Source organism: Narcine bancroftii, chromosome 1 (genome assembly GCF_036971445.1).
Source record: "Narcine bancroftii isolate sNarBan1 chromosome 1, sNarBan1.hap1, whole genome shotgun sequence".
Taxonomy (NCBI): Eukaryota; Metazoa; Chordata; class Chondrichthyes; order Torpediniformes; family Narcinidae; genus Narcine; species Narcine bancroftii.
In genome coordinates, this window is record NC_091469.1 from 480,666,276 (window position 1) to 480,796,578 (window position 130,303).

At 45.3% G+C, this 130,303-nt stretch overlaps 1 protein-coding gene across 4 annotated transcripts; it reads right to left on the minus strand.

Moving 5' to 3' along the window:
• Positions 1 to 1,467: 1,467 nt before the first annotated feature.
• On the minus strand, positions 1,468 to 117,608 carry LOC138751916 (uncharacterized). 4 transcript variants are annotated; one of them, XM_069914866.1, is made up of 11 exons: positions 117,378 to 117,608; positions 87,356 to 87,494; positions 49,117 to 49,270; positions 39,331 to 39,565; positions 39,108 to 39,196; positions 34,108 to 34,397; positions 20,525 to 20,686; positions 18,519 to 18,655; positions 15,410 to 15,516; positions 12,555 to 12,952; positions 1,468 to 1,787 (listed from the first exon to the last, which is right to left on the minus strand). In XM_069914866.1, the coding sequence occupies exons 1-11, from the start codon at positions 117,484 to 117,486 to the stop codon at positions 1,781 to 1,783; spliced, it is 1,827 nt and encodes a 608-aa protein (XP_069770967.1). In that variant the 5' UTR covers positions 117,487 to 117,608; the 3' UTR covers positions 1,468 to 1,780. The 4 variants fall into 4 exon arrangements, with proteins under 4 accessions (XP_069770967.1, XP_069770966.1, XP_069770970.1 ...); XM_069914865.1 differs by having other exon boundaries at positions 34,108 to 34,400; XM_069914869.1 differs by lacking the exon at positions 12,555 to 12,952 and having other exon boundaries at positions 34,108 to 34,400.
• Positions 117,609 to 130,303: the final 12,695 nt, after the last annotated feature.

Below are 130,303 nucleotides of genomic sequence, written 5' to 3' on the forward strand. Positions count from 1 at the left end.
CTCAGTGCTCAACCACTCACCGTGTATGTCCTTTCTTGGTTTGTCCTTCCAAAATGCACTTGTCTGCATTAAATTCCATCTGCCATTTTTCCAGTTGGTCCAGATCCCTCTGCAAACTTTGAAAAAGTTCTTCGCTGTCCACATCACCTCCAATCTTAGTGTCATCTGAAAACTTGCTGATCCAATTTACCAAATTATCATCCAGCTCCCTGAGGCACACCATTGTCACAGGTGAGAAGGAATCATCCAACACTATTCTCTGCCTGGCTTCTCCCATCCAGACATTGTCGAATCCAGTTCACTCCTTCACCATGAATACCGAACGTCTGAACCTTTCTGACTAACCTCCCATGTGAGACCTTGTCAGAGGCCATACTAAACTCCATGTAGACAACATCCACAGCCTTTCCTTCATCAACTTTCCTGGTATCCTCCTCGAAAATCTCTACAAGTTTGGTTAAACATGGTTGACTTACCACGCACAAAGCCATGTTGACTACTCCTAATCATTTCCTGGCTATTCAAATAATTGTATATTCAATCTCTTCGAACACATTTCAATAATTTACCTACTACTGATGTCAGGCTCACCGACCTATAATTTCCAGGGTTACTTTTGGAACAATGCTGTTTTAAAAAATAAAATCCTCCATACAAAGCTAACCACTCAGATCTTCAATTTTGTGCCTTACTATCCTTTTGTTCTTAATACTCCAGTGCCTACTCCAGTTTCAAGGACAGTTTTTTTTTCTGTTAGCAGAATCAAATAGATGTTTCACTGGGTGAAAAAAACATGATGCCCTCACATTAACTGTCTATACCATGCATTCTTTGGCTACTCTAACACTACATAGTCAGCCCATACTCCACAAATCTCCTCCCACCCATAGAACATTACAGCATTGAAACAGGCCCTTCTAGTCTGTGCTGAACTAATACTTTGCCTAGTCTCACTGACCTGCACCCAGACCATATCCATCCATGTACCTGTTCAAACTTTTCTTAAATGTTAAAATTGAGCCCGCATTCACTAGTTCAGCTGACAGCTCGTTCCACACTTCCACCACTCTCTGTGTGAAGAAGTTCCCCCTAAACTTATCCCCTTTTACCATTAACCCAAGTCCTTTAGTTTGTATCTCACCTACCCTTAGTGGGAAAAGTCTTCTTGCATTTACTCTGTCTGTACCCCTCATAATGTTATATACCTCAGTGAAATCTCCCCTCATTCTTCTGTGCTCCAAGGAATAAAGTCCTACCCTAGAACAACCAGGTTCTCAATATATATCCTCACTAGATTACAGCCTTGGAAGCCCAACCACCCTCTCAGCTTCTTCCAGGAGCAAGAGATTATGGGCTGAAATAACCAGTTTCATCCAATGAACACTGATACTATGTTTGGAAAAACAAACAAAAATAATTAGTATGCTACGAACAGAAATCAGTCCATCACAGAAATCAAGCACACAGTTCTGTCTGATTTCAGTCCAGGTTTTATTCCATGCAGATTCGTACCAGCAAAATTACATGCTACAGTCAACTGTGACAATGTGGCTAACAGTGCTACCCAGTTCTGGAGTCAATCCATTTTGGGATTGTCAGTGCAGGTTCACTAATGCTACTTGCTGGGCCCACAACCGCAAGCCCAAGGTCTACAAGGTGCAAATCTGTTTCAGTGTTGCTCATAAGGCCATTGGCATGCCATTGGGAAACCAAGAGTCCCGATAATCTTCAGTTCGATGGAAATCATCTGACTACGTGCTCTGGTGCTCGTTATCCATTGTCAGCGCCTGTGGGAAAAAGCCAACAACAGTGCTCTCAGTTTCACTACCAAACCTGCACTCTCCAACAGGATGGGATTAACATTGACTTCTCCGCTACCCCACTCCCTGTTCTCCCTCTCTTCCCCATCCCTCCTCTGTCTTCTTTCCTCCAGCTCTCCACCTCCTACCCTTTCCATTCACAGACCCATCCCACCTCCCCTTGTTTGCTGGGGTGCTCTCCTTCATCCACCTATTACCTCGTGCCTATAGTACTGTGCTCCTATCCTTTCCCACCCACCATTTTGTTTGGGTGCCTGTCTACATTTTGTCTACACCTTGATGAAGGGCTCAAGCCTGAAACATTGGTTATGTCTCTTTATCTTTGCTCTATAAAGTCCACTGTTTGGCCCGCTGAGTTTCTCCAGTGTTGTGTTTTCACGTGTACCACATCTGCGGGCTCACTGACCAGTTCCTTTCTGATTTGGACATGCACACCTCAACTAATAGTTGTCATGTTGCACATAAGCCCTTGTCTATGATGACGTCCAGTTACTAGTTCCATTTCTGCGACTGCCCCCCAACACTTGCATCAATGCGCTCAGGGCAATTTACAGAGACCAATTCACTGACCGACCTAGGATGTGGAGCACCCTCGGAGAATGTGCAAACTCCGCACTGACAGTGCCCAAGGTCGGGATCGAGCCCAAGCCACTGGAGGTGTGAGGTAGCAGTTTTAAATTAAATTTAGACATTCACCACAGTAGCAGGCCCTTTCGGCCCACAAGCCTGTACTGCCCAATGGACTTCAACCCAGGTATGTTTTGAAGGGTGGGAGGAAACCAGAGCAGATACGGGGAGAATGTACCAACTCCTTTCAGACAGCCAGGGGTTTGAACCCCGGTTCTAGTACTGTGCTAACCGCTACGCTAACCATGCCACCCTAATATCTAATTTTGCTTTGCTTGCAAAGAGACAAAATGTCCCCTGCAACCACTGCAACCGTGTCTGCCTGTCCCACATCGGACTTGTCAGCCACAAACGAGCCTGCAGCTGACGTGGACATTTACCCCCTCCATAAATCTTCATCCGCGAAGCCAAGCCAAAGAAGAAACTGTAATACGAGTCTTGTCCTAACAGAACACAAATCATTGTCCAGCACAGTACAGGCCTTTCAGCTTGTGCCAATGTATATGAACGATCTTTTTTCCTATCACACACCCATAACCCTCTATTTTTCTTTCAATCATGTGCCTGTTGAAAGAGTCTTTTGAATGTCCCTATTGTACCAGTTCCACCACCATCCGTGGCAATGTATTCCAGGCTCCCTCCACTCAGCTTAAACAGATTGCTATTGTTGACCCGGTAAAAAGGTGTCAACCCTATCTAATATTCAATATCTTACACACCTCTATTACGTCACCTCTCATCCTTCAACAGTCCAATCCAGGCGACGTCCTGATAAATTTCCCCTGCACTCTTGCCGAAGTGTCTCCTTCCTTTCTTTAATGAGGTGACCAGAACCCGACGCAATACTCCCAAGTGTGGTCTAACTGGAGTTTTATCAAGCTGCAACACTGCTTCATGGCCCTTGAACTCAAGGGCACCACCCCAAGCACCCTGTCAATTTGTGCGGCATCCTTGAGGAATCCACAGACTGGACCCCAAGATCTCCATGTTCGTTCATATGGTATGCGAAGAAGATACGGTTTGAAGCAGGAAATTGAGAGTTCAATTAGTGTACCCAACCATGCCATTGTTAACCCAAGTACACACTTGAAACAAACTCCAGGCCTGAGGCTTTATGGGCTTGCCAAGTATCTGGATTACATCATGGCTCAGTTGAGAGCTCTCACACGAATCAATTGGTTTGATTCCCGCCCCAGAATTGGAGAATTGTCTGGGCTGTCACCCTGGCACACTTTGGAGTGTTTCATATTGCTGCAGTGTTTCATATTCTTTCTTTCGAAGGAGGCTTAAAACTTCTAACCCTCTCAATGCAAATAAAATCCCACTAGACCATTTCAACCAATAACCATATAACAGTACAGAAACAGGCTATCTTGGCCCCTCTAGTCCGTACTGATCTAAGTGATCTCTAGTCCCACCTACCTGCACTTTCCCCATAACCCTCCAAGTTGAGGTTCTGGATTGGAAAAGAGCAAATTTCGTAGGAATAAGAAGGGATTTGGGGAGTATTGAGTGGGACTGGATATTTTCAGGTAAGGATGTTAATGAAAAATGGAGGATATTCAAAAAAGAAATTTTGAGGGTACAGAGTAGTTATGTCCCAGTGTGGATCAAAGGAAAGGCTGAAAGTCATAGGGAGGCTTGGTTTTCGAGCAATATTGGAAATTTGGTTAGGAGAAAAAGGGAGGTGTACAAGAGGTATAAAGAGCAGGGAGCTGAGAAATTGAAGGAGGACTACAAGGAGTGTAGAAGGAATCTTAAGAAAGAAATTAGAAAGGCCAAAAAAAGGCATGAAGAGGCTTTGGCTGACAGAGTAGAAATAAATCCAAAGGGTTTCTATAAGTACATTAAAAGTAAAAGATTAGTGAGAGATAAAATTGGACCCCTTGTAGATAGCGAGGGTAGGCTGAGTGAGAAGTCTGAGGAAATGGGGGAAATTTAGAATGATTTCTTTGCCTCGGGGAAAAAAATGTTGAACCAGTTGAAGTAAAGAAAAATAGTGGGGAGGTCATGAAGCATATAAGGATAACCGAGGAGGTAGTGATGGCTGTGTTAAAAAAGATAAAGGTGGATAAATCTCCCGGACCGGACAAAATATTCCCTAGGACACTCAGGGAGGCTAGTGGACAGTTAGTGGGGCCATTAACAGAGATATTTAGGATGTCACTGGCCACGGGGGTGGTACCAAAGGATTGGAGGGTGGCGCATGTGGTTCCTCTGTTTAAGAAAGGGTCCAAATGCAAACCTGGGAATTATAGGCCTGTAGGTCTGACGTCTGTGGTGGGCAAGTTGATGGAAAGTGTTCTGAGGGATGCTATTTACAAATTTTTGGAGGTATAAGGATTGATAGGGAGTAATCAGCATGGTTTTGTCAGGGGTAGATCATGCTTGACAAACCTGATTGAGTTCTTCGAGGGGGTTACAAAAAAGGTTGATGAAGGGAAAGCTGTGGATGTTGTCTATTTGGACTTTAGTAAAGCTTTTGAGGCGGCGGTGGCCCCGATCCGGGCAGGAGCAAGGGGGAGACGGCAGCCCCGGCCTCGGTCGAGTGAGGCAGGCGGAGGCCCCGGCCCGGGCAGAAAGTTGGAGGCGGTGGTCCCAGTCTGGGCACAGGGAGAGCAGCGGCGGCCCCGGCCCCGGTCCGGGCAGAGGGTAGGCGGCGGCGGCCCCGATCCGGGCAGGAGCAAGGGGGAGACGGCGGCCCCGGCCTCGGTCGAGTGAGGCAGGCGGAGGCCCCGGTCCGGGCAGAGTGTTGGAGGCGGCGGCCCCGGTCCGGGCAGAGTGTTGGAGGCGGCGGCCCCAGTCCGGGCAGTATGGGCCGACCTAGGAGGGGAGGCAGGCCCCTCCAGCCCGGGTAAGAAAACTGCATAGGAGAAGGCCACTCCGATATAAAACCTACGACCCAAGGACCTCGCTGCCACGTCCCAGCTTGCTTGGCCACGGCACATGCGCAGGCCCGAGGACAGGTCCACGTCCTCCCCCTCCACGTCCTCCCCCTCAAAAGATGCTCACAAACTCAAGCTAGCATGCTGGAACATCAGAACCATGCTAGACAAGGCTGACAGCCACCGACCTGAACGTCGGTCTGCCCTCATTGCACATGAACTCCTCAGACTTGACATCGACATAGCCGCTCTCAGTGAAGTCCGCCTGGCAGATGTAGGCAGCCTCCAAGAACGCGGCGCAGGCTACACACTCTATTGGTCTGGCAAGCCTTTGGATGAACGACGCCTCTCTGGTGTAGGCTTCATGGTCAAGAACTCCATTGCCTCCAAACTCGAAAACCTCCCGACAGGCCACACGGACCGGATCATGTCCATGCGACTCCCCCTTCAAAACAAGCGTCGCAACACCCTCATCAGTGTCTATGCTCCAACCCTCCAGGCAGAACCAGCAGAAAAGGACAAGTTCTACACTGACCTGCGCAACCTCATTCAACGCACCCCTACAGCCGACAAGGTTGTCATCCTTGGCGACTTCAACGCTCGCGTCGGCAAAGACTCAGAAACCTGGCCAGGAATCCTGGGCAAGCATGGTGTCGGCAAGTGCAACGACAATGGGCGCCTCCTGTTGGAGCTCTGCGCAGAACAGCGGCTTGTCATTACAAACACCCTTTTTCAGCAGAGGGACAGCCTTAAGACCACCTGGATGCATCCCCGAACCAAACACTGGCACCTCCTGGACTACGTCCTGGTGAGAGAAAGAGACAAACGAGATGTGCTCCACACCAGGGTCATGCCCAGCGCGGAATGCCACACTGACCACCGGCTGGTTCGCTGCAAGCTCAACCTTCACTTCAAGCCAAACCCCAGGAACAGTATAGCCCCTAGAAAGAGGTTCAATGTTGGAAACCTGCAGTCAGACGAAGTGAGAGGAAACTTCCAGGCAAACCTCAAAGCAAAGCTCGAGGATGCAATCCGCCTCACGGACCCGTCCCCTGAAACCCTCTGGGATCAGCTGAAGACTACCATACTGCAATCCACTGAAGAGGTACTGGGCTTCTCCTCCAGGAAAAACAAGGACTGGTTCGACGATAACAGCCAGGAAATCCAGGAGCTGCTGGCAAAGAAGCGAGCTGCCCACCAGGCTCACCTTACAAAGCCGTCCTGTCCAGAGAAGAAACAAGCCTTCCGTCGCGCATGCAGCCATCTTCAGCGCAAACTCCGAGAGATCCAAAATGAGTGGTGGAGTAGCCTCGCCAAGCGAACCCAACTCAGCGCGGACATTGGTGACTTCAGGGGTTTCTACGAGGCTCTAAAGGCTGTGTACGGCCCCTCACCCCAAGTCCAAAGCCCGCTGCGCAGCTCAGACGGCAAAGTCCTCCTCAGCGACAAGATCTCCATCCTCAACTGATGGTCAGAACACTTCCAATCTCTTTTCAGTGCCAACCGCTCAGTCCAAGATTCCGCCCTGCTCCAGCTCCCTCAACAGCCCCTAAGGCTAGAGCTGGATGAGGTCCGCACCCATGAGGAGACATATAAGGCAATTGAACAACTGAAAAGTGGAAAAGCAGCAGGTATGGATGGAATCCCCCCAGAGGTCTGGAAGGCTGGCGGCAAATCTCTGCTTGTCAAACTGCATGAGTTTTTCAAACTTTGTTGGGACCAAGGAAAATTGCCTCAGGACCTTCGTGATGCCATCATCATCACCCTGTACAAAAACAAAGGCGAGAAATCAGACTGCTCAAACTACAGGGGAATCACGCTGCTCTCCATTGTAGGCAAAATCTTCGCTAGGATTCTCCTAAATAGAATAATACCTAGTGTCGCCGAGAATATTCTCCCAGAATCACAGTGCGGCTTTCGCACAAAGAGAGGAACTACTGACATGGTCTTTGCCCTCAGACAGCTCCAAGAAAAGTGCAGAGAACAAAACAAAGGACTCCACATCACCTCTGTTGACCTCTCCAAAGCCTTCGACACCGTGAGCAGGAAAGGGCTTTGGCAAATACTAGAGCGCATCGGATGCCCCCCAAAGTTCCTCAACATGATTATCCAACTGCACGAAAACCAACAAGGTCGGGTCAGATACAGCAATGAGCTCTCTGAACCCTTCTCCATTAACAATGGCGTGAAGCAAGGCTGTGTTCTCGCACCAACCCTCTTTTCAATCTTCTTCAGCATGATGCTGAACCAAGCCATGAAAGACCTCAACAATGAAGACGCTGTTTACATCCGGTACCGCACGGATGGCAGTCTCTTCAATCTGAGGCGCCTGCAAGCTCACACCAAGACACAAGAGAAACTTGTCCATGAACTTCTCCTTGCAGACGATGCTGCTTTAGTTGCCCATTCAGAGCCAGCTCTTCAGCGCTTGGCGTCCTGTTTTGCGGAAACTGCCAAAATGTTTGGCCTGGAAGTCAGCCTGAAGAAAACGGAGGTCCTCCATCAGCCAGCTCCCCACCATGACTACCAGCCTCCCCCCACATCTCCATCGGGCACACAAAACTCAAAACGGTCAACCAGTTTACCTATCTCGGCTGCACCATTTCATCAGATGCAAGGATCGACAACGAGATAGACAACAGACTCTCCAAGGCAAATAGCGACTTTGGAAGACTACACAAAAGAGTCTAGAAAAACAACCAACTGAAAAACCTCACAAAGATTAGCGTATACAGAGCCGTTGTCATACCCACACTCCTGTTCAGCTCCGAATCATGGGTCCTCTACCGGCATCACCTACGGCTCCTAGAACGCTTTCACTAGCGTTGTCTTCGCTCCATCCTCAACATTCATTGGAGCGACTTCATGCCTAACATTGAAGTACTCGAGATGGCAGAGGCCGACAGCATCGAGTCCACGCTGCTGAAGATCCAGCTGCGCTGGGTGGGTCACGTCTCCAGAATGGAGGACCATCGCCTTCCCAAGATCGTGTTATATGGCGAGCTCTCCACTGCCCACCGTGACAGAGGTGCACCAAAGAAGAGGTACAAGGACTGCCTAAAGAAATCTCTTGGTGCCTGCCACATTGACCACCACCAGTGGGCTGATATCGCCTCAAACCGTGCATCTTGGCGCCTCACAGTTCGGCGGGCAGCAACCTCCTTTGAAGAAGACCGCAGAGCCCACCTCACTGACAAAAGACAAAGGAGGAAAAACCCAACATCCAACCCCAACCAACCAATTTTCCCCTGCAACCGCTGCAACCGTGTCTGCCTGTCCCACATCGGACTTGTCAGCCACAATCGAGCCTGCAGCTGACGTGGACTTTTACCCCCTCCATAAATCTTCATCCGCGAAGCCAAGCCAAAGAAAGAAAGCTTTTGACAAAGTTCCCCACAGGAGGTTAGGAAAAAAGGTGGAGGCATTAGGTATAAATAAGAAGGTAGTGAAATGGATTCAGCAGTGGTTGGATGGAAGGTGTCAGAGAGTAGTAGTAGAAAATTGTTTGTCCAATTGGAGGCCGTTGACTAGTGGAGTTTCTCAGGGTTCGGTCCTGGGTCCACTATTATTTGTTATATATATTAACGATCTGGATGTAGGGGTAGAAAATTGGATAAGCAAGTTTGCGGATGACACAAAGATTGGTGGTGTTGTGGACAGTGAGGTAGATTACCGTAGATTAAAAGGTGATTTAGGAAGGCTGGAGGTGTGGGCTGAGAAATGGCTGATGGAATTTAATGCAGATAAATGTGAGGTGCTGCATTTTGGAAAGGCAAATTTAAATAGGTCATATACATTGAATGGTAGACAATTGAGGAGTGCAGAGCAACAAAGGGATTTAGGAGTTATGGTAAATAGTACCCTCAAGGCTGATACTCAGGTAGATGTTGTGGTGAAGAAGGCATTTGGAATGTTGGCCTTCATAAATCGGAGTATTGAATTCAAGAGTAGGGAGGTTATGATGAAATTGTACAAGGCATTGGTGAGGCCAAATTTGGAGTACTGTGTACAGTTTTGGTCACCAAATTATAGGAAAGATATAAACAAAATAGAGAGAGTGCAGAGAAGGTTCACGAGAATGTAGACAGGATTTCAGGGTCTGAGTTACAGGGAAAGGTTGTGCAGACTGGGGCTTTTTTCCTTGGAGTGTAGAAGATTGAGAGGGGACTTGATAGAGGTGTTTAAGATTTTAAAAGGGACAGACAGAGTAAATGTGGATAGGCTTTTTCAATTAAGAAAGGGGGAGATTCAAACTAGAGGACATGGTTTAAGATTGAATGGGTAAAATTATAAGGGGAACATGAGGGGAAATTTCTTTACGCAGAGGGTGGTGGGGATGTGGAATGAGCTTCCGGCAGACATGGTCGAGGCGGGATCATTGGTTACATTTAAGGAAAGACTGGATCGTTACATGGATAAGAGGGGACTAGAGGGGTATGGACCGGGTGCTGGTCAGTGGGACTAGGAGGGTGGGGATTTGCTAAGGCATGGACTAGTAGGGCCGAACTGGCCTGTTCTGTGCTGTAAGTGGTTATATGGTTAATCTCCTCACATCTACATACCTACCCACTTCTCCTTAAATGACAAAATTGAATTCGCTGCAACCAACTCATTCCACTCAGCCACCGCTCTCTGAGTGAAGAAGTTCCCTCTCACGTTACTTCTAAACTTTTTCCCTCTAACTCTTAACTTGTGACCTCTTGTTTGAATCTCACCTACCCTCAAAGGAAAGAGCCTATTCACATCTACTCTATCTACCTGCCTCATAATTTTAAATACTTCTATCAAATCCCCCCTCAACCTTCTACGCTCCAATGAATAAAGACTTCGTCTAATCAATCTTTCTTTTAAATCTAGATACTGAAATCCAGGCAATATTTTAGTAAATCTTCTCTGCACCCTTTCTACCTTATTGATATCCTTTCTATAATTTGGGGACTAGAACTGCACACAGTATTCCAAATTTGGCCTCACCAATGCTTTGAATAGTCTTAACATTACTTCCCAACTCTCCTATATTCTATGTTTTGATTTAAAAAGGCCATCATATCAAAAGCCTTCTTTACCACTCTATCCACAAGAGATTCCACCTTCAAAGAATGATGAACCATTATTCCTAGATCTTTCTGTTCTTCTGCATCCTTCAATGCCCTCCCGTTTACTGCATTGTCCTGTTTTGATATTTTTTTCCAAAATTAAACACTTCACACTTCTCAGTATTAAACTCCATCTGCCATCTTTCAGCCCACTCTTCTAAGCATTCCAGTCCTTCTGAAAACCTTCTTCACTATTCACAACTCCACCTATCTTTGTATCATCTGCATATTTTCTAATCCAGTTTACCCCTCCATCATCCAAATCATTAATGTGAATGACAAACAAGAAGGGAACCAATACCGATCCCTGAGGCACACCGCTCGTCACCAGCCTCCATCCTGACAGACAGTTGTCCACCATGACTCTCTGGTATCTACCTTCTAGCCACCATTGAACTCATTTGACTAACTCAACATTAATACTTAGCGCCTGAACCTTCTTTATCATCCTTCCATGTGTATCCTTATTGAGGCCTTACTGAAATCCATTTAGACAACATCTACCCTCATCAACCTTCCTAGTCATCTCCTCAAACAATTCAACAAAATTTGTCAAACATGACCTTCCACACACAAACCCATATTGAGTATTCCTGATCAGATCCTGTCTCTCTAGATACTTAAATATTATCTCTAAGAATACTTTCCATTAGCTTACTGACCACCAACGTCAAACTTTCAGGTCCTATAATTGTTAGGCTTACTCCTCGAACCCTTTTTAAACAGAGGAACCACGTTTGCAACACGCCAATCCTCTGGCGCCATGCCCCCCTCTCTGATAACTTTTGAAAAAAATCACTGTCACAGCCTCTGCTATTTCCTCCCTGACTTCCCTCTAGGTCCTGGGGAAAATCCCATCGGGACCTGGAGACTTATCCACCTTTATATGCTTCAAAGGCTCCAATACCCCCTCTTTCCCGATCCCTACATTTTCCATAATTACCCCTTTTGCCTCTCTCATCCAACACAATTCCATATCCTTTTCCCTAGTGAAAACTGAAGAGAAGAACTCGTTCAATATCTCCCCCAGCTCATCACAGTTGTCCACTCTGATTCTCTAAGGGCCCAATTTTATCCTTCACTCTCTTTTTGCTATTTACATACTTGTAAAAACTCTTTGGATGTACTTTCACCTTGTTCACTATAGCCACCTCGTACCTTCTTTTCGCTTTCCCAATTTCTTTCTTAAGATTCTTTTTACAATCCATGTATTTTCCAAGCATCTCGTTTATACTTTGTTTCTTATATTTAATGTAGGCCTCCCTTTTATCTTGAACCAACTTTCTAATCTTCCTTGAAAACCACGGCTCTCTCAAACTTTTGGCTCTGCCTTTTATCCTAACAGGAACCTAAAGATTCTGTACTCTCAAAATCTCACTTTTAAAAGACCTCCAATTCTCCTCTACCTCCTTCCCATAAAACAAATCAGCCCAAACCACTTAGAATGTTTTCCACATCAAGGCAGTGATTCTGATGTGAGGGATAGAATTTCTTTTTACATTTTAAATTAAATTTAGACATGCAGCCCAGTAACAGGCCCTTCCAGCCCAAGAACCCATGCCTCCCTATTAACCTACAACCCCAGTACTTGTTTTACTGTAGGAAGAAAGACCAGAAGATGACGGGGCAGAATTAGGCCATTGAGCTCATTACTTAGCTGATATGTTTTCCTCTCAGCCCTTTCTCCTGCGTTTTCCCCTTAACACCCTTATTAATCAAGAACCTATCAACCTACTCTATAAATCTACCCAATGACTTGGCCTCCACAGCCGTCTGCAGCAACAAATTCCACAGATTCACCACTGAAGAAATTTCTCATCTTTGTTCTAAAGGGATGTCCTTTGGCTCTGAGGGTGTATCCTCTGGTCCCAGACTCTCCCACTACTGGAAACATCCTCCTCACGTCCAGTCTATCTAGTCCCTTCAGCATTCAGTAGGCTTCAGTGAGATTCCCCAACCCCCATTCTTCTAAACTCAAGCAATACATCAAACACCAGGGTCCTGGCCAACATTCCAATTTTGGACTCCTTGATCCTCCCATGATGAAATAGAATTGGCCCCTCAAAGTTTGTGGCATGGAGGTGAGTTTCCTCAGGGACAATTAGAAGATCCAGCAATGGACTCACCTCACTACCTTCCTGAGGCTGGCCCTGTTTGGTGCGTGGACTGGTCTGTAGTGGCTGAGGTCAGGAGGTAGACTTGCAGTGATGGTGAATGCCCGGGTGTTCATTGCGGGCTGCAAGGGGGACACCATTGCCTTCTCTGTCCTCTCATTCACGTCGCTCCATTCTTCCTGAGAAGGGTTTGCGGCCACGTCGGATGTCCGGGAGGAGGTAGAGGTGCCCGATCTCCTCAGAATTCTTCTGCTTGCATTCGAGTCCTTGGATGAATGCTGTTTTTTCTTCCTGGCTGGGTGGCTGTGTTCTCCCCAGCACCTGGCATTGTTGGTCAGAGAGTTGAGGCATCCAAGAGAATACCGATGTTGCACTGACCTCAGGGCTGGAGGCGAAACCGATTTCTTTGGCTGTGTGAAAGTGTGAATGGTCTTAGTTATTTCTCAGTCCAACATTAAATGCAATTGTACTGTGACTGGTCACGGTGACCAGTCCATGATCCATATTAGGACATAGAATATTATAGCACATGGCCCTTCAGCCCATGATGTTGTGCAGATCTACGTAAATCTGCTCCACAGCAATCTAACCCTTCCCTACCTCGCACACACAACCCTTAACTTCTCACTGAGTCAATTCTCTGGGCAACACACACATACAAAATATCTGTGCACTAAAAAGAGGGACAATAAGGCCATTTCCTGCATTACACTGGACAACAATTTTTTTCAAAAGGGTTGCTTCCAGATTTAAAAAAAAAATGGAGATTATGATAGACAACTTCAAGCTGAACACAAATATAATTTCAGATTTGCTGCATCACGTAGTTGGCCAGCATTGATGGATTCCAGTTGTCCTGATACAATTTTTCCATGGCCGCATTGTCCTGGTGAAGCATTTCACCACGTTTGCCACTGACTACACCAAGATCAGCAGGGAAGAAATCCAAGTGCGAACGCAGAAAATGAATTTTCAACGACATGTTTCGCTTCATGGTTTTATAGGCTTGAAGCATGTTATGAATCAGCTGGGTGTAATTGCCAAGAACATTCTCAACAACATCTTTAAATGCCTTCCATGCATACCCAGGCATACTTGGACTGACCAACACAGCTTGCTTTGTGGACAACATACTAATAATCTTAAAATATGACAGAAAATCACAACAAAAGATTATCTCTAAACGGTAAGTGAAAGGAAATTTTAAGGTGATTTTTGTGATCCACAACCTAAAACCCATAAAATACATCCAAAAGTGTTCAGAAAGCAAAATCTTTGTTGTCCAGTGTTATCACCCTGCATGTGACAGAGCCAGTAAAACAGTAATTTGCCAACCATCACCCTCTGGGCTCTAACTGGAGGTCACCTCCAGGCTTTGAGATGCAACATTAACCTAAACTCATTCTGCCCTCACATATTGATGTAAATAATCTCATGGAATTAGATGAGATACATTCCAATATTTATCCCTCAACCAGGTGCAGTTAGTCATCGAGCCACACAGTGTGGAAACAGGCCGTCCAACCCAACTTGCCAAAATGTCCCACCCACCCATATTTGGCTCACTAAACCCATCCTCTCCAAGTATTTGTCCAATTTGTTTCAATACCATCTGCCTCAACCATCCACTCCGGCAGCCAATTCCATGCACCCACCACCCTCTGTGTTAAAAAAAATTAACCCTTCAGGTTCCTGTTAAATTTGGCTGCCCCTCACCTTAAACCCATGTCCTCTGGTTATCGATTTCCCAATTCTGGCTAAAAGACTCTCTGCGTTCACCTGATTTGTTCCTCCCACAATTTTATATGCTTTAATGAGATCGTCCCTCACCCTCGAGCATTCCAAGGAATAGAGGCCTCCCCTCCTCAACCTCTCCCTATATCTCGGACCCCTGAGTCCTGGCAACATTCTCAAAAACCTTCTCTGCATTCTTTCACCCTGATAATATCTTCCCTGTGGCAGATGGTCGTATGCAATGTTTGTTACAATACTTTTTTTTAAAAAATTGAGTTAGGTCTAAAACAACTTGCTGGATGAACTCAGCTGCCTGCGCAGAATCAGTGGGAGAGAGAGAATGTTTGGGCGATGCTTCATGTTGAAACCCTGATGAAGGACTTCAACCTGTTGTTTAAATGTGGCTCCAGATTCCAGTGTCCACAGACCCTTGTGCCTCTGGCTATATAGAAAGTCCTTGAGGATGTCTTGAAACTGATGGATGCTGTTCAAGTGAGGGATCTGGTGGCCCCTGGACCCTTCCTGGTTGCTTCACTCCAATTCACCCACACCCTGTTTCTTCCAAATTTCAACCTCAGGTATCATGAGAAACACCAAAGATGCAGATACTGGAATCTTGAGCATGCAAAGAATTGCTTGGAGGCCCTCGGCAGGTCAGACAGCATCCATGGGAAAAAGGTTATAAATTTAAATTTAGACATACAGCACGATAACTGGCCATTCCGGCCGACTAGCCCGTGCCACCCAATTCAACCTGCAATCTCTGTATGATTTGGAGGGTGGGAGGAAACCGGAACACACGGAGTGCAGACAGCTCGGGATTTGAACCCCGGTTGCTGGCGCTGTAACAGCATTGCGCTAACCACTAAGCTAACCTCGGCCAGTCAACGTTTTGGGTGGGAATCCTTGATGAAGCTATGTGTCGATATAGGGTCCTGGTGACCTAACCATTTCTACCCCTGGACGGTATCTGATCTTCTGCTTTTCCCGGCAATTCTGTCTGATGGTGGATCATGAGTTTAGATATCCCCTTGTCTCCAAAAACATTGCCCTCTGTAAAGAGCTGTGGTATGTTAGAAATCCTGTATTTGCACAAGTGTCACAATTTTGTCTTGCATTTATTCCCGTCATACCTTTCTATTTATAACGTAAAATATCTCATGCACTGGAACAAATATGGCAAAGTTCTCGTAACACTGAAAGTATCTCTTTCCTTCAAACAAGCCATCGTGCTTTCCACCTGAAATCCAAACAGATAATTAAGAAGTTTTACATTGGGTAACACACCCAAGCATTTACTGCCCTAGTGATAACTGTTGGAGGAGATCAGTGTGGTCTGTTCCACCAACTCACCATGAGGCAAAATTAGGGGAGACATCAGAGCTAAGTTTTTATTTTACACAGAAAATGGTGGGTGCCTAGAAGGCATTGCCAGGGGATGGTGGTGGAGGCAGGTACATTAGGGGCATTTAACAGACTCGTGGACAGGCACATGGATGTAGGAAAAATAGACGGTTAAGGGTGTGAGGTAGGGAAGGGTTAGACAGTTGTGGAGGAGGCTTACATAGGTTGGCACAACATCGTGGGCTAAACGGCTTGTAATGATCTATGAGTTTGTAAGTGCAAGTCTGGTTGAACCTGGAACCACATAGCTTAAGGCATATCCTGCCTTGGAGCCCGAGTTCCACCGCTGAATCCTTTTGGAAGCTCCCTTGCAGAGAGCAGACATGAAGGAAATATTCTGTCGATCATTGTTCGCACGCAATATCTGGGATCTCATTATCAGTCCTCTCCACATCTACATCAGGAAGTGATCAGCTTTATACATGCCAAGACTTCTCTCTCTTCTCTCCTTCTCTCTCTTACACATCCTCAGGATTCAGGCGAGTAGATTTAAGACAGAGATGAGGAACTGCTTCTCCAGAAAGCAGAGAATCGTGGAATTCTCTGCCCAAGGAAGCTTGTGGAGGAATGTGGTGTAGCTAAGTTTGCGGATGACACCAAATTGGAAGAGCAAATTGTAATGAGGATGTGGAGAGTCTGCAGAGGGATATAGTTAAGCTGGATGAGTGGGCAAAGGTCTGGCAGATGGAGTACAATGTTAGTAAGTGTGAGGATATCCACTTTGGCAAGAAAAATAAAAGAGCTGAATATTATTTAAAGGGTGAAAAAGTACAGCATGCTGTTGTGCAGAGGGACTTGGGAGGGCTTATGCATGAATCGCAAAAAGTTAGGTTGCAGGTGCAGCAGGTTATTAAGAAGGCAAATGGAATGTTGGCCTTCATCGCTAGAGGAATTGAATTCAGGTGTAGGGAGGTAATGTTGCAACTGTATAAGGTACTGGTGAGACCGCACCTGGAGTACTGTGTCCAGTGCTGGTCTCCATATTTGAGGAAGGATATACTGGCTTTGGAGACGGTCCAGAGGAGGTTTACTAGGTTGATCCCTGGGATGAAGGGGTTGACTTATGATGAAAGATTAAATCGTCTAGGATTGTATTCGCTCGAGTTCAGAAGAATGAGAGGAGATCTTATAGAAACATATAGGATTATGAAGGGTATGGATAGGATAGATGTAGGAAGGTTTTTTGAGCTGGCCGGGGAAACTAAAATGAGAGGACACAGACTCAAGATTCGGGGGAGTAGATTTAGGACAGGGATGAGGAAAAATAGTTTTTCCCAGAGAGTAGTGAATGTTTGGAATTCTCTAACCAGGGAAGTGGTTGAGGCTGCCTCATTAAACATATTTAAAATTCGGTTAGATAAATTTTTACATGATAGTGGAATTAGGGGATATGGGGAGAAGGCAGGTAGATGGAGTTAGGTCATAAATTAGATCAGCCATGATCGTATTGAATGGCGGAGCAGGCTCAATGGGCCATTTTTGGCCTACTCCTGTTCCTATGTTCCTATATAGCACGGTAACAGGCCTTTCCGACCCATGAGCCTGTGCCACCCAATTAACCTATAACCCTTGTACGTTGTGAAGGGTAAGAGGAAACCCACGCAGACGCGGGGTTATTATTTTGGAGGAAAAGGGGTATTAAGGGTTATGGGGAACAGGCAGGTAAGTGGAGCTGAGTCCACAGCCAGATCAGCCATGGCAGAGCAGTCTTGACAGGCCGGATGGCCCGATGCCTGTTCCTATTACTATGTTCTCAATGTATTTGACATTTCTACCCTATGAAAAACACTCCTATCTCTCCTGGTTAAACAAGAAAATCTGCAGATGCTGGGATGGGGAAAACTCAGCAGTCAAGCAATATCCACAGGAAGTAGACAATCAACATCCATCAGAAGGGCTCAGGCCTGAAACGTTCTACTTGCTATGGATGGTGCATGACCTGTGATTTTCTCGAGCACCCTTTGTGTCTCATCTATCTTATCCAAGCCTCTCATAATTTCATTAATTTCTATCAGGTCCTTCCTCAATCTCCGACATTCCAGAGAAACAATCTACCTGGGGGAAAGGTCACTCCCCAACCTCTCCCCATCCGTTTCTGTACTGTCTCTCTCTCTGCACAGCTGCAACATGACTTGCCCACGTTTATACTCAATGCCTGACCGATGAAAGCAGGCCTGTACCACACCTTTATTACCGAATCTGCTTGTGTTACCACTTCCAAGGAGCTATAGATTTCACCCGCAACTTCCCTCAGTCCATCTGTGCTCTGAGGAGACCTGCCACTTGCTGTCAACTTTCCCCTGACCCATGACCTTCCAACAAGCAGCACCTCACACTTCCCCAGTTTAAACTCCATCTGCTATTTCTCCACTCCATCTGTTGTGTTTAGAACATAGAACATTATAGCACAGTGCAGCCCACGATATTGTACTGACTCCACAACAGTCTAGCCCTTCCTGACCTCGCATCCATAACCTTCTATTTTTCTTACATCCACACACGCTTGTCTAAGAATGTCCCTATTGTACCAGCCTCCACCACCGCCTCGGGCAATGCAATCCAGACACCCACCACTCTCTGTTAAAAAAAAAACTTTATCTCTGACGTCTCCCCTAAACTTTCCTCCACTCACCTCAAACAGATGTCCTCTGGTATTTCCTATTGTTACCCTGGGGGAAAAAGGTGCTGGCTGTCCACCCTATCTCAGCCCCTCATAATCTTATACACCTTGATGAAGTCACCCCTCTGTATTTTTCTGTGGGCTCCCACCCACCCCAAATGAGCACTGGGGCTAAACCCAGTGCACCAAAATAATAATGACCAGGGAGGGATACTCACTAGGTTCGTCCAACTCGACTCCAACAAAGACCGCGTTGGCCATCCCTGAACCATCCAAATGGCCGATGTAGCGAGCAGTGCCTGACTTGTTGCCGTTTCCAATCACGTAATCGTTCACGTTAATGGGAAGTTTCTGTCTGTGAGAGGACCAGAAGATGCATCACTTGACCTTTCTTCAGAAATAACATTGTTCGGTGAGAGAGGAACACCACCCCAGAAACAGGAACATATTTTGTTCCTTTCAAGTTTATTTTCCTTTAGGCCTTTCAATTGAAACAATACTTGTGTATCCATGGGAGTGATCTACTGCATCTGGTGCCGACTTCTCTGGTTTCTACCAACCTAGTTAGATGTTTAGAAGGATGTGGGCCAAATGCAGGCAAAGGAGACTCACCCAAAATACCAGATTGGTTGGCATAGGTGAGTTGGGCCAATGGGCCTGTTCCATGCTGTACAATCCATGCCCCTCCACATCGATCTGTCACTGTTTCCCTTGAAGGTGTCCGTGACACCTGGGCCTGGAAATTCACTGTTTCTCAGAAATGAAACATGAATGTACAGTGTAGAATCAGACCCTCCAGTCATGAGGCCTATCAACAATCCCATTTACCTGCATCGGGGCCATATCGCTCTTTTCCTATCCCAAAGGGTCTAACCCCTGGGTATTCCCTCTTGAGGGAACACCGTGATCAGGAGAACTGCAGTGGATTCATACACAAATGCGCAGGTCACACAGCATCCACAGGGAGTAGAGGGTAACCAATGTTTCGGGACCGAGCCCTTTGCCTGGGATAAGCAGAAACAGGACCATAGAACACCACAGCACAGAAACAAGCCCCTACAGCCCTTCTAGTCTGTACTGAACCATATTTCTCCAACTTCCATTAAACCCCCCCCAAACCTTCTTCCCCCTGTCGCCTTTCCCCCAGCTCTCTCTCTCTCTCTCTCTCTCTCTTCCCCCCCCACCCCCTTTTCCCTCTGTCTCCTTTCACAGAGCCAAAATCTCCTCTTGTCATATCCAATTAGCATCTTTTATTGGTCTGGTCACCTCGCCCAGACAGGATTCAGACTTTATTCTTACACCTTCTGGTTCTTTGCTTATTCCTTGAAGAAGGACTCAGGCCTGAAGCGTCTTTACCCCCTAAGGGTGCTGCGAAACAGGCTGAGTTCCTCCAGCATTTACTGTGTGCTTTTAGGGAAAGAGAGAGACTGTGGGGGGGGAATTATAAGGAAACTGGAGGTCGATGTTAATAATAAAATAAACAACACTGGAGGAAATTAAGCAGGTCCAACAGTGCACTTTATATAGCAAAGATAAAGAAGATACATAACCAACAATTCCAGCTTGATCCCTTCATCAAGGACTGAACAAAATGTATCTTTATCTTTGCTATGTAAAGTACAGTTTGACCTGTTGAGTTTCCCCCAACGTTGTGTTTTTTACTTCGATCACAGTGTCTGCAGACTTTAGTGTTTTACTGAAGTCGATGTTCATGCTGACTGGTTGAGGAGTGCCCAGACAGAATATAAGCAGTTGTTCCTCCAGTTTGGTTTGGCAGTGCATGATGCCATGGGCGGACATGCCAGTGCGGCCATGGTGCAGCGGTTCAAGCAGGTTCACTGCCACCTCCTGATGGCCACCAACGGAAAAACTTATCTATCTCTATCTTATCTATGCCTTCCATAATTTTATACATTTCTATAAGATCCCCCCTCTCATTCTTCTAAATTCCATGTAACTCAATCTCTCCTCATCTCTGGAGTCAACCCGGTGAACCTCCTCTGCACCACCTCCAAACCCAGTCCCTCCTTCCTCAAGTCAGGAGACCAGAACTGCATGCAGTGCTCCAGATGCAGCCTCACCAGTACCTTGTACAGTTGTAGCATAACCTCCCTGCTCCTAACTTCAATCCCTCCAGCAATGAAGGCCACCATTCCATTTGTCTTCCAGATAGCCAGCTACACTTGCAAACCCAATAAGGAAGTGTACCAAATTGAGAGCTCACCTCTGGAGGTGCAGCAGTGGTTTGATCTCCTTGTCATGGCTGTTCCAGCGGCTTGTCAGCTTGTGGTTACTGAAGAAGGAGACGCAGCTGGAGCACCGGCAGCCAACCAGCGGGAAGGGGAAGACAGACGAACGCAAAGCAGCATCAACCAGAAAATCAGGGCTAAGGCGTAAGAGAAGAAAACCAGACTCAGCAATGATGGAGTAAACCGTACATCAGTGGAGGTCAGGTCGGGGGATGCCCCGATCCAGGATACACCAGAGCATCTCCAGGATGGCTCCCGATCTGTGTTACAGCCAGAGCATCTCCTGACTTGTGAGTTCTGCAAACATGCAACGTTCACCAACCCAACATGACCAGGTGCCATTATTTTTGTTGATATCAGTTCCAATAAAGGATATTGCGATGCACAAGCATGCTGGAGAAACTCAGCAGGCCACGCAGCATCATTGAGAAGAGAAGGGTAACCAACGTTTCGGAGCTGAGACCTTCGTCGAGGCATCAGCAAAATAACAGGCGAGCCTCCTGCAAAATGGAGGAACAACACCAGATATTCCCTCTGGGCGCTCTCCAACCAGACGGCATTAACATTGAGTGCTTCAATTCCTGTTAATCCCCTCCACCTCATCTCTCTCTTTCCTTATTCTTTCAGCTCCCGTCCCTTCCCTCTCCTATCAGAGAGCTCCCCCCTCCCCATCACCTCTCAGCTGTTTTCTCTTCTACCCCCTCCCCATCACCTCTCATCCATTAGCTCATGCTCTTTCACCTGTTCCTTCCTCCCTCCTCTTCCCTCCCCTCCCCCACCTCCTCCCACCACTTTATGGTGCCTATCTGTTTTTTGTTTATACCCGACGACGGGCCCAGGCCCAAAACGTTGGTTCCCCTTCACTTCCTGTGGACACTGCGTGACCTGCTGAGTTTCTCCAGCATTTTTGTGTATTGCACTCGACCCCACTGTCCGCAGACTTTCTTGTTCAATAAATGATCTCCTATCCTTGTTATTCGATGTATTGTCATGTTATAGAGAGTTACAGCATGGAAATGAGTCTTTCAGCCCAGTTCGTCCTTCCCGACCCTGTGGTCTCCCTGAGCCGGTCTTGCCTTGTTTTGGCCCACATCTAAAACTTACATCTCCTCTTACCTGTCTAGATGTCTTTTAAACATTTGAATTGTACCATTCTTTACCACTTCCTGTGGCAGGTCCTTCCGTATTTAAATCTTAACTTGTTACTTACAACATGGTAGAAGCCAATTCTGGTCATTGATGCCCGTGCCACCCAATTACACTCAGTTAACTGACAGCCCTGGTATGTTTTGAAAGGTGACAGGAAAATGGAGCACCCGGAGGAAACCCGTGGAGGTCACGGGGAGAACGTACAAACTCCTTACACACAGTGGCGGAAAAGATCCTGGAATGCTGGCGTTTAATAGCGTTGTGCTAACCATGCCCTCCAAACTCTGTATGAAGAAGATTCCCTGCGAGTCTCTTTTAAACATAGGACATAGAACACTTGAGCACAGTACTGACACTCCAGCACACAATGTTGTGTCGAACTATGGAAACCCACAATCTAATCCTTCCATTCTCACACCCATAACCCTCTCTTTTTTTTTAAATCAAAGTGCCTATTTAACAGTCTTTTGAATGTCCCTATTGTACCAGCCTCCAGCATCTGCTTTCCAGGCACCCACCACTCTCTGTGTAATAAACGTACCTCTGTCGTCATCCCTAAACTTTCTTCCCCTCACCTTAAATCAATGGCTTCTAATCTAAAATTAGATTTCCCTTCTCTGGTAAAATGTCTAACTATTTACCTTACCTATGCCCCTCATGAGAAAACCATAGAATACTACAGGACAGAAAAAGGCCCTTCAGCCCATCCAGTTTGTGATGAACTGCCTCATCCCATTGACCTGCACCTGAACCATAGTCCTCCATACCTCTCCCATCCATGTACATGTCCACATTTTTCTTAAATGTCAAAATTGAGCCTGCATTCAGCACTTCAGCTGGCATCTTGTTCCACCCTCCAACCAATCTCTGTGTGAAGTTCCCCCAATGTTCCCTTTAAACATTTCCATTTTCATCCTTAACCCATCTAGTTCTTGTCTCACCCAACCTCAGTGGGAAAAGTCCCATATTTGTTTGCCTCCTTCAAATCTCCCCTTATTCTCCGACATTCCCGGGAATAAAGTCCGAACCTGTTTATCCTTTCTGTAACTTAGTTCCTCAAGTCTTAGCGACATCCCTGTAAGTCTTCATTGCACTCTTTCTATCTTATTGACATCTTTCCTGTAGTTAGGTGACTAAAACTGAACACAATGCTCCAAATATGGCCTCACTAATGTCTTGTACAACTTTACCATAATATCCCACTCCTATACTCAATACCTTGATTTATGAAGGCCAGCATGCCAAAGGCCCCCTTTACGACCGCACATGGTTCACTTTCAGGGAATTATGCATCTGTCTTCCCAGATCCCTCTGTTCTATCATACTCCTCAGTGCCCTACTATTCACTGTGTATGTCCTACCTTGGTATGTTCTTCTAAAATGCATCACCTCACACTTGTCTGCACTAAATTCCACCTACCATTTTTATCCCATTTTTTCAGCTGGTCCAGATCCCTCTGCAAGCTTTGAAAACCTCCTTCACTTGTCCACAACGCCTCCGTTCTTGGTGTCATCTGTAAACTTGCTGATCCAATTTATCACATTATCATCCAGATCATTGATATGGATGACAAGCAACCATGGTCCCAGCACCGATCCCTGAGGCAACACGAGTCACAGGCCTCCAGTCTGAGAAGCAATATTCTACTACCACTGGTTTCTCCCGCAAAGTCAAAATCTAACCTGTTCATTACCTCATCCTAAATACCTTCCTGACCAACCTCCCTTGTGGGACCTTGTCAAACGCCTTAGACGTTTGGCCACGTAGACATCAATACCTTTTACAACGTAAACCTTAACCAGGACACCCATTAGCCTCCTTTGATCCAGAGCCATAACTATGATCCTCCAGTCTAGGCAACATCCTGATGAATCCCCTCTGCTTTCTCTCCAGTGCAACCCCATCTTTCCTGCAGTATGGCAACCAGAGCTGTGCACAAGATCCCAGCACCTGCTTGTTTACCGAAGTGCAGTCTAACTTTTATATTCTATATCCCAATCTATGAAGCAAGCTCTCTGCCTCCTTTCCTAGCTACCTATGGGGGCACTTTAACCCCAAGGTCTGCCTGTTCTTCAACATTCCTTTGCTTCCTTCCATTCACTGTATATGCCCTACTGAGGTATGACTTCCCCAAATGCATTGCCTTCAGCTCAATCCGCCCATGCTGGTCCGCATCTCTCCAAACCCACGTGGATGCCCAAATGTCCTTCGCACGTTCCAATTGTATGCACTTCTACCACTTCCTCTGACATACCCACTGCCCACTATGTGAAAACAGGTTTCTTTTAAATCTTTCCCCTCTCATCTTCAATCTACGCCTTCCGGTTTTAGTCTACATTACACTGGGAAAAAGACTGCGACTATCACGTGGCTCTTCTCCACATCAGGGAGACTGGACGCAGACTGGGAAATCATTTCGCCGAGCACCTTGGCTCTGTCCGCTGCCACGGAAAGCACCTCCCAGTGGCCAACCACTCTAATTCCACCACCCCCCCACCCCCATTCCCATAGTGACGCGTCCATCCATGGCCAAACCACGGCCACCTGCACATTGGAGGAATGTCACCTTGTATTCCGTCTGGGCACTCTCGAACTAGACAGCATCAACATTGACCTCCAGTTTCCAGACACATCCCTCTGTCCCCCTTCCTCCAGCTCACCACCCCCTTCCCTTCTTTCTCTTATTAGTGAGCAACCCTTCTTAGCCCTCTACCCCCCTCCTGCCTGTATCCACCTATTACCTCTTAGCTTTTAGCCTGTGTTCCTCCCCCTTCCCCCCCTTTTTTAATTCAGACAGACGCCCAATTTTGGATGAAGTGTCAGTCACCCGTTACTTCCTCTGGATACTGAATGACCTGCTGAGTTTCTCTAGCACGCTTGCGTGCTGCGCTCGACCCCATCATCTGTAGACTTTCTTGTTTGCCTGGCTGTGACTATTTGCCTTTCTGATGTCCCTTCTCATTTTATACACCTCTACAAAGTCCATTAGACATAGGAGTAGAAATAGGCTATTCAAAACATTGAGTGTGTCCCGCCATCTAATCATGAGCTGATCCATTTTCCCCACTCAGCCCCACTGCCTGCCCTTCTCCCCATGACCTTTGATATCCTGGCTAATCAAGAGCCTATCAATCTCTGACTTAAATATGACGAATGACCTGGCCTCCACAACCGCCTGTGGCAACAAATTCCACGGACTCACCACCCTTTGGCTGAAGAAACTCCTCCCCATCTCTGTTCTATGCGAACGGCCTTCAATCCTGAAGTTATGCCCTCTTGTCCTAGACTCTCCCGCCGTGGGAATTTTCAATTTTCTCCCCTTTTAAAAATAGTCAACCTTATTATTTTCTCTGCCAATGTATATGACTGTAAACTTCCCAACATTTACCACTTCTCTACCCATTCTCCTAAGTCACCCCATGCTATTTTCCCCACTTTCGTTATTAATCGTTCACAATTTCTTTTCCACAGCTGCTGTAAACTATGTGTGTGTGGATACTACATCAATTACCATTTTCCAGGGGGCGTGGCAAGATGGCATAGAAGACAGACGTGCAATTCCACCCTTCACCAGCTAGTCTTTTAAATACCCGTTTTTAAAATTTATAAAAGTGATTAAAAGTAGTATTTACAATTATTGGAATACTAGAGGACTATAATGGCTACCAATGTGAAAAAAAACGAAAACTCAATTACAGAAGAAATTACCTTACAAGAGTGCCGAAGAATTGAGGCCTACCTGTTCAGTTGAAACCACAGAATCGTTGGTAGGAATCCCCAAGGCTCAGAGGACTCCTGCCCGGTTAAGTATGACGCCAACGCCGATCCTACCTCCAAAAGATGGCGCCGGCTTGACGACAAGCTTGGCCGGTGCAGGCAGTCCGGCCGAGAGAGGGGCCTCGAGCCCATAATGTTGTTGGGTGGGCCGGGGACATGCAGTATTGTGTCGGAGGACGCACCTGCGCAGTCGCTGGTTCTACCGGGCATGCGCGGTGCTTTGAGTGTTCGGGATTTATTAGAACGGGTGTGGGCTGTGGAGGGGCCCGAGTGGCGGCACCCCAACGAGGTCAGGGTGTCGTCATCGGGTGTTCAGACCCGCAGCCACACCGGAAGAGGAACAGCAGTGACTGAAGAAGAAGAAGACCAGCACACAAGAACAAATGGAGGTGGAGACCAGGGAAGGTAGGCCTCAAAGGGAGGTGATGGAATCCGGAATACAATCTAAGTGTGCTGTTTTGGAAGGGATTTGCCTACCAAATGGACAATATGTTTAAACAGATGTCTCAAGGATTCCTGGAAGTAAAAACTAACATGAGCACATGACAAATATGAAGCAAGATATGTCAGTAGTTATGTCAGTAATGTTAATAGATGTATAAAATCAGTTGATACAGTACAAGATAATTTTTTTAAAATGTAAAAATCAAGTGGAATGTAATAGGGAAAAAGTGAAAAATTCTTTTGTGGACTGGGGGATTCAGAAAAAGGAATTATTGAAGATTGATTCATTGGAAAATCAAAGTCGGAGGAATAATGTGAAAATAGTGGGTCTTCCAGAAGATATTGAAGGTTCTGACCCGATAAAAAAAATTTAAGAAATGGATCCCTGAGATGTTGGGTAAAGTGTTTTTTCCGGAAGGTTTGGAGTTGGATTAAGTGCATAGAGCATTAAGGAAGAAGCCGTTTCTGGGACAATCGCCATGGGCGGTTTTAATTTGTTGTTTGAGATACCAAAATAGAGAAATTATATTACGATTGGCGATGCAGAAGGTGCGACAAAGTCAAACTCCGATGATGATTCAAAATAATAGAGTATTTTTAATACAGATTTGAGTCAAGAAATTATTAGGCTACGTCGGGAATTTAATTCAGCTAAAGAAGTATTGTGGCAGAAGGGTTATAAATTTGCTTTTCGCTACCCTGTGGTGTTGAAAGTTTTTTATGGTAATTTTCAATCTCAATTTTTTTGAAAATGACCATGATGCATTAATTTCTGCCAATTCGTTGCCAGATTTGTGAGGAATTGGCCAATCTCCATTGTTGTCACCTAAAAGAAGGGCAAATGGAAATGGGCATGGAAACGGGAAGAAAGAAGAGCTGTCACAAAGTCTTCTTGATATTGAAGACCCAGAACAATAATTGGGACTGGAATCACTAGGTTAAATATATTTACTGTATTTGATTATGTTTAATTGAATAATGTATGTATGTCTGGCTGGGGGGGGGGGGGGAGGGGGTGGATGGCACTGAAATCTTTGCCAGTCATCTGCTGCTAGTGGGGTTTACCACATCCAGATTTTTAGGGTGTTACTACCTCTGGGCGGTTTTTTTTAGGGGTGATTTTTTTTCTTGACGTTTTATAGGAGAGGGATTGTGATTTTAAGGATTTATAAGGGGAGCAATATTTTGTAGTGTGTGAATATATTATTAGTTTGTAGAAATGCCTAATTTGAAATTTGCAACTTTTAATGTTCAGGGGTTGAATAATCCAATTAAGCGGAAACGAGTTTTGGCCTATATTAAAAAAATGAAAGTTGATATTGTTTTTTACCAAGAAGCACATTTGACTGAAAAAGAACACTTGAAATTGAAGAGAGATTGGGTTGGTCATTCTTTAAATTCTAAGGCGAGAGGTGTAGCGATTTTAATTCATAGGAGTTTGCCTTTTGAATTACAATCTTTGGAGGGAAATGCTGGGAGAGTTTTGAGGGTGAATTGGACTTAATGTTTATGCACCTAATATAGATGATGAATGTTTTATTTCAGAAGCTTTTTTACTGTTAAATCAGGCTAATGCAAATATCTTAGTTGGGGGAGACTGTGTTTTGGACCCTTTATTGGATAGATCTCCGAAAAGTATAAAGAAATCAAAGATGGCAATACAAATTGGGGCTTTGATGAAAGATTTAAATTTGGTGGATATTTGGAGAAGACTTAATCCTACAGGGAAAGATTTCACTTTTTATTCATTTCGACATGATTCATTTTCCAGAATAGATTTTTTAAATATCAAAACATTTGCAGGGTAGAGTATTACTTGTATATCGGATATCGGATCATTTTTTAGTTTTTTTTCTTCTGCAAGTTCGGAAGTGGTACGTTCATCTTATAGATGGAGGTTCAATACAATGTTACTGAAAAAAACTGGAGTTTGTTACTTTTGTTAAAGAACAGATCCCTTTGTTTTTGGCTGAGAATGTTAATTCTGTAGATAGTTGTTTTGTATTATGGGATGCACTGAAAGCTTATTTAAGAGGGCAGATCATTAGTTATACTACGAGAGTCCAGAAACAATATATGGCAGAGAGTTTAGAGTTGGAGAAACAAATTGCTGAGTTAGAGAAGGAATTTCAGAAAGATGTGACAGAAGATTTAAAAAAGCGGCTCTGGCAAACTTGAAATTACGTTATCTTCTTCTTCTTTGGCTTGGCTTCGCGGACGAAGATTTATGGAGGGGGTAAATGTCCACGTCAGCTGTAGGCTCGTTTGTGGCTGACAAGTCCGATGCGGGACAGGCAGACACGGTTGCAGCGGTTGCAGGGGAAAATTTGTTGATTGGGGTTGGGTGTTGGGTTTTTCCTCCTTTGTCATGAATTGGGTGAGAGGGCACATAAGGTACTTGCATGGCAATTAAAAATGGAACAGGTTTCATGGACTATTAATGCTGTTAAAAAGAATTCAATAGTTACCTATAAACCTCAGGAAATTAATGACCAGTTTTATTCATTTTATCAAAAATTATATACTTCTGAGGGGAAACAGGATAATGGTTCTATTGAATTTTATTTATCTAAATTAATGTTACCGGTATTAGGGGAGGAAGATTTTATGGAATTAGAATCTCCGTTTACAGATTTTGAGATTAAGGAGGCTATACAGGAGATGCCAAATGGAAAGTCACTGGGGGATGATGGATTCTCTGTGGAATTTTATAAATTTTTTTATAAAGACTTATCTTCTGTGTTTGGGGATGTATTACCACAAATAACTGAAGACCAAGTGCTACCAGAATCTTGTTTGAGTGCATTAATTACTGCATTTCCAAAAAAAAATAGAGATCCGTTGAAAGTGTCTTCGTATAGACCTATTTCTTTATTGAATGTAGATTATAAAATTATAGCAAAAGTGTTAGCAAACTGGCTTGTCAAGTACTTACCTAAGTTGATACATATTGATCAAACGGGTTTTATTAAGAATAGGAATGTGTCAGATAATATTCTTCGATTATATTCTTCGATTGATAACTTTAGTCAATGCATATTGAAAGCAGCCCAAACAATGGTGGTTGCGCTAGATGTGGAAAAAACCTTTGATAGGGTTGAATGGGATTTTTTATTTAAGGTGTTAGAGAAGTTTAAATTTGGCCATTTTTTAAATTTGTTGGGTTAAAGCTTTATATACAAACCCAATTGCTAGGGTGGTGACAAATGGCCAAGTTTCCTTACCATTTAAATTGACACGTTCGACCCGGCAAGGGTGTCCATTGTCACCAGCCTTGTTTGCATTGACTATTGAACCATTAGCTCAGACAATAAGACAGAATGAAAAGATGAGAGGGATGAGAGTTATGGATGAGGAATATAAGATGAATCTATTTGCAGATGATGTTTTGATATACTTGACAGAACCAAAACAGTCATTGTTACATTTGCAGGAATGTTTATTACAATTTGGAAATTTATCTGGATATAAAGTTAATTGGGATAAGAGTGAAATTTTGCCAGTTGGAGAGGGTGATTATTCAGAGTATAAAAATATTATAAAATTGAAATGGTCTGATAAAATTAAATATTTAGGAATAACTGTAAATGCTGATTATCAATCATTATATAAGTTAAATTATGTGTCTTTATTAAAAAAGATTAAAGTAGATTTAATTAAATGGAAAGACCTTCCGTTAACTTTAATTGGTCGAGTAAATTGTATTAAGATGAACATTTTTCCTTGAATTCAATATTTATTTCAAAGGGTTTTTTTCAGGATTTAAATAAAATTGTGAGGGGATTCTTATGGAAAGGTAAATTACCGCGGGTAGCATTGTATAAACATACATGGAAATATGCATTAGGTGGACTTCAGTTACCTCATTTTCAGAATTATTATGAAGCAGCTCAGTTGAAATTTATTAGTAGATTGATGGACTTGGACCATCCTCCAAGTTGGGCGAAAGTGGAGACGGCTTGTATTTCTGAAGATGAGGTGCATCAATTTATATTTCGATTGAATCTGAATTTGTTGCGGGAATATAATATGCCGGTATTAAAACATTTGTTAAAGGTATGGACTAGAAGAAATAAAGTTCTAGGATCAAAAGGTAAATTATCAATTTTAACCCCATTATATAATAATCAGCTTATTCCTTTTTCAATGTTTGATAATCATTTAAAGAGTTGGGATTTTAAGGGTATAAAGATATTGCAGGATTGTTTTGAGGAAGGACAACTTCTTTCTTTTAATCAATTGAGGGAATGATTTGATATCTCTGAAAATTCTTTGTTTATTACCAACTTAGAGCTTTGGTAAAAGATATCTATGGTAAAGAGATGATTCTACCTGTATTGACAAAATTTGAATCTTTGATTTCCCCTATACCAAAAAAGGGTTATATTTCAGTTATGTATCAAGTGTTACAAGATAGTATGGATAAACCGGAATGGGAGAAGTCTAAGCTTAAATGGGAAAATTATTTAACCTTTATTTTTCCGGAAGATAATTGGGCGGATATGTGTTAAGATAGTGTAACTAAATTGACGAATGTTCGATATGGAATGGTTAATTATAATTTTTTGCATCAGTTATATTTAACTCTGGAGAAATTGAAAAAAATATGGTGTTAGTAATTCGGATTCTTGTTTTAGATGTGGTTTATGTACTGGAACTTTTTTTACATGCTGTTGGGTCCTGTGTTAAAGTACAATCATTTTGGGAAGAAATTAGGTTATTTTTGGAAAATAATTATACAATATTAAGTTACCATTAGACCCATCCTATTTTTGTAATGGGTTGCATGGTTCTTTTAAGGGGATTAGGGTTCGATAAGTTTCAAATTGCATTTGTACGATTAGTGTTGTCTGTGGCACGAAAATGTGTAGCTAGTATATGGGAAGATAATATAGCGATTAGTATAATACGTTGGCATAATGAATTGAAAGCTTCTATTATTATGGAAAAAAATACATCTAATCTGCATGACAATTATTCTTTTTTTGTTAATAAGTGGCTACCTTATTTGGAATATATGCATTTGGGAGTACTTTGATTTATTAAATACTTTTAGGTTTTTTTTGTTTATATTTTTGGCTCTCCTTAAGAGAGGTGGCTGATGGGGTGGGAGGGTGGGTTTGTGGTTTTTTGTGTTTTCTCTTCTATATATACTTACATAAAATTGTTCTTATTGGATTGTATACTGTTTCTTTCTTAATGATCTTTTAAATAAATAAAGTTTTTTTTAATTGCTATTTTCTACACTTGCCTTCTGGAAATAAAATCCTTCCCTACCAAAACTGTGTTCAGACTCCTTGCCTTTGAGACCTACCAACCCTGTTTCCTCACCCACAACAGTCTCCCTCTTCTACGACACTCTTCAGGGCCCTGCCACTCATGGTGCAAGTCCTTCCCAACAAGCCGCACTCGCCCAGGTTAAGTTCCATCTGTCGTTCCATGGCCCACTTCTCCAGTTGATCTCTAGATCCTGTTGTAATCTTAAGCCAAGCTTCTTCACTGTCCAAGGTTGAATCCTTTCATCACATGCACACAGCATCCCACTGGAAACAGCAGGAGGAGGGCGGCACCTCCCAACTTTGTCCTACCATCCAAAAACGCACAGAGTTAGGAGGTTAATTGGTGTACTTGGGCAGCACAGGATCCTGGGCCAGAAGGGCCTGATACCATTTTGTATGCCTACATTTTCTGTTTAAATCACAATGAGAGGTGTCTAACATTATACTGGACAATGAAGATTTTGCTTCTGAATAATTTGGGGGTATATTTTATGGGTTTTGGGCTGCTGATCACGTCCTTTTTTTTTAGAAATAACCTATATTTATGATTTCCTGTCATATTTTATCTACTTCAAACATATAAAACCATGAAGTGCGACGTGTCATTGACAATTCATTTTCTGCATTCGCACTTGGACGTCTTCCCCACTGATCTTGGTGCCGTCAGTGACGAACACGGTGAAATGTTTCACCAGGACATTGCGACCATGGAAAAGCGGTATCAGGGCAACTGCAATCCATCAATACTGGCTGACTATTGTTGGACACTGACATGAGAGGCATCAGATGCTGAGTACAAACGAAAATCAGCAGCAAAACGTTTTTAGGTCAGTTGAACTCACGCAACGTGTCAGCGTCATTATGCGATTAAACAGGCTAAATTCAATAAAAGTTAATTAAATGTTTCTACAACTTATCTCATGATGCAGCAAATCTGAAATTATTTTGTGTTCAGCTTGAAGTTGTCCATCATAATCCCCAAATTTTTTTCTCCAGGAAGCCAACTTTTGAAAAAAATTGTTGTCCAGTGTTATGAGAGGCAACTTTCTCCCAGGGGAGCAATGACCAACACCAGAGGGCATCCATCTAAGGTGAGTGGAGGTAAGTGTAGGGGAGACATCAGGGATATGTTTCATTTTAAACAGGAGCAGTGGATGCCTGGGGTGTGTTGCCAGGGCTGGTGGTGGAGGGGAGGACAATCACGAAGAGTGTGTATGAAGAAGGATACATGGGTCCTTATCACAGTTCATCCCCAGCAGCAGTGTGACAGAGGTCTCTCTGATCTACGGGCTCTTCCCAGAGACAGACATCCAGAATTGTTGGAAGATCATCAACTCAGTGAAAGAAGCCCTTTGGTCTGCACAAAACTCGCTGGTCTACCAGCGCACAGTTGGTCTGTGTGGGAATGCTGCCAACTGGCACATTCCAGGCTGTAGGAGTACATGCTGAGGGATCCATTGAGGCTTGTCGTGCTCCTGCTGTTTACAGTTGGATGCTGTGAGCATGTGATGAAAGAATTCAACCTTGGACAGTGAGAAGGTTGTCTTAAGATTACAACAGGATCTAGACCAGTTGTTCAACCTTTTTCTTTCCACTCACATCCCACTTTAAGTAATCCCCCTGTGATTAGTAAGGGATTGCTTAAGGTGGGATGTGGGTGGGAAGGGAAGGTTGAGAATTACTGCTCTAGACCCAGTTATTACTCAAATATTTTGCTTGAGAAAAATTGTCTTTGGCCCATTTCCTTTGGAGTTCTGAAACCGTGCACGTAACGAGTGGCGATTAAAACAGTGGTTTTCAAACTTTTTTTTTCCCCACCCACATCCCACCTTAATCAATCCCTTAGTAATCACAGAGCATCTATGGTAAGAATCACTGATCTAGAGATCAACTGGAGATGTGGGCCATAGAACGACAGATGGAACTTAACCTGAGCAAGTGCAGCATGTTGGGAAGGAATTGCACAGTGAGTGGCGGGGTCTGAAGAGTGTTGTCGATGAGGGCAGGCTGTGGGGAAGGTCCACAGTCTAGAGTCCTTCTGTAAAGCATTGAGGGGCTGAGACGGAGGAGAAGCCCCTCACACAACAGAGGAGGAAGTAACGACAAGGTGGCACAGTGATGGTAGTGGTGGAGATTAATGTAACGATGCAGAGTGATGGAAATGTGCGGATATGAAGCTAAAGGCGCAAAGAGACTGAACGATGATCCTTTTGTAAATAAAGTCTAGTTTTGATTTGAAAAAAAAACTCCAGACATCTAACGGGCTTTTTGAGAGGCAAGAAAAATGGAGGGATATGGGTTGTGAGATTGGGAAAGGATTAGATTGATGTGGAGTAGGTTTACGTAGGTGGACACAGCGTCATGGGCTGAAGGACGTGTACTGTGCTGAAGTGGTTTATATCCTCCATACTCTGTATGTCATAGAACGATAGAATTATACAGCACAGAAGCAGGCCCTTTGTCCCATCATGTTCATTCTACCTCAACACCATCCTCATCTTTCCCTATATCCCCTTGATACCTTTTCTCAAATGCAATCACCAGTTCACCATTTATTTTTTAGGTACACTGAGTGGTTGACGCCTGGAAGGCATTGCCGGGGGTGGTAGTGGAGGCTGGTACAGTAGGGAGATACCCAAAAAATTCTTAGGTACATGGATGTAAGAAAAATGAAGGGTTATTATGGGTGTGAGGTAGGGAAGGATGAGATTGTTGTGGTGAAGGTTTAGATAGGTCAGCACAACATTGTGGGACGAAGGGCTTGTACTGTGCCGTACTATTCTATGTTATATAAACCACCCACCCTACAAGCACCCTCTGATCCAGCTGTCGCAGTGGCCGTGGATCCCACACCCACATCATTGGCCACCTCAGACCCAGCCTAACAGCCATTTCTCCCCGCACCCACCTTCTGCTCCTCAGTGCCTCATTGTGGGGCCTGGGCTGTCCTTCTAGTGCCAGAACGGTGTGGTTTACTGACAGCTTCCTGGCCCGGCCTGGCTCCATTCCATTTGTCTTCTCCCTGAAGCACTGGTTTTCCGTGTAAGTTTCATTGTCTGTATCCTTGCAGAGGGCTTGACTGCCACACCGACAAGGGGTGGGGCTCAGTTCAGTGTCAGACGACATGGATTCCTGCCTTGGGACAGCTCCTCTCTCGTGGTGTGTATTTTCCAGGGGTAGAATCTCTCTTGGCCATTGCTTCTGAAAAATGCAAAGACATCAATTCAGCGAGCATGACCTGATGTCCCTGATATCCATTCTAGGCAATGATGTAAGACAGAGCTAGAAGGGAAAGAGATAAAGGTTTGCAATAACACAGCCCCTTGCAGAATGAAGCATCTCAGAACCACATTGCATTTCCTGCAAAGTCTTCTTTAATCAATGAGCACTGGTCTCTCACCTCCTGCTATTATCTCCATTATACCAGGATGTCAGCACGTGCACACACACACACTCTCACTCATACCCAACACACATACTTCACACAACACACGCACCCTCAAATGCTCCTACGTGTACACACACACACACACACACACACAGAACCTAATGAAGATTTGTCCTCACTAGTGTTGAGGGCAGGCACAAGGATTAGATTACAAACAGCCATTACAAATAATCTCTGAAATACTGAAGCAATGGAAGAAAATATCTTGTTCAGAGGCAAATATAGTCATTGGTGAATTAAAATTTATAATTGAACATTGGAATAAAATGAAACAAAATCAAACTCAGTCAGATGTTAATCTTTGAAACTCTCAATCTTATTCCTAATACATCAAGCAGTAGCAATCATCAAGGATCCAAACCTCCCAAGATACCTGAACATATAATATATAAATGGGATGAAAAATTGGTGCAATGTAGGAATTCACCAGTATTGCATCATCTGCTCAACATTTGGAAGAAGATTCATGTAGAAAGGAATAAAACAAATTACCAATTACCAAAACTAATACTGACGCAAAATCAGCTAATCCCCTTCACAATAGATAACCTTTCCTTTAGAGAATGGGAGAAAAAAGGGATCAAAAGAATAGAAAATTGTTTTTCGGGAAATAAATTATTATCCTTTGAACAAATGAAGGATAAATATAATATAACTCACGATACAGTGTTGGCATACTACCAACTGAAATCCTACTTGAAGGACAAATTGGGAAGCAGTCTGAGGTTACCAGAGGGAAGTAATTTTGAATATGTGATTACAGATACAATGACAATCAAAAGATTTATAGCAAATATGTATATTAAACTGCAAGAAAAGGAGAATGAGGAAACAAATGGTAAAACTAAACAAAAATGGGAACAAGATCTAAACATAAAGATAAAGAACGAAACATGGGAGAAGTTATGCTCTGGAACGATGAGAAATACAATAAATACGAGGTTACGTATGATACAATATAACTGGATACACAGGCTATACATTACACCTCAAAAGTTAAATAAATGGGACCCAACAGTATCAGACAGATGTTTTCGCTGTAAAAAGGAAATGGGAACAACAATTCATGCAATCTGGACATGTGAGAAAGTAGAAAAATTTTGGGAAGATCTAAACCAGATATTAAATAAAATCACAAAAAGCAATATACCAAAAAACCCAGAGATCTTCCTCCTAAGTAACATAAAAAACAAAGAATTTGGACTCGATTTGGATGGTGCACAAAAAAGATTTGTTAGGATAGCCCTAGCTGTAGCAAAAAAATGTATTATGTCAGCCTGGAAATTAGAAGATAACTTGAGAATACAACACTGGTATATAGAAATGAATAAATGTATTCCATTAGAAAAAATAACATATAATTTAAGAAATAACATCACAGTATTCAAACAAATATGGGAGCCATACATGAAACACAATAGAGAAATCCTACCATGGACATCCACCACCTAAAATGACAGAAGGAGAAGATAATGAAAAGAATTGACTCAGTAAAATTTCTTGTTTATTTTTATTAAAGTGACAACATTGTTTAACGGGTTTAATGTATCTTATAGATTGAACTTCAAATAAATGGGGAAGGGGGTGAGGGAGGGAGGGAAGGGAGGGGGAAAAAGGGGAAAAAAATGACACTATATATTTAAGAAGAAAAATGTCTGTATGTATCTTGGTCAATATGGTTTATAGTGTGAAAAATTAAAAAAAAAGGATCCAAACCTCCCAGCACACACTCTGTTCTCGCTGCTGCAAAGAGGTGTAGGTGCCACCAGACTCGCACCACCAGGTTCAAGAACAGCTGCTACTCCTCTACCATCAGACTCCTCAACGACAAACTCCATCAGGGACTCTTTTAAGAACTCTTGTGCACTTTATTTAATTTTTTTCCTCTCTGTATTGCAGAGTTTGTTTAAGTGTGTACAGTTTTCTTTAGCACAACCAATAAGTGGTAATCTGCCTCGCCCGCCATTGAAAGAATTGCATGTCATCTGGCACTAAATCTGAATTAAATTCCCAAAAGAATCCTGAACCTTCTTTATTATCCTTGCCTTTGACAGGTCCTCGGACTCAAGGAGGTTGCAATCAGATCCTGGCTTATCCCAACGAATTAATCTCCCTTGATATCCTTTTGAACAAAATCCCTTCACTGTACCTGGTTTTCAGTGACACAAGGACCTATTTCATACCATTTCTCTGGTGGTAAACAAGAAAATCTGCAAATGTTGGGGTTGAGAGCAGTGCCTAGAATTGTTGGAGAAACTCAGCAGATCACGTAGTGTCAATGGAAAACAGATGGCCAAAAACTTTGACAGCCTTTTACTTCCTACAGATGGCGTGTGCCCTCTTGAGTTTCTCCAGCACTTTTGTGTACTTTCATAATCTATTTAGTTAATACTCTGGCAAACTCCGACTGGATGGCATTAACATCGACTGGATGGCATTAATAACAACCAAAAGGCATTAGCATCGACTGATGGCGTTAACATCGACTTCTCCAGTTTCTGCTGGCCTGCTTCCTGTTCTCCCATTCTTCCCCATCCCTCTGTCTCCTTTCCTCCAGCCCACCACCCCTTCCCTCTCCATTCACAGAGCCATCCCTGCACCCTCTTTCCCCATTTGCTGCTGTGTCATCACTCCCTCATCCGCCTGACGCCTCCTGCCTGTGGGCCTGTGCTGCTCCCCCATCACCCTCCACCATTTTATTCAGGTGCCTGCTTACATTTTGCTCGTACCTTGATGAAGGGCTCAAGCCCAAAATGTGGTTAATATATCTTTATCTTTGCTACATAAAAGACTCTGCTTGACCTGCGGAGTTTCTCCAGCATTGGTATTTTAATTAATACTCTGTCTAGTTTCCTACCAGAGGATTAATTCACATGATTGCATGTTGTGCTACATTCTTCATTGTATTTTGTGGGTGGCAGTTAGAGCAAAACTGTTACAGCACCAACAATTGGGTCTGGGGTTCGAAACCACAAGGAGTTTGAACGTACTCCCTGTGACTGCGTAGGTTTTCCCCAGGGGCTCCGGTTTCCTCCCACCATTTGAAACGTACCAGGGATGTAGGTCAATTGGGCTTGTGAGCCCAAAATGGCCTGTTAGCACGCTGTATGTCTAAAAAAAACTGCCTCGTGCTCACTCATTTAACTTGTCTGAATCGCCTTGAAAATTCCACCTATTGACATGGACCCAAAAACTCAACAGTCTTCGTCCTGCAAAGACAATCGAACAGTCACCAACCCTAACAGTCCAGCGTCATTTTTAGAACAAGGAAGAGAAGTGAGAGAGATTCCCTTCGGTGACACCGAGAAGCCGTGGATCACGGTGCTGCCACCTCCGATGTCCCTGTAACCTCTGCTGCCTCCTGTCCAGCCCAGCGGGAAACCTGAACTCGAGGCATTTTTGACCACTGGTTCCGAATCTTTCCCCTCCCCCCCACCCCGAAGCGTTAGCCCCAGGGGATGCTTGGGAGGTCTGCTTGCCGTTGCCACACTTCAGGATCCTGGACCACATCTCTTGTTCCCAGAAGGCAGTCTCAGGCAACCCGCTGCCTGGGATGAGGCCTTCGGTGATGGAATTCTGAACCATGGGAGCTAGCATTAGTTCACAGTGACCTGGTGGAAATGGCAGAGGCCTTCCTGGATATATTCCTTTGCGGCCCTGGCTGAGCCAGGCCAGTGCCATGGTTCTCCTTCTCTGTTGCCTCCTCCACAACCCTCACCAACCTGTCTGTCCTCGGCCTCCTCCACTGCCAGGCCAAGGACAGATGCCTGCTTGAAGAACAACTCCTCACATTCGCCTGGGCAAGTGAACATAAGAAATGGGAGCAGGGATGGCCCATCCGGCCCTCTCCACATTCAGTGAAATCAAGGCAGATCTCCACCTACCTGCCTTTTCCCCCATATCCCTTCATTTCTCTGTAAAAATCTATCGAATCTTGACTAAAATATATTTACTGAGGTCACCTCCATTGTTTCAATGAATCCAGATTCACCACCATTTGGGGAAAAGCCATTCCTCCTCATCTCTGTCCTAAATCTACTAATCTTGAGGCCACGTCCCCTAGTTCTAGTCTCCCCCTCCAATGGAAACATCCTATCTACTTTTACCATAGCTATTCCTTTCATCAGGGACAGCCAGTACCTTTTTCCCAGGGCAGCAATGCCCAATACTAGAGGATGTCTGTTGAAGGCGAGTGTCTGGTCTTCAGAGTGTTCCTTCACCACTTTAGTTCCAATTCTCCAGCACTTGCAGAGTCCACAATTTAAGGTTCATTTGGGCCATCCACAATGTGGAGGCTCAACTAGCGACCAAGAACTGGAAAGCTCCATTACAGTGAGCACAGATTCATTGGGACGAATAGCATTGATTCCATACAATGGCCACAGGACTGACTTGCCTTGTGTCCCCCCCACCCCCTTACTCCGCCGCCTCGGACGATGAAGCGGGATTGCACCATTTACCTCGGTCTGCCTCAGACGGTCACGCAGATGTTCGATCCGCCGCCACGCGTTTCCCAAGTCTTCCGTCAGCCTGGAGTTCAACTGCAGGGCTGGGAAGGGAAAAAAGCCTTATCAGCCCCAAGGAATCTGCAGAAATTCCCACCACTTTCATCCCCCGGAATAACGATTTAAAAAAGAAATATCAATGATCAGGGTGCATTAATTGCACGCGAGCTGTGCGTACTTTCCATGAGTTTCTCCTCACACCTCTTCTGCATGACCATCTTTGGACACTCCACTTGGACCTCACGGGACACCGTAGACTTGTGGCTCTGGGCTGGTATTCGTGGTGACTCCACGTTCCGTGATCCAGCAGAGAGTGGTTCGGCAAATACTTCCTGGCTGAGTTGGTGAAGTACCCTGGAAGGTTCAAGGAACATAAACTGCTGGTCTTCTCTGAACTCTGCAGGTTCCACTGCCTGGATGAGTGGGTGGGTGGGTGGATGGATGGAGTGAGAGTGAGGGGGAAAGAAAGAGAGAGGAGAGGTGAGTTTGAGAATTAGAGAGAAGAGGGGTAGAGGGGAGGGGTTACAGACAAGGGGAGATATAGGGGTTATAGAGGGGATGGAGAGAGGAAAGGGTTCAGTGGGGTTTAAGGAGAGGGTTAGAGAGTGTGGGTTAGAGAATTAGAAAGAAGGGTTAAAAAATTTGGAAAGAAGGGTTTAGAAAAAGGGAGAGAATGGGGAAGGAGAGAAGAGATGGAGGTAGAGAGAGGGGTAGAGGTCAAGAGAGGGATTTGAGAGGTGGAGAGAAAACACAAATGTACAATATTGTAATTTTTTTTTCCATCACCAACAATATTTGAGGTACCTTGATCTTAGATTTTGTCTGATATCCAAATCCTTCCACAAATTATGGAAGAATTTACTTGAATCGTGTTCCGTTAAGCTTTCACTTTCTTCTGTTGTACCAGATCTAGAGTCAATTACACTGGATTGCATTAAACAGAACCACGTCGTTGTGCATCTGGAGTCACACATACAGGCCAGATCAGTTCAGAGTAGGAGATTTCCTTCCTGAAAATGAGTCTGATGGCAACGCTTTAATCATTTTATGATCGCCAGCTCTGCTACTCACTCTTTTAAAATGTTCAGATGACAAGGTTTGTGTTGAACCCTTATATCCTGAATATTAATACCACTTTCTGGGTTATAGTCTAGCCACTGTGGTTTGACACACCCCAGCCACTGTCTGAAATTGGGAGGACTGTAAACTTATTTTCCACCTGGCCCTTTCTTCAGGAATGTTTCCATCTCCGGCTTTTATTGTTCCACAAGAATCATTCAAGTCAATGTGTAGAACCATAAAATATCTGAGCTTCTATTCACACATGGTCGAGAGAGAGAGAGAAACAGAAAAGGAACAAAGAAAGAAAGTGTTGTCATTAAGATTCCGGTGAAACACAAAAGTCTGCCGATGCTGTGATTATAGTCTAAACTCAGAAATGCTGGGGGAACTCAGCTGGTCTCACAGCGTCCAGAGAAAGTAAAGATATATCACCGAAGTTTCGGGTCTAAGGCCCTTCCTCTCAGGCCTGAAATGTCGATAATATATCTCTACCTTTTCTGGACGCTGCAAGACTGGCTGAGTTCTCCCAATGTTTCTTTGTTTTGATGTTAAGATTCTACCTGGGAGGTGAAATTAGCCCGCCTAATTCATACCATATAAAATTATGAAAGGCAAAGATAAGATAGAGGTAGGTACGTTGTAGGGGAGACCAGGACTTGGGGATATGGCCTCAAGATTCAGGGTAGTAGATTTAGGACGGAGATGAGGAGGAATTGCTTTTCCCAGAGGTGAGGAATCTGTGGAATTCATTGAAGCAGTGGAGGTGACTTCAGTAAATATATTTAAGACAAGGTTGGATTGATTTTTACATAGTAGGGGTATTGAGGGGTCTGGGGAAAAGGCAGGAAGGTGGAGATGAGCTGATCATCAGATCAGCTGTGATCTCATTGAATGGCGGAGCAGGCTCGACGGGCCGGATGGCCGACTCCTGCTTCTATTCCTTATGTTTTTGTTCTTATCGCTGCAAGACTGATGATGAGACACCAAATATGTTCAAACACTCAGGGGTTTGACAGGGGAAAAGAAAACATTGCAAATACTCAACAGGTCAATCAGCATCTGTGGAGAGATAATCTTTTAAGAATAATTTAGACATACAACACTGGAATTCGTGGAGAGCACAAAGTTTCCTGGACCCACCACACCTCCTCATTAGCCAGGAAAGCTCAGCAGCACCAATACTTCCTGAGGAGGTTGAGGAGGGCAAGGCCGCAATTTTAACGACATCTTACAAGAGTAAAACAGAGAGTGTCCCGTCTGGCTGCATCACTGTGTGGGACGGTAGCTGTAAAGGATCGGATCAGAGGTCAATACAGAGGATCGACAAAACAGCCGAGAAGATGACTGGGGCCTCCCTTTCCTCTACTGGCAACATTCAGGATCAGAATTTGTTATCATGGACGTATACGGAAATTTGTTGTTTTCGGCAGCTTCGCAGTCCGAACACCTTAAATACAACAATAAATAAAAATAGTGCATAAAACGTCAAGGGCTGATAAATGGTTCATTGACCATTTATTGGGAGCTTTGCTTAAATAAGGCTCGAAGAATTATTGAGGATCCCTACCATTTATCACACAGTATATTTGACAACTAGCATCAGGAAGGAGGTAAAGAGCATTAAAATCAGGACTGCCAGGAAGAAGGGGAATGTAATATTGCCAGTCTTATCAGGAGGAATAGGATACAAGAGCAGGGATATGACTTTGAGGCTCTGTAAGGCACTGGTGAGGCCTCACTTGGAGTACGGGGTACAGTTTTGGGCTCCTTATTTAAGAAGGTGGCATTGGAGAGGGTTCAGAGAAGATTCACAAGAACGATTCCTGGAATGAAGGGATTGGCATATGAGGAACATTTAATGGATCTTGGACTGTTCTCCTTGGAGTTCAGAAGAATGGGGGGGGGGCTCATAGAAGCATTTTGAACATTGAAAGGCCTGGACAGAGTAGATGTGGCAAAGTTGTTTCCCATGTTTGGGGAGTCAAGGACAAGAGGGCACAACTTCAGGAATGAAGGATTCCCATTTAAAACAGAGATGGGGAGAAATTTCTTTAGCCAGAGAGTGGTGAACCTCTGGACTTTGCTGGCACAGGTGGCTGTGGAGGCCAGGTCGTTGGGTGTATTTAAGGCAGAGGTTGATAGGTATCTGAATAGTCAGGGTATCAAAGATTATGGGGAGATGGCAGGGGAGTGGGGCTGAGTGGGAGAATGGATGACCACATGATGGAATCGACAGGCCGAATGGCCTAATTCTGCTCCTATATCCCTGTCGGCTGTGAGATTGATGAACAGTATCCTGTAACCTTGGGTGTCTTACAAATGAAACAATTATTGCAGAGTATTTGTATGTATTTATTTTATATTTCAATGTGTGTACAGTGTGTGATTATTATGCACTGTGTATAGCGTGCGTATGTGTGTACACTTTGGTCTGGAGAAGTTGTGTTTCATTTGGTTATATACGTGCAGTCAAATGATAATAAACTTGAACTTGATGCATGAGAGACTGCAGATGCTGGAACCTGAGGCCAGAACACAACCTGCCGAAGGAACAGTGGGTCGAGCAGCATCAATAGGAGAAAAAGGTCAACGTTTTGGGTCGAACCCCCTCGGAGAATGCTGACTGAACAGGTTTCCCCCTCTCTCTGAGTCCCTCTCTCACTGCTCCACCTCTGTGGTTTCCACTGCTCTCTGCAGGTGAAGGGAGTCCTACTGTGCATTGTTTATTTTTACACACAAAATGCTAGATAAGCACAGCAGGTCAAACCGTGTCCTTTAGGTAGCAAAGGTAAAGATACATAACCCATGTTTTGGGCTTGTGCCATTCGTCAAAAGTATGAGAAAATGCTGGCAAGTGTCCGAACAAAAGAATTGGGGGGGGTGGGGAGAAGGCCGGTGGAAAGGCAGGAGATGATAGGTGGAGAAGGGAGGGAGGGGACTGCAGCAATGAGGGGGAGTGGGGAATGACTTGGTGGGTGGAAGAACTGAAAAGGCAGGAAAAGGGGGAGGGGAAAGAAAAGGCGAGCAGGTTTAGTGGAAAGCAATAAAGTCAATAGCCACTTTCAGGTGGAATCGGCTGGAGAATGTGGCTCTGGAGTGGCTGCGGGTGTCTGCGAAGGGACGTTCAGGTGGCAGCGCTGAAGGCGGAGTTCTGCCACCTGAAGGGTCTGCAGCAGGGAGAGGTGCCGCGGAGCAAACACCGGCTCCTGAGTCGGGGCAGGGGGAGCCATCTGACAGCCCCCTCCTCGCTACCTGACAGCCCCTCCCAGTGTGGAACTACAGGGCTGGAGCGGCCAGCACGGGACTACAGGGCTGGATGAGTTAAATTGTTTGCCTTTATTTCATAAAATTAACATAGGAACATAGGAAGTAGTAACAGGAGTAGGCCAAAAATGGCCCATCGAGCCTGCTCCACCATTCAATATGATCATGGCTGATCTAATTTATGACCCAACTCCACCTACCTGCCTTCTCCCCATATCCCCTAATTCCTCTATCATGTAAAAATTTATCTAACCGAATTTTAAATATGTTTAATGAGGCAGCCTCAACCATTTCCCTGGTTAGAGAATTCCAAACATTCACTACTCTCTGAAAAAACTATTTTTCCTCATCTCTGTCCTAAATCTACTCCCCCGAATCTTGAGACTGTGTCCTCTCGTTTTAGTTTCCCCGGCCAGCTCAAAAAACCTTCCTCCATCTATCCTATCCATACCCTTCATAATCCTATATGTTTCTATACGATCTCTTCTCATTCTTCTGAACTCGAGCGAATACAATCCTAGATGATTTAATCTTTCATCATAAGTCAACCCCTTCATCCCAGGGATCAACCAAGTAAACCTCCTCTGGACCGTCTCCAAAGCCAGTATGTCCTTCCTCAAATATGGAGACCAGAACTGGACACAGTACTCCAGGTGCGGTCTCACCAGTATCTTATACAGTTGCAACATTACCTCCCTAATCCTGAATTCAATTCCTCCAGCGATGAAGGCCAACATTCCATTTGCCTTCTTAATAACCTGCTGCACCTGCAACCCAACTTTTTGCGATTCATGCACAAGCCCTCCCAAGTCGCTCCGCACAACAGCATGCTGTAGTTTTTCGCCCTTTAAGAATGGTTTAAATAGATGGAAAGATTTACCCATAACATTAATAGGTAGAATTAATTGTATTAAGATGAATAATTTTCCTAGATTACAATATCTTTTTCAATCTATTCCTTGTAAAGTTCCTCAAAAGTTTTTTAGGGATCAGAATTCCATATTAGGAAATTTTTGTTGAAAGACAAAATGGTTAGGGTATCTTTATAAACATTAACTTGGGGGTATGAACTGGGGGGGGGGGGCTTACAACTTCTGAATGTTCAAAATTAGCACAATTGAAATTTATTAATAGAATGTTTGATTTGGATATTCCATTGGTGTGGGCGAACGTCGATTTATCCAGAATTGGTAAGAAGAAAAAGGAGCGATTTATTTACAAATGGAATTCTACATTATTATTTACATATGATGTACCTATTTTGAGACATTTAATTGGATTATGGAGGATGATAAATGAGGAAATAGGTAAACGGGAAAATTTCAGCAAAGATACCTCTAAACCAGAATAAACATTTTCCTTTTACATTTAATAATCAACTTTTGAAAATATGGGATCAGAAAGGAATTAAAATTGAACAAGATTGTTACAAACTTGGCTATTTAACGTCTTTTCAAAGAATTAAAGAAAAATATGAAATTCCACAAGGTACTCTTTTTTTTGTTATTATCAAGTTAGAGCTTTATTATTGGATAATTTTGGATGCACCGCAAGGTTGCCAAGGCAGTCAGAATTTGACATTTTGCTAATGGAAAGTGGGAAGAAAAAATTTGTATCCGAAATGTATTCGCTATTATAGAATAAAGTTAAATTTGCACAAGTCTAGATTAAAGTGGGAAAAAGATTTTGGATAATAATTGATCAGGAAGATTGGAGAAATTTATATAAAGATAGTATGACTAAGATTGTTGATGTGAGATATAGGTTAGCTCATTAAAACTTTATACATCAGCTATATTTAACTCCTGAAAAAAATTAAAGAGATATAATTTAATTTCTTCAGATTTATGTTTTAAGTGTCATGAGGAAGTAGGTTCTTTCCTACATTCTACTTGGTTAAACTTTTTTGAACACGACTTGGAGTTTTTAGAGAAAGTTTTTAAGAATAAATTGCCAATGGAACCAACATTATTTCTATGAAGTAACGTTAAAATGTTGATCTTGAAATTGGTATCAAATTGTGTTTTTGAGGTTAGCCTTGGCTGTAGCGAGAAAATGTATAGCAATAACATGGAAAAATTAGTGATGCAAGTTTGCATCGATGGCATATGGAGTTGAGATCGTGTATTCCGATGGAAAAGGTAACGTATAATTTGCGTGATAATTATTTTTTCTCTCAGAATGTTTGGAGTCCTTATTTGGATTTAAAATTTTGAACTTTCTACAGCGCGTTGTGGTGGTGTAACTCCAGTCTGTGGTGTTTAGTTATGTGATTGATGGCCTGGATCTCCTCCATTACCTTTTTTCTATCTTTGGGTTTATAGGGAGGATGAGGGGGTGGACGAAGGGGTAGTAGGATGGGGGAGGGGTGGTTGTTATATATTCCACATGTTTTGCTTGATATGAATCATTATAATCAAATGTATTTCAATGTTTTGTGCTTTAAAAATTTTAAATAATGTATCAAAAAAAATCCACGGAAAAGGCCCAGTCATTCAGATCTGAATTCTACAGAAGTGGGTGGCCACAGAGCTGTTTTCTCTCCAGCAGCCAGAATGGTTCTCCCCTGCAAAATCACAGGGGAAATGTATCAATGCTTCGAATATACCAAATTATCGCTGGGCTGTGACTTGAACTGTAGTTGCATGAAATGTTAACTGTGACCATTTAGTCCCTCCTGCCTGTTCTATCCCTTTCAGTGATAATCCCATTTTACTAAAACGGGAGCTCAAAATACCCCGGAGAGGTAACAGAGTGGGATAATAATCTTTCCAGTCAATCTGGTAAGGGTAAAGAGACCATGGGAAATAAGGCTCCTGTGAGTTTAAAGACTACATGGGTAGTTTAAAGGGAGAGCAGGAAACATTTTTTTTAAAATTCAGTTGTTCAGCATGGCAACAGGACATTCCAGCACATGTCCCCTCAAACACCCCAATTAACCTGCAAACCCCATACATTTAAGAAGGATCTTGAACTTTGAGAGGAAATCCACGCAGATCAGGCAGTGGCGGATTCGAACCCAGGTCATTGGCGCAGTTACAGCTACATTAACTATGCTGTCCATGAATCAATTAGCTGAAGGAGTACACAGAAGATTTACTAGGATGTTGCCCAGTCTTGAGGAATCAAGTTACAGGGAAAGGTTAAGCAGGTCAGGACTTTATTCCCTGAAACGTAGAAGGAGGGGAGATTTGATAGAGAAATTTAAAATCATGAGGGGTAGAGACAGAGTAAATTCAAGTGGGGTTTTCCCACTGAGGTTGGTGAGACAAGAACCAGGGCACATGGGTAAAAGGAGAAAAGCTTAGGGGCGAACTTCTTCACGCAGAGAGCTGGTGGGGGGTGTGGAATGAGCTGCCATCTGAAGTGGTGAATGCGGGCTCAATTTTAATATGTAAGATAAATTTGGACAGGTATGTAGATGGGAAGGGTCTGGAGGCCGCAGGTCAATGGACGAGGCAGAATAATAGTCCAGGACAGAATAGATGGGCCAAAGGGCCCGTTTCTGTTCTGTAATGAACAATGGTTCTAATCAGATTATAAATGAAAGCAAATGTACAAGATTACAGTGAATTATAAGTCAAGCTGGTGGCGATTAAAGAATGGATGTAGGCAGGCTGAGAATCTTTAAGCATGCATTCCTATGAGCACGTTATTTGGTAATGAGACGGGTGAGGTTAATATTTTCTAAATAAAACAACTGGTACTTGTATTAAGCAAAAAAGTTGGCACCTTATCAGGGATAGCCAGTTTGGTTAGAATCCTCCACCTGTCTAATCCACTCTGCCATGGCTAGTTAAAGAGCTAATTGTGCCCTGTGAATTATGATGCATTTGTCATTAGCACAAAGCCCCAGGCAAAAGCTCAGTCTGGCAATCAGAACCGTTAACCAGACCAAAGCAACATTAAGAGGTGCTAATTTTGGCTCAGTGGGTACATCCCTGGCCTTCCTATGAGGCCCTGTCTCAGTGTGTACAACTCTGGCTTTGGTTTGAGGCCCTGCCTCAGTGGGAACATCATGGCCTTGGTTTGAGGCTGAAGCCTGCCTCAGTGGGTACATCTCGGGCCTCAGTTTGAGGCCTTGTCTCAATGGGTACATCCTGGCCTTGGTTTGAGGCTGAGGCCATTCTGAGGCTGGTGATTCTGGAGTGGGTCCAGAAGTCATTCCTTCCCACACTACTGACCCAGGATTTGTACCAGTTCCCAAGATTGCAAAGGAGCCACCTGTTTTGAGACGAAGCACCAGAATTCGTAAACAACCTGATAGGCCGACATCTTCATAAAACATCTCATTATATTTCGATTGCTTGCTAGATACTGCCGTAGTTTGGCTGTTAGAGTATCTCAAGGCCAAACATGGTATCCATGTATCGCTTGGTTCAGTCTTTCCTAGCAGCTGTCCTTTTGATTTTAACCCTTCTTCTGCCGGGGGTGGGGGGGGGAAACTGTGGTGAATGTCTGCCAAACTGCCCATCTCCCCTCTGGCGAGCCTTGCTGTACTAACATTGGCTGTGCATTATCTCTACTGTTAAGGACACTCCCCTTGGATATAACTATATGCACCTATTGTCTTTCATTATTGTACCATGAGTTTCTGCTAATAAAAGCCACGATTATTGTTTGACCACATCGTTTTTGTCTACTTCATCAACTGGCACTTCAGAGGACAATCCACAGGATCTTAAGTGCATCAGAGAGGATCAACGGAGTCTCCTTTCTCTTCCCCCACCCCCACCTACAATCAACATGATCTACCGGGATCGCTGTCTGAAGAGGGCATGCAAAAATCAGTGAGGACCCCTTCTACCCCACACACAGCACCTTGCAGGTGCTCCCGTCGGGGAGGAGATGCAGGAGGATCAGAGCCAACACCACCAGGCTGAGGAACAGTTTCTTCCCACGGGCAACGAGAATACTGAATGACTAAAGGAACCGCTCACACTAACTCTCCAAGACTCTCGTATTCACAAATTAACATTTATTTATATTCAGGTATACCCCACTTTTATGAAACTAGAGTGTTCCTATGAAACCTTTCATAAGGTAAAATAGTGTAAAGCAAAGACCTATTCACTACTATTGAATAAAAGCCGAAACCCATTCAAATCCTTTCGTAAAAGTGAACACAGGTTTCTTCGTAAAAGCAAATTTTCGTAAACAAGTATTCGCAAAGCTAGGTAATACCTGTAATGAAGACTTGCCCTGAATCTGTATTTGCTTGTCTAAAACTGTGTTATGTCTGGTTGTGTGTTTGCATGTTTTGCTCCGAGGACCAGAGAACACTGTTTCGTTGGGATGTACTTGTACGAACAGACGACAATAAACTTGACTAATTCGTCCTGTGTGAATGACTTCCTCCACCCAACCTCTGTTTTCTCTTGCCTCTCTCTCCCTTTGTCTGGTATCTGCCCATCTACTGCCGCTGTCCAAAATGCTTCATTCTCCATCATTCATCAATCCCACGAGGGGGGAGGGGGGCGTCTGTCCCACCCCTGCCCCAATGGCTTCACTTCCCTGCCTTCCTGGCCTCAACGACGGGCTCCAGGCCGAGACGTCGACTGTTCTTCTCCCCCCCACCCCCCACCCCCCCCACTGCCGCTGCTTGAATCCCTCCAGCAGAGTGTGTTTTGCTTCCTACCTGTGTGTCAGGTTGTCCATTTGAAGAGAGGCCTGTGCAGCCTGGGTCAGTGAAGTCCGTCTGAGTGCTGGCTGTGGTGAGGTTGCAATGAGCCTGTGAGGTGCTAAGCAAGCGATGGATCTCCAACTGCTGAGACTTAATGGTCCGTTCTAACCTGAAAGAGATAATGGCCATGTATTTAGCTCACTTTACACAAACACTTCCTTTGCATGCACTATTAAAGCCTCGTATCCTGTGGACTCAAAGGCAAAATCTCCGGCACCGCTAGGCTGGAGATTGAGTAAACAAAGCAGAACGTCTTGCATGCAATACTTCTGTAAAAATTAATTTACAATGTGGTAGAAGCCGATTCTGGCCATTGAAACCTTTGTTGACCAATTACACCCAATTAATTAACCTACAACCCCATATGTTTTGGAGGGTGGGAGGAAACAGGAGCCCCCAGGGAAAGCCACACAAAAACAGGGAGAGGGTACAAGTTCCTTACATACAGCTCTGGTTTCCAACCTAGGCTGTAATCGTGTTGCGCTAACCAAGCCAAAGGAAATTATAATTATGTTGTGAAAATAAATTTACATAGAACATACAACATTACAACACAATATGGCCCATAAATACCAACCAAAAAAGATTTAAACATTTCCTACCTTGTATCCCTCTGGTTTTCTTTAATCCTTGCACCTGTCTAAAAGTTTTTTTAAATGCCTCTATTGTTCCAGCATCCACCACCACCTTCCAGGCACCCACAACTCTGTGTAAATAAACTTACCTAAACCTTCCTCCCTTCACTTTGTGGAGATGTCCTCTGGTTTTGGCTACTCCACCCTGGGAAAAAGGCACTGGCTGTCCACCCTATCTGTAGCCCCTTTCACACTTGCAAGTGGTCCCATGAATTAATGGCTAATCGCCCTTTAAAGTGTCTCATGTGAAAAGAAAATAGTCTCAACACTGGTGTGAGATGACGTCATCTCTTGATGGCCTCAGCCCCGAGTACAGTCCCTGGCGTCTGCAGAAGCCAGTGTTGCAATCAGGCAAGTGTAGAATGGGCAATTCCATAGTGGGATTGAAATGACACAAGTTTTTACGTGAGAAGGAAGAAAAGATTAAAACGAAGGTATAAATTTTGCGATGGGAAGGTCGCAGCAGGAGAGAGAGAGAAAGGAACAGCAATAGCGGATAATTTTTAAACAGGGTGGGAAAGTTAGTAGCACTGTAGCACACAATTTATAAAGGCTGTGGGGGAAAAAGCGATGGCGGACATGACTTCCCAGAATGACATACAGCAGAGAAACCCCTCCATGAGTGCTCTATGCACGCAGTCCTTTCTCTGCTGCACAGAATTCTGGGCGGGCAGATCCACCATCGCTTTTTCCCCCACGGCATTTCTATATTGTGTGTGATTGTGCTACCAACTTTCCCACAGTCTTTGTACATTGTGCACAATAGCGCTACCAACTTTCCCTCCCTGTTTAAAAATTGTCCACTATTGCTATTTATTGCTAGCAGGTTTCCATGGTCCCTTATGAAGGTTTATATAGGTCGGCACAACAACAACAGGGGCTGAAGGGCTTATACTGTGCTGTACATAAAGCTTAATTTTGTTATAATTAGGCATGATTAATTTTGTTCAAATATATAATACATTGATCAAGATTTAGGGCAGGTCCACGATCACTCGATGTGTCATGATGTCACCGGTAGAAGGTAGAGCAGTCCTAACCCCGGGCATGGGTCCTTGCAAGTGTGAAAGCATTCAGTGTCTCAGTTAGGAGTGGTCAAGTGTGAAAACCCAAACCCCCCTTCCTATCTCGGGACACTGAACGGCCAATTTACTGGGACGCAAGTGTGAAAGCACCTTATGCCTCTCAGAATCTTGCAGACCTCTATTAATCATATAACCATTTACAGAGCAGAAACAGGCCATGTCAGCCTTTCGAGTCCGCACCGGTTCACTAGAACAACTCCACTAGTTCAAACCTCCCGCTTTCCGCCAATAACCCTCCAACCCCTCACCTCCATGTACACATCCAACCTTCTCTTAAATGACAGAAGGGACCCTGACGCAACTATCTCATTCGGAAGATCATTCCATTCTGCTGAGTGAAAAAGCCACCTCTAATATTTCTCCTAAAGTGTTGCCCCCTTACCCTTAACTCGTGGCCTCTTGTTCCAACCTCCCCTGCCCTCAGGGGAAAGAGTCTGTTTATGTCTAGTCTATCTATTCCTTTCATAATTTTAAATACCTCTATCAAGTCCCCTCTCAGTCGTCTACATTCCAATGAATAAAGTCCCAGTCTCCTTAATCTCTCCCGGTAATCCAGATGCTGTAAGACAGGCAACATCCTTGTAAACCTTCTCTGCACCCTCTCCACCTTATCTATATCCTTTCTATAATTTGGACACCAGAACTGAGCAGAGCACTCCAAACCTGGCCTCACCAATGCCTTAAACAGCTGCAGCATCACTTCCCAGCTCCTATACTCTATACTACGATTTATGAAGGCCAGCATACCATACCATATGCCTTCTTAACCACCCTGTCTACATGGGAATCCACCTTCAGTGAACTCTGTACCATAACCCCCAGGTCCCTTTGCTCCTCTGCGTGCTTCAATGCCCTCCCTTTAACTGTATATGTCCTATTCTAGTTATTTTTACTGAAATGGAACACCTCACACGTCCACATTGAATTCCATCTGCCATCTTTTCAGCCCACACTTCCAAACAAACCAAATCCTTCTGTAATCCAAGAAAATCTAGCTCACTATCCACCACTCCCCCTATTTTTGTATCATCCTCCATATTTGCTTACCCAGTTAACCACACCCTCCTCTAAATCATTAATATAAATGATAAACAACAAGGGACCCAGCACTGATCCCTGAGGCACCCCGCTTGTCACAGGCTTCCAACCTGACATACAGTTGTCCACCATGACTCTCTGCTGTCTATCTCCCAGCCACCTCTGAACCCATGTCACAATCTCTCTACTAATTCCTAGTGACTGAACCTTCCTTATTAACCTTCCATGCAGAACCTTATCAAAAGCCTTACTAAAATCCAAATAGATCATATCAACCGCTTTACCTTCATCCACCTTTTTTGTCACTTCCTCAAAAAACTCAACAAGGTTCGTCAAACATGACTTTCCTTTTACAAACCCATGCTGGGTGCCCCTAATCAATCCCTGCCTATCCAGATATGCGTATATACCCTCCATAACCTTCTCCACTACCGAAGTCAAACTTACTGGCCAATAATTACTTGCCCTACACCTAATGCCTTTTTTGAACAATGGAACAACATTTGCAACCCTCCATTCCTGTGGTACCACCCCCTCCTCCAGTGATCTTTGAAAAATCACTGTCAGTGCCCCCGCTATTTGTTCCCTGACCTCCCTTAAAGTCCTGGGAAAAATCCCATCAGGACCAGGAGACTTATCCACCTTAATTGACCCTAGAAGCACCAAAACCCTCGCTTTACTAATCCCTATCCTTTCCATAACTAAGCCCTTTGCCTCTCTTATCTCTTATAGCCCAATGTCTCTTTCCCGCGTGAATACGGACGAGAAAAAATTGTTCAATATTTCTCCCATCTCATATGGTTCCTGACATAGTTCACCGGTCCCATCATCCAGTCGACCTATTCTATCCTTAATCCTCCTTTTACTCTTCACATATCTGTAAAAATCCTTAGGATTCACCTTCGCCTTATTAGCTATGGACTCCTCATACCTTCTTTTTGCCTTTCTAATTTCCCTCTTAAGGTGCTTCCTGCAATCTAAGTAATGACCATCTCTTGTTTTTTATATTTGGTATAGGCCTCCCTCTTGTCCCAATCCAACTTCTTAGTTTCATCAGAAAACCACAGCTCCCTCGAACCTTTAGTCTTCTCCTTCGGCCTGACTGGAACATAAAGATCCTGTACTCTCAAAATCTCACCCCTAAATGCCCCCCAAATTTCCTCTACATCCTTTCCAGCAAAAAGATCAGCCCACACAATTCTCTGCAAATCCCTTCTCATTTCTCCAAACATCGCCTTCCCCCACTCGAAGACCTTCAACCTCGGACCCGACCTATCCCTTTCCATCATTAAGCTAAAGCTAATGGACCCATGATCACTGGATCCGAAGTTCTCTCCAACGCTTACCTCCGTCACTTGCCCCATTGCATTCCCAAACAACAGATCTAACACCATTCCCTCTCTAGTTGGCGTCTCAACATATTGCTGCAAAAAGCAATCCTGAACACCATGCATAAATACGAATCCATCCTGCCCTTTTACTGACTGCGTTTCCCAATCTATGTTTGGAAAATTGAAATCCCCAACCAACACCATCCTATTTCACCTGCACATCTCACCTATTTCCTTGCACATTTGCTCTTCTAGTTCCCTTTCCCCATTTGGAGGCCTATAATATACCCCCATAATAGTAAAATCACCCTTCTTATTTTTCAGCTCTACCCACACTGCCTCCCTCGACCCTCCAGTATAACTTGCCTCAGCACTGCTGTAATATCCTCCCTGAGAAGTAATGCCACACCTCCCCCTCTTAATCCACCATCTCTGTCACATCTAAAGCAGTGAAATCCTGGAACATTCAATTGCCAGTCACAACCTTCCTTCAACCACATCTCGCTAATGGCCACAACATCATAATGCCACATGTCAATCCACACCTTTAGCTCATCCAGCTTCCTTACTACGCTCCTTGCATTAAAATAAATACATCTCAGGGATCTCCTACATCCTACCTTCTGCCTATCCTCCTCTCTTTCATTCTCACAATTTTCACTACAACATTTTTTACTACTTCCTGCTTTTCCTCCCTAAAATTATTCAAACTTGTCTCTTTCCTTAGCCTACAAACCCGCACCCTGCTGTCTTGCCTAACTTGAAACCCTGTCCCCAACCATACTAGTTTAAACCCCCCCCCACCCCCGACAGCCCTAGAAAATGCCCCCGCCAGGAGACTGGTCCCTCTGGGATTAAGATGTAACCCATCATTACGGTATAGCTCCCATCTTCCCCAAAAAAGGTCCCAGTGGTCCAAGAACTTGAAACCCTGTCTTTTACTCCACCCCTTTATCCTCGTGTTTAACCTCCACCTAATTCTATTTCTGCCCTGACTGTCACATGGCACAGGAAGCTATCCAGAGATTACCCCCTTAGTGGTCTTCCTTTTAAGCTCCCTACCCAACTCCCTATACTCATTCTGCAGAACCACTTCCTCCTTCCTTCCAACATCATTGGTACCAACATGTACCACAACCTCAGGCTCCTCACCCTCCCCTTTTAGGATGTTCTGAACACACATAGTCACATCCCAGACCCTGGCACCATGGAGACAAACCACCACCTGGTTTTCCTTATCGCGTCCACAAAAACCTCTGTCTGTCCTCCTAACCATTGAATCCCCTATGACTATCACCCTTTTCCTTTTATTCCTACCTTTCTGGGTCACAGAGGTTGACACCACACCTCTGCCCACCATAGTCTGACTATCCCCCTCTTCAGTACTCAGGGTGGAGTACCAATTTCTGAAGATTTCAGACTCGGGTGCTTGCATATGAAACTGACCCCCCCCCCCTTTCCTCTTCCTAATGGTAACCCACTGCCCCTCCTCCCGTGGCCCCTGTGCAACCATCTGCCTGCAGTTCTTGTCTATGATAGCCTCATTCTCCCTAACCAGAATAAAGTCATCGAGGTGCAGCTCAAGTTCCTTGACCCGGTCCATCAGGCCACACTCCTTGTCCGTGATGGCCTCACTCTCCCTAACCAGAGAGAGGTCATCGAGCTGCAGCTCAAATTCCTTGACTTGGTCCCTTAGACGCTGCAGCTCAGCCCACTTTGTGCACACATGTATGTCCGGGAGACGTGAAGACCCCATGACTTCCCACATGTGACACTGAGAGCAGAAAACTGCCTTCACACTCATCCTGCCTCCTTCTCCTCACATTAGACGCTGCAGCTCAACCCACTTTGTGCGCACGTGTATGTCCAGGAGACATGAAGACCCCATGACTTCCCACATGTGACACTGAGAGCAGAAAACTGCCCTCACACTCATCCTGCCTCCTTCTCCTCACACCTTATTAAATTAACTGTGAATGTCTTACCTTTAGTCCAGCATGCTCATCCTCAGCCTCTACTCACCTAAGCCTCTCGAGCCAAAGCCTCAAGGACCCACTCCTTCACTGGGCCACTCACTCACTGGGCCGCCCCTCACTGGCCGCTCCCTTATACTTACCCTCCTTTTTATTGGCCCCTTGGCCAATTAACCCCGTCACTCTCTCCAAGCTCCTCCTCCTCCAGATAGTCGCCTGAACTCCAGTCGCCGCCTCCTCCAACGCACAGCCCGAACCAAATCTCCTCTCATCCTTCTTTGGTCCAAAGAGAGAAGTCCCAGCTCTGCTAACCTTGCCTCGTAAGACATATTTTCCAATCCAAGCAACACCCTGGTAAATCTCCTTTGAACCCTCTCCTTAGCTTCCACTTCCTTGATGTTATTAGGTGACCAGAACTGAACACAATACTCTAAGTGTGGTCTCACCAGCAGGAATGCACCGTGACCAGGCAAAATAGTCTCCAATGACAAAACAGAACAACCATGTCAAACCTTTCTGGATACCTTAAACTAAAACTGCCTTAAACCCAGCAGCAGTGGATGGGAGTTTTCCTGACAGGCAGTCTGTAACCAACAGTGCACCATGGGGCATGGTGCTGGGGCCTTTATTGTGCGTGATTTATGTAAATAACTAGGTTGAGAATTTAGACGCTCTGATCAGTGAGTTTACAGAAAAATTATGGATTCGTAAATACAGCGCAGTAACAGGCCCTTTCAGCCCATGATGCCCAATTACACCCGTACAACTGTGGTTTTCAAACTTTTTCTTTCCACTCACATACCATTTTAAGTAATCCCTATGCCACCGGTGCTCTGTGATTAGTAAGGGATTGCTTAAGGTAGGATGTGAAGGGGAAGAAAAGGATTGAAAACCACTGCTCTAGACCCAATTGTTACTGAAATATTTGCTTGATTAAAAAAATGTCATTGCCCCATTTCCTTTGGAGTTCTGAAACTGTACACATGACGAGTCAATTAGGGACACTTAAAACAGAGGTTTTCAGACATTTACTTTCCACTCACATCCCACCTCTCACCGCTCTCTGTGTGAAAAAAGTTCCCCCTCATATTCCCCCTAAACTTTTTCCCTTTCACCCTTAACCCAGGTCCTCCAGTTATTGTCTTAGTGGAAAAAGCCTGCTTGCATTTACTCTGTCTATCCCCTTCATTATTTTAAATAATTCTATCAAATCTTGCCTCAATTCTTCTACAGTCCAGGGAATAAATTCCTAACCTGTTTAACTTTTCCCTTTAACTCAGTTCCTCAAGTCCCAACAACATCCAAGATTCCTTTATTGCCATGCAACAAAACAGGAGTGATATTACACAAATTTGACTTTAGTCTGCCGTAAGGCAGAATCAGGTCATAGAGAGAACGTGTAAACTCCTTACAGTCAGCGCCAGATTTGAACTCGGGTTGCTGGAGCTGCACTAACCTCTACACTATCTCTGCCACCCTTAACCTTTATGAGAATGGCTCCTGGGATAAGAGACAACATTTAGTGTTTACAGAGTTTGGAACAGTTTTCTTTGGAGAAGATCAGATAGAAATGTAGAAAAGCAGAAGAGTCCAGACAATGTTCTGTTCTCTTTGGTGCAGGGGTCGAGGTCAAGAGATCACAGGTAAAAGGGCAGAGAAATAAAGGCTGAAATGGGGAAAGTTCTATATTTTTTAAAAAACACATAGTGGTTGGAATCTGGAATGCACTGCCTGCAGAAATGTGGCTGAGACAGATTCCTCAGTTGTCTTCAAGAAATTTGATTATATATGATGGAGAACAATGTGCAAGGCCAGCAAGGACTTGGAAAGGTACGAATGAATGCTTCTGAATCTGACAGTATAGGCAAGATAGGCTGTATGGCCTCCACCCATGCCATTGCAACACAGTAACTGAGGTGAATTTTCCTACATCCTATGTTTTGCCAGATCTATGTAAAGCCCTGGCTCTGGGCACCACCCTTGAAGACTGATCTATGCATTTCAATAGGCCTGGGATTTCAGGAAAGGTTGTACTCTGGTGGTATTGTAGGTATTTGAGTTGAAATATATTTATTACAAGGTTTTATGACATTGAAGGGGACTCTTACCTACTCCATTTCCACCGGTTGCCAGTCCTGGAACTGAGAGCAGTATAAGCATTAAAAAGCCAAACATTCTGGTGAAGATTACATCGATTTCTACATGATGATTGTGACAGAAGTGTGTGTGTGTGTGTGTGTGTGTGTGTGTGTGTGTGTGTGTGTGTGTGTGTGTGTGTGTGTGTGTGTGTGTGTGTGTGTGTGTGTGTGTGAGAGACACTGTGTATGTCAGACAATGTGTGTGTGTGTGTGTAGATCAGTGGTTGTGTGGAGTATATAGAGATGTGTCTTCATGTGTGTGTGTGTAGCTGAGTGTAGATATTGTAGGAGTGTGTGTGTGGTATGTGTCTGTGGGAAGATCAGTCTGGGTGTGTGTGCATGGGATAGTCAGAGTCTATTATGTTGTGGGTTGTATGTCTGGGTAGATCAGTGTCTATGGGTATGTGTGTGTGTGAGGGTCAGTGTCTGTGTGTGTGCAGGATAGGGGAGACTGTAAATTATTGCCTCTAAATCTGAGATTGCAAGAATTATGTGAAGCAAGGCTGTTAGAAAATTGGGTAAAAGCCATGCGTTCGGGGTGAGGTCAGATATCTGGCATGAAACTGAACGACAGCAGACAGTCGGGCTGAATGGCTTCCTGTTTCTAAGCTCGCTTCCTACCACTTTGCTTTGGTAAAACATTTATGACAGCATTGCAGTGTCATCCAACAGTAATTAATCTTCCCTTCCCTTCTCATGTTACGAGTAACGTTAACGTCCAGGCTCCCACCCAGAACTCAGCATGGCTTGTTTTGATGAGAAAGAACTACCATTACAGTGAGGCCAGCGCGTAAATAGAATAATTAATAAAGTTTTTGTCCATCCCTGTGCCATGGTTCGACGACACTGCTCTCAAATACAGATTCTGTCCCAGACAAACTCCCCAGCATCCAAACACTGTTGAAGGAATCCCAGATCAGATGGGCAGGGCATGTTGGAAGGATGTTCAATGATTCAGTAACAGAGCCACATTCTGGAGAACTCACTGGAGGAATGGGTCACATGGATTTAACATAAAGAAATTCAAAGGCATTCTTAGACCATCCCAGTTAAATGAGAAAGTCTGCGGATGCTGGGGGTCCAGTGCAATACACAAAAGCATTGGAGAAACTCTGCAACCAATTTTCCCCTGCAGCCGCCGCAACCGTGTCTGCCTGTCCCGCATCGGACTTGTCAGCCACAAACGAGCCTGCAGCTGACGTGGACTTTTACCCCCTCCATAAATCTTCGTCCGCGAAGCCAAGCCAAAGAAAGAAGAAAGGGCAACCAGCATTTCTGGCCTGGGGCCTCTCAGCAGATATAAGCCAAAAACAGGCAGGTGCCTGAATTAAAAAGGTGGGGGGGGCGGGGTTAGAGAAGAAGAGGGAGGAAGAGGAGCAGGGAAGAGGTGAGACAGGTGTACAAAGAGACAATGGATACATGCACATCCATTGTATGATACGGTTGCTGGAGAGAAATGGATCGGAGGACCTTAAGAGTGGCAGAGAGGACCACCAGAGTCTCCCTCCCCACCATCAATGTGAGGGTGTGCAAAAATCACTGCGGGACCCCTTCCACCCAACATCTTTCAGCTGCTCCCGTCAGGTTCAGGAGTATCAGTGCCAGCACCACCAGGCTGAGGAACAGCTTCTTCCTAAGGGCAGTGAGAATGGTGAACGACCAAAGGAACCGTTTACACTTAACCCTCCGAGACTCTCATATTCACAAAACAATATTTCTTTGTATATATGAATAAATGCCCTGGATATCAGAACCAAAAGTTATTGTCATGAACATGTCACAAAACTCGTTGTTTAGTGGGAGAATCACAGTGCAAACATTTATATAAACCACCTTACCAAATCAATAAAAAAAATACAAGAAAAAGGAATCTGATGGCAGCGGGGAAGAAGCTGTCCTTGTGCCACTGAGTGCTCATCTTCGGGCTCCTGTACTTTTTTCCTGATGGCAGCAGAGTGAAGAGGGCATGGCCTTGGTGGTAGGGGACTTTGAGGATAGAGGCTGCTTTTCTAAGACATCGTCTCATGTTGATGTCCTCGATGGAGTGAAGTCCGATGCCTTTGATGTTGCAGGCCGAGTTAACAACCCTCTGGAGTTTTTTCTTGACCTGGGAATTGGCGCCTCCATACCAGAGAGTGAAGCAACTAGCCAGAATGCTCTCTGTGGAACACCTGTGGAGGTTTCCGAGAGTCTTCAATGACATACTGAATCTCCTCAAACACCCTACAAAGTATAGCTGTTGGCGAACCTTCTTCATGACTGCATCAACTTGGAGGCTCCAGGACAGCTCATTAGAGATGTTGACAACCATAAATTTGAAGTTCTTAACCAATATGTATTGTTGTGTGCATGAGTGTCATGTCTGGTTGTACGTCTGTGAGTTTTGCACCAAGGAGTAGAGAACACTGTTTCATCATATATATAGAACCATATAACAATTACAGCTTGGAAACAGGCCATCTCAGCCCTTCTAATCTGCACTGAACCAGGTACTCTCCTCTAATCCCACCTACCTGCACCTTGCCCAAAGCCCTCCATTCTCCTCCCATCCATACACCTATCCAATTTTTCCTTAAATGACAAAATGGACCCTGACACCATTACTTCTCCAGGAAACTCATTCCACACAGCCACCACTCTCTGAGTGAAGAAGTTCCCCCTCATATTACTTCTAAACTTTTGCCCCTTAATTTTTAACTCATGACTTCTTGTTTTAATCTCTCCTACCCTCAAGGGAAAAAAGCCTATCCACATCAACTCTATTTTTCGCCCTCATAATCTTAAATACCTCTATCGCATTCCCCCTCAACCTTCTACACTTCAGGGAATAAAGACTCAGTCTGCTCAATCTTTCTTTGTAATCTAGATTCTGAAACCCAGGTAACATTTTCGTAAATCTTCTCTGCACTCTCTCTACCTTGTTGATATCCTTCCTATAATTTGGTGACCAGAACTGCACACAATATTCCAAATTTGGCCTCACCAATGCCTTGAACAGTCTCAACATCACCTCCCAGCTCCTGTATTCTATGCTTTGATTTATAAAGGCCAGCATACTAAAAGTCTTCTTCACCACCCTATCCACATGAGATTCTACCTTCAGGAAACGATGCACCGTTATTCCTTGATCTTTCTGCTCCACTCCATTCCTCAATGCCCTCCCTTTTACTATGTATGTCCTATTTTGATTATTCCTTCCAAAATGAAGCACCTCACACTTCTCAGCATTAAACTCCATCTGCCATCTTTCTGCCCACTCTTCTAAGCAGTCCAAATCCCTCTGCAATCTTTGAAAACCTTCTTCATTATCCACAATTCCACCTATTTTAGTATCATCCGCATATTTACTAATTCCATTTACCACCCCATCATCCAGATCATTAATGTAAATGACAAACAACAAGGGACCCAATACAGAGCCCTGAGGCACACCGCTTGTTACCGGCCTCCAGCCTGACAAACATTTATCCACTACGACTCTCTGGCATCTCCCTTCCAGCCACTGTTGAATCCATTTGACTATCTCAAAATTAATACCTAGCGCTTGAACCTTCCTAACCAACCTTCCATGTGGAACCTTATCAAAAGCCTTACTGAAGTCCATATAGACAACATCCACTGCTTTCCCTTCATCCACATTCCTAGTCACCTCTTAAAAAATTTAACAAGATTGGTCAAATATGACCTTCCACGCACAAACCCTTGTCGAAGATTCCTGATCAGACGCTGTCTCTCCAAATACTTACCTATATTATCTCTATAAGATTTCTTTCCATCAATTTACCTAGCACAGACGTCAAACTTATGGGCCTATAATTGCTCGGCTTGCTCCTCGAACCCTTTTTAAACAAAGGAACTACATTAGCAATACTCCAATCCTCCAGCACTATACCCGTCACTAATGACATTTGAAAAATCACTGTCGAGCCGCTGCTATTTCCTCACTAACTTCTCTCGAGGTCCTGGGGAAAATCCGTCGTGACCTGGAGACTTATCCATCTTTATATGCTTCAAAATCTCCAGTACTTCCTCTTTCTTAATCACTACAGTTTCCATAATTACCCTCTTTGCTTCCTTTACCCCGCACAACTCAATATCCTTCTCCTTAGTGAAGAAAATAAATTGTTCAAGATCTCCCCCATCTCCTTTAGCTCCACACACAGTCGTCTGCTCTGATTCTCTAAGGGACCACTTTTATCCCTCACTCTCCTTTTGCTATTAACATTTTTGTAGAAACCTTTTGGATTTATTTTCACCCTATTTGCTATAGCCACCTCGTACCCTCTTTTAGCTTTTCTTATTTCTTTCTTAAAATTCTTTTTACATTCAATGTATTCTCCACGCATCTCCTTTATTCCTTGTTTCTTATATTTATTATATTTTTGAACCAAGTTTCCAATATCCCTTGAAAACCACGGCTCTCTCAAACTTTTGACTCTGCCTTCTATCCTGACAGGAACATAAAGATTTTGTACCCTCAAAATCTCACCTTTAAAAGACCTCAATTTCTCCACTGCATCCTTCCCATAAAACAAATCGTCCCAATCCACTCCTCGTAAATCCTTTCTCATCTCCTCAAATATGTTGTACTTGAACAATCAGATGATAATAAACTTGATATAGGTGTGAGGGTTTCTCTCAGGTGCTGACTTATAATCCCACAGAGCAAGGTGTTGACAGGCTGAAGTCCATGCCATCCTCGTGAGGAACAGCCTTCCCAGACCAAAGACAAAGCCACAAAGGCCAGAGAGAGCAGCGCCTCAAATTTACCGGGAGCACAGATCAGATTCAACCACTTTATGTGGTGTTGTCGTAAAGCATTATTTTTAATGTTAGCTTTTAACGATACAAGCATGATAGAAGCCCCTTCCAGACCATGAAACCTTTGCAGCCCAATTACACCAAATTCACCTGCCAAGCCCATAAGTTTTTGGAAGGTGGGAAGAAAACTGGAGCATCTGGGGAAAATCCATGCAGATCACAGGGAGAAGGTACAAATGCCTTACAGATAGCACCAGATTCGAACCCGGGTCGCTGGCACTGTGATAACGTTACGCTGACTGCTATGCTAACCATCCCACCCCAGTGTCTCTACTTGGGGACTGACCCAGAAGGGAGGGGAACAAGTTTCCAAGAGAAGGGCTTGAAAGAGTTTGCGAGACAAATCTTGGGATGAGATACCCCGCATTGGTCCGATTCGTTGGGATCCAGTGGTCTTACCCAGACCGATGCATTGGCAGAACGAAGTGATTTGTATCACGAAGACTCGAGATTCTTTTATTGTCATGTAATAAAACAGCAAGTGTAATATTACATTAAATTGCCTTTAGTCTACTGTAAGGCAGACAAAGGTTTGCCATCAGCAGAAATTGCCTGATGCCATTTACATGCAAAGAGGTGGAAATGAGAGTCTTCCCAGAATCACTGAGTGTCCATGGGTTCACCCCTCCAGTGCTCCCGCAAACTCCGCAGCCGCACGTACTTCAGTCCAAACCATCAGCAACCCAAACTCCAGATCCAAACCTCTGACATGATCAGGAAGCCCTCAGCTGCCCTTGGCGCCCTCTCACATCTTGGTTCCGATACCTGGTACCCACTCAGCCACTGTTGTGCCAGTCTCCAGCAGCCCGCAGCCTGATGCGAGTCCTTTGACCACAGTCGCCAGCAGTCCGGAGCCTGCATGGGTTCCTTGCCTCGACTCACCAATAGCCCGTCACCTGTGTGTTCTTCAGCCTCAAATCCTCTCACTGGTTCGCCGCCTAGGTGACCATCCCGTAGGGTCGTCTACTCTGCCTCTCTTTCTCAAAGAGGGGGGTGGTATCCCCAATTTCTGGTGCCCGGCTCCAGCCCTCTGCTTCCCTGCAGTCTGCAAGCACTCTGATCTGCAGATGCCCACCTCTACATTGAGATGAACCAGTTTAATATTGCACACTCTACCGGTTCAAACAGGGTTGGCGTAGCGGTTACTCCAATGCTGTGACAGCGCCAGCGATCGGGACCGGGGTACGAATCCCATGCGGTCTGTAAGGAGTTTGTACGTTCTCCCTGTGTCTACATGGATTTTCCCCGGGGGGGGGGGGTTGGTTTCCTCTCACCCTTCAAAAGCGTACTGGCAGCTGTGGGTGTAAATTGGGCGGCACAGGCTCATGGGCCGAAAGGGCCTGTTACTGCGCTGTATGTCTGAATTTTAAATGCTTAGCAAAGAACAGCAATGTAGGTTTCCATGGAGACAACAACAAACTTAGCCAATCTGTCTTCCCAACAAAGGAGAGCACAAATTGCAAGGAATTGCCAGAAGTGGTTCAGGGGAGCTAATACTTTTGATATTGAAGATTGAATGACACCTTATCCACTTCACTTCTTTTAAAAGAAAATCATTGCTCAGTTTTCCACTTCAATTAAATGCAAAACCACCTACGTTTTTCAAGCTTCCACTCAGAAAGCGATCGAAAGAAAATCCTCCTTCTAATGGAGAGCAAGAGATCATTTGCATTCAGTCATGCAGTGCACTTCACAATGTCTGTCCTGATGTGCTCTGCAATCAATGGGAGTCCTGCTTGAAGCAAGCTTGTGAACTGTGATGTAAGAGAATTAGCTGTGGATTTGGGTCTACATTACCTCAGTGAGCCCCAAATTTGTTCATTCTGTCAAAGCGGTTGCAAGCCTATTTGCCTGCAGGGATTTTTTTTCCTCCTTCCATTCTTCCTTTGGATGCCTGATTCAGAGAGGGGAAAAAAAGGGTCCCCCCTCCACCCCTCCATGACCTGGTGAACAGGTTCCAGTTTCATTCTGTGCAAGAACATCAAAGTTTCAAACATAAAGCAGGTGGAACGTTATTGGTAGGTTAATCAGCCCCTGGTGTGCGTTGGTGGGTGGTGGAACCTGGTGAGGGTTGATGGTGTATTGACAATAACCACACCAGCAGTGCGAGTATAAGACAGCTTTAATAAACTAATATGTACACTAAGAGGCCTTGTCTCTCCGGAAGGCGAGACTGTAGCTCTGGACTGCTTTATAGACAAGGTCACCGGGATGACCCCTGGTGACTGAGTGGTGTCATTACATATCACCACAGATGGAAATGGATAAGTGACTGGGTAAACTGGTGGAGAGATGGAATTTCTCTGGGAACCAGATGGCCCGTCTCTTTCTCCCCACCCCCCCCCCCACCCCCCGCCCCAGAAGGAAACGTGGAACTGAGCGGAAATGCAGTCAATGCTGGAGGAATTCAACAGGCTGAAGAACAATTTCTTCCTGCAGGCAGTGAGACGACTGAAAGAACTGCTCGCACTAACCATCCGACACTCTCACATTCAGGAAACAATAGTTATATATTTGTGTGCAAATATGAAGATTTGTCCTGCATATGTGTCATTTGTGTGCTTCGTCTGGTTGTGCGCCTGCGCGCTTTGCGCCGGGGGCTGGAGAACGCTGTTTCATCAGGTTATTCCAGTATAATAGACAGCAATTAGGGCTCGACTTAAGGTCTCACTGAGTCCATAGGAGGTACAGATCTACAACCAAAGTTTCGGGTCTCAGCCCTTCTTCAAGGTGTGAGCAACAAAAAAGCAGGCAGGGGCCCGAATTAAAAGACTTGGAGGGAAGTAAAGAAAGGGCAGAGGGAGGAGCACAGACAAAAGGTGATAATTGGACGTGGACAGGAGAAAGTGAAGACTGATCCTGAGAGGGGGTGGCTCTCTCAATGCCGAGCTGAAGGCGGGGAAAAGAAAGAGACTCACTCGACCATTTCCAGTCAGAGTATGACACCGATTTTTACCCACATTAGGAAAGACTCCCGTGTCACTCTTTTGAAGACCAAGAGAACTAGCCACAGCATTGTGACCCATGTATATTCCTCAAGCAACACTTTGAAAGCAGATTATCTGGTCATGATAGCATAGAGCATAACAGCATGGTACAGGCCCTTCTGCCCACAATATTGTGCTGACCCATGTGTACCTAATCCTCAGCAATCTAACCCTTCCCTAACTCACATTCATAATCCTCTATTTTCCTTATATCCATGTGCCTATCTGAGAGTCTTTTGAATGTCCCAGCCTCCTCCACTGCCCCCCCACCCCCACTCAGCAATGCATTCCAGGCACCCACCACTCTCTGTGTTTAAAAAAAAACTTACCTCTGACATTTCCCAGAATTTTCCTCCCCCCCAACCCCCATCCCCCCCACCCCCCACCCCCCCGCTACCCCACCTTAACAGCTGTCCTCTGGTATTTGCTGTTGTCGCCCCAGGAGTAAAGTGCTGGCTGTCCACCCTATCCAAGACCCTCATAACCTAATGTACTTCTAATAAGTCACCTCTCAACCTTTGTCGCTCCGAAGAGCAAAGATATCTGACCAATTTTTACAGATGCACCACAGAAGGTAGGTATCACAGTTTGAGGTGGGAACTGCTCCGCCCAAGACCACAACAAACTGCAGAGAGCTGTGAATGCAGCTTGGGCAATCACCACACACCAACCTCCCCTCCATCAACAGTCTGCATGTCCCATGGCCTTGGGAAAGCATTCAACATACAAAGAACCCGTTCCACCCGGTCACACCTTCTTCTCCCCCTTCCATGGGGCAGAGGTACACAGTATATGTTTCACATGAAGCACCACATATCGTCTACAGTGCCTGCAGACCTTTCAGTTCAACTTTATTTGAAGCAGAGATTCTGATTTAACCCTCTAAGTACCTCTGAGTCACTACTGCAAGGTGCCTAACCTTTAATCCGGAGTCATCAGGACCGGACACTTTCTGTCGTTCCGAATTTTGGAATCATTTTGATTTTGGTCCATTTAAGCAAATGACTCGCACCTAGCTCCCACTGTCCATCCCCCGCCCCCACCCCCCCCTCCCCCGGTTGTCCATTGCCCCCCTCTGGCCGTCCATTCGTAACCCCGTCCCTGTCACTGTCCCAGGACCAGGCTGAGTAGGGGGGTGTGGGGGGAAAGTTGACGTGCACCATACAGGAGGCTCTCAACCAGTGCGTCGGTCAGATGGAGGTCAGAGGCAACGGCGTGGCCTGGGAGCTCAGCCAAATAGGCAAGCCAGTGTCATCCGCTCAGAGCCAGCGGCCAAGCAGGGCAGAAGGCTGGACATGAGGTGCAGAGCTGCAGGAGGAGCAGGCGGTTGGGCTGGTGGAGCTGACCGCCGGTGGATTTCAGATAATTCCTCAGGCACACCCCAGCAGCACAGCACCATCTGCGCCCGCCCCCATCTAACTCCTGACGCGGAAGCAGAGGTGCAGTGCTGCTGAGCCCAGAGTTTACGGACGCCGCACCAGATCACAGCGACGGCTCAATGCGGGAGCAATAGCTGTCTTAGTTACCCATAATCCCCCATGCAGCTGGAACCCGCTCTGCCTGCTTCTCTCCCACAGGGTGCTGGGGGCTGAGTCACCATTCCACTGAAGGGAAGGAGCCCACGGGGGGAAGGGATGGGGACGATGGGGATTGGGGGAGGGGTCTCCCTCTGAAAACAGAGGATTTATTACAGCAAATTAAAGTTACTCGTGTGTTACGTCATCTACCGAAAAAATCCTGCTTTTTTGAACGGTGGGAGGAAACCAGACCACCCAAAGGAAAAACGCGCAGACACAGGGAGAAAGTTCAAACCCCTTCCAGACAGCGTGGGATTCAAACCCAGGTCGCCGGCACTATAACTAAGCACCACGCCAACCATCACGCCTCTTTCTACCTGTGATGCGACTGCTTGCATTCCACGGCCTTGTTTCTTGATTTAAAGCCATCATGTGACACTGTATTTGGTGCTTTTTGGACCTAATCAGCTGCATTTCCCTCACCAGCCCTGTTAGTTACTTCATGAAAAAAAAACTGTCAAGTTTGACAGCCATTTGCCAGTTCATAACACATCACAGGGACAGGCCCTCTGTGCTAAATATGATGCCCACAGTAAACAAAAACTCTGTGACTTGCACGAGATACGTATCCCTCTGTTCTCCGCATGTTCCTCTGTCTGTCCAGAAGCCTCGTGAATGATTCTACAGTGTTTACTTCCAAGATGACTGCCTGAACTAAAAATGCATGAACATCTAGATTAAACTGTTTCTTTCCTACTGTTATCAGACTCATAAATGAACAGCTCATTAATAACAGATATTGCTCTTGCACTGTTTAAACTGTATCTGTCTCTGTACCCTGCACTGTTTCTATAAAGTCCACCCTTCACTCTTTGGCTTACTGAAACACTACACCCTACATGTTTATTATTGCCCTTTCTTCTTTGGCTTGGCTTCGCGGACGAAGATTTATGGAGGGGGTAAATGTCCACGTCAGCTGCAGGCTCGTTGGTGGCTGACAAGTCCGATGCGGGACAGGCAGACATGGTTGCAGCGGTGGCAGGGGAAAATTGGTTGGTTGGGGTTGGGTGTTGGGTTTTTCCTCCTTTGCCTTTTGTCAGTGAGGTGGGCTCTGCGGTCTTCTTCAAAGGAGGTTGCTGCCCGCCGAACTGTGAGGCGCCAAGATGCACGGTTTGAGGCAATATCAGCCCACTGGCGGTGGTCAATGTGGCAGGCACCAAGAGATTTCTTTAGGCAGTCCTTGTATCTTTCCTTTGGTACACCTCTGTCACGGTGGCCAGTGGAGAGCTCGCCATATAACACGATCTTGGGAAGGCGATGGTCCTCCATTCTGGAGACGTGACCCACCCAACGCAGCTGGATCTTCAGCAGCGTGGACTCGATGCTGTCGACCTCTGCCATCTCGAGTACTTCGACGTTAGGGATGAAAGCGCTCCAATGAATGTTGAGGATGGAGCGGAGACAACGCTGGTGGAAGCGTTCTAGGAGCCGTAGGTGATGCCGGTAGAGGACCCATGATTCGGAGCCGAACAGGAGTGTGGGTATGACAACGGCTCTGTATACGCTTATCTTTGTGAGGTAGACAACGAGATAGACAACAGACTCGCCAAGGCAAATAGCGCCTTTGGAAGACTACACAAAAGAGTCTGGAAAAACAACCAACTTATTGCCCTACCACTGTACTTAAGCACTAGTTGACCTGTCTAGGTCAACTAGTTCCGACCCATGAGCCCGCCCCGCCCAAAATCACCCCTGTCACCAATCCCTGTAGGTCTTTGAAATGTGGGAGGAAACCAGAGCACCCCTGAGGAAAACCACACAGATCACGGGGAGAACATACAAACACCTGACAGACAGTCGCGGATTCAAACCCAGTTGCTGTAATAGCATTGCACGAACCGCCACGCCAACCCTGCCACGGGCACAAGGGTCTCTGGCGCATCCCGGAGGGCACGCACATAAAAGACAAGCCTCTCAGGTGTATTCCAGGAGCATGAGGAAGCCCGCACAGGAATGGAAGTAGTAGGGATAAAACCTAGGAACCAGGGGAAGCAAACGAATACAGCCACAATCCTGGAACACACACGTCATCTTCGGTGTTCTGACCTGGCTGGTTAAATGATTCAGCCCGCTCACAGAAGCACTTGGCCTTCAGAAAACAGAAATTGACAGCACTGTAAATGCCATTTGGCCCACATCGTTGTGCTGATTTTATCACCTACGCTAACAGTTGTTTAGAATAACCCTTCACTCTTCTCAGAAGCCTCCAGCACCATTGCCAGTAGTGCATTCCATGAACCCATCACTCTGTATGGAAAAATTTACCTCTTATGTCTCCCCACCCATGCTTACTCCCAAGCACCTTAAATTCATGCCCCCTCATGTCAGCCATTTCAGCCCTGGGAAAAAGCCACTCGATCAATGCCCCTCAGCATCTTGTACACCTCTATCAGCTCACCCTTCATTCTCCATTGCTCCAAGGAGAAACTCAACCTATCCTCTCAAGTCACGCTCTCCAATCCTTATACTTCAAGCCCACCAGCCCCAAGTCTTTGTACCATCCAAAGGCACGTTTCTCCAATACTCCCATTCTCCTCCCCCTGATGCTAAACATATCAGCCTTCACTACCCCCTCAGATGGCACCTTTATTCAGTTTCTCCTGATCTCAATGCTGTACTCTCCACCCCCACCCCACCCCCCGCTGTGACTGGAGTTCTAACCTTGCCAATTGGTGAAAAGTCACTGACCTGAAACACCAACTCTGCTTTCTTTCTCCAGGGATGCGGCCTGGCCTGCTAATTCTTTCCAACCTTCTGTTTATTTATCTGTACAGAGGATCGAACAAATAGAAGTATATAGAATTATGAAAGGCAGAGATAAGAAAGAGGTAGATAAGTTGTTTCCATTGATGAGGGAGACCAGAACGAGGGGACATAGCCTCAAGATTCAGGGTAGTAGATTTAGGATGGAGATGAGGAGGAACTACTTTTCCCAGAGGGTGGGGAATCTGTGGAATTCACTGCCCATTGAAGCAGTGGAGGCGACCTCAGTAAATATACTTAAGACAAGGTTGGATAGATTTTTATATAGGAGAGGAATTAAAGAATATGGGGAAAAGGCAGGCAGGTGGAGATGAGCCCGTCATCAGATCAGCCATGATCGACGGGCATTGATAGAGGCATGGAGCACTGCAGCACAGAAACAGGTTCTTTGGCCCATTTAGTCCTTTCTGCCACATCCATTGACACGTACCTGGGCCATAATCCTCCATACGCCTCCCGTCCATGTGTCTCTGCGCATTGGGCCCACCTTTGCCACTTTGCTAGCAATTCATTCCACACTCACACCACTCTATACACAAAGTTCCCCCGAATGGAACCTCACCATTCATCCTCAACTCCAATCCTCTAGTTCTTATCTCTTTGGGAAAAGTCTGTTTGCATTCACTCTGTCCGTGCACCCCATGATTTTGTATAGCTCTGTCAAATCTGCCCCCCCCCCCTTCTTCTACACTTCAGCGAATACATTCTATTAAATTATTTTCAGGTGTGGTGACTGCACCCTTTTTTATCCCTAGCACTTGATCTTTGTAACACGATGTCCCTGTAAAATTACCACCTTGCACTTTTGTACTTGCTATGCTTGAGAGAGCGAGAGTTGACTTGCCTGGGTAGCAGGAAAAACAAAGCTTTATTTTTAAACTGCAGCTCAGTGCACGTTACAATAAACAATTCAAAATGTGACTTTGAATAACGTGGAGGTGGGACACAACTGGAGACCAGAAACTCAGCTGGAAATAATTTTATTCCCATTATTAACCAAATACAAATTCCATAGCATGCAAGATAGGATTTTCTCGCTGGGATTTTTAGTTCCGTTTTCTGGATAGCATACCCACTGCTCTGCTCCCAACATATGCTTCCATTAAGGTTCAATGGATAGGTCCTTCGAAGACTCTGCACCAGTCCTATGTTCTAGGGTTCTAGGGAAATTGAACAAGCGCGTCACTAACTTCACTAACTCTGCCTTCCCACATTAATCAGATCCTGTGTTGAGCTGAAATCCTCCTTTGATCATGAGCAGATGTCACAGGACAAATATGCACAGCTCTGCCAATAAACTGAATGCACTGATCACGCCACTGCAAACAGCCTCTGTGCACTGACACGAGAACGGATGGAATAGGTCTCAAATCAGAAAAAGTGCCACAAAGACATAGGGTGGCACTGCCGTGTACCCGGGGAGAGCGTGTAGTGGAGACGCAGTGTTCCCTGCCAAGTCCTACTGCTGACGGCCCGTTAAAGGACCCGACTGCGTTTTGTTTAAAATCCTGTGACCATGGAGCCTGGGCTCAAGACGGCGGCGTTGGTGTTCGGCAGTGGCCTCGTGGGGTTGCGGCCTTCAGGGGAGCAGCGGACTGGCGCAGTGACCAAGGTGGCGGAGCAGCGAGGGGCTCTGCGGCTGAAGGACACACACAGGCGTTGGCGACTCGAGGGCGAGGAACCCGCACAGGCTGCTGGAGACTTGAGGTGAAAGGACACACACCAGGCTGAGGTCTGCTGGAGACCGGCTCATGAGAACCAGCTAGAGAAACCGGGATTCAAGAGGATGCTGAGGGCAGGGAGAGCTCCCGAGGGCCCTGGGCGCTGAAGGCTTCCTCATCGCGTCAGAGGTTTGGATCAGGGCTCAGGTTGGCTGATAATTTGAACTGAACTGGGCAAGAGCGGCCGCAGAGGCTGAGGGAAGCGCTGGATCCACAGACACTCAGCAACTCTGGGACAACACCTGTTTGCTTCTCTTTCTCTGACTGTAAGGGGCACCAAACAGAGAATCTTTGTCTGCCTTATGGCAGGCTAAAGACAATCTTGTGTAATATTACATTTCAGTTTTATTGCATGACAATAAAGAGTATCTGATCAAAGAACACCAGGAAGCCTCCAGCAGTCTACATTTCCACATTAAACTGGGAAGAGGTCACCTACCAGAAGATGACGAGCATCCTGGTTGGTGAAAATCAAACCGAACCAAAAAGCCAAAAGGAACAAATTTCACACGTTACAAAGTTTTCACAGCGTGGAGTTCAGATCACTAGATTCCAGAACACTGCTTGTGTTCCACAGGAAATTCCTTCCATTCTCTTTGTCCAGGGAACTCTACTCCTTTTTCCCCCCTCATGTAGTTATCAAGCTAATCCTTGAATGACTGTGGTGGTGTCCACTGACCCACTTGTCCAATTTCCTTAGAACCATGGAACGTTACAGCATAGAAAACAGGCCTTTCTATTCTGTGCCTAATTATTTTTTTGTTGAGTCCCACTGACCTGCATCCAGTCCATAGCCCTCCACACCCTTCCCATCCACATAGCTCTCCAAATTCTTCCTAAATGTTAAAACAGAGCCCGCATTCACCACTTCCACACCCCCACCACTCTCTGTGAGAAGGTGTTTCCTCCCATTGTTCCCCTTCAACTTTCACCCTTAACTCATGCCCTCTGGTTTGTATCTAACCTAACCTCAGTGGAAGAGACTCTATCTACACTCATCATAATTTTGGACACCTTGATCAAATCTCCCCTTGTTCTTCTGCACTCCAGGGAATAAGATCCTAATCTTTTTAACCTTCCCCTGAAAATTTGGCTTCATCATAGCCTTATATAACTTGTTCATAACATTCCAACTCTGTACTCTTGGCTAATGTGCCAAAGCTCTTTTTACAACCCTATACACCTGTGTTGCCACTTTCAGGGGATTCTGCATCTGTATTCCCAGATCCCTCTGTTCCATTGCACTCCTCAGTACCCTACCATTTACTGTGTATGTCCTACCTTGGTTGGTCCTTCCAAAATGAAACATCTCTCACTTGTCTGCATTAAACTCCATCTGTCATTTTTCAGCCCATTTTTCACACTCGTCCAAATCCCTCTGCGAGCTTTGAAAATTTTTCTCACTGTCCACAGCACCTTCAATCTTAGTGTCATCTAAAACTTGCAGATCCAATTTTTCACATTTTCATCCAGATCACTGATATAGTTGACAGACAACAATTGTCCCAGCACCGATCCCTGAGGCACTCCACTAGTCACAGTCTGAGAAGCAATCATCCACCACTGCTGCCTGGCTTCTCCTGTCCAGTCATCGTCGAATCCAGTTCACTCCTTCACCACGAATACCTAACATTTAAACCTTCCTGACTAACCTCCCATGTGGGACCTTGTCAAGGGACTCACTAAAGTTCGTGTAGACAACATCCTCAGCCTTTCCTTCATCAACTTTCCTGGTAATCTCCTCAAAAAACTCTACAAATTTTGTTAAACACGACCTACCACACACAAAGCCATGTTGACTATCCTTTAATCTATCCCTGATGATCCAAATACTTCTACATCCGATCTCTTGGAATAACTTCCAATAACATACCTGATTTATGTCTCACCAGCCTACAACTTTCTGGGTTATTTTTGGAGCCTTATTTAAACATAGAGTAGTATCTCTCCAGGTGACTGTCTATCCTATTGGAGAGTTGAATCCTTTCACTTGCAGACAACAATGGTTGGTCTCTGTGAACCCTGCTTCACAGAAGTAAAGTATTCAATTCTGACGTTGGGAACATCGTGCCCCTTCTTTGGGACACGCAGAAGCCAACAGGACAGACAATGTAGAACAGTAGAGTGTTACGAGCCCAGAGGACCCCAAAACCCAGCAGCAATAGATATGCACAAAGACAAATGGTTACTTAAACAAAAGTTGATTTTAATTATCTTTAAACATGAAAACAGAATCACACTGAAACATCACTATTGACTTAACTAACCTAACTTAACCCCCTTCTAATTCTAAGCGCACGTGTCTGTAATGTGTGTGTGTAAGTTCAGAAAAGTTCTTTGGTTCACAGTCCAATCTCACTTTTCATTCCTCCAAGTTCACTGGTTCCAGGCAATTCTTATATTGTGCACAGAATTTAATATGTATAAAGTTCACCAGACTTTGGTGCTTGAAAGGTAAATGGTTACCGCTCAGAAAGATTCTTGTCGGTTTTTAGAGAGAGATGTGTTGTTTGCTGGACACCCACAACAGATTTTTTTTAATCAGCCACTTCAGTGTCTTGCTGAAGAAACTTGCGCCTTTAGGGTTCTCCAGATGATAACCTCTTTCTTTCAGGTCACCAGAGAGTGCCTTTTTGTTTCTCTTTTTTTCAAATGAAACATTAGACAGCCAGTCCTCTCTTCTTGCATGAACCACAAGGGCTTTGGCCAAGCTGAACTAAGCACTCATAACCTATCTTCCAAATGGGGTTTTCCACAAGCTTGCCAGCTTGTCCTGTTCCAGTTCCATTTGCTGCTGCTGACTGTAAAACTGTAGAACTGATCTGTGTGTGTCTCTCTCTCTCTCTCTCTCTCTCTCTCTCTCTCTCTCTCTCTCTCTCTCTCTCTCTCTGAGAGAAAGCCTGTTTGACTCTCTTTGCTTGCAAAACCACATGACCCTCCTGGAACAGCCAGTTCCCCTCCAGACAGAATGCGGCTCAGACAAGTTCTTTCATCTGTTGCCTTTTTGTAAACAACAATCCATTAGTGAAGTCTCTTGGGCACTCTCCAAAGCTTTTCCAAAGGCTCTGGGTCCAACATGTCTAGCATGAGCAGAGATCCAGTATCTTAAATATGATCTGTTTTGAAGTGTTTGTATGTGACCTACACTAAAAACCTGCCCCAATTTATCTCCCAAAAACATTTCTATATTCTGTCACTAGAGAGACAGGCCCTTTGACCCATCATGCCAATCCCAACCATGACACCAATTTAAACTAATCCCGTTTGCCCGCATATGATCTCAAGATTCAATTTATTGTCATGTAATAAAACATATCATATTAAACAAAATTGCATTTGCTGTAAGGCAGAAATTGCCTGAAGCCCCTCTTACAATCAAAGAAAGAGAAGTAAAACAGATTCCCCTCAGAGTCACCAAATGCCCATGGATTTGTCAGTGTCAGAACAAATCTAATCGGGGGGCATTAGGGTAACCACGGTGGGGGTGGGCACAGACTTACATTCCAAGACTCACTCAGTGGGGTGCGGGGAGTGGGTGCCACACCTGCCATGAAACTCCTGCGTGTGCTGCCATCTCACTTCCCCCTCCCTCCGACATAACAAACATGAGTGCTCATAGCAAGTGGGGCGAAACCACATGACGCTAGTGCTGCGGGTGGGTGGAGGGGCACAATAAGTCATTTGAGGGCAAATGGCCTGTGAATGCCCCCATGACGCTGAGCCTGCCTCCAGAACTCTTGCAGCCTCTGCAGCCACAGCATCCAGTCCAAACCATCGGCACCCTCAGCACCCTCTCACATCCTGTTTCCGAATCCTGGAACCCCTTCAGTCAGTTTCAAGCCAGTTGCCAGCTGTCCGCAGCCTGGTTCAAATCCCTTGACTGCAGCCTACTAGCCGCCTGAATGGGTCCTTCAGCTGAAGAACCTTCACTGGTCTGCCACTGTGGTCACCATCCTGTGGGTCTTGTCCTCTGCTTCTCCTTCTCAGAATGGGGGTTGATCTCATTGTTTTCTGGTGCCCTGCGTCAGTCCTCCGCTCCCCTCGAGTCTGCAACCCCTCGTGACTGTTCCACATGATAGACGTCGTCATCTTGGGCACAGACCCCCACGGTTGTGAGATCTTAAATAAAGCTACCGTCAGCTCCTTTAACAGGCCATTCAAAGCCTGTACGGAGCTGACAGCAGTTGGACTGGGCAGTTGGACCCCGCACGAAAGCTGTGTGGCTGCTCTCTACAGGTTCCACACCAGCCCTGCTGTTACAGCAGCTCTGGCAATGCTAAACCTCTCCGTTCCCATCCTGCTCATGTACCTGTCTGAATACCTCTTAAACGTTGCAATCCACCACATCCCTTGGTAGTGCATTCCCAGGCACCCATCATTCTGTCTGTAGACAGGTTGTTTCTGCGGTGAATGTCTGCCAAGCTGCCTGTCTCCCATCTGGCAAGCCTTGCTGTACTAACATTGACTGTGCATTACCTCTACTGTTAAGGACACTCCCCTTGGTTATAACTGTATATGCATCTATTGTCTTTCATTATTGTACCATGAGTTTCTGCTAATAAAAGCCATGATTATTGTTTGACCACATCGTCTTTGTCTACTTCATCAACAGGCACTTCAATTTTATGAGCAGAAATGGATGCAGCCCTCAAGCCAGAGCGGCTGATAATCGACCAGTCTGCCCCGAGGGCCAGAGAAATTTTCAACCACTGGATTGCTTGTTTCATTACTACAGGGCTCGAAACAACGTGGTCGATGAGGTGGGGCCACCTGAACTCTCTGCTGGGTGAAGTCCCTTTCGCCGTAACGCAAGGAGCTACCACTCTGGCTATAGCCCAGGAACGTCTGACTACTTACTATGTAGCGCCATGGAATGTGGTGCTCGCTCAACACCAGTTACTGACTAGATGCCAGAAACCCGGGGAAAGTGATCCTACCTATGCACTGGCTCTCGACTCACTGGCAAATGAATGTGATGTCAGGGCAGTCGATGTGCAACAACACTGCAATGCCTTAAAGCTGGATGCTTTAGTCAATGGGATTGACTCCATTTACATCCGACAGAGGCTGCTGGAGACGAGCCCTTAACCTACGACCGGGCAGTCACTCTAGCCAAAACACTGAGAAGTGCCATGCGGTCCAGTGAAATGCTAGAAACCGAAAAGGAAACATCCAGGACTGCTGGAACCCCGAAGGAAAGAAAAGGGGGAACTCCTGAAAAATGCTACTTCTGTAATAAGAAGTGCCCGGCTCGATTTGCTTCCTTCAGCTATTGATGGAAATTCGGCCATTTTGCCAAAGCGTGCAAGGCGAAAAGTACTCCCACTGATAAGAAGAAAAGAAGCACCAAGAAAATGCATCCTGGAACTGCAGGAATGGAAGACAACTGTGAAAAGGGGGAATCTTCAGACGAACAGGCTGAATCGATTTCAAGTGACGGGGAGGTGAGATCCCCTGTGATAGCTCATTTGACACCAAAGCTTGGGGGATGTTACGGACTGGAACGATCGACTATGAAGGGGGAGGTGAATGGTGAGACTCTTGATTGTCTAATAGACTCTGGGAATGCTGACAGCTACATCCACGAGAGAGTTGCCAGAGCCTTAAATTTGCGGAGATATCCAGCAAACCGAAAGATATCGATGGCTTGTAGAGAATTACAAAAACTGTAAGGGACAAGTGTAAAGTTACTTTAAATTTGCAGGGACATTGCCTGCCTCATGAGTGTCTCTTTATTATACCAGAGCTCTGCACCCCCGTGGTACTGGGGTTAGATATTCAATCTCAGATGAACAGTGTAGTTTTAAATTTTGGTGGGCCACTACCTACACTTACCATCCATCCCCTGTGCTAGTTACTGCGGTCTGTCCACATTAAAGATCAAAGCTCCCTCTCTTTTCAGTGATTTATCCCCCGAGTGTCAGCCGATTGCCACTAAGAGCTGTACTTGCAGCAAAGAGGATCGTGAGTTTATCAAAGCTGAGACCCGGAGATTGCTTAAAGAGGGAGTAATTAAACCAGTAAGAGACCGTGGCGAGCCCAGGTGGTAGTTGTGAAAAATCATACTAAGAAACGACTGGCTATTGACTACAGCCAGACGATCAACCGTTAACACTAACCTGGATGCCTACCCCCTGCCACACATCAATGAAATTATTAATCAGATGGCGCAATACAAAGTGTACTCCACTATTGATCTCAAAGCAGCTTATCACCAAATCCCCATTAAGAAAAGGGAATGGCCCTATACGGCTTTTGAGGCTGATGGGGAGGGGGGTTATACCAGTTTAAAAGGGTACCTTTTTGGGTTCATTAATGGTGTGTTCGTGTTTCAGAGGGAAATGGGTAAGATTGTTAGGATGTATGAGTTACAGGGTACGTTTCCCTATCTGGATAATGTCACTATCTGTGGGAAAACACAGGCTGAGCACGACAACAACTTAAAGAAATTTTTAGCAACACCTAAAGAATTCAACCTTACATTTAACGAGGGCAAATGTGTGTTCAACGCAACAGAGCTACCCATTCTGGGCTACATTGTCTGCAAGGGCGAAATTCGTCCCGACCCAGAAAGAATGGCCCCCCCCTTAAGAAGTTACCACCCCCAAACTCAGCAAAAGCCCTTAAAAGGTGTATGGGATTCTTTTTCTACTATTGCAAATGGGTTCAGGACTACGCCACGAAGGCATGCCCTCTGTTTGACACTAAATCTTTTCCTCTCTCTCCAATGGCCTTGAAGGCTTTCAATAGAATTAAAGCTGATATTGCCAAAGCTGCACTCTCATCCATTGACAAGGATGTCCCATTCCAAGTGGAAACTGATGCCTCAGATTGTGCTTTGGCAGGAACCCTTAATCAAAAGGACAGACCACATGTTACGTGGACCTGAACTTAAACATCCTGCCATTGACAAAGAAGCCCAGGCTATTATTGAAGCTGTTCGCTACTGGAGACACTTTCTAGCTGGCACAAAATTTACTTTTGCCACTGATCAGAAATCTGTAGCCTACATTCAGTACTAAACACAAAAGTAAAATGAAAAATGATAAGATGGCACGCTGGCGAATAGAACTCTCAACTTATAATTATGAGATCCTGTACAGACCGGGCAGGTTAAATGATCCCGCTGACACATTGTCACGATCTGCTGCTGGTGCTCAGCTGGAGGGGCTAAAAGAGATCCATAGCAGACTGTGCCACCCAGGAGTCACGAGATTCTTCCACTATATAAGGGCTAACAACCTTCCTTACTCTCTGGAAGTAAGGAAACTGACTAAAAGCTGTCCTGTTTGTGCAGAATGCAAACCGCAATACTTCAAAGCTCCAGAGGCCACTCTCATCAAGGCAACCCAACCTTTTGAGAGGATTTGCTTAGATTTTAAAGGGCCGTTACCTTCCAACAACAAAAATGTATATTTCCTTACTGTAACTGACAAATATTCCGGGTTTCCCTTTGCGATGCCCTGCCCTGACGTCTTGCCAGCATCTGTCATTAAATCACTTGACAGAATTTTTGGCATTTTTGGGTTTTCCCAATTACATTCATACCGATAGAGGCTCAGCATTCATGAGCGCTGAACTGCAGCGAGCCCTGCTACAAAAAGGGATTGCCACCAGCCGTACCACGAGCTACAAACCGCAGGGCAATGGGCAGGTTAAAAGAGCTAATGCTACAGTCTGGAAGACTGTTAATCTTGGTTTAAAAACACATGGTTGCCCTGTAACCCGGTGGCAGGAGGTGCTGCCTGAGGCACTACATTCTATTTGGTCTTTATTGTGTACTGCAACAAATCAAACACCTCATGAATGTATGTTTGCCTTTCCTAGGAAATCAGGAACTGTGATGGACTGGCCAGTCTGTTTATCTGAGCCTGGAACCGTGCTGCTGAAGAGCCATGCTCCGGGTACGTAAAACAGACCCCCTTGTCCAACCAGTTCAGCTACTGCATACTAACCCCAACTACGCTCATGTTAAATTCCCAGACGGGAGTACTGACACTGTACCCCTAAGAGATCTGGCCTCGCCTGGTTCGCCCCTTCCTCGCACCCCTACTCAGAGTGAGTCTGAGAGGTTGGACTCACCCCCCCAGCCTGTGAACCCCTCGTAAGATTTCAGATGGCCATTTTGAGGCTCCACTGCCTCACGCTGGTGATTCTGGAGCGGGTCCAGAAGCCAGTCCTTCCGACACTACTGACCCAGGACCTGTACCAGTTCCCAAGGTTGCAAAGGAGCCAGCTGTTTTGAGACGAAGCACCAGAATTCGTAAATAACCTGATAGGCTGACATCTTCATAAAACATCTCAATATATTTCGATTGCTTGCTAGATACTGGCCTATTTTGGCTCAAGGCCAAAATGATATCCATGTATTGCTTGCTTCAGTCTTTCCTAGCAACTGTCCTTTTGATTTTAACCCTTCTTCTGCCGGGAGGAGACTGTGGTGAATGTCTGCCAAGCTGCCCGTCTCCCCTCTGGCGAGCCTTGCTGTACTAACATTGGCTGTCCATTATCTCTATTGTTAAGGACACTCGCCTTGGGTATAACTGTCTATGCACCTATTGTCTTTCATTACTGTACCATGAGTTTCTGCTAATAAAAGCCACGATTATTGTTTGACCACATCATCTTTGTCTACTTTATCAACTGGCACTTCAGTTTTTCCCATGGTGGAGAGTCTCGGACAAGGGGGCACATCTTCAGGATTGAAGGGCATCCACTTTGAGATGCAGAGAAATTTATTTATCCAGAGGTTGGTAAATCAGTTGAATTTGTTGCCATGAGAGGTTGTGGAGGCCAAGTCATTGAGTGTATTTAAAGGCAGAGGATGACAGGTTCTTGATTAGCCGGAACATCAAAGGTTCTGGGGTAAGGCCGGGTAGTGGAGCTGAGTGGGAAAATGGGTCAGCTCATGATTGAATGGCAGGGAAGACTAGATAGGCTGAATAGCCTAGTTCTGCTTCCATGTCTTAAGGTCTTAAAACTTGACCCACACCCCTCATTTAAAATCCCCCTCTCCCCTTCACTTTAAAGCTAGGTCATTAATTGACAATTCCACCCTGATAAAACAGTCTATACTGCTTATCAGTTTAGGTACTGTTTGCCCCTGCCCCAGCCAGAGAAAATGATGTAGGTTTGCCTAATCTCTTCTTATAGCTAGTACTTTCTAATCTGGGCAACATCCTGGTGAACTCTTTTACATCCTCTCCAAAGCCTCCACTTCTTCAAGTCAAGTCAAGCCGCCTTTATTTATTGTTCATACCATGGTTGCACAGTAAAGACAAGAGAGCGTTTCTCCAGGACCACGGAGCATATTTACATGAATATAAGTTAGAATAGAAGTTAAACACATTAAAATATTAAGGTGTATACAGTAAAATTCCACAGTGCCCTATCCACATATGTTCTTGGAATTCAGGAGTCTGATGGCTTGGGGGAAAAAAACTGTTGCCCAATCTGGATGTACGGGTCCAAGTGCTGCGGTACCTCCTGTCACATGGCAGAAGGGAGAACAGTTTACATGAGGGGTGCGTGGAGTCCTTCACCATGTTTATTGCCTTTCGTCTGCATCAAGTGTTGTAGGTGTCTGTCATGGTACGAAGAGAGCCCCCAATGATCTTTTCCACTGACTTCACTCTCCTCTGCAGGGTCTTGCGGTACAGCTTCCAAACAGGGTGGTGATGCAATTGCACAGGATGCTCTCAATACATCCTCTGTAGAATGTAGTGAGGATGGAGGGTGGGAGATGAACTTTCCTCAACCTTCGCAGGAAGTAAAGGTGCTGCTGGACTTTCTTGGCCATGGAGCTGGTGTTAAGGGACCAGGTGAGATTCTCCACCGAGTGCACTCCAAGGAACTTCATACTCTTGACAATCACAACGGTAGAGCTGTCAATGGTCAAGGGAGTGTGATTTCCCCGGGCACCCCTGAAGTCAACAAACATCTCTTTTGTTATTTTAACGTGTTATATGGCGAGTTCTCCACTGGCCACCGTGACAGAGGTGCACCAAAGAAAAGGTACAAGGACTGCCTAAAGAAATCTCTTGGTGCCTGCCACATTGACCACTGCCAGTGGGCTGATAATGCCTCAAACCGTGCATCTTGGCGCCTCACAGTTTGGCGGGCAGCAACCTCCTTTGAAGAAGACCGCAGAGCCCACCTCACTGACAAAAGGCAAAGGAGGAAAAACCCAACACCCAACCCCAACCAACCAATTTTCCCCTGCAACCGCTGCAACCGTGTCTGCCTGTCCCGCATCGGACTTGTCAGCCACAAACGAGCCTGCAGCTGACGTGGACTTTTTACCCCCTCCATAAATCTTCGTCCGCGAAGCCAAGCCAAAGATAAAGAGACAGTTTGCTGGTTCTGCACTAAATCATTAGCGAGTGCACCTCATCTCTGTTCGCTGACTCGTCATTCTTACTGATCGGGCCCATCACAATCATGTCGTCAGTGAATTTGGTGATATGGTTCGAGCTGTGTTTGGCTGCACAGTCATGGGTCAGCAAGGTGAACAGCAGTGGACTCAATACATAGCCCTGGGGGGCCCCCGTACTCAGTGAGATGACCTTGGTAGTTACATTTTACCTTTCATGTAACGCAACTACCAGAACTGAACACGATACTGTGACAGATTATGTTATATTTCATATTGTATATTATACAAACACTTCAAAACAGATCTCATTTAAAATGCCAGAGCTCTGCTCAAGTCAGACCGTCCAGGCTCCGAGTGCCTTTGCAAAAACTTTGAAGAATGCCTATAAGGACTTCACAAGTAGGTGTTTATTGGACCTGCTGTGGAGTAATGGATTATTGTTTTGGAAAGTAACAGATGAACAAACTCAGAAGATTAGGTCCGTTGCCGCAGACTGTCTGAATGCAGAGTACTGTTCTAAGAGGGTCATGTGGTTTTCTCTGAGTGAGAGAGAGAGAATTCAGTTCTACAGTCAGCAGCAACAGTTGGGACTGGAACAGGACAAGCTGGAAAACTTGTGGAAACACCCCTTTTTAAAGACAGGTTTAGTTCAGCCTGGTCAAAGCCCTTGTGGTTCATACAAGAGTAGAGGACTGGCTGTATAATGTTTCACTTCAAATAAGGGAAACAAAAATGTACTCTGTAGTGACCTGAAAGAAAGAGGTTATCATCTGGAAAACCCTCATGGGGAAAGTTTCTTCGGCTGATCAGAAGGAATCAGTGAAAACAACAAGAATCTTCCTGAGCGGTAACCATTTACCTTTCAAGCACAAAAGCCTGGTGAAATCCATAAATGTTAAATTCTGTGCACAGTATAAGAATTGCCTGATATCGATGAACTTGGAGGAGTGAGAAGTGAGATTAGACTGTGAATTAAAGAACTTTTTTGAACAATAAATACACGTGTGCTTAGAATTAGAAGGGGGTTAAGTTAATAGTAATAAGTTAAAGTTTTATCCTGTTTTCATGTTTAAAGATAATTAAAAGCAACTTTTGTTTAAGTTACCATTTGTCTTGGTGAATTTCGGTTGCTGCTGGGTTTTGGGGTCCTCTGGGCTCGTAACAATTCTCTAAACAAGTCCAAACCAAATAGTACACAAGTGCAATGAAGCCTTCCCGATGATTACATTCAACACCCCAACCAATAAAGGCAAGTATGCTCTACACGTCCTTTACCACCTACCAACTTGTGCTGCCACTTCCAGGGAACTCTGGACTTGCACCCTTTGCACATTAATTCTCCAAAAGTTCCTGCATTTACTCTATGGTTTCCTCTTACATTTGAGTCTCCCCCCACCCCTTCAAAGTGCAGTACCTCACAGGTTATTGCAATTAAACTCCATCTGCCATTTCTCTGCCCGCATTCCTAACTGTTCTTTATTCTGATGAATCCTCTTTTTGGTGGCCCTTTACTTCCTATAGATGCTGTGTGACCACAAGACCAGTAGTAGGCCACTCAACCTGTTGAGTCCGCTCTGTCATTCCATCAAGTCCGCACCGCCATTCCATCATGAGCTGATCCATTCTCCCCCTCAGCCACACTCCCTGGCCTTCTCCCCATAACCTCTGAAAGCTTGACTATTCAGATAGCACTAAATCTTTGCCTTAAATACATCCAACGACCTGGCCTCCACAGCCGCCCGTGGCAGCAAATTCATGAGGTTCACCACTCCCTGACTAAAGAAATTCCTCCAAATCTCTGTTTTAAATAGGTGCCCTTCAATCTTGAAGTTCTGCCCCCTTGTCCCAGACTCTCCTTCCTGCTAAGTTTCCCCAATACTTTTTTGTCCTGTATACGTATTGTTTGTCTGTATGCGTGTTACGTCTGGTTGTGTGTCTACAGGTTTTGCACTGAGGACCAGAGAATGCTGTTTTGTTGGGTGTTCTTGTACAATCAGAGGATAATAAACTTCATGTGATTATTCCAAGTTTGGACCCTTTGACAACCTCCCTTAACCAGCACAATCTCCCCATTTTTTGGGAATTTACCAATTAGTCCACTATATTTTTCATCCAAATCATTTCCACATCCTTATGGAATGCCACTGGTCACTGAATAACACCCCTCTGCCATTATCCTCTGCCTTCCGTGGCCAAGGGAATTTTCAATCCAAAGAAATTCCAAAACCCAAGCTCCCTTTGTTCTGTGAACAGTCTAGCCCGACTTCCCAAGCTTGTTTATTTTTAGACATACAGCACTGTAACAGGCCATTTCAACCCACGAGTCCGTGCTGCCAAATTGACCCAAAACCCGATACGTCTGGAAGGATGGGAACCAGAGACCCCTGGGAAACCCCACGCAGAAACAGGGAGAATGTACCAACTCCTCACACGCAGCGCGGGATTCGAAGCCTGGTCCCGATCACTGGGGCTGTCAAGGTGTTGTACTCACCGCTAGGCCAACCGGGCCAGTCCAGAAGTGGAGTTACAGAGAGAGTGTAATTTTACTGGCGTGAGGTTCATTCAAGAGTCCAAAGAGACAGCAATAGAAACTACCCATGCATCTGGTGACACTTGAGGTCACACGAGTGTCCTTCCTGACAGGTGGCCGGGGTGAGATGAATCCTTTAATATGTTAGCTACTTTTTTCAAGGCAAAGAAGGTGGCCTGCTTTTCCAAGTCATAGATGGAGCAGAAGGTGGTGGGGGGTTTACAGTATATAATGCAAATGAGCGGAGAGGTAATGCTGAGACTCTGCAAAACCTCACTTGGACGACTGTGCACATTTTTGGGTGACTTGTTTGAGAAAAGAGGTGCTGGCACTGGAGAGGGTTCAGAGAAGATATACTGGAATGATACCAGGAATGAGAGGGTCAGTATAACAGAGTAGGTGTGGCAAGGGTGTTTCCCATGATAGGGGAGTAGAGTAGATGTGGCAAGGACGATTCCCATGGTCAAAGCCCTTGTGGTTCATGCAAGAGGAGAGGACTGGCTATCTAATGTTTCACTTGGAATAAAGGGGATTAAGTTGGGTTAGTTAAGTCAATAGTGATAAGTTAAAGTTTGATTCTGTTTACATGTTTAAAGATAATTAAAAGCAACTTTTGTTTAAGTAACCATTTGTCTTGGTGAATATCTATTGCTGCTGGGTTTTGGGGTCCTCTGGGCTGGTAACAGACCCGATTACATTCAGTTATACAGCTGAGGTGATGATTGGTGTAGTAGGTTCCTCTTCTTTCTCCCAAAAGTTTGGCTAATGCATCAATACATAGTTTAATGCTAGCGTGGCACTCTACCAGCACTAGCAACAAGGATTCAAATCCAGCGCTGTCTGTAAGGAGTTTGCATGTTCTCTGGGCGCACCAGCTTCCTCCCACCTTCCAAAAATGTACGGGGGGGGGTCATAGATCAATAAGTGTATTTGGATGGCACAGACTCACGGGGCTGTTACCATGCTGTATGTCTAAATTTAATTTAAAATTTAAATCACGCCCGGTTAGAAAAAAAATTACTGCATTCAAAAGCATGGGAAGCAGATTTAATCATTACTTTCAAGAGAGAATTGTGTGGGCATTTGAAGGAGAAGCCGGCAGCACTCAGTGGGGTGGGGGGGGGAGGCAGTGGTGGGGGGGGGGGGGGGTGGGAGGCAGGGAAAGCAGAACTGTTAGTGTGAGGGTTAAAGCAATGCTCTTCCAGCGCCAGCTACCCGAGTTCCAATCCACCTCTGTCCAGAAGGAGTTTTTACATTCTCCCCACATCTTCTGGGTGCTCCGGTTTCCTTCCACATTCCAAAGGCGTACGGGTGGGAAGGATACCCAATATCCTCACATGCTACAGCCATCTGCAGTTCTTCTCCACTGTTGTAACATTCTTTACATTCCTGAAGCCGCTTGGTCAGGTTAGAACTTTCCAAATGCACCCCTACTACCTTCTTCATTCTTCCCAATAATGCACACGAGGCTATCCGACTTAATTGTTCCCCACTTCTGTCCTCCTGCCCTTTTTTTAATAAAGGCTATCACATTGGTGGCTTCCAATCCTTAAATATCTCTTCAAGATCAAAGGATAGCTGGAAGACGACAACCACTACACCCATTTTCACAGGAGCCACTTCGCTTAGGATCTTAGCACGCAAACGATCAGCTTTTTCCATCTCTGACCCCACTGGCCACGACCAGATTCAAGGCCAGTCTCTTTCCCATTGTTATCAGATTCATAAATTAACACGAGATAGGAACAGGAGTTGGCCATCTGACCATCAAGCCTGCTCCCCCATTTGATCTGGCCATGGGTGCAGTTCCCCCATTTGATCTGGCCATGGGTGCAGATCCCCATTTGATCTGGCCATTGGCACAGTTCCCCCATTTGATCTGGCCATGGACGCAGCTGCCTTGTTCCCAATTCCCCTTCTTATGCCAATATCTATCTACCTGTGTTTTAACTGTATTTGATGAGACAGCTTGTACAGCTTCATTGGGCAGACAATTACTCTGGGAAGAGCAGTTCCTCCTCATCAGCCTCAATCTACTCCCTAGTTCTTGTTTCACCTACTAGTGGAAACAACTCTCCAGTATCCATCTTATCTCCCTTTCATAATTCTACATTACCTCAAGGTCCCCTCTCATTGTTCTAAATTCCAGCCAAGATAGACTCAGACAACTCAATCTCTTCTCATAGGCTAACACCCTCATCTCTGGAATCAACCTGGTGAACTTCCTGTGTACCACCTCCAAAGCCAGTATATTGTTTCTCAGGTCAGGAGAACAGGACTGCACGTGGTCCTCCAGGTGCGGCTTCACCAGTTCCTTGTACAGTTGCAACAGGACCTCCCTGCTCTTACGTTCAATCCCTCTAACAATAGAAGGCCAACATTCCATGAGCCTTCTTGACAGCCGGCTGCACCTGCAAATCAACCTTTTGCAATTCATGCACAAACACTCCCATGTCCCTCTGTACATGCTGCTCTTTTACCATTTAAATAATAATCGGATCTAATATTTTATCTTTCCAAGTGGATGACCTCACATTAACAGCATTCCATTCCATATGCCAGATCCTTGCCTGGGATAAAAACTAGAGGACACGGGTTAAGGGTGAAAGGGGAAAAGTTGAAAGGGAATATTAAGGGGAACTTCTTCATGCAGAGAGTGGTGTGAGTGTGGGACGAGCTGCCAACTGAAGTGGTAAATGCAGGCTCAATTTTGACATTTAAGAAAAATTTGGATAGGTATATGGATAGGAGGGGTATGGAGGGAAATGATCCAGGTGCAGGTCAGAGGGAGTAGACAGAATAATCATTCGGCACAGACTGTGTGCTGGGTTAGAATCCAGCACTATCTTTAAGGAGTTTGTAAGTTCTTCCCGTGTTCACATGGGTTTCCTCCCACCCTTCAAAATGAATGTAGGTTGTAGATTAATTGGGTGGCATGGGCTCGTGGGCCAGAATGTCTACCAAAACAATGGTTCCTTTTCCCTTCGATTATTTTCTTGTACCTTGCTGGATTCAAAATTTATCCCAATGTTTAGGTCGACCACTAACATCGGTTTTCTCTATCGACTTAATCCATTGAGTTAGGCATGGTGATTCAACCACCGCACCCACCTCCCCACTCCCCCAAACCCACAACCCAATCCTCATTGTAGATTCTCCCCCTCCTCAGCAGGAGACCTCCATGCCAGGAGTCGTGAATTATCTCCTGCCCACAACTCACCTCCACTTGATCTTCAGAAGATTGGCCACATCGGCGCAAAGTGGGACGACACCCTTACGAGAACTTCTAACCACGAACGCCACGGCTTTCGAAGCAATTTCCTTATCTTCATCGCCACCTTCTACCTCTGACCCACTTCCTGGACGGGAGGATTGAAGGAACAAAGAAAACAACAGTCACAGGATTGCAAATGACAGATTATTCTGCAGAGAAATGTTTCTTCGGGAGCTGAACCATGATCCTAGAGAAAGGTGCATGGGTGATGTGAGGGAGGAAAAGCTGGTTGAAGAACTTCCACGATGTACCATTTCTAAGACTGAAGGAGGCCCAACACCTTTCATAACTTCAGGATGCCCCTAGATCAATTCAATATCGTCACTTGAGACAGTCTGTCAGTTCTCCAAGGACCCACCATTCAACAAGAAAGGCCTGGCCTGGTCTGACTCACCAGAACTCAGGTCAAGTTTATTGTCATCTGATTGTACAATCTGACAAAACAGTGCTCTCTCGTCCTTGGTACAAAACATGCAGACACACAACCAGACATAACACACATACAGACAAATATGCAGGACACATAATTGGTTAATGTGAGCAGCTCCTCTGGTCGTTCAGCATTCTCAATGCTCGAGAGAAGAAGCTGTTCCTCAGCTTGGCGGTGCTAGCTCTGATCCTCCTGTATCTCTTCCCCGACGGGAGCAGCTGGAAGATGGTGTGTGCAGGGTGGAAGGGATCCTCGATGATTTGCACACCCTCTTCAGGCAATAATCCCAATAGATTATGTCCATGGTGGGGAGACTCCAGTGATCCTCTGCTACTCTTATGGTCCTGTGGATTGACCTCCAATCCATGTCTCTGCAGCTACCATACCACACAGCCAGCCAGGATGCCCTCAATAGAGCTCCTGCAGAAGGTTGACATGATGGTGGCCGGTAGTCTTGCCCACTTCAGTCTTCTTAGGAAATGCAGTCACTGTTAACAAGGCTTAGATGGGAGTCCGCTGTTGGTGTGCCTGGAACTCTGATGGATGGGCAGCCATGGGCAAAAATAGGGGGTCAACATTTACACACGATATATGGAAAATAACAGATTTTAGTGCCAAAAAATAGGGGGGGGGGTTGATTTTTATATGGTATCTACTTTTACACATGATATATGGAAAATAACAGATTTAAGTGCCGAAAATAGGGGTGGGGGGAGGGGTTTGACTTTTACACATGGTAATCCTTGAAACTTTCACAAGATCACAAGATAAAGGAACAGTAGCAGGCCATTAGGCCCATTGAGTCTGTTCTGTGACTCTGCACTAAGCTAAACTAAACTCACATTTAGTTCCAATTACCAGAATTTTCCCCTTATCCCTTGATACCCTGACTAATGAGATACATATCTATTTCCTGTTTAAATACTCCCAGTGATCTGGCCTCCACTGCTTTGTGCGGCAATAGTTCCACAGATCCACAACCCTCTGGCTAAAGAAGTTCCTCCTCCTCTCTGTTTTAATTGGATAACTTCTAATTTTAAGATTATGATCCCTTGTCCTTGATTCACCCATCAAGGTAAACATTTTATCTTCATTCACGCTGTCAAAACCTTTCAATATTTGAAATGCCTCTATGAGATCCCCTCTCCCTCTCCTCTACTCCAACAAATACAATCCAAGAGCTGCCAAGCGTTCCTCATATGTTAGCCCTTGCATTCCAGGAATCTTCCTAGTAAATCTTCTCTGCACCCTCTCTAACAACATCACATCCTTTCTAAAATACGGGGCCTAAAACTGTACACAGTACCCCAAATGGGATCTCACCAGTGCCCCATAGAACCTCGTCAACCCCTCTCTACCCTTATACACTAATCCTCTTGAAATGAATGCTAGCATAGCATTCGCCTTCTTCATTACCAATCCCATCTGGGCATTAACTTTTAGATTTCTCTGCACAAGGACACCCAGGTCTCTTTCCACTTCTGAGGATTGAATTTTCTCCCCATCCAAATCGTATTCTGCCTGTTTATTTCCACTGCCAAAATGTAGAACTGAACACTTCTCAACATTGTACTTCATCTGCCATATTTTTGCCCAGTCTCCCAATCTGTCTACATCCTTCTGCAACTTGTTCAGCTTGCCTTCTGCCAGGACCAGTCAGCTCCAGCCCTCTTCACACTCTTGGACCAAACGTGGACCAGCGATTTGAATTCCAGAAGTGAGAGAGACTGTCCTAGACACCAAGGCAGCCTTTGGCCTGGTATGGCATTGAGTGGACCTGGAAAACGTGAAATCAATGGGCACTGGGAGAAGGTCCCTACGAGATGGACTGTGATGAAAAAAGATGCTGATGGCCGTTAGAGCTCAATCACAATACCAAAATACCCCAAAGCAGAGTTCGAGGCAATTATGGTCCTTCCACAACTGTCCCTGAACTGATGGCAGAATAATTAGCCAATGGCTCAGATACAGATCAGCCTAGGTGAGGAATGACTCCCTTCCCTGAAGCACGTTGGTGAAGCAGATGGGTTTTGATAGCAGAGTCGGGGTTAGCGTTACTGATGTTGACTGTTTACTTCAGTTTAATGGAGTTATTTTAATTTGAATTGCCCAACTGCTACAGTGAGATTCTAACTTGTGTCTAGGTCAGTGGACCAACCTTCTCCAGAGCTCCTTGTGACAGAAGAGGATGATCAAGTGGACGCTGACTCACAGAGTGACCCCAACCCCTCACTTATTCCCAACCTAATCACAGGGAGAATGTGTTAACTCCACACACACAACATCAGAGACAGTCACTGGTGCACCGAGGTGTCATCCAGGAAGTGCACTTCTGGATTTCGCTAACTTATCATTTATAGCAAATAGCAGAGGACATCGGTAAAAGGTGAGTGGAGGAACGTTTAGGGAAGATGAGAGAGGTAGGTTTTTTGTGAAAAGCTGCAAGCAGTGAGAAGCTTTGTTTGGCGCGTTCTCCAGCCAAGTCCACCCATACTTTAAGTTCAGCAGATAATGCAATATTGGAAGTGCAGGGTGTAGTTTACAGGGGGAGCAGCGATGGAGGAGAGCTCATGGAGAGTTGACGGTCAGCGCCTGCTGCAGGGTCCTCCTCAATTGGGACTCATTGTGATGAAGGCTGGTACAATGGGACATTTAAAACTCTTAGATGGATGTAGAAAAATAGAGATTCTGGGTGTGAGGTAGGGAAGGATTAGATTTACATGGGTCGGCACAGCATTGTGGGCTGAAGGGCCTGCACTGTCCTGTAATTATCTATGTTCCATTACTTGTCTGAATTTTTGTTCACTCTTCACGAAGGGTCAACATTGTACACATACAGATCCCAAAACAAAGTTCATCCTGGCTTTTCGCAACCAGACCTCATGGGCTCCCTCTCCCAACCAACTCCCACCCCAATTTCATCTCTCTGCATCAATGAATCCTAGAGCAGATCACTTTGGCCATCCTTTGGTCGTTCACCATTCTCACTGCCTGTGGGAAGAAGCTGTCCTTCAGCCTGGTGGTTCTGACTGTGATACTCCTGTATCTCTTTCCTAACGGGAGTAGTAAAATGATGCCGTGTGCGGGGATGATTTTGCACACCCTCTTCTGACAACGATCCCGGTAGATCATATCGATGAGTAGGGCAGGGTGGCTCCAGTGATCCTCTGCTATTCTTATGGTCCTTTGGATTAACAGCAACCGTACCATACTGTGATGCAGCCGGCCCGAGGCTCTCAATAGAGCTCCTGTAGAAGGTTGACATGATGGTGGCCGGTACCCTTGGCCGCTTCAAGTCTTCTCAGAAAGTGCAGTCGCTGTGGTGCTATCCTGACAAATGAGGAGATGTTGTGTGTCCACGATAGGTCTCTAGTTTAAATGAACACCAAGGAATGTTGTGCTTTCCACTCTTTCTACTGCAGGTTTGTTGATGTGAGGTGGAGGCTGGTCATTTCTGTGTTTTTACTACAATCACAGTGTGTGCAGATTTTCATGTTTCACTGCAGCACAGAAGCCGATGTGCGAAGCCCAACGCCATCCAACACAAGGCAGCCCACTTGATTGCTTGGCAGTTGTGCCAAGGACAGAGTCCCAGTTGAGGAGGACCCTGCAGCAGGCGCGGATTGTCTACTCTCCATGAGCTCTCCTCCATCCCTGCTTCCCCTATAAACTACACCCCGCACTTCCAATATTGCACTACCTGCTGAACTTAAAGTACGGGTGGACTTGGCTGGAGAGCGTGCCAAACAAAGCTTCTCACTGCTTGCAGCTTTCCACAAGTATCCCTTGTTCAATTATGACGTGATTAATCGAGCACGATGAGCTGGTAACAGTTCCTCACGCTGGAAAGAGTTAATTAGGTGACCTACATATGCTAACCTTGTTTTTAAAATTTTAATGACGTCAACAACTCCTTTCCAAACTCAAAATTAGAAGGATTTCTGTGTTATTAGGGTCAGTAATTCTAGAATCTTGTTGTCAGCACCTGTGGAGAAATAGAGCTGAAAAACAGTGTCGCAATGTAATTGTTTTTGGAAAACATCATACTTTTTTTTTAAAGTTTTAATGCAGCACGGAAACAGGCCCTGCCACCCAATTACACCCCAATTGACCTACAATCCCTATTGTTTTGAAGGGTGAGAGGTAACTGGAGCACTCGGGAAAACCCACGCAGTCACAGGGAGAACGTACAAACTCCTTACAGACAGCGCCAGATTCAAACGCCAGTCACTGGCATTGCAACAGATTCAGAATTTATTGTCACGAACACACCATAAAATCAAGTAGGCTGCCTTGTGCTGGGTGAAGTTGAGCTTCACACACTGTAATATTGCTCTAAATTACATTTTTAAATAAATTAATTAGTGGAAAAAAAAAGAAAGTGAGGCAGTGTCTGTGGGTCAATGTCCATTTGGAAATCTGATAAGCCACTCGGTGTTCATCTTCAGGCTCCTGTACCTCAGGGTTCAGAGTCAGCTGAGTGGCATTGAGTGGACCCTCTCCAGAGGGGAGGGTATCGAGACGGGGCTCGGGCATCAGAGGCTCCAGTGTAGTCCGAGAGGAGGGTTTGGAGTCAGGCATCAGGAGCACCAGCGACTGGAGCTTCCGAAACCAACTCTGAACCCTCTCCTGTCCTCTTTTGGAGCCAGGGCTGAGGAGGGTGTGCACTGAAGGATGGGTTTGAGCGTGGGCTTCAGCATCTTCCTGCTTCTCTCCCACAGGGTGCTCGACACTGAGAGTCACCTTTCCACCGAAGGCAAGAGACGGTGCCTGCGGGGACGGTGACAGCCACTCAACACCTTTAACTTTGGCTGCTTGGCTCCGGGAAAAGCCACCCACTGCTTTCATTTAGCCTTTGAACTAGGTAGAGGAATTGAAACAACTGTCATTTTTTTTTAAGGTATAGATTATTTTCCAGTATCTCAATATATCCGACGCAACATTGATATAACTATTTTAGGATTCTACAGCAGTGAGGACAGGTAGGGAAGGTGAAGTGGATGGCGTGGCAGCGGCGGCAATGGATGGTTGCAGGGTGAAGGGTTGAAGTAAATTTTTAAACGGGGGGGAGGAGGACGCAATTCTAGTACTTGCCATAGGCACTATTTTCCTTGAATACAGCACTGCTCTAACGGCAAAACATCCTGTTAAAATAAGGAGCCCAAAACTGCTCACAATACTCCAAGTGAGGTCTCACCAGTGCCTTGTAAAGCCTCAACATCACATCCCTGCCCTCGTATTCTATTCCTCTTGAAATGAACGCCAGCGTTGCATTCGCCTTCTTCAACACCGACTCAACCTGCAAGTTTACCTTCAGGCCATCCTGCACGAGGACTCCCAGGTTCCAGAGAATCCTCCATTTTCTCCCCATTTAGAAAATAGCCTGCCCATTTATTTCTTCCACCAAAGTGCACAACCGTACACTTCCCGGCCTTGTATTTCACAATTATACAATTGTATATAATAAACACTCATCTCATCGTCAAACAAAATTTTCAGACTATGAGTTCACCAAATTGGCAAAATGAAGAACTCTGCAAAGTTATTGTGATGCGGAGTCAGACTGTTAAGTCCATCAAAACTATGCAAGACCTTTTAAAACAATCATGTCCATCCCATTCTCTTGACTTCACATTTATTTGCCTCAGCTAGCAATCCAATCTTGTTTTGAAATTGTTGCTCATCTCGGCCTCCATCAACCTTACCAGCAGAGAATTCCAGGGAAGTTTCTTTTCTTTCTTTGGCTTGGCTTCGCGGACGAAGATTTATGGAGGGGTAATGTCCACGTCAGCTGCAGGCTTGTTTGTGGCTGACAAGTCCGATGCGGGACAGGCAGACACGGTTGCAGTGGTTGCAAGGGAAAATTGGTTGGTTGGGGTTGGGTGTTGGGTTTTTCCTCCTTTGTCTTTTGTCAGTGAGGTGGGCTCTGCGGTCTTCTTCAAAGGAGGTTGCTGCCCGCCGAACTGTGAGGCGCCAAGATGCACAGTTGGAGGCGATATCAGCCCACTGGCGGTGGTCAATGTGGCAGGCACCAAGAGCTTTCTTTAGGCAGTCCTTGTACCTCTTCTTTGGTGCACCTGTCTCGGTGGCCAGTGGAGAGCTCGCCATATAACACGCATTGGATAAGACTACTCTTTCATAATCTGCCTAAAATCTTAAACCCAAGTCCCTTAGGACCTGAAGCAACAACTTCAGTTCAGGTTGCCACAGTGACTACAGTTCCTTGAGAAGACCAGCCAGCATCACATCAACCTTCTACAGGAGCTCTGTCGAGAGTGTCCTGGCGGGCTGCATCTCAGTGTGGGTACAGTTGCTGCAGAGAAATGGATTGGAGGTCAATCCACAGGACCATTAGAGCATCAGAGAGGATCGATGGAGCCTCCCTCCCCCCCCCCACACCAATCCACATGATCAACCGGGATCGTTGTCTGATGAGGGTGCGTAAAATCATCGAGAACCCCTTTCACTCTACAAACAGCATCTTTCAACTGCTCCCGTCAGAAAGAGATACAGGAGGATCAGAGCCAGCGCCACCAGGCTGAGGAACAGCCCCTTCCCACGGGCAGTGAGAATGCTGAACGTTCAAAGGAACTGCTCACACTGACCTCCGAGATTCTCATATTCACAAAGCAGCATTTATTTATTTATTTGTACAGAAGAATACTGGTCCTGCATATGTATCATTTGTCTGTATGTATGTTATGTCTGGTTGTACATCTGTGTGTTTTGTACCGAGATCCAGAGAACACTGTTTCATTGGGTTGTATTTATACAATCGGATGACAATAAACTTGGCTTATAATCATCTGAATGTACACATACAACCCGACGAAACAGCGTTTGTCCAAACCATGGTGCACAACACCCCCCACATCTCTCTCCATGGTCTCAAGAATTGCCAAACTGAGGCCATCTGCAACTTGGAGGAACAACTTAATATTCCACCTGGGCGCTCTCCAACCAGACAGCATTAACACTGACCTCCAGTTTCCATTAAACCCCTCTCCTGAGTGTCTCTCTCTTTTCCTATCCCTCCGTCTCCTTTCCTCCAGCTCCAAACCCTCTTCCCTCTCCATTCAGAGATCTACCCACCCCCCCACCCCATCACTTCTCAGATTTTTTCCTCTAACCTGTAGCCTATTAGCCTGTGCTCTTCTCTCTCCCCCTCACCCCACCTTTTTTATTCAGGAGCCTGTTTGCATTTTGCTCATACCTTGATGAAGGGCTCAGGCCCGGAACGTTACTTACCCTTTATCTTCTATGGATGTCGCATGATCTGCTGAGTTTCTCCAGGATTTTTGAGTGCTGCACGACAGCCCCAGCGCCTACAGACTTTCCGGTTTAACCTAATGGGTACATCTTCTCTTTATCTACCTTATCCAAGCCTATCATTATCTTATCCACCTCTATCAAATCACCTCTCAGCCTCCTTTGCTCCAAAGAGCACAACCTCAACTTATCTATCCTAAACCTCGACAAATTTCAACATCCTGGCTGACTGCATTATTGTGTGGGACAGTAGCTGCAAAGCATCGGACCACAAGTCAATACAGCTGTTCGTCATATATCAGGCCATCTCACTGGCTCTACACAAAGCCCTGGAACACCTGGACATAAAGATACATTCATCAGGATGCTTTTTATCGACTGCAGTTCGGCATTTAACACTATCATCCCCTCAAAACCAATCAGCAAACTCCAAGACCTGGGATTCAACACCCCACTGTGTAATTGGATCCTGGATTTCCTCATCGCCAGACCACAATCAGTGAAGACTGGTAAGAACTTTTCCTCCACAATCTCCATCAGTACCAGAGCATCACAGGGCTGTGTTCTTATCCCCCTGCTTTACTCACTTTACACCTACAACTGTGTGTCTCGGTACGACAATAACACCATCTACAAATTTGCCGACGGTATAAAGGAAGGGGATGAGTCAGCGTACAGGATGGAGATTGGAAACCTGACTGAATGGTGCACCAACAATAGCCTTGCACTCAATATCACCAAAACTTAGGATTTTTGACTTTAGATAAGAAAAGCCATAGATAGATAATCCAGTGGTCATTGGGAGAATCAGAAGTGGAGAGGGTGAGCAAATTTAAATACTTGGAAGTCACTATCAAGGAGAATCTTTCCTGGACATCCAATGGCGTCGTGAAGAAAGCATGCCAGTGCCTTTACTTCCTCAGGAGTTTGCAGATATTTGGTATGACACCAGAAACCCTGGCAAATTTCTACAGAGGTGTGGAGGAAAGTGTGCTGAATGGCTGCATCATGGTCTGGTATGGGGACACCAATACCCCTGAGCGCAAAGCCCTCCGAAAGGTAGTGGACACAGGCCAGGACATCACAAGCAAAACCTTCCCCACTATAGAGAACATCTATAGGGCACACTGCCGTCAGAGGGCAGCAGCAATCATTAAGGATCCACACCACCCAGCACCTGCTCTGTTCTCGCTGCTGCCATCAGGAAAGAGGTATCGGTGCCACAAGACTCGCACCACCAGGTTCAGGAACAACTGCTAGCCCTCCACCATCAGATTCCTTAACAACGAACTCAATCAGAGACTTATTTAAGAACTCTTGAGCCCCAAATTGATTTTTTAAAATTCTCTCTATATGGCACAGTTTGTTTACATTTGTCATCTGTTCAGTTGAACACATTTAACGAACTCCAGCCCATCCAGCCCTCTAACTGTATGGGTATCCCAATCAATGCGTGGGAAGTTAAAATCTCCCATGATCACTACCTTATGATTCTCACACATATACGTTATCTCCCTACAAATTTGTTCCTCTAATTTTCTTGGCCCATTTGGTGGTCTGTAATACACCCCTATTAGCACCCTCAAGCCTCCTTCACCCCTCAATTCCACCCAAACAGCCTCACTGGACGATCCCTCCAGTCCATCCTGCCACCTCATGGCAGTAATGTCCTCCTTAACAAGCAGAGCAACTCCTCCCCCTTTTTTACCCCCTGATCTATCACATCTAAAACAAATGTATCCTGGAATATTAAGTTGCCAGTCCTGTCCCTCCTGTAGCCAGGTCTCACTAATTGCCACAATATCATGACCCCAAGTATCTGTCCATGCTCTAAGCTCATCTACCTTGTTCGCTCTGCTTCTTGCATTAAAATATATGCATTTCAGAGAATGACCCTCACATATATTCTCTTTTCTACCTTTAGGACTATTTTCTGTCTTTAATTGTTTACACGTAGACACTGTGTACAGTTTATTTTTGCGCCTGCAGGTAAAAGGAATCTCAGGGTTGTACATGATGTCATTTATGAACTCTGACAATACATCTGAAACATCTCTTTCTCGTTTGACAACATTTACTGGATTGTTGCTTAAATAAGGACCTGTTCCATCCTGCACACAGGAGCTTTGACCCAATACCATCAGGGAGGAGGTACAGGAGCATCAAAATCAGGACTGGGACATTCCACAGGCTGTGAGATTGATGAACAATGTCCTGTAACTGAGTAAATCATCCCAAAATTTTTTTAACTTATACATTTATGTATATCTGTGAATATTTAGTACTGTATACTGTGTGCGTACATGTGTGCATCATGTACCAGAGAAATGCATTTCATCTGTATGTGTACAATCAGATGAAAATGAACTTGAATCATCCGTCAAATCCTTCTATCTTATCTACTTACTGTCTCTTAACTCAAATCAATTTGTTTACTATTATATAGGGCTTTTAGACTGCAAGCATGTAACAGCACCATCAAGGAATTTTGCCACTACAGGGACAGTCTAAAAGGGAAAATGCGGGAATTTTGAGTCAATTCCTGCACCGCGATTTATCCTGCAGGACCCCGGCTACTTTTCGGGGGAAGCCTGCAGTCTAAATCACACCGCAAAACTCACCTCATGAACCCGACGTCCAGCTGATGACTCAGGCCACGTAGCTCCACGTAAAAGCACCGGCACTAATGCGCCCTTGAACTTAAGGGGTGCAGTGTTAACGACCACAAGGTGAGTAATTATGTTAATTTATGTTAAATTTTTCACAATTTTCCCAACATTTGCTGTCTAAACATTTGCTGCAATCCAATCTGAATTCTGCACATATATACATGACAATAAACTCATTATCATTAATATGCAAGAACACAAACAAAAGACCTTCCATAACTCCCCATGCCCCCCAAAACCAGGCGTACACTCTCAATACAACTGTCCTTAAGGCCAAGGTAAAAATACCAAGCTGGAGAAACTCAGCAGGTCTAACAGTGTCCTTTATGTAGCAAATTAAAGATTCATAACCAACGTTTTGGGCTTGAGCCCTTCACTAATGAAATGTTGGTTCTGTATCTTTATCTTGGCTACATAAAGGACACTGTTTGAGCTGGTGATTCCCCAGGATTGTGTTTTTACTTCAATCGCGTTGTCTGCAGATTTTTTCTCTTTACCCCTGGTGTTATTTTTATCAATTTTCCCTCCAGGTTTAAACTCTGACGACTGCCTCTTTGGGTTAAGATTATTGACACTGTACATCTTTCCCCACAGATTTAAAGCACTGATGTACCATTCCCCCAAGATCAGTACTTCGTGCCACTCCATAGCACTTCCTTAGAAATCATTAATAGAAAGAGTTATTAATCCATTCAGTAAACTGACCCTGTCAATTTGTGTGTTGTGAGCTGTGATCTATTGTTATGTGATCCTCACAAGCTATTGCCATTCTTCAGAAGTGTTAATGTTAGGAATTTTGGCTATTCACACAGTAGCCCCTTTCAAATTGCAGCACCTGGGTGGCTCTCCCGGGACCCAGGTGTGATTACTGGGGCAAAGGAAATTACAGGGGGATCGACCCATTCAATATGCAACCCGGCGATTTAAGGGGGATCCTGCCCCCACAATGACACGTCAGCTCTCACTGGAAGTATTGCCGTATGTTCAGATGCTGGCTGCCTGATGACACGTGCACACAAATGCTGACATCACCAGAATAAGCGGATCAGCCATTTTCCTGTTCAAATCGCCTGTGCACGAGACCTAGGCAAGTTTAACTGGGTTCCCTGACTACTTCTGAGGTAGGTCAGGGACCCGGTCAGATTCCGACGGAGTTGACCGGGTCGGACCCTTTCTAACTGCCACTTAACTGGGGAGCTAAGCAGTCAAATTGCCCGTTTAACCCCTTTTTATACAGCAGTTTGAAAGGGCCTAGTGTCTTCTTTCTTTCCCCCTTCTCACACTACACTGCAAAGTGGTGCAGATCTCATCGCAATTCCATTAGATGATCTCTCCCTCGACCTGTCCCTCCACCTCCCAAACCTTCTGTCCTATACCCCATCACCATTGGGCCCCTCCTCCAGTTAGTTTCACCCTTTGTCTATGTAATTTTACTTTAAGAAAGGCTCTAAGAATAATCTTAGGCCTGACATCTGTAACTGGTTTACATTTTTAAAATTTAAATTTAATTTTTTTTAAAATAGTCATACAGAATGGTGGCAGCCCAATTACACCCAATTACACCCAATTAACCTACAACCCCTGGCACATTTTGAAGGGTGGGAGGAAACTGGAGCACATGGAGGAAACAGGGAGAACCTACAGTCAAGCACGAGATTCGAACCCCGGTCCTGATTGCTGGCATTGTAACAGCTTTGCGCTGACCGCTACACTAACCATGAAAGACAAGAATCCTGACATACAAGTACTTGGATAGGCAGGGGTAGTCAACAATGGTAGGTCATGTCCAACCAATCTTTTTGTTTTTCAAAGAGGTTTCCAGGAAAATTGATGAAGAAAAGGCAGATGTTGTCTACATAGATTTTATTAAGGCCTGTTACAAAAATCTCACATGGGACGTTGGTCAAGTAGGCTCAGTCACTCGGTACTCAGGATGAGGTAGCATGAGAATTGGACGTTGGTTTTGTGGTGCTTGCCTCTCAGACAGCAGACCTGTGACTGGTGGTGTGCCTCAGGGATCAGTGCTGGGTCCATTGTTGTTTGTCCTCTAAACCAACAATCTGGATGATAATGTAGTAAACTGAATCAGCAAATAACCATATAACCATATAACCACTTACACTACAGAACAGGCCAGTTCGGTCCTGCTAGTCCATGCCGTAACAAATCCCCACGCTCCTAGTCCCACTGACCAGCACCCGGTCCATACCCCTCCAGTCCTCTCCTATCCATGTAACTATCCAGTCTTTCCTTAAATGTAACCAATGATCCCGCCTCGACCATGTCTGCCGGAAGCTCATTCCACATCCCTCCCACCCTTTGTGTGAAGAAATTTCCCCTCATGTTCCCCTTATAATTTTCCCCCTTCAATCTTAAACCATGCCCTCTAGTTTGAATCTCCCCCACTCTTAATTGAAAAAGCCTATCCACGTTGACTCTGTCTGTCCCTTTTAAAATCTTAAACACCTCTATCAAGTCCCCTCTCAATCTTCTACACTCCAGAGAAAAAAGCCCCAGTCTGCACAACCTTTCCCTGTAACTCAAACCTTGAAATCCTGTCAAAAAACAGGATTTAATGTTTTTTTTACACAGCCGCTGGGTTCCAGAAAGTTATTCCCAGAACGCAGTCTGTGTCAAAACATTGGAACAAAAATGAGTGACTCATTCCCGTTCCGAAATTTTACCTGCTGCACCCCCTAGACATTATCGCAGACTGCCTGCAGTCTAAGCAAGTGGTCTGCAACAAAGGGCTAATGAATACGTCGTAACGGGCAACGCCAACCCACGCCCAGCCCACATAAGCAAGGTACTTTGTCTAAACACGCTGCGATATCTATACACAGGTCGTTCTGTGTGAACGGCCACTCCGGAAGGCAAGGGTGAAAACTGACGACGGAAAAATAACGATATTTATATGTAAGAAAACAAATGATTGGAGGTGTTGAGGACAGTGAAGAAGGTTCTCAAAGCTTACAGAGGATCCACCTCTTATTCACTGTTAGAAAATGATGAAATAGGAACAGTCATATCAAATGCAAATCCAAATCTCGGAGTGAAGGTCCCTCTCATGTTACTTCTACACTTCTGCCCCCTGACCCTTAACTTATGACCCCTCATTCCAATCTCATGCTATTTTATATGTTAGATGTTTTATATGTATCTTTTTTATGTGTATGTATAGATTTTGACCAAGTACTATATATTTTATAGTAGTGTTTTAGTTCATTATATATTTTATATTTAGTGGATATATATTAGAAGTTAACATAACTAGGTCATAAGTTTCTCTCTCTTTTTTTCTTCTTTTTCCTTGCTTTCTTTGAGGGTTTTCTATGTGGGAGGGAGAAAAAAATGATAAGCTAGCATATATTGATTTTGATCATATATTTTTCACATGTGCCAATAAAATAAAATTTGGGGGGGGGAGCTTACAGAGGGATCTGGACCAGCTGAAAAAATGCTCTGCAAAAGATGGCAGATGGAATTTAATGCAGACAAGTGTGCGGTGTTGCACTTTGATAGGACAAACCAGGGGAGGAATTGGTTGGAGTGCAGCGGAACAGAGGGATCTGGGAATAGATACTCAATTCCTTGAAAGTGCCGTCACAGGTGGATAGGACTTTAAAGAAACTCTTTGGCACATTGGCCTTCTTAAACCAAAGGACTGAGCACAGGAGTTGGGATATTGTGGTATATTAGTGAGGCCAAATTTGGGCAGTTTTGCTCACTTAACTACAGGAAAGATATCAATAAGTTTGAAAGAGTGCAGAGAAACTTTACAAGCATGTTGCTGGGACTTGAAGAGCTAAATTACAGAAAAGAATTTGAACAGATGAGGACTTGCTTCCCTGGAACAGCTGAGAATGAGTGAAGATTTGATAGAGGTATACATATCCATGAGGGGCCTCAATAGGTTGAATGTGAGCATGATTTTTTCCACTGAGGGTAGGCGAGACAATAACTAGAGGACATGGGTTATGGATGAGAGGTGAAAGGCTTAAGGGATACACAAGGGGGAGCTTCTTCATGCAGGGAGTGGGGACAGTGTGCAACGAGCTGCCAGTGGAGGTGGTGGATGTGGGTTCCATTTCAAAATTTAAGACCTGGATGGGAGGGATATGGAGGACTATGGTCCGGGAGCAGATCTAGGCGGGGTAAATAGTTCAGCACAAACTAGATGGGCTGAAGGACCTGTTTCCATGCTGTGGCTTTCTAAATAAACAAACAAAATAGTGTAACAATGGTCAAATAGAACAAGGGACCGAAAAATGTCCACAAACATAGCACAGGCCACAAAGCACATAGAATATAGAGCAAACCCTTCATGGATATGTGTCCCTCTATCAAATCTCCAACGCTCCAGGGAATAAAGTCCGTAACCTACTCAACGCTTCCTTGCAACTCAGCTCTCCAAGTCCCAGAAACATCTTTGTAAATTTCCTCTGCACTCTTTCAAACTTCTTCATATCTTTCCTGTAGTTTGGCGACCAAAACCGCACACAATACTCCAAATGTGGCCTCACTAATGTCTTACACCTTAACGTCCCAGCTCCTGTGCTCAGTTCTTTGGTTTATGTGGGCCAATGTGCCAAAACATTTCTGGTCTACCTGTGGCACCCCTTTCAGGGAATTGTTTATCTGTTATAAAAGACAGTGCAAGGGTATCATCTTTTTTCCCTCTAGTGTGAGATCTAGTCGAGAGCCTGACAACAGTTGGAAAGATCCTTGAGGTTTGTGCTCCCAAGTGGGGTGGGGGGGGGGGGGGGGAGAGGAGGAGGCATAGAATGTGACTGGGGAGAGAAGTGCATTGGATTTTTGGATTTCTTGGCCTTTCCTAATGGAAAGTTTTGTTAAAGTCTAGGAAGAGAAAACAGGAGTGGGAGGAAAACAAAGAAATAAAAAGTGCTTCGAAGTAACATTTAATGATCTCCTCCACCAGGCTGCCAAAAAGCTAGATTTGAGTTAACTACCAGGCTTTTCAAGTTGGCCAAACAAATCCTGTGGTCTTGATCCCTGGGCAATGATCCACATGCAATAGGGCAGGTCACGGCACACTGCGCCTTGCTGTGATACAAAATCTGTGCCATCGCTGGAAATGAAGTGACAGGCACTCCTGCTTCAGGTGTCGAGGCCGGCGGTAACCTCACACCACCTGAGTTGCTCAATGAGACGCCACAAACTGGATAACAGCTCTCGTCTATAAGAGTTCCAGGGGCTCCACCTTAAGGTTTCTGGCATCAACAAAGAGCCAGCAGGTTGGCAGTCAGCCAATCAAATGCTGCTTTTTTAAAAAATTTCCTCCTCCCCCCCCCCCCCCCCACCCCCGATTAAAAGGAGTGTCTTCTCTCAGCAGACACTAGTCTGGTTTTACCCAGCCACACAAGGGGAGCAGGAGCAGCTTGTTCACAGCACGGAGCACCAAATGCAGGGCAACGACCACACCACCAGACAGACACTCTGGCGGATGTTGTGGAAAGTTCGAATAGTTCTCAGGAGTTCCTCTCACATGCCAAACGATTTGGTTGAAGGTGCAGGCCAATAGTGAGGCACTGAGAGAGATGGAAGGCTCGGATGCAGAGTGCATCGAGTCCGAACAAGAAAGTCTGCAGACACTGGGGTCGAGTGCAATACACAAAAGTGCTGGGGAATCTCAGCAGGTCGCGCAGTGTCCATAGGAATTCAAGGGTAACCAACGTTTCAGGCCTTCTCCAGGAATAAATCCAAGACAGATGGGTGTTTGTACAAAAGGAATTAGGGGATGTAGTACTAATGTGGGAAAGTAAAAGATGAGCCACAACAGGTGTATGGATCAGGGTGGCAAATGATTGGCTCCTGCCTTATTTAAATTAAAAATTAAAATTTTCAAATGTATTTGCAACAAGTTAGAAACCCATGTTGCCCAATTATTCTACCAACCCAGTATATTTTGGAGGGTGGGAGGAAACCGGGGAAAACCCATACAGGGAGAACGTACAAACTCCTTGCAGACAGCAGGGAATTCGAACCTGGGTCACCGGTGCTGTCATAGGGTCGCACTAACCATCCCTGCCCATCCATCCCGACTATACCATTAGACGGGTGCCCTTTTGACACGGCCATCTCGCATTATTGCTGTATACATGACCCATCTCTGGAAGTCGGCTTGCTTATCCACACAGAAAAAATGCTGAGTCAGTGAGTCTTTTTACACAGCAAGCCGGCTTCCCGGAGGAAAAGAGGTCGGGACGTGTAGCACAGCAGCATTGGCGTGATGTAGGACATATGCATCGGGCAGTGACGTTGCTCTGTATACAATAATGGTGGTTGAATGGCAGCCGTTTATGCTAGCCGTGTACATATTTTGGTCTCTTCGAATGCAGGCAGATCTTCTGTGCATCATATTCAACTTTTTGAAGCTATCAGTTAAATTTAAAATTCCTGCATTTACGTCACACATCTTCACGACATCACATTCCTTTCCCGTTAGGACCCAGCAACGTGGCTCATCCATTTACACTCGCCCCGCTTCTCCTCTTGTTTTCCCCTCGCTTGGCGGATAAAAGACAGGTCTGAAATGACTCTCTAATCCGCCTTCGTCGCGTTTATACAGGTAGGTGAGGTGGATTATGCCCGGTTTGAAATATCAGTGTAAAAAGGGATTGGTGATCTTTGGTGGGATATGGGACAAATAGGACCAATTGGGATAGACAGATGCGTTGGCATAGATAAGTTGGAATGTAAGGCTCTGCTATAACATTCTGTGACTAGTTCCCAGTTAATCAATGCCTGAGCTTCAAAATTCCTCCCAGCTCACGGCAAATTCATCAGTGTGTTCAGCTCCCTGTATTTTGCTCCAGCCTTTAAACCACTCTGAAACTTCACCACGGTGGCCTCTCGATCACCCAGAAATTAACCACCACTGACAACCATGTCTTCCCATCCAGAGGCCCTCAGCCCCGGACCTATCCATACACTTCTTCCTTCCTTCCTTAAAACCCACCTTTCCGACTCAGCAAGAACACCAAAGATGTGGAGAAACAGAATAACATTTCAGACGAAGATGAAGCTCTGAGGAAGAGACTTAAACCTGAATTTTCAGTTTCTTTCTGAGGCCGCTGCCATGACCTACCAAGTGTTTTTGTGTCTGATTTTCAGCATCTGCACATTTCCATTTCTCACTTAGCTTTCGTTAATCCTTAACCATCAACAAGGGGGCACCTCCAAAGCTGTGTGCTTAGTCCCCGACTCTATTCTCTGAACACCCATGACTGCGTAGTTAAGTTCAGCTCCAACTCAATCTCCAAACCACTGTTGTTGGCTGAATAGCTGGAAATGATGAGTCAGACCGCAGGATGGAGCTCAGGAATCTGGGTGGGTGGTGCCAGAACAACAATCTTGCTCTTGACATCACCAAGACCAAGGAGCCAGTTGTTGAATGTAGAAAGGAGAGGCTGAGGGGCCTTAAAGCCGTCCATAATGAGGTGGACAGGGTCAGGATCTTCAATTTCCGGGGAGTCCATATTTCAGAAGACCTGAAGCATCAAGGCAACCAGGAAGAAGATACACCAATGCCTCTTCTTTCCAAGGAGTCTGAGGACATTTGTCTTATCATCAGATACTCAAACAAACTTCTACAGGTGCATTGTGGAAATTATACTGACTGGATGCATCACAACCTGGTTTGTCAATTAAAGTGCCCAGGAATGAAGATGGTAGCAAATATAGCCAGGTCCATCACAGGCTCCGACTTCCCATCCTCAAGAAGGCAGCTAACATCAAAAAGGAACCCCATCACCCTGGTCACAACCTCTTCTCACTTCAACATTCAGACAGAAGGTACAGAAGCCTGAAAACCAGCACCTCTACATTCAAGAAGTAAAACACAAAACTCTGCAGACAGTGGTTGAAGTAAAAACAAAGCTGGAGAAACTCAGCTGCTCCAACAATATTTTTATATAGCAAAGATAAAGATACATGACCAACGTTTCAGGCTTGAGCCCTTTGAACTTAAACATATAGCACGGTAACAGGCCATTTCGCCCCAATTTACACCCAATTAACCTCCACCCCAATACGATTTAAATGGTGAGAAGAAACCAGAGCCCCCAGGGAAACCCATGCAGACACAGGGAGAACGTACAAACAGGCCAGAATTCGAACCCCGGTCCCAATCGCTGGCGCTGTAAAGGCGTTGCGCTAACTGCTATGTCAACCGCGCCGCCCCTTCATCAAGTTACCTTGATGAAGGTCTCAAGCCCGAAACATTGGTTATGTATCTTTGGTTATGTACATAAGGGACACTGTTTGACCAGTTGAGCTTCTCCAGCATCATGTTTTGACCTCTAGGCTCAAGAATAGCTCCTTTCCAACAGCTTGAACCTCCCCTTGTTGCATCAATCAGGATCTGCCCCGACAGCATTAACCAGGGTCTGCCCTGACACCACTAAAGGCCTGTCTGCATTATTGCAAGTCATTTTTTTTTTGCACTAGGATTAATGTGAATATTATTATCGATTTTATTGTCTCTAATTCAAAATTAGTTTGCTATGGTAGTTTTTCTTTACAAGAATTTTGATGCAGGTGTATGTTGTACAATGTGTATGACAATAAATTCATCACCCATCATTGAAACTCAAAATGTTTTTTAATAGATTTCCCATGAAATATCGAAGGATAATTTAATCAGCTAAAATGCAGCTAAAATGTAGTTGGCGTAGCAGTTAGCACAACGTCTTTACAGCGCCAGCAATCGGGACCAGGCATCGAATCCCACACTGTCTGTGAGGAGTTTGTACCTTCTCCTCATGTCTGTGTGGGTTTCCTCCCACTGTTCAAAAACGTACCAAGAGTGCAGGTTAATTGGGTGTAAATGGGGTGGCAAGGACTTGTGGACTGAAAGGTCCTGTTACCATGCTGTACATATGTCTAAATTTAAATAAATTTATACTGCACGGTAACACGAGCCTGTGCTGTTCAATTACCTACAGCCCAGGACATTTCGAAGGTTGGGAGGAAACCAGAGCCCCCAGGGGGAAACCCACACAGACCTGGGGAGAACGTACAAACTCCTTACAGACATCGTGAGATTTGAACCCCGGTCGCTGGTGCAGTAAGAATGCCGCGCTTGCCGCCACGCTAACCGTGCCGCCCATCGTTGAAAAATGCAGGGCGGTGTGCCCTTAAACAACAACCATCTCCTGCTCCTCACTCCAAGGTCAGGCCAGGTCTATTCTCATCTGATTGCACAAGCACGACCCGACGGAACAGTGTTCTCCGGTCCTCGGTGCAAAAACCCGCAGACACACAAGCAGGCGTAAACTCACATACAGGCAAACATTAAATACGCAGGACAAGTATTTCATCAATACAAATAAATAAATACTAGTTCATAAATATGAACCTGTGTGAGCAGTTCTTTGGTTGTTCAGCATTCTCACTGCCCAAGCACCAGGAGAGACAGCACTCCTTGCAGAGGGGAAGATTCTATAAATACGATAGGAGAAAATGCAGAGAAAAAAACGTTGGCTCAAAACACAAGATAAACAGAGAATTCAGGAGAAACCTCTTTAGCTAAAGTACTAGTTCGAATGAATAACTCAAGAGTGAAACATGAAAGTCCGCAGACTCTGTGACTGTAGTAAACACACAGAAGTGTTGGAGGAACCCAGCCGGTCCCGCAGAGTCCAGGGGAGGAAGGGATAGCTGCAAGACATGCCAAGTTCCTGCCACACTTCTACGTTTTAACCCAGAATGAATAACTCACCAACTCATATGCAGAGGTGAGCTCACTGATGCACAGTATTTCAAGATCCAAAATTCTTTTAACGTCGTGTATTAAAATTGGAAATGCAATTTTACATGAAATTTCTTTTAGACTACCACAAAGGCAAGCAGAGATTTACAGTAATTGCCCGGCGCCCCATACAGCCAGAGATGGAGAAGCCAAATAGAGATTTTCCCCAGAGTCACTGAGTGTCTGTGGATTCACCTCCAGCATTCCCAACATTGACAAGCCGGGCTCCAGATCCAGATGAGGAAGCACTTAGCACCCTTCGCACCTCGGATCGGATAACTGGTCAGCCAGTCTTGAGCCAGCCTCCAGCAGTCCGTGACGCCCTTGACTGAAGCCTGCGTGGGTTCCTCGCCTCGAGTGGCCAACAGCCCATCGCCTCTGGGTCTTCAGCCGCTGAACCCCTCGCTGGTCCGTCACTGTGGTAAGCGTCCCGAGAGTCATCTCCTCTGCTTCCACTTCTCAAATGGTGCGGGGGAGGGGCGGGGGTCTTCCCATTTTCTGGTGCTCTGTGCCAGTCCTCTGCTTCCCTGGCGTCTGCAACCCCTTGAGGCCGCTACTGAGCCCAGAGACTGCGGTCGCCGGAATTTCAAATAAATCTCTGTCGGCTTTCCTTCAACAGGCCGTTTAAAGCCTGTGCAAGGCTGATGGCAGGAGGACACCGCGGAGGAGCATCGTGTCTCCGGTCCCAGCTCTCCGCACCAGTGCGGGGGGTGGCACCATTTTTAAAAATTAAATGTATTTTAAAAATACATTTAAAGGAAAGGTAAATAAGTAGATAAAGGAGAAAGGAGTAGAGGCATGCGTTGAGGTGGTGAGTGAAGAGAAAGGCTCAAATGGCATAGTCCTTGCGGTGTAACACTGCTATACAAAGGCATGTTGCTCCTGGCTTCTCAAACCCTGTTTTCCCAGACTACATCCCAACAGTGACTACACTTCAAAAGTATTTATTTCGCTATAAAGCCCTTTGGGGCGAGCCAAGGTCATAAAAGGCAAGATATAAATGCGAGTTCTTTCTTTAAGTCTGCAGCAATTGTCTCTCCACGGCTACTTCAGATGGCTAATTGCTCCATTGCTGGAGCTCACAGCTGAGTGAAGAATTTAGTGTAACTCCCTCTCATTTCCTGACTGCAGCATGGGGCGAGACCTTCCCTATACTTTTGTCCGCGGCCTGTTCCGTAAGAGGGGAGAGTTCTCCAAGAAACTCTTAGTCATACACTGTTTCTGGACGAATGCCCCATCAACACCTGCTTTCAGGCTCCCCCCTGAGGGAAAGGGCTTGCATTTCTGTCACACCTCTCACAACTTCATGACCTCCCAAAGCAGAGAGCCACAGAACACTTCAGTGCAGAAACAGGCTCTTCGGCCCATCTAGCTTAGGGCGGCACGGTTAGCGCCACGCTGTTGCAGTGCCACCCGCCGTTCTCCCCATGTCTGAATGGGTTTTTCCTGGGGGGCTCCGGTTTCCTCCCACCTTCCAAAAATGTACGGGGTTGTAGGTTAATTTGGGTATAATTGGGCGGCACAGGTTTAAATGGCCAGAACCAGCGTCTACCATGCTGCAAACAAAATTTAATTCAAATTTACTCTGCGTTCAACTTTTACACTGCCTACCCTCATTGACCTGCACCCGGACCATACCTCTTCATAATCTTCCCATCCACCTAACCTGTCAAATTTTTTCTTAAATGTCAGAATCGAGCCTTCAGCTGGCAGCTTTTTCCATGCTCCCACCACTCTCTCCATGAAAAAGTTCCCCCTAAACATCTCACCTTTTACCCTTAAACAATATCCTTTAGTTCTTGTCTCACCCAAACTCAGTGGAAAAAGCCTGCTTGCATTAACTCTATCCATCACCTTCAAAAGTTTCTATCCTCTATCAAATTTCCCTTCACTCCAGGGAATAAAGTCCTAATCTGATTAACCTCTCCCTGCAACTCATTTCCTTAAATCCCGGCAACATCCTTGTAAAAATGTTACGGGAGGGTTTTAACTACAGATCACGGGTCCTATCACAGAACAACATGATCACATCAGAGAAGTATAAAATGTCTTATATCAGGGAATTTTACATGCATTAGTTGTAAAACTTTTGTATTCATTATTAATTTAGACATAGTACAAGTTATGGTTTAATTATTATAATTATAGAAGTTGATGTCCTGAACCAAATAAATTATGTAATATTTATGGTTATCTATATTGATGTATAGATGATATGATTTGATTAGTATACCTTGAGTAAAGGATTTTAGTTAAACCTAATAAAAATCTTTTAAAAAGAAAAATCTTATAACTGACCAGATAGTTTTGAAGTGCAATGGAGTGAAACACGAAGGTGCGCAGACGTTGTAGTAAAAATGTACAGAAATACTGGAGGAACTCAACCGGTCTTGCAGCGTCCATAGAAGGTAAAGATATGTGACTGACATTTTGGGGCTGCTCCCCTTCTTGGAAGGGGCTCAGGCCCGAAACATCGGTAATACATCCTTATCTTCCATGGACGCTGCGAAACCAGCTAAGCATTTCTGTATGTTTTTACTATTGTGACCAATAACCGACTTGTTCCAAAGATGGATGCATGGTCCATGTTGTCTGCTTTATCGATCTTGGCTTTGATATAATTAGGGAAGAGACCATTGGGGAAGCACTTGGTTATTGTCTGAAGTAGAACCTACCAGAATTAATATCATTCTGATAAATATTAACCTAAAGCCCTTGTTTAAACTACAGTGACTTAAACATCTCTGATGCTAGAATTTGAAGTAACAAAAGGAAATAATATTAGAGACAGTGGTTCTCAATCTTTTTCTTTCCACTCACATCCCACTTTAAGTAATCCCTGTGCCATCGGTGCTCCGTGATTAGTAAGGGATTGCTTAAGGTGGGATGCGGGTGGGAAGGGAAGGTTGAGAATCACTGCTCTAGACCCAATTTGTTACTGAAATATTTGGATTGAGAAAAATTGTTATTGGTCCATTTCCTTTGGAGTTATGAAACCGTGCACATATCGAGTCAATTAGAGATGATTAAGTTTTCGAACTTTTTCTTTCCACAGAGCAATCACAGAGCACCGATGGCATAGGGAATACTTAAAGTGGTGTGTGAGTGGAAAAAAAAAGGTTGAGAACCACTGGGATAGGGGAAATGCAAGCAGGCTCTGTCCACTGAGGTTTGGGTGAGACAAGAACTCAAGAACATGGGTTAAGGGTGAAATGTTTAAACAGAAATTTTGGGGGAATCTCTTAATGGAGGGATTGGTGAGAATGTGGAATGAGCTGCCAGCTGAAGTGGTGATTGCAGGCTCAATTTTGACATTTAAGGGAAATTTGGACAGGCATATTGATAGGGAGGGTTATGGTCTGGGTGCTGGTCGATGGGATTAGGCAGAATAGACAGTTCAGCATTGATTAGATGGGCCAAAGGGCCAGCATCTGTGTTGTAATGTTCTATGGTTCTATCAAGTTAAAATGCTCACTCTCGACAGACGACATCTAACTTTCTACATGCCAGATTTTCCCAAAGCTATATAAAAGCAAGTCTTTCTTTCATGCGATGACTTCATGATATCACTTGTTGTTTTTTAATCCATGATCTTTTATTTCCCGTTGTAAAGATGCATAAACCACTCACAATGACTAACAGAGAAAGATTAGCTCTGAAATCTTCATGCTGAAACAATCTCAACCACAAGTTTAATGCATACACTGCAAAATATATCAAATACCCACCAGGTAAAGCTCTCCTCCATTAGACAGACATCAATTTCATTAAATATGTACAGTTTTCAAATGATAAATATCTATAGGCTGGCCTGTCATCTAATAAAGGTTCTCTTATTGTAGGAAAACTCAATAAAAATGTTTTGGATTTATATAATTGTAATTTTTTTGTACAGTTTGATCATCTTTAAAAAATAGCAATTTATTTTCTCCTATCAGGGCTGTTGTGTTCTGCGGTTCAGTCAAGTTGAAATGTTCACTCTCTTCAGACGCTGCCTAACTTTCTGCATGCTAGAATTCCCAAAATCTATGTACCGTCATTTGATCGAATCCCACTACCCACGGGCAGTGAGAACGCTGAACCATCAAAAGAACTGCTGAAACTTGCCATCCAAGCCTCTCATATTCACAAAACAATTTGTTTGTACATGTGTTATATCTGGTTGGATGTCTGCGTGCTTTGCACCGAGGAACGGAGAACGCTGTTTTTTTGTTAGGTTGCAATTAGATGATAAATTTCCAACCTGACTTCATGATATCACTTTGCGTCCTCTGTCCCCTCCCCCTTATCACCTCTTGGCTCCTTTCTTTTCTTCTCCCTCCCCTCGGCACTCACCTTTAAATCTGTGCACCTTCCCCCTTCCCCCACCTTCCTAGTCGGGTGTCTTCCTGATCTTCGGCATCCCCGATGAAGGGGCTCAGGCTATAAACGTTGACAGCCGATTGCTTTCCACGGATGCAGCCTGACCCGAGTTTCTGAAGATGATTTTTAGTTTGTTTAACAACCCATAATAAAAGATTAGCTTCTATTCAATTTCGTTTATTGTATACATGTACGCATGGACCAAGGTGTAGTGAGAAAGTTTGTTTTGCCAACAGTTCCGCTAGATGTGGTCCAGCAAGTCAGACACAACGCAGAAGGGCAGTGACGCAGACAGAGATCAGATACTACAGTACATTTAATTCTTTGGCTTGGCTTCGCGGACGAAGATTTATGGAGGGGGTAAAAAGTCCACGTCAGCTGCAGGCTCGTTTGTGGCTAACAAGTCCAATGCGGGACAGGCAGACACGATTGCAGCGGTTGCAAGGGAAAATTGGTTGGTTGGGGTTGGGTGTTGGGTTTTTCCTCCTTTGCCTTTTGTCAGTGACTGTACATTTAATACAGGCACAGTAACCAGGCATTTTGGCCCCCTGAATCTATGCCCCTCAATTTACCCAATTATCCTACACCCCTGATACGATTCAAACAGTGGGAGGAAACCAGAGTCCCCGGGGAAAACCCATACAGGGAGAACGTACAAGGTCCTTACAGACAGCGCGGGATTTGAACCCCAGTCCCGATCGCTGGCGCTGTGCTAATCACTACGCCAACCCCTAATGTGAGGTTCATTCAGGAGTCTGGTAACAGTAGCAGAGTAAGTAAAAGTAATCTCTATCGCTGAGGAAACTAGATCAGTCTCCTGGTCCTGATGGAATGGCAGAAGCAAGGGCAGCATGAGAACACTCATGTTAGTCATGTGGGGTTCATTCAAGAGCCTGATGGCTGCAGGGAAGAAAATGTCTTTAAGCCTGTTGCTGGGCACTTTCACACTCTTGTGGACGGAAGAATGGAGAAAAGTGTGTGTCTGTGATGGGGCGTTCAGTGCCTGTTCTTAAACAACCACCATTTTACACATTAGTGAGGTCATTTATGATGTTCTCGGGCCAGAATTTATTTTGTTGCACCAAGGATAATTTCTAATCTTCCAAAATGGAGTTTCCTCCTGATTCAGCAGCTGATTCATCACAAGTAAAACATGAAGGTCTGCAGACACCGTGGTTGAAGTAAAAACACAACGCTGGAGAAACTCAGATCAAACAGTGTCCTTTATGTAGCAAAGATAAAGATACAGTGTAGCAGCCCTCGCACAGAGACACAGGCCAGCCAACAAAATGACTGACAAATGCAGCAACCACGCGGGCCGGGGTGGGGGGGGGGGGGGGGGGCGGGGTGACACTGGCTGTCATCCCAGGTGACCTTGTGCACGGTGGAAAGACGGTGAACTGTGGTGGGAACGCCGGCCAATCCCAGGCCGGCACTCCAATGACATGGTGTCCTGATGTCAGCGCCTGGCCCCATATAAACACCATGACCAGTACAGTGAACCAGTCTCAATTTCAAGGCTTTGGTGTGTGTGTTGTTCTTCTCCACACCTGCTTAGCGCCAACGCTACATTGGTGACCCTTCTAGGTTCAACCCACAGTTGGACAGACCAGGCAGAGCCAGCGACCATCCACGTGATCTCTCTCAGGCTCCCAACGTTTTGGGTGACGCAGTCACACCTGTGGTTCGAGCAGGCCGAGGCTCAGTTTCAGCTTTGGCACATCGCTGCTGCCACCGACACCTGCAACTTCTACATCTTGAGTGCCCTCGATCAGGACACAGCAGCAAGGGTCGTGGATTTCCTACGGCAGCCTCCAGATCAAGGTAAATACGTGCCCCTCAAAGAGCTGTTAATCAGCACTTTCGGGTTTTCTCGGCACGAGCGCGTCAACCGATGACTGCATACGGATGGATTGTAGGACCGGGCCCCATCTGCCCTAACGAGCAAGATGCTTGCTCTAACCGAGGGCCACAAGCCTTGTCTGCTCTTCAAGCAGATCTTTCTGGAGCAGCTGCCCGAGGATATCCAGTTCTTGCTCACGGACGAGGACTTCAGCAATGCCTGGAAGGTTGTAGCCCGGGCGGACATGCTATGGAGATCGAAGAAGGATACCAGCGCCACCATAGACCACATAAGCAAGCCCCACTAACTGCTGCCTGTGAGATCAAGACCGGCGGAGAGACATTAATACCCCAAGACAGCTATCTTCAGCGATGGGGTCTGGAGGTCTGTCGATGCCATCCACCCTGCGGGGTTTCCGGGAAACGCCCTGGCCAACCGTTGTTGATAGCTGCGGCGGTTGACCCATGTGAAAGCCTCCTCTACGTCTGGGACTCCTTATCAGGCAGGCGTTTCCTGGCTGACCCGGGCACCGAGATAAGCATCCTGACCCCTGTAGGCCTCGACATGCGCAACGGCAAGCAGGGCCCAGCAATGAGCCAACAGTTCCTCCTTTTGGACTTCTGGTACCCAGACTGTCCCCCTTTGGTTCAGGAACAGCTGGTTTACATGGATGTTCACCTTGCAGAAGTGGTGCGACAACTCCTGGGGGCCGACTTCCTTTGTGCCCACTGCCTTCTCGTAGACCTCAAGGGATGGTGCTTGGTGCACACCAGAACTTTCAAATTCTATCTCTGGTGGAAGCCAAGTTACCACCCCCCACCCCCACCTGGACTCTATAATGCTTTCAGATAATGAGTTCGCCTGCATCCTGGCAGTGTTCCCCTCGATAGTGGCACTATTCTTAGTGGCCGAGCCAAAGCACAGGGTACGGCACCACCACCACATTCTGACCGATGCCCCCCCCCCGCACTGCTCATGCCAGGGCACACTAACTCCCTCCTGAAAAGCTCAGCCTAGTAAAGGAGGAATTTAAGAAAATGCAGGAACTGAGGAATTGTGAGTCACTCCCCCCTCCATATGGTGCTAAAAACAGCGGAGGGGTGGAGACCATGTAACGACTACGCCGCCTCAATGAAGCCACCATGGTAGACAGATATCCCATGCCCCACATACAAAATTTTTCCCCCAACCTGCATGAGGCATGGGTGTTTCCCAAGGTGGACCTCATCCGGGGGAACCACGAAATCCTAGGTCACCCCCAGGACATCTCCAAGGCCGCGATTCTAACCCCCTATGAACTGTTCGAATTACTACACATGCTCTTTGGTCTGAAAACCATGGCACAAACTTTCCAGTGGCCGATGGATGCAGTCGGCCGGTGCCTCCCATTTGTATTCATCTCTTTGGGCGATATCCTCATCGCCAGCCGCAGCCGCAAAGACCACCCTGCCCACCTGAGACAACTGTGCCCATGGTTGAGTGAATTCAGTTTGACCATTAACCCTGTGAAGTGCCAATTCGGCCTGGACCCTATCGACTTCCTGGAGCACAGGATAAACAGAGACAGGTCAACACCCCTCCCCACAAAGGTCAAGGCGGTCCGGCACTTTGCCAAGTAAGGGGGCGGCAGGAATTTGCTGGTATGATAAATTTTTACTACAGATTCATACTGGCACTGGCCCGCATCATGCTCCCCTCTTATGCTAATGGGGGGGATAAATCACTTTCGATCATTTAAAAGAAATGCACATGGCAGCGAAGAGGAGGTCTCATCCCAATTAAGTGATGCCTTGTTATCCACCAAACACATGCTAGTTTCATGTATTGGGGTCAATGTGACATCTTGGTATCCACCAATCATATGCTAGTTTCATGTATTGGGGTCAATGTGACATCTTGGTATCCACCAATCACATGTTAGTTTCATGTATTGGGGTCAATGTGACATCTTGGTATCCACCAATCATATGTTAGTTTCATGTATTGGGGTCAATGTGACATCTTGGTATCCACCAATCACATGCTAGTTTCATGTATTGGGGTCAATGTGACATCTTGGTATCCACCAATCACATGTTAGTTTCATGTATTGGGGTCAATGTGACATCTTGGTATCCACCAATCACATGTTAGTTTCATGTATTGGGGTCAATGTGACATCTTGGTATCCACCAATCACATGCTAGTTTCATGTATTGGGGTCAATGTGACATCTTGGTATCCACCAATCACATGCTAGTTTCATGTATTGGGGTCAATGTGACATCTTGGTATCCACCAATCACATGTTAGTTTCATGTATTGGGGTCAATGTGACATCTTGGTATCCACTAATCACATGTTAGTTTCATGTATTGGGGTCAATGTGACATCTTGGTATCCACCAATCACATGTTAGTTTCATGTATTGGGGTCAATGTGACATCTTGGTATCCACCAATCACATGCTAGTTTCATGTATTGGGGTCAATGTGACATCTTGGTATCCACCAATCACATGCTAGTTTCATGTATTGGGGTCAACGCACAGCCTGGTATAGCTTTCCATCTTAAACCAACATTAAAAGTAAAAGTAGCTTTAACAAACATTTTATAATGAGAGAAAGCAGGAAAATGTTTGGGGGCAAAAGCATTGGGGGCACCTGAGTCCAGAGGGACCTGCTGATTTAATGGATCCCAGTTCTGAGGTGCAAATCAGCATCTCCCAGCAAAACAGGCTGGCACCTCAACATCAACATTCAATGCTTTGGGTAATAAAAAGACGAGGGGAGGTGTGGAGGATGGCATTGTGGTGGAAGACCCTCTCACCCTCACCCCCCCTCCCCCCCCCCCCCCCACCCACCCCAGGAACAAACAGCCCAACAAAAATGAGCAAGGTCACCTGTGTACAAGGACATTGGGAAAAGAGGGATAGAAAGAGGGGGGGTTGGAGAGGGGGGGGGTTGGAGAGGGGGGGGGTTGGAGAGGGGGGGGTTGGAGAGGGGGGGGGTTGGAGAGGGGGGGGTTGGAGAGGGGGGGGGGTTGGAGAGGGGGGGGTTGGAGAGGGGGGGGGTTGGAGAGGGGGGGGGTTGGAGAGGGGGGGGGTTGGAGAGGGGGGGGTTGGAGAGGGGGGGGGTTGGAGAGGGGGGGGTTGGAGAGGGGGGGGGGTTGGAGAGGGGGGGGTTGGAGAGGGGGGGGGTTGGAGAGGGGGGGGGTTGGAGAGGGGGGGGTTGGAGAGGGGGGGGGTTGGAGAGGGGGGGGTTGGAGAGGGGGGGGTTGGAGAGGGGGGGGGTTGGAGAGGGGGGGGGTTGGAGAGGGGGGGGTTGGAGAGGGGGGGGGGTTGGAGAGGGGGGGGTTGGAGAGGGGGGGTTGGAGAGGGGGGGGGTTGGAGAGGGGGGGGGTTGGAGGGGGGGGTTGGAGAGGGGGGGGTTGGAGAGGGGGGGGGTTGGAGAGGGGGGGGTTGGAGAGGGGGGGGTTGGAGAGGGGGGGTTGGAGAGGGGCAGGTCTAGAGGGGGTAGGTGTGGGGGAGGTAGGGAGGGAGGGAAGAGAGGGGGAGAGTTGGAAGGAGGGGGAGAGCTGGAAGGAGAGAGAGGGGGAGTGGAGATGAGGGGGAGAGCGAGAGGCGGCCAGCACACTTGCCCTACCGATGTTGAGTGCCGACAGGGTGCTGCTGTTGTCCCAGGAGCGCGTCCAGCAGGGCGATCCCGCGCTCTCGCTCAGCGATGGGCTGTGGTCGCCCCCGCTGCTGTCCATGGCTCGCAGCCGGACACGGGGATCACTCCGGAGCCGGGAGGATGAGAGAAGGAGCCGAAAGATAAGCGACAGCCATGTTTGTGGATCGAGATGTGATCTGGGGGCGGGTGGAGAGGGGAGGAGAGGAAGGGAGGGGAGGGGAGGGGAGGGGAGGGGAGGGGAAGGGAAGGGAGGGGAGGGGAGAGGTGGGGAGGGGAGGGGAAGGGAAGGGAGGGGAGGAGAGAAGGGGTGGGGAGAGGTGTGGAGGGAGGGGGTGAAGGGAAAGGAGTGGGGTGAGGGGAGAGTGAAGGGGGTAGAGGCAGAGGATAGGGGATGGGTGGGGAGGGAGGGAGGTAGGGAAAGGAAGGAGAGAGGTAGGGAGGGGAGGGAGGGGTAGGGAGAGGACAGAAGGGGAGGGGTGGGTTAGGGAGAGGAGGGAAAGGTTAGGGAGGGAAGGGGAGGAGGAGAGGTAAGGAGAAGGGAGGGATAAGGAGAGAGGAGAGGAGGGCAGAGGTAGGGAGAGGGGAAGGAAGGTTAGGGAGGGGAGGGGGTAAGGAGATAAGGCAAGGGGAAGGTGTGGGTAAGGAGTGGAAGAGAGGGGGCAGTGAAGGGGAGGAGGAGAGAGGAAGGAAGGAAAGGATGGAAGGAAGGGAGAGGAGGGGAAGGGCCTGAGGAGAAGGTGGGTAGGTGAGGAGGAGGGGAGATGAGGGAGGCGAGTGGAGCAGATCAGGTCAGGGAGGGAAAGGAGAGGGGTTAGGGGATGCAAGGGGACAAGGGGAGGGGAGAGGAGGACAAGGGGAGGGAAAAGGAGGGGAGGAGAGATGGGTGCAGAGGGGAGAGGAGGGAAAAGAGAGGAGGAGAGGGAGTGGACCAGGGGAGAGTGAGGGAAGGCAAGGAGAGAGAAGGGAAGAGGAGTGGAGGGGAGGAGCGAGGGATGGATATAAATGGGGAGGGGATGAAGAAGGGGTGGGGATGAAGAAGGGGTGGGGATGAAGAAGGGGTGGGGATGAAGAAGGGGTGGGGATGAAGAAGGGGTGGGGATGAAGAAGGGATGGGGATGAAGAAGGGGTGGGGATGAAGAAGGGGTGGGGAGAGGAATAGAGGGGTGGGGATGAGAGGGGTGGGGATGAGGAGGAGGTTGGGGAAAGGAATAGAGGGGAGGTGGAGAAAGGGAGGGGAGAGGAGGAAATGGAGGGTAGAGGAAGAGCAGGTGTGGGAAAGGGAAGGGGAGGAGAGGTGTTGGGAGCAGAGTGGAGGGGAAAGGAAGGGAATGGGGAGTAGAGGGGAGAGGCAGCAAAAGGGAGAGGAGGGAAGGGGTGAGGAGAAGAGGGGAGGAAGAGGAGCAGATTGAGAGGAGAGGAGGAAGGGAGGGGAAGGGGTAAGGGAGGTGGGAAAGGGTAAGGGAGGGGAGAGGGGTAGGGGAGGCAATCAGAGAGGAGGGGAGGGGAAAGAAGGAAGGATGGGAGTCAAGGAGGGAGAAGGAGTGGAGGGGTGGAGGTGAGGGTTGGGTATAAAAGGGGAGGGGAAGATGGGGAGGGGGAGAGGAGGGGGTGAAAGAAGGAAGGGAGAAGGGAAGGAAAAGGTAGGGGGAAGGAAAAGGGAGGGGGGAGGAAAAGGGAGGGGGAAGGAGAAGGGAGGGGAGGAGGAGAAGAGAAGAGACAAAGCAGAGGGAGGATGAGGGGAGAGAGAAGGGAGGGGGAGGCAAGGGAGAAGGGTGGAAGAGAGTTGAAAGGAGGGAGATGGGAGAGGAATGGGTGGGGAGAGGAGGAAGAGGGGAGGCTGGGAGTGACGCGCTGGGCACTACCCACACCCTACAGGCAGCCAGGGCACTTGAGCTGTGACAGAGGGACAAGCCAAAGCCGAGGACAGACTGGTCTGGAATATCACTGCCCAACCCAGGACAGACTGGGTCTAGGATATCCCAGGTCAACTTAGGACAGACCAATTCGGGAGATCCCAGCCCAACCTAGGACAGACCGATTCGGCAGATCCCAGGACAGACCAGTTTGGGATATCCAGTCCAACCCAGGATAGACCAGTCCAGGATATCCCAGTCCAATCCAGGACAAACTAGTTCGGAATATTCTTTCCCAACTCTCTGCAGACTGATCAAGGATATCTCTCCCAACCCAACTTAGAATTGACCTGTAAGAGCACCCCTCCCTTAAAAGATAGAAAAAAACATTTTTAAATCCACACTGAACCCAGGTGAGGTACCCAGTGACATGAGAACAACAAATAGGGATCCTTCATTTAAGAAAGACATCACAGATTGCCTTGGAACTGGAAAACTGTGAATAATATCAATGGTAGGGAGGTTTGGAATACAATCTGGTAGACAGTTTTAACCATCAGTTAGAAAGACAGGGATTAATTATGTGGACCAATCATAGAGTTTTTCCGAGAGCTGACAAAATCTGTTAATGAGGGCAATACAGTTGATAGAGGGCCTTTGACAAGGGAGATAAGGCCAAAGGTTAGAGCCCATGAGATCCAGGGGAAGGGATGGGTAAGGAGTGGAAGAGAGGGGGCAGTGAAGGGGAGGAGGAGAGAGGAAGGAAGGAAAGGATGGAAGGAAGGGAGAGGAGGGGAAGGGCCTGAGGAGAAGGAGGGAAGGTGAGGAGGAGGGGAATTGGCTCATCAATGGAAGGCAGAGGGAGTTGGTGGAGAGGAAGCCTGTAACCATTGGTGCACCAGACAGATTGTTGCTAAGACTTTTCCTGTTTGACATAGCTATAAATTGGGCAACATGGTCATGCTATTGGGGGTGGCATGGTTAGCCTAGCGGTTTGAGGGCTGTTTCAGCACCAGCGACTTAGGTTCAAGTCTGACACTGTCTGTAAGGAGTTTGTTTGTTCTCCCTGTATCTGCGGGGGTTTCCTCCCATGCTTCAAAATGTACAGGGTTGTAGGTTAATTGGGGGAAATTGGGCGGCACAGACTCAAGGGCCTGTTACTGTGCTGTGTGGCTAATTGTTTTTGAAAAATTTAAAATAGACAGGATAGATCAAACCTTTTTCCCAGGACAGGAAAATCTAGAACTAGAAGGTAAGAAAGGAGAGATGCCAAATGTGGAGTATTATGTGCAGTTTTGGTCACCTAACTACAGAAAAGATATCAATAAGATAGAAAGAGGGCAGAGAAGATTTACTAGGATGTTACCTGGACGCCAGGAACCGAGTTACAGGGAAAGATTAAACAGGTTAGGAATTTATTCCCTCGAGTGTAGAAGAAGGAGGAGAGATTTGATAGAGGTATTTAAAATTATGAGGGGTACAGATGGAGTAAATGCAAGTGGGCATTTCCACTAGGTGAGAACATTCAGATTTATTGTCAGATTACATACATGACATCACATACAACACTGAGATTCTTTTTCCTGCAAGTGTGGAAGAATTACCATTAATTGGTAGTGCAAAAAATAAACTGAACATAGCGTAAACAAACCAATGTAAACTGTGCAATACAGAGAGAACAAAAAGAAAATCAATAAAGTGCACAAGTAAGAGTTCTTAAATTAGTCCCTGATTGAGTTTGTCGTTGAGGAGTCTGATGGTGGAGGGGTTGCAGCTGTCCTTGAAGCTGGTGGTGCGAGGAACATGGGTTAAGGGTGAAAAGGGAAAAGTTTAGAGGGAACGTAAGGGGGAATTTCTTCACACAGAGAGTTGTGGGAGTGTGGAATGAGCTGTCAATTGAAGTGAATGCGGGCTCAGTTTTAACATTTAAGGAAAATTTGGACAGGAACATGGAGGGGAGGGCTATGGACTGGGTACATATCAGTAGGATGAGACAGAACAATAGTTTGGCACAGTCTAGAAGGGCCAAAGGGCTGGTTTTCTGTGCTATAATGCTCTGCGGTTCTAAAGGAGATCTGAGAGGCAAGTTTTTCCACACAGAGGGTGGTGAATATCTGGAGCATGCTGCCAGAGGAGGTAATGGCAGCAGATACCATTACTAGGTTTAAAATGCTTTGATAGGAAAGGCAGAGAAGGATACAGGCTTAATATGGACGCATGGGATTAGCATAGCTAGGTATCGCAGCAAGAATGAAGTAGCATTAGGTTGTACTTCAAAGCCACTGTTTCTGTGATTTTAATAATGTATGTGGTATGATTAATAGTTTTGTGGAAGGCATAGAAGTTGATAGGAGTAAAACACCAAGTCCGTGGATACAACGCTGGAGAAACTCAGCAGGTCAAACAGTGTTTTTTCTGTAGCAAAGGTAAAAGGTTCATAACCAACTTTTTAGGGCTTGAGCCCTTCATCAAGGTATGAGCAAAATGTCGAAGGCAGAGAGAGAAGTACGGGCGGATGGATAAGGGAGGGTGCACCAGCAGGCAGTGGAGGAGGGATGGCTCTGTGAATGGAGAGACAATGGGGTGGAGAGCTGGAGGAAAGAAGACAGAGGCATGGGGAGGAGAGGGAGAACGGAGAGCGGGCCAGCAGAAACTGGAGAGGTCGATGTTAACGCCATCCGGTTGCAGAGTGCCCAAGTTGGAAGATTAGGTGTTGCTCCTCCAATTTATGGCTTGACAGTACACGAGGCAGACACTTCAGCGTGGGAGTGGGGGCGCGGAATTGAGGTGGTCGGCCACTGGGAGATTCCTGTCACTGATGTGGACAGAGCGAAGGTGCCTGGCGAAGCGATCTCCCAGTCTGCGCCCAGTCTCTCCGATGTAGAGAAGGCCACAGCGAGAGCAGTAGGTACTCCCACAGCGAGAGCAGTAGGTACTCCCACGGATACACAAACAAAGTGTTGGAAGTAGAGTTTACAGTTTACTTTTTTTTTTGTCGTAAGTACCTTGTACAACACGAAGGGTCCTTCTGCAAATAGACTAACAGGTTATCTCAGAACAGAGCACAATTTATAGAGTACAGTACGACAAAGAAAAGGAAGATCAATCGGCACAAGCAAGGGCAGCGTGAGAGTGCTCTCATGGGGTTCATTCAGGAGCCTGATGGCTGCAGGGCAAAAAACTGCGTTAAAACCTGTTGCAGCACACTTTCGCACTCTTGAGGCTTCTTCCTGATATGTTCTTGGTTTGGTGGTCTTTCAGAACGTGGCTGCCATTCCCAGTCAGCATGAGATTTAGATGGAGGGGGAAGGAAGTTTGCATTTTACGCACTCTGCTGGAGGAACTCGGCAGGTCAAGAAGCATCTCTGGGTGGAAAAGAATGGTCGACATTTTGAGCTAATGTGCTTTATCGAGACTGGGGAAATATGTAGGAGAAGCCAGCATAAGGAGGTCAGGGTGGGAGAGGTAGGACAATGACCCCATATACGGATTTGTTCACAGTATACATAAACAATCTGGAAGAGGGGACAGGGTGTAGTTTATCCAAGTTTTCTGATGACACAAAATGGAGTGGAGAAGCAAATTGTGCAGAGGATAGGGAGAGTCTGCAGAGAGATATAGATAGGATATGTGAGTGGGCAAGGGTCTGGCAGATGGAAGACAATGTTTTAATTTTTTTTAAATTTAGACATGCAGAACAGTAACAGGCCATTTCAGCTCATGAATCCATGCGGCCCAATTTACACCCTATTAACCTACACCCCTTGTACATTTCAAACAGAGTACCCAAGGATAATGGTGGCAAATGTGAGGTCATCCACTGGGGAAGGGAAAATCGACGATCAGAGTATTATTTAAATTGTAAGCCAGTGCAACGTGTTGCCATGCAGAAGGACTCAGGAGGGCCATGAATGAATGGCAAAAGGTTGGTTTGCAGGTGTAGCAGTTTATCAAGAAGGCAAATGGGGGGAGGAGTCACGTGATGGAGTAGTGGCCGGACGGTGAACTCCAGCCCTCTCCAGAAAAGTCGGGAAAAACAAAGGAAATAAAAGTTACAGAAAAGTGAGTATAAAGGTGGAAAGAAGATGGCGACAAAAAAAGAAAAATTGAAAGCAATGGTAAGAAGAGAAGACAACGGAGGAAAAAGGCCTTACCTGTCCGAAGAGGCCCGCGGAGAGAGAAACCCGCTCCCTCAGGTCGGTAAAGAATGGACTACAAAAATGGCTCGCTGAGCCGAGTAAAAGTGCGCAACCGCGCATGCGCGAGAAGTCGCGCATGCGCGATGCGAATGAAAAAAAACACACCGACGGGAGGGGGGACCAGCTGGGGAGTCGATCTCCACAGCCGGCAACGACAGCTGCAGAACACCTGCAGCAAGAAGAGACCACAGAAGACAATAGAAACAAGAAAGAAGAGGAGGAAAGGGCACCAAAGAAACAACAGATGGCCAACCCAGAGGAAGAAGAAGAGGAAGAGGAAGAGTACAGTGAAATAGAAGAAGAAAAGAAAGGCAAGATAAAGGATATACTTGCTCTTATTAAAGGATACATGGAGTCATTTAAAAAATGGCAAACACAGGAATTTAAGGATTTAAGAAAAAGAATAAACAACACAGAAGAGAAAATAAATAAAATGGAGATGACCTTAACAGAAATGGGAAAGAAAATGGACAAGATGGAAGAGTGGGAAGCAGCAGTAGAAATGGAGGTAGAGGACTTAAAAAAGAAATTAGAGGAATCTAATAAAAAAGTTATAGAGACACAAGAACTGTTAGCTCAGAAAATAGATATAATGGAAAATTATAACAGAAGAAATAACATAAAGATAGTGGGCCTTAAGGAAGATGAAGAAGGCAAGAATATGAGAGAGTTTATAAAAGATTGGATCCCCAGGATCCTAGGATGTCCAGAACTACAGCAAGATATGGAAATAGAAAGGGCACATAGAGCATTGGCCTTTAAACCACAACCACAACAAAGGCCAAGATCTATTTTAGTAAAATTCCTAAGATATACTACAAGAGAAAAGGTACTGGAGAAGACAATGGAAAAAGTAAGAGAGGGCAACAAACCACTGGAGTATAAAGGGCAAAAAATCTTCATTTATCCAGATATAAGTTTTGAACTCCTAAAGAAGAGAAAAGAGTTCAATACAGCAAAGGCGATTTTATGGAAGAAAGGGTATAAATTTATACTAAAGCATCCAGCGGTATTGAAAATATTTATTCCAGGACAACAAAACAGACTATTCTCGGATCCAGAAGAAGCACAAAAATTTGCAGAACAATTACAAAAATAGACTGAGGGAGGAAGACGGGTAATGAGAGTAAAAATGATCACGATTGATATGTATGTGGGTAAAGACAAAAATAGACTGAGGGATGAAGACGGGTAATGAGAGTAAAAATGATCACGATTGATATGTATGCGGGTAAAGAGGTATAAGAGTGAATAGAGACAATGTGCATACGTGAATGTATCTGTACTTAGAGGAAAATATAGATAGTATAGACAAGAATTAATAAGGGAAGGTAATGGAATAGAGAGAATAAGGAGGGAATTAAAAGAGTGACCTTTGTGACATATGAAAAGTGAAATCTTTTCTGGGGGAGGCGGGGTGGGGGGAAATAGCGGTCACTGCAAAATCAGTTGACGCTTGCGAGTAGATTCGCAAATCCAAATGGAGAGGGGAGATGTGGTTGTCCGACAAGGGATAAAGGACAACTCAGGAGGGGAAGGGGAGATTGGGGATAAATAAGATAGAAATAGGAGAATAAGGAAAATGTTGGATGTTGTAGGAATGTTGTCTTATAAAGAGTTGAAAATAAGAAAACAGAAATGGAAAAGGAGGAAAGGTAATGATGGAAAAACGGAAAGAGAAGATAAACAAAATATAAAAGGGCTACGCTGAACTATATGACTTTAAATATTAATGGAATACATAACCAAATTAAAAGGAAGAAACTACTAAATTTAAATGAATAAATGTATTCCATTAGAAAAAATAACATATAGGTTAAGAAATAATATTGAAACATTCGAACAAGTATAGGAGCCTTACATTAAATACAATAGCGAAAACCTACCGGGGACAAACATTACCTAAGTTGATGGAAGGAGAAGGAAAGAAAAGAATGGACTCAGTAGAATTTCTGGTGTATTTTTGTTGAATGACAACATTGTCTGACTGGCTTAATGCAACCTAGATTGTATACCTAAAATGGATGAGGGGGGGGGGGTGGGGGGGTGGCTTGGGAGGAGGGGGGGGGGGAGAAAAAGTCACTGTATATGTGTGAAAAAGAAATAGTGTATATCATGGCTAATGTGATTTATGGTGTGAAAAATAAAAAATTTAAAAAAAAAGAAGGCAAATGGAGTGTTAGCCTTCATGGCTGGAGGGATTGAATTTCAGAGCAGGAAGGATATGTGGCAACTGTACAAGGTACTGGTGAGGTTGCATCTGGAACAGTGCGTGCAGTTCTGGTCTCCTTACTTTGGAGGAGGTTCACCAGGTTGATCCAGGGACAAGGAGAGATTGAGTCCACTGAGAATGTATTTGGTGGCTTTATTGAATGGGTTAAGTTACTATATTTATCCCCTTCGGCCTGAGTTCTTACTAATTTTCAGATCTTTAAACCATTTAGACTTCAGCGTGGAACCTAACAAGGATGCCCTTTAAGTCCACTGCCTATGGACCTCATTTTAGAACCCTTAGCTATTGCTTTCTGTGAATCTAATGTTGTTACTGGCATTTTAAGGCAGGGCACAGCCCACAAAGTTTCTCTGTGTGCTGATTTGTATTTCTAATTTTCAGACTTCATTACCTTCTATGCTTTTTTAAATGTCTAATTTCAGTCAATTTTCAGGCTAAAAATTAAATCTTCACAAGAGTGAGCTTTTTCTTTTGAATAATTTGACACTGATAAATACTAACCTTCCTTTTAAAGTTGTAAAAATTCAATTTATCTATTTAGGTGTAACAATCATTAAAAACCATAAAAACTTATTCAGAGAACATTTTCTCACCTTAATCAAACATGTGAGAAGGGCATTATCAAATTTGCCGCCCCTTTCTTTGTCATTGGCTGGTCAGATCAACTCGAGTAAAATTAGCTGAACTTTTATACTTTTATCAGGCTTTGCCTGTTTTTTAAATTCCCAATGGAAGAATAAACATCCTCACCTAAATAAACTCCATTTACAAAAACTTAAAAAGGTTTAGCTTTACCAAACTTTAGGTTTTATTATTGGGTATATTATTATAACTGTGAAGACTCCAACATGGGTCTCTCTGGAATCTAATCCTGTTACAAACTTTTCTCGGATCCTCAGATCCTATGTGTCTAAATAAATTAACTAATAGTTCGGTGGTTAAATATACTTTGAGGATCTGGATACAGTTTAGAAAACATTTTGGTTTAATGAGATTTTCTCTCTCTAATCCTTTTTTTTTCTAATTATTTCTTTAAACCTTCCATGATTGATGTAACTTTTAAAGAATGGTACAGATTGGGCATTAAATGTTTTAAAGATTTATTTGTCGAGGGGAGTCTTGCTTACCTTGAATAACTTTTAGTTATCTAGAGATTAGAGATTTTTTATGATCTCGATTACATACATTTCCTCAGAGGACTGATAAGAGTTTAAAGTGCTGTAATTTTTAATTTACAACCTTTTTATAATGGTTCAATATCTGACATGTTGTTGGGAATAAGAGAGGCTCCCTCAGATAAAATTTTAAAAAGCCCAGGAACAGGACCTACAGCTTTTGATTCCTTAAGAAACTTGGAATGTCGTTTTCAAATTAGTTAATACCTCTTCTTTATGTGCCCGCCACTCACTCCTACAATTTAAAGTAGTCCATAGGGCTCACATGTCCAAAGTCAAAACTATCTCGTTTTTCTGTGCATGTAGATACATGAATACATGTTGTGATAAATGCAACAATGGAGCTGCTTCATTAATTCATATGTTCTGAACATGACAGAAGCTTGAGAAATATTGCATTGAAGTATTTCAGACTTTCCCTGCACTTTTTATAGTTAATTTTAAACTTAATCCCTTAACTGCCTTTATTTGGTATTGTTGAGAGTGGCATAACATTAACAGCATCTGAGCTACATGTATAAGCTTTTATTTCTCTATGGCTAGGCGGGCGGTGTTGCTGAGATGGAGGGGCATTACCCCACCTCTTTGTGCTCAATGGTTACGCGGCATCATGTCATGTGTAGACTTAGAGAAGATTCGATGCTCAATTTCTGATTTGAATTTAAATGTTCAAACAGTGTAGGGACCCTTTTTGAATTACTTTCATGAAGGTAGAAATGTTGACTAATAAGGTAATTTATCAGTTTGATAAGAATTCTCTCTTCCTTTTCTTTTATTTTGGCCAAACAGCTTCTTTCTTGGTAGTGGGTTTAGATTTTCCTTTTTTTTATATAATAAAATATTAATACAATATAATTTGTTTGATTAAAATGTGGGGTAACCTTGGATGAAATGATATGATTTAAGTGTACGGTTTCTTCCTGACTTCTAACATATATGTACTCTGTATTTTTGGATGTGAAATTTCAATGTTAATAACAATGAAAAAGAAAAGAGACTGTACTCGCTGGAATTTAGAAGAATGAGAGGGGATTTTATTGAAACATATAAAACTATGAAAGGCGTAAATAAGATAGTGATAGGTAAGTTGTTTTCATTGGTGGGAGAGACCTGATCTAGTGGACATAGCCTCAAGGTTTAGGATGGAGATGAGGAGGAACTGCTTTTCCCAGAGGGTTGGGAATCTGTGGAATTCTCTGCCCATTGAAGCAGTGGAGGTGACCTCAGTAAATATATTTAAGATAAGGTTGTATAGATTTTTATATTGTAAGGGAATTAAGGGATATGGGGAAAATCGGGTCAGTGGAGATGAACCTATCATCAGATCAGCCATGATTTCATTGAATGAGGGAGCAGGCTCGACGGGCCAGATGGTCGACTCCTGCTCCTAGTTCTTATGTTTGGTTAAAAAAAAAGCCCACGTGGGACAAAACGGCAGCGAAGACGGTTGTTGAGGAAGGACACAAGTCTTGGTCAGGACAGGGAGGAGGAGACAGATTGCAGTCAAAACCACGGAGGGGGAGCAATGAGAGAGGGACTCTGTTCTGATCTGCATCCTCAATCTTCGGAACGTCACTTGTAACAAAAACGAATGTTTATTCCACACTTCACACCTGGCTATCCTCGGCTCCGTCGTGGAGCATGGAGTCATTGGCCCCAATCCTGACCACATGCGACCCTGTTGGAACTCCTACTGTCCCACAGCCTTAAGGTGCTCGAAAGGTGCCTGGGCTTCTAATTCATGACCAGTTTTATGTAAGGACCCCTTTTCTCAATAATCAGAATTTATTATCATGAACATGTCACTAAATTCATGGTTTTGAAGCAGCAATCATGGTGCAATTATTGCCATATATTACATTTCAAAAACCTATCCATAATTGTTTATTTAAAAATATTTTTTAAATCATCAAATCCCATCAATATGGTCATTAACCGTTTATCTTTTCTCGTAATACAATTCAGTATAGCACTGGATAGAAAATAAATAAGACTAAATTAGACAATCCCTTTACTTAAACAAAGGGTAAATGCAGTCTTATTTAATAATATGATCTATGAGTACCGTATTTAAACCCATGTTTAACCAGTTAATCCAAAAAAGATAAAAAACAGAAAATATCTAAATCTAATCCAACCCCTCCCTCTCATCAAGGTTAGCTTGTAAAATATGGATTACCGATCATTCAGCGACCACTCTGCCCTCAGTCATACTCGCCCACAGCAGCGATTCGGACAATGACCTAGTATTGGCCTCAGTCACGATCGACCAGAACAGCTCTCACCAACTAGCCCATGCAATGATGGAGATCAAGGTAAACGGTCGTGCAACGAACTGCCTGTTTGATATCGGGAACATAGACAGCTTTATACACTCCGACACAGTACAGAACTATTCCCTCACGGTGCATCCGGCGGCCTACAGAAATTCCATGGCCTCAAAATCCCAATTGGCAGAGACCCTCGGTTGTTGTGTTGCGGGGCACGAAGTATAAAAATTTTAGACTTCTAATAATGCCACAGCTCTGCATGCCCATGTTACTGAGGTTAGACTTCTGATGCCAGATCAGGAGCGTCACCATGGAGTATGATGGGCCCCATCCCCCCTTCACGATCCACAACCACCAGTTCTTAAACCACCCAGTATCGCCTTCCCCCCAATTACAGCCAACCTGTAGGCTGTCTACCCTCCGGGATCTCCCCACGCATGTTTGCCAATCTCACCCCAGACTGTAAATCCATCACCACCAAGAGCAGGTGATACAACTATGGGTTCAGGGCTTTTATCAAGTCAGAAGTGCAGCAGTGTCTGACTGGGGGGGGGGGGGGGGAATTATTGAACCCAACACAAGCCCCTGGAGGGCTCAGGTGGTAGTGGTCAAGAGTGAAGAGAAACATAGAAGATAGGAGCAGGAGTAGGTCATTCGACCCTTCGAGCCTGCTCCGCCATTCAACGAGATCATGGCTGATCTTAAAGTTCAGTACCCCGTCCCTGCCTTCTCTCCGTAACCTTTAATACCCTTATACTGAAGAAATAGATCTAATTCCCTCTTAAATATATTTAAGGTGTTCGACTATAGCCAAACCATCAATCGTTTCACGCAGCTGGACACGTACCCCATTCCCCGCATTGCCAATATGGTGAATCAGATTGCCCAGCACCGGGTGTTCTCCACCATTGACCTTAAGTCGGCTTAACCCCCAGTTCCCCATCCACCCAGAGGACCACCAGTACATCGTGTTCAAGGCAGACAGCCGCTTCTACCACTTACTACGGGTCCCCTTCAGGGTTACAAATGGTGACTCCATCTTTCAGAGGGAGGTGGACCAAATGGTGGATGAGCATGGGCTTCGGGCCACATTCCCCTTCTTAGACAATGTCACTATTTTTGGCCATGATCTGCAGGACCATGACAACTTGGCCAAATTCCTCCAA

Bases quoted from the DNA above. Each gene is read 5' to 3' on its own strand.
- LOC138751916 (XM_069914865.1), bottom strand. From the start codon at position 117,486: ATGGACAGCAGCGGGGGCGACCACAGCCCATCGCTGAGCGAGAGCGCG. The intron at 87,495-117,377 runs GTAGGGCAAGTG...CCTCCCGTCCAG, and splicing joins CCTGTCGGCACTCAACATCG to GAAGTGGGTCAGAGGTAGAA. The intron at 39,566-49,116 runs GTAGGAAGCAAA...CCACTCATCCAG, and splicing joins ATGGACAACCTGACACACAG to GCAGTGGAACCTGCAGAGTT.